The sequence below is a fragment of the Alligator mississippiensis genome, chromosome 5 (assembly GCF_030867095.1).
Source record: "Alligator mississippiensis isolate rAllMis1 chromosome 5, rAllMis1, whole genome shotgun sequence".
Classification (NCBI taxonomy): Eukaryota; Metazoa; Chordata; order Crocodylia; family Alligatoridae; genus Alligator; species Alligator mississippiensis.
This window is the reverse complement of record NC_081828.1, coordinates 16,960,811-17,099,744: the sequence shown is the minus strand read 5'-3', so window position 1 is coordinate 17,099,744 and position 138,934 is coordinate 16,960,811. Positions and strand designations below refer to the sequence as shown.

The 138,934-nt window shown below is 44.9% G+C and overlaps 2 protein-coding genes and 1 long non-coding RNA gene across 6 annotated transcripts; 1 reads left to right on the top strand and 2 right to left on the bottom strand.

Annotated features, from left to right (window-relative positions):
- Positions 1-32,008: 32,008 nt before the first annotated feature.
- On the bottom strand, positions 32,009-39,776 carry LEPROT (leptin receptor overlapping transcript). The gene is made up of 4 exons (XM_006262545.4): positions 39,658-39,776; positions 39,491-39,566; positions 37,332-37,518; positions 32,009-36,184 (listed from the first exon to the last, which is right to left on the bottom strand). The coding sequence occupies exons 1-4, from the start codon at positions 39,671-39,673 to the stop codon at positions 36,068-36,070; spliced, it is 396 nt and encodes a 131-aa protein (XP_006262607.1). The 5' UTR covers positions 39,674-39,776; the 3' UTR covers positions 32,009-36,067.
- A 5,693-nt stretch (positions 39,777-45,469) lies between these two features.
- DNAJC6 (DnaJ heat shock protein family (Hsp40) member C6) lies at positions 45,470-117,880 on the bottom strand. 4 transcript variants are annotated; one of them, XM_019489178.2, is made up of 19 exons: positions 117,793-117,880; positions 85,612-85,762; positions 84,686-84,735; positions 84,416-84,564; positions 82,277-82,399; positions 79,481-79,614; positions 78,256-78,450; positions 77,718-77,835; positions 76,151-76,230; positions 73,661-73,854; positions 73,480-73,560; positions 72,139-72,585; positions 66,993-67,145; positions 64,504-64,572; positions 63,391-63,525; positions 61,399-61,665; positions 60,740-60,885; positions 48,760-48,936; positions 45,470-47,779 (listed from the first exon to the last, which is right to left on the bottom strand). In XM_019489178.2, the coding sequence occupies exons 1-19, from the start codon at positions 117,803-117,805 to the stop codon at positions 47,678-47,680; spliced, it is 2,784 nt and encodes a 927-aa protein (XP_019344723.1). In that variant the 5' UTR covers positions 117,806-117,880; the 3' UTR covers positions 45,470-47,677. The 4 variants fall into 4 exon arrangements, with proteins under 4 accessions (XP_019344723.1, XP_006262608.1, XP_059583896.1 ...); XM_006262546.4 differs by lacking the exon at positions 117,793-117,880 and adding an exon at positions 98,164-98,412; XM_059727913.1 differs by lacking the exon at positions 73,480-73,560.
- LOC132250616 (uncharacterized) lies at positions 53,838-54,790 on the top strand. Its single transcript, XR_009462208.1, has 3 exons — positions 53,838-54,337; positions 54,429-54,542; positions 54,757-54,790. It is a non-coding gene; the product is annotated as an uncharacterized LOC132250616 (long non-coding RNA).
- Positions 117,881-138,934: the final 21,054 nt, after the last annotated feature.

Here is a 138,934-nt window from a genome sequence, read left to right as displayed (position 1 = left end):
CAACTAATGAAACAAACTTCAAGAGGTTTAGTTGTGGCAGGAGGTTCTGGTGTTTAAGTGGGAGCAAAATAGCCTAAAACCTGTTCCCAGGCTTCTTATTTAAGTAAAAATAAAGTAATAATAAATGGTCTATTACTTCAATTTTAAAGTTTGCAGAAAACCAGGGAAATGCTATCAAGTTAATGCAATTACTAAAAGTGCTACAGGAAAACATGTATTGACTGATTCTTGTAATGAGTTTACCTACAGACTTCCTCATTACCTAGACATTACAAAAGAGATTTAGTGCTGAGAATAAAATTAGCTTCAGTATTTTATAATACCTTGCACCATAACCTAGTGGAGATGTGCACTATAACATGTCTACTTAAGTGTCAGAAGAACAAATGGAAGAATGAACATTGTTTTTTGCCCCTTGATTTACTTAAACTATCTTACAAAGAATAAGAAAATCCAAGTTTTACATCTGATAACTGATTCCAAGAATCTACTTGTTGTTGGTTTCTCTCTATTAGTCTAATTGTTCTTGTCAGTGAAGAAAATGCAATGTGCATAGCCACGAGTGCTGTTATCATTAGCTGCTAGTTTCTTCCATCACTTGTCAGTAGCATCATAGTTATATAGCAGCAGCTAGAGTTGGAATTAAGCTAATTAGGACTTTTGTCACACCAAGTCAAAAATAAGGATGCTAAAGAAAAACCTAACATCTTGCGAAGTTTCAGAAGATCCCAGCATTTACACTCACCTCACATGAAAAAATGTTTTAAAATGAAAAATAGATATACATGTACTGCCAGATCTCTATTACTTTGAAGTATCATAAAATAAAAGCCCTTTAGTAGTTTATGATTAATCTGAATCCTTCCCATGCCAGACATTAATTAGAGCACAGATAAGGTTTTATATTCATTATGAATATTAAAATAGTGATAAGGAATAGAAAACCCCATGCAAGAGTTGGTAAAAATATAAATAAATAACAAAGGCCAGGTAAAAACATTATACTTATTGCATGGTAAATGCACAGAGAGCACTCTACAGCCATAACTGAACAGACAGTCAGGGTACATAGATCGCTGTAAAAATAGCAGATCCCACTCTAAGATAACCCCGGGTGGATGTGGTATCAGACTTCAGCATTGTAGGTTAGAACACGGTAACGAACACCTGCACCGTATCCCATCACGACTTGCATTAAGTCGCATTCCACCAGCAATGGGGCTTTGTGGCACCCCATCACAGGGCAGCACCCCTAGCCTCAGCCAGAGCCCCTCTCCTCGGCCCGAGCGCCGGGCCAGCCCATCCCTGGGCTGTCGCTGACAAGAGTCAGCGAAGCCTCTGTCCCCAGGCCCACCCACATCCTCCTTCCGGTTAGCATAGATCCGCACAAAGAAAACTGCTTATTACTGAATTCTGGCAATGGGCAAATTCCCTAATGGACATGAAGCTTTGACATAAAATCGTGTTTAACTCCTGGCTATTTAACATGGTTCAGAATGGTAACGAGATAAGTCTGGTGATGAAAATGCCCTCTAAACCCAGCCTCTACTAAGGTACACCGAAACAAATTGTATTGTGCTTTTCAAATGCCATTCCAGAGTCCCTGGTGTAGAAAGGAACCCCAACTCCTATTACATGAACATGCCCAGATGTACATCAGCACATCTATACATACCAATATGTAGCATCACTACTTTCCAACTTGTTTTGGAAAACCAAATGCATGTGTAAAATGTAGATTGTAAGAAATACTTATGCTGCCCATGCTCAATATATGATGCAGGACCAGAAATCCATGAGTCCAGCTTACAGACATGAAGTCCCAGAAACCTTTGATGCATTCAATAGACCATAAAGAAGCAGAGGGTGTTTCTCTGTTCTCATGTCTTAAAGCCAATTTCTAATAATTCTGTTCACTCAAACAAAGGACTGGAAAAGGGCTAATGTGGTCCCCGTTTTCAAAACGGGGAGGAAGGAGGACCCGGGCAACTATAGGCCAGTCAGTCTCACCTCCATCCTTGGTAAAGTCTTTGAAAAAATTATCAAGGCTCACATTTGTGAGAGCCCGGCAGGGCAAATTATGCTGAGGGGAAACCAGCATGGGTTTGTGGCGGGCAGATCGTGCCTGACTAACCTAGTCTCTTTCTATGACCAGGTTACGAAACGCCTGGACACAGGAGGAGGGGTGGATGTCGTATACTTAGACTTCAGGAAGGCCTTCGATACGGTATCCCACCCCATACTGGTGAACAAGTTAAGAGGCTGTGACGTGGATGACTGCACAGTCCGGTGGGTGGTGAATTGGCTAGAGGGTCGCACCCAAAGAGTCGTGGTAGATGGGTCGGTCTCGACCTGGAAGGGTGTGGGCAGTGAGGTTCCTCAGGGCTTGGTCCTTGGACCGATACTCTTTAATGTCTTCATCAGCGACTTGGACGAGGGAGTCAAATGTACTCTGTCCAAGTTTGCAGATGACACAAAGCTATGGGGAGAAGTGGACACGCCGGAGAGCAGGGAACAGCTGCAGGCAGACCTGGATAGGTTGGACAAGTGGGCAGAAAACAACAGGATGCAGTTCAACAAGGAGAAATGCAAAGTGCTGCACCTGAGGAGGAAAAATGTCCAGCACACCTACAGCCTAGGGAATGACCTGCTGGGTGGCACAGAGGTGGAAAGGGATCTTGGAGTCCTAGTGGACTCCAAGATGAACATGAGCCGGCAGTGTGACGAAGCCATCAGAAAAGCCAATGGCACTTTATCGTACATCAGCAGATGCATGACGAATAGGTCCAAGGAGGTGATACTTCCCCTCTATCGGGCGCTGGTCAGACCGCAGTTGGAGTACTGCATGCAATTCTGGGCGCCACACTTCAAAAAGGATGCGGATAACCTGGAGAGGGTCCAGAGAAGGGCAACTCGTATGGTCAAGGGCCTGCAGACCAAGCCCTACGAGGAGAGACTAGAGAAACCGGACCTTTTCAGCCTCTGCAAGAGAAGGTTGAGAGGCGACCTTGTGGCTGCCTATAAGTTCATCACAGGGGCACAGAAGGGAATTGGTGAGGATTTATTCACCAAGGCGCCCCCGGGGGTTACAAGAAACAATGGCCACAAGCTAGCAGAGAGCAGATTTAGACTGGACATTAGGAAGAACTTCTTCACAGTTCGAGTGGCCAAGGTCTGGAACGGGCTCCCAAAGGAGGTGGTGCTCTCCCCTACCCTGGAGGTCTTCAAGAGGAGGTTAGATAGGCATCTAGCTGGGGTCATCTAGACCCAGCATTCTTTCCTGCTTATGCAGGGGGTCAGACTCGATGATCTATTGAGGTCCCTTCCGACCCTAACATCTATGAATCTATGAAAGGTCTGTGCACTTGATAGAAAGCTGGTTTCAGACAGTCTGTTGCAGAATTTGAGGTATGCTGCTGGGAGTTCCCTGGATACATACGTAGGGCAGCTAGCTCCAGGAACTCTTTTGTTCATCAAGCTCTCACACTGATTGTTTTATTAGTTACCATTTTACAGTTGTCACTTTTCCTGGCTATATGAATAATGTCCAGTAGTCTTGCTAGTGTAGCCAAGGTAACTTGGGTATACACTCCCCTTCTCCAACTGAAGGGGATTGTTAGCTGGCAGGTGTGCTGTGGGGTGGGAACTGCAGACCGCTCAGCTTCTCTCCGTCCCTACAGAACCAAGCCAGGAGAGTCAGGGGACTTAAGTTAATGTAAATAAATGTGTATATAGTTATCACAAGGGAAAGGAACATGGATATAAAAATATGCACTATATATATATTAAACAATACCCTCTGGGAAAATGATATAAAACCTTATACCAGTGCTCCAGATACAGGCAAGTCACAGGTAAGTATCTGATCTGAAACAGATAAACCCCAAAAATAAATTTAATCCCCAGGGGAACCCCCAATGCCCTTGGGATTTTCCCAAGCCCTATAAAGAAGCTAGTAACTTTAGGGGGGCCCTCTCAGTAGGACCTCCCCTTTCAGGAGCCCTTAACTAACCGGGGGGGGGGGGGGGAAGAGAAGACTCCCCTCCCCTGTGGGAATCCTTTTTTCCCCAGCCTGGAGGGTGGTCCTCTCCTCTGCACCAAGCTGCTCTCTCACCTGCAGTGGGCTTTGGTGAGGGGGTCACTGCCCCTGGAACAGGGCTTTGCTATGCAGGGCTTCTGGGGCCTCTGACGTGGTCCTATTGGCTGGCTCAGTAGCCCAATCACCGTCTGGCTCTCTAGACTCAACCTTTTGCTATAGTTTGGAGGCCTGGGCTGCCTCGTGCAGCATGAGGCTCGGTCTGCTCCCGGACCCTCTGTGCAGCGCCTCCTGCACTGAGCTCCCAGCCTCGTTCTGGGGGTTGAGGAACTGAGCTGCCCAAGCGCTCCAAAGATCCTACTCCATGCAGTGGCCTGTGCACTGTGTCTCTGGCCGCATGCCAGAGATTGCAGACCTGAGCCACCTCACGCAGCTCCCAGGGTCTGGACACCGTGCTGCACACTGAAAGCCTGGCTGCTGGAGCCGTCTGCCATTCCCCGCTGATAGATGTCTTCAGGGGCACTTCTGGGCTACTGCTTTGTCCTGCTGAACAGCTCTCCTCGGCTCTTCTAAGCCGCGCTCTTCTCTTTCCCAGATGTGTGCCCCTCGTGCTGGGCACACAGCTCCTTTTATACTCTCCAGGGCTCCGTCCCTGAAGCCTTTTGGACCTGAGTGTTGCAGTCTACAATCAGGTCCATGGGTGGGGAGGGAACGACGACTCCTCTCCGCCTCCCCTCAGGCAAAGGGCGTGACTGAATTCCTCTTGCTGCCTCCTGATTGGGGGATGAGCTCCACCAATCAAAACAGCAAGATTTCAAGCCTGGGACACAACCCAAGCTCCAGAAGTCAAGCCTGCTACACTAGCCTTAGTGCAGTGTTCCTTTCTTAGAGCCACTTAGCAATCCCAAAAACCCTCATCTGGGACAGTGTCTATGGTGTTTCCCATAGGAAACACCTCACATTCTTCAATGGTAGGAAAGGAAACTCATTCCCTACCTTCCCAATTTTCTGCCTGCAAAAGCAGCAGAGATTTTATTTTCCCTTCTGAACCCAGTAGATTCCCTAAAATCTGTACAGAATTTAGGAAGCCAAGAGACAAGCAGGGGCATGCTCCTGAAGCCCTGCTAAGTCAGGTTGTCCCATTTATCAGCTCATGCCCCAGAAAGGAAGACTTAGGATCACCAGGTATTTGCTCCTATGTCAATAGTCCATCAGTTATTTTTTCAATTGTCCATCAGTTATTTTTTAATTAGTTGGCACCCTAACATTAGCAGCCAATAGCAGGCATTGCATATGTCAAGGACAAGCAGTAAAACCACTACCTGTCATGCCAATACAATACATTATTTACCAAGAAATTGTTCAAAGGTTTTCAAAGGCATTGTTTATTTGCACTCAGGGAAGTAACACCCCTATTGTGTGTTTTCTAAAGTGGTCTAATAGAGCAGAGAAGTTTGGTGGGGGAGGTTGTTTTTAAGTTTATCACAGTCCTTCAGTCACATGCAAGCTGTTGAAATAGAGTAATATTTAAATCTGAAATTGGGCTCATCATTTTTCAAGGATTCAGGGCCTAATCCTGCACTCACTAAAATACACCCCCCCTCCACCTGTTGGGCTTGGCCTGTGCAGGCAGGCTCCAAGCACCACCCCACCAAAAAGGCTAACTTTTGTTCTGTTTGCTTCCAATCTAACCTTGGGCACTTAAAGTAAAGCTCGAAAGTTAGAGCACTTCTGCCTTGGGCTTCTTGAAGGCCTGTACTTAGCCAAAGTGTCTATTTAAGTACAAGATGGTATTTAACACTGAATCCATATGAAATGATTTAATAAATTAGCCTGAAGGATAATCACCCAAAAAGGCCAAATGTATCCCAACCACTTCTGAAGATACAACTCTAAGCCTTCCTGGGTGGAGAGCCCACCTTGTGGTCTTATGTTGAATACCTGCTGAGTACTTATGTTGAGTATTGAGTCCAGTTTTGGACTCCACAATTCAAAAAGGATGTGGAGAAGCTTGAGAGAGTGCAGAGGAGAGCCACGCGCATGATCAGAGGTCAGGAAACAGACCTTATGACAGGCTGAGAGCTAGTGAATGTGTGTGCGCGTGTGCATGTGTGTGTGGAGCCCAACTTTGGACTGTTTGCTCCAGTTTCAGACTGGAAGCAATATTATTCTGGATGCCATCTGCGAGGCATGGGCTGTGGTATATGGGACTCTTCAGCCTGGAAAAGCACAGGCTCAGGGGTGATCTGGTGGCTGCCTACAAGTTTATAAGGGTGGTCACCAGGATCTGGGGGAACATCTGTTCACCAGAGCACCCCAAGGGAGACAAGGTCGAATGGTCACAAACTCCTCCATGACCGTTTCAGGCTGGACATAAGGAAGAACTTCTTTACTGTCCGAGCCCCCACGGCTTGGAATTGAACCACCTTTGGCGACAGTCTAGCACCTACTTTGAATGCCTTCAAGAGACATTGGATGTTTATCTTGCTGGGATCCTATGACCCCTACTGACTTCCCACCCCTGGGGCAGGGGGCTGGACTCCAAGATCTTCCAAGGTCCTTTCCAGCCCTAATGTCTACGAAATCTATGAAACCTGGCTGCCTTCTTTCTTGTAATACAGACGCATCATTCCATTTTATTCTGCCTCTTCATTGGTTACTAAGCAATAATTAAAGTTTTCTGGTTGCCCTAGAACCACCTGTTCAGGACATTCAAATGGAACAATTTCCACTGAAGCTGGACTGTGCTCATGAGGCACTGATGTCTTTATTAGTCATACCATCTCAACTAGTCAATGAGAAGATGAAGGAGTCATGACCTGATCAGTGGGAGTTGAATCAGGTTCTTAAATTAGGCCAGTTTATTTATTCATGTAAGAGTTCTACCAGCTGAGTAAGTATCAGGTCTTCATTAATCTGAATTCTGCCTTTGGAAATATGGTGATAATTTAGTGACTTCTGAGGCCAGAATTATACCTATGCTGTTGTAAAGGTCTGCCACCGGTGCATTGGTTTGGAGCTAAATATTGCTACAGGAAGAAAATAAATTATATATGTTTTCCCATGCTGTATTGTGTCGATATCCTACCAGAGCTGTTTCATCTGTGTAGATAACTCCTTCCTCATTCTGGTCATTATGCAGAATTCTCTAAGCTTAAGGAAAAAAAAAATCCAGGATTTAATATTAATGAAAAACATAAGAACAATCTTTTCTATGCCTCTGCAAATACATCTTTGAAGTTAGCTATCCTGAAGGACATATTACTTGAAGAGCATGACTCCAGGGCAATTATCACACAAATGTTTTGTGTCCTATTGGTAAAGTAAATACTATGTAGTTCCAAAGACAGAATTATGGCTAGAAGTACATATGCAAAGCCGTAGCAGCAGTTTTGTGTTAGGATCTTATCCAACATTCACTGAAGTCAATGACAGTCTTTCTACTGATTTCACAAGGGCTTCGGATCAGGCCTGGAACGAATGAGATAATAGCGAACTTTTATGTATAAAACTTTTTTCTGTATACAAGCTAATCACAGGACATTTTTACTGTGCCAATTGTTCTGAAAAATATGGTTAGCGACAGGCATCTATACATAAACAGGGATTCCAGGCTTGCATTTGTGCAGTATTCAAATTACACAATATCATTATTTACAGAGTATACAACGTTACATGCATACAAACAAAACAAAACAAAACCAATTGCCAATTTCCTGTTTCAATAAAAATAAGAGACTGATGATCCCTGTTTAGATTCTGGCTGGCCCCATTATATCTAGTGAAGTGAATCCGAATAATCTACAGTATCTTCTAAAGAACATTCCATGGTTTTAACCTTAAGCATGAGGTTAAGGTGGCATGGGCACTAAGGCACATGGCTGACAACCCAGAGGTTAAAAGTTTGAGGCCACAGCAGAAGTGCTTGCAGTGAGGCCCGTCAGACTCCAACAAATCTGTGAATTATGCTAGATACCTTGTCACAAGGACACAAAAAGGAAAGGAACCTTGTCTATAATATAAGCCCTAATTAACCAACACAGTCAGTCTCACCTCCATCCTTGGCAAAGTCTTTGAAAAAATTATCAAGGCTCACATTTGCGAGAGCCCTGCAGGAAAAATTATGCTGAGGGGAAACCAGCACGGGTTCACAGCAGGTAGATCATGCCTGACTAATCTAGTCTCTTTTTATGACAAGGTTACAAAACACCTGGACGCAGGAGGAGGGGTTGACGTCGTTTACTTACTTCAGGAAGGCCTTCGATACGGTATCCCACACCATACTGGTGAACAAGTTAAGAGGCTGTGACTTGGATGACTACACAGTCTGGTGGGTGGCGAATTGGCTAGAGGGTCGCACCCAGAGAGTCGTAGTGGATGGGTCAGTATCGACCTAGAAGGGTGTGGGCAGTGGGGTACCGCAGGGCTCAGTCCTTGGACCGATACTCTTCAATGTCTTCATCAGCGACTTGGACAGAGTACATTTCACTCCCTCGTCCAAGTTTGTGGATGACACAAAACTGTGGGGAGAAGTGGACACACCGGAGGGCAGGGAACAACTACAAGCAGACCTGGACAGGTTGGACATATGGGCAGAAAACAACAGAATGAAGTTCAATAAGGAGAAATGCAAAGTGCTGCACCTAGGGAGGAAAAATGTCTAGCATACCTACTGCCTAGGAAATGACCTGCTGGGTGGCACGGAAGCGGAAAAGGATCTTGGAGTCCTAGTGGTCTCCAAGATGAACACGAGTTGGCAGTGTGACGAAGTCATCAGAAAAGCTAATGGCACTTTATCGTACATCAGCAGATGCATGATGAACAGAACCAAGGAGGTGATAATTCCCCTCTATCGGGCGCTGGTCAGACCACAGTTGGAGTACTGCGTTCAATTTTGGGCTCCACACTTCAAGAAGGATGTGGATAACCTGGAGAGGGTCCAGAGAAGGGTCACTCATATGGTTAAAGGCTTGCAGGCCAAGCCCTATGAGGAGAGACTGGGGCACCTGGACCTCTTCAGCCTTCGCAAGAGAAGGTTGAGAGGTGACCTTGTGGCTGCCTATAAGTTCATCATGGGGGCACAGAAGGGGATTGGTGAGGCTTTACTCACCAAGGCGCCCCCGGGGGTTACAAGAAATAATGGCCACAAGCTAGCAGAGAGCAGATTTAGACTGGACATTAGGAAGAACTTCTTCACAGTTCGAGTGGCCAAAGTCTGGAACGGGCTCCCAAGGGAGGTGGTGCTCTCCCCTACCCTGGGGGTCTTCAAGAGGAGGTTAGATAACCATCTAGCTGGGGTCGTCTAGACCCAGCACTCTTTCCTGCCTAGGCAGGGGGTCGGACTCGAGGATCTATTGAGGTCCCTTCCGACCCTAACGTCTATGAATCCTAATGGAAAGCAAGTGATTGTTACAGTTAACTTTTAAAAACTTCTGTATGCCATTGCATACTCTCTCAGATTCAAGGTCAAGCTGCTACCCACACATATGTTCTGTGTTATGGTAGAATGAAAACGCAAGACAGCGAAGTGAGATTATACTTCAAAAAAGAGAAACAAAGGAATGCATTTTATATGAGAAGATAGCCATATCCGTTACCCAAGAGAGCATAGCCCATGACTATTTACCCTCTGTTATCTTTCTCAATGATAATTAAAAACAGGACAAGAACAATCCACAGAGCTGGGACAGATGAATTTTGGCGTGACCAGTACTCTTTGCTTAGAGGAACTCGCTTTGAATTGCTACCTAGATGTGGGTGATCTGGTAAACTGCTCAAAATCATTCTCTTACTGAGAAACCAAAAATACTCTTGTCCTTTTCTGTACTAGGCCCAAGTTATAAATAATTAGAACTATAAAGGAATGAGAACCATAAATTCATAAAAGGGACCAACAGTTATGAGAATATCTAGTTAATGAGTTCTCTCTCAAGCAGAATTGCTTTCTCTCAGCTTACTGAAGCTGGAAACTTGTTGGTTGGGGATCCTGGTTTTCTCTGATTAAAAATCCAAAATTCTCTGATTAAAACACTCAAAAATCAGCATTTTTCTGCAATTGAAATGAAATGTCACTATCTATATAGCTATCAGTTGAAGACAATATTTTATTGATATATGTACAATGAATGTTAAAGCAGTTTGGAAGACTACCAGTGCTTTACTCATTATAATAAAATAAATTCTAAATACCTATATATGTTGGCATTTGATTTTGTATTTTTTTTATCTTAGAAAATCAGAGCTTCCCTTGCCCCCTCCAGGCACCAGGACACGGGTCCGGCTGCGGCTGTCCCCCCTCCGCTGCTTTGTGGCACTGAGCAACCCAAATATGCCGGTGCCCTGGCCATGCCGTTGTCCCCCACTCTCAAACCACAGTCCCCTGTCCCCACCAGTGCCCCCATTACCGACCCACAGACCCTCCTCCCCTCATCCCTGCTGGTACCTCTCACTCCCAACCCACTGCCCTCCACCCCCAGGCTCCAGCATGTGTGGGGAAGGGTGGGTGTGGGCATAAGTAATGCATCTGAGGTGGAGGAAGCATGCTCTGCCCCCCAGATTTCTGCATCCACAATGGGGCACGGGGCTACAGCCTGGCAGACCCACGTCAGGCAGGAGTCGCCTCCACGGCCCAACGAGCAGGACCCACAAAGGTGAGGTGTGGCAGCAGCACAGAGTTGTGCCTCCTACTGCTGCTGGGCAGGCAAAGAGCACTTCACTTTGGTGGCCGTCGTGGTGCAGCACTCCCCGTCACGCCAGGTCCCACCTGCTGGGCCACAGAGATGGCTCCTACCTACTGCCAGTCCACCCAGGCTCCAGCCCCGTGCCACAGGTGCCAAAATTGGGGGGGAGGGGTGTCTCATGCCCCCCTGTCTCCCCTACACATTGCCTATGCCCCTTTGCCCCCCCAACACATTGCCTATACCCCCCTCGCCCTCATAGATTTACCCGGAGGGAGCTGCGAGAGCTGCTGTCCACCATACTGCTTGGCTGCCACATGTGTCCCCCTTTTCCCCAGCCCCAAGTGGCCCCTTGCAGGCTGAAACTCTGCCAGCCTGCAAGAGGAAACCCGCACTTTCCCATGCTTTTCTCCTTAAAGGAAAAAACCTGCTTTTACCATGTTTTCCCATGGCAAACAGAAAACTAGGATCCCTGTTGTTGATACACAGACAATGCCTTGATACATTTCGTTATATATTTTAAAGGAAAACTGAAAGCCATGGCCCCTGTCCAGCAGCCCTTCAAATATAATGGAAAGTAGGTGTTCTGCACCTCAATATGAGTCTGCCAGGTGATGAGCACTTAAAAATCTGAAATCTAAGACACATTATGACTAATACCCATAATAACCTTAAGAACCTTTAGCGTTAAGCTTTGAAGCATCTAAAGATACAGATCATCGACTAGAAGAATTTTCCAAGGCACCTAACCAGAGTATTTGCCTAACTGGCTTAGGTGCTTTCAAAGTTCCCAGAAAGCACCTATGTGAATTTTCCAGCCAGTGTACAGGCATATAAACAAATTGTACCATATTTTAATGTGGGAGTAGGGCTTATTGCGCACCAGCTGCTCCATGCTAAATTTTCCATCCCTTTCTATCCCTCAGTAATTGGAGGCAAAAATCAAATCACAGTGGTTTAGCCCCATTTTAGGTTCTATTTACCACAGGATAGGACTAGATCAGGGTGAGCAAAATACAGCCCACAGGCCAGATCTGGCCCGCCAGCTGATTGGATCAAGCCCACAGGCAGGCACCCACCAATTAACTGCATCCAGCCCCACCAGTGGCTGCCTTTGCTGTGCTCTGCATGGGGCCAAGTCCTGCCCGCGCTGTGCTCCCAGTCTCCTTGGCTGGAGGGCGCCAGCCCCGCCAGTAAGCACAGCTTCTGAGCAAAGCTGTTGCTGCTGCCCAGAAAACTGCTGGGCTCCCCCAGCGGCTCCTCATCCTCTCCCTGCAGCTGTGCTCTGGACAGCAGGTAGGGAGGGGAAGCTACAGCGTTGAGGTGAGTGGTGTGGGCTTTGCCTGCAGTTCACTCTGGTCCTGCTCATGCCAGGCAGGGGAGTGTGTGGATAGAGGTGGGGCATCAAGGAGTTCAGCTGCTCACACAGCCCTGTGGGCAGAGCCATCCTCGGAGGGGGTGAATTGGGGCGACTGCCCCGGGCCCCGCACTTCTCCATGGAGCTGGGTGGAGCAGCGGCAATGTGGAACTGGACATGAACTCCATGTCCAGCCACTGCCATCAGGCAGCTTCTTCAGGTCCAGGGCTGTGGGATTGGAGCGGGGGTGGGGCCCTGCATGGGCTGATTTGCCCTGGGCCCCTCACCCTGCTTGGGTCACCTCTGCCTGCAGGGCAGGCCCAGGACAGGCAGGAGCAGGGGAGAAGCAGCTGAAGCCTGTATGCACTTGGTGCAGCCCTGCCGGGCAGGCACATGAGAAGCAACAGCAGCAGGAGCCAGCACTGGCTCCACTGCAGCTCCACTGAGACAGAGATCAAGAGAGTGGTGGTGCCAGGCTTGGCTCCCTGACTCACCTCCCCTCTTGCAGGGGCTTCTGTTGCTGCCCACTAGCTACAGCTGCTTTGCTGCCCTTTGCAGCATGCTGCAAGCCAGGCAGGGAGCGCTGATCCCTCTGTCCCTCCCCCTGCCCACAGGGAGGGGCTGGGCTCAACCACATTGCAAGAGGAGGCAGGAGGAAGCTCCCCCATATATGTACACCCAACCCACCCACACCCCACACACACACCCATGCCCCCTCATCATACCCAAACATATCCAAGTCCCACACACATCCACATATACACCCCCTCTACACGTACACCCCACCCACATCATACCCACACCCACCCAGCAGTCCCACACACTCCATGCCTCAACCACACTGTGACAAGTGGCAACTCTCAGGGCCAGGTCTCATATCGGCCCGTCCACCTGTCTCTACAGGGCAATCCGCCCAATCCCACCTGCCATGACTTTGTTGTTCCCATATACAGATGGTACATGCAGGAGACTGCCCATTATTGCCCCAATGCCAGGGGGCACTGTCTGCAACTCCAACCTCCCCTATACCACAGCTCATGCCTTGCAGATGGCATCCAGATTAATATTACTCCCAGTCTGAGACCAGAGCAAACTGAGTCCAAAGTTGGGCTCCACACACACACACACACACACACACACACACACACACACACCTCCCCTCTCACAGGAGGCCTCTTCCACTCCACCCCTCTCTCACCAGGGCCTCTGGCGCACTGCCCATTACCTGGCCACACTCCACTGCCCTGCTCCTCCTCGAGCGGCCCGTCTTGGGCCATCAGGCTTCGCTACTCTCATACTGGCCTTGCCACGCAAGACCTTCGGTTCCCACGAGTTCCCCTACTCTACATGGGTTGGCCTTATGCCAAACCTTGGGCTAATTCTGCCCCAAGCCTCTCATTGGCTGGCCCTTGCACTGTCCTTCATGTTTACTGTCATTCGACCTTACTCAGTGCACCTGTTGGGCTGTCCTTCAGGCCTACTCCAACTTCAGCCCTACTCAGCCCCCTCACATGCACAGCCCTTCAGGCCTACTTGGACTTCAGCCCTACTTTGTGCAGGGCCTCCCAATACCCTCCATACTACCCTCTCTGGGGTCTCTGGGACCTCGTATCCCTGCTGGACTCAGGCACCTACACGTGAGCATACCTGGCCCTGCTACTCCCCCAGCTGCCTCCAAAGCCCACCCGAAGATGGGGCTGGCGTTAAGGTGCCCCTCCTCACCTTTCACCGGGGAGGCAACTGGCTTGGCATATCCTGGGGACTGCTGCGCCACTAGGAGCCCCACCAGGTCACCCGTTCCATGGCAGGGTGCAGTTTTAGGTCATGCCCAGGACCAGGAGCCTGTAAACCATATCCATAAGCTCCTGCCCTTACCTCCAAGGTTGGTCCTGCTGCAGCTCAGCTAGGCGATGTTTCCGCCTTCCCTGGCCGCAGCAAACTGCAGCCTTTATATGCCTTGTTCAAAATGGCTGCCCTCATCAGGCACCTGGTAGCTGCCTACCGGTGCCCTGCCACACACACCCCACACCCACGCACCCCTCCTACACGCCATACCCCAAACACCCCCCTCCCAAACACATACCCCCCCACCATACACATCCCTCCACATACAATATACAAGCAAACTCCACTGCAAAAGGCATACTTCCTGGCCAAGGGGAGAGACTTCCAGTGGCAAAGATCAGGGAGTAAAGGGCAGGACTTCTAGTCACAAGATGGCAACCAGGGGGCAGGGTACCTGTCAAGGGGTGGGGCTACCTTTGCAGGCCTTGACCCCTCACCAAAACCCATTAAGTGGCCCTCCGGCCAAAATAATTGCCCACCCTGGACTAGATACGCAACACACTTACAGCAGAGCAGCTGACACAAAGTAAGCCCTCCCCTCAACTCTAACTCAGTAGAATTTATTTGTCCATTTATGCCCTAAAGAACTTAAGTTTAAACAAAAAAAACCCATTCAGGTCCTTCATTAAGAGAATAAAAGCTACAGAACTGCTGTAACTCCATATATCATTCATTTTTTCAAACTAAAGAGAAAGTGCATTTTGAAGGATTGTTTTTTAATCAAGATTCTCTGAATTATAAACTCTCCGTAGGCTAAATTAATCTTATCTGTACTTTAATAACAGTGGCATCTCTGAATGATTAGTTAATGATTCCGCCTTCTCCCCCTTGTATGACAGCTAAGATGCCTGAGGGTACACATCTTATTACAATAATGTACCATAACTCTATGTTCTGGGCTGCCAACATTTACATTTCTACTTCTTTTATTATTTCTACAATTTGGTTTGATTCCAAAAAGAAGAGTATTTTTTTAAATTGCAAATTGAAAGGTTTTTTCTTAATACTTTAAAACCAAACAAGGCAAAATCCTCCTCTAAGAACCACCTTCTTTTTCATAAACTCCAAGGAGAAGATTTCAGACTTGTTTCATTATGTTTACCTACATGTTCTCTACCTTCTAGCCCTTGAAGGACAGGAAGTACACTTGAGCAGGATGGACAAGCTATTCAGGGGAAGGTACACATATGGCCCAATCTAAAGGTGCTCAGCAGGGTTTGAGGATTTAGGATTAGGTCCTCAGAGCCTTCAGTGGAGGCAGTGGCAAAATTCTAACTTTAATAGGATAGTGTTTTTCCATGAGCCAGTGCACTGCAACTACAACCACATTTATATTGTGCAAAAATCTTTTTTTTTTTTTATTTTTTTTTTATAAATTGAGGACTGGTAACAAAGGTTCCTACTGCATTGTGAAATATCAAACTCAGGCAGAAATGAAATGAGTAATGAAATCACACCACCAATTTGAAAAGTCAAAACAAAGGGTAAATGAAACATAAATGTCACAGTCATTCCTCCAATTCTAAGCACAATACATATCCCTTAACTTCTCCCCAAATTCTCCAGCAAACAACATAAGAAAAACAAATGAATTGTTTTGCCTGGATTTTAATGTTGACCAAGAAAATCCCCTATAGTAGGAGTGAAAACCAAACAAAACAATGCAAAACAAGATTCAGTCATAGATTTCAATGTTAAAAGGGACCGTTATGATAATCTCATTTGACCTGCTAAACCAGACTATGATAAACTAGTTTGACCTAATAGGGCCCATAGAATCTCACCCAGAGATTTCTGCATCAAGCCTACAGCTTCTGCTTGAACTAGAGCATGTATTTTAGGAAGATACCAGTCTCAGTATAAAGACTTCAAGTGAAAATGAATCTACTGCTTCAGTGTCAAAATACTTTAACTTCATATATATCCCTACTGGTTATCAAATTGTAAGCATTCCCAAGAAAGTTAAACTAAAACTATGGTAATTTATACTATTGACTGAGAGACCCATTGCCACCCAGCCAATTAGTAAATAAACAGCTAACAAAAATAAGGCACATTTACCAATCACAAAATCACTATGATTGCTGTAATATTAATTATTTGCTTTAAAATCATCATTCTAATAATGGTAATATTACATAGATCCTTTGTCAGCATTTCTTTTCATTTACTAGATTTACATGATGCCCTCCCCAAAAAGGCTCAGGGCAGTTTACAATAAAAGATAAAACGGATAGGCTATTCAAATAAAATAGTATATAAAGAAACAAGCTCCGCAAACAATGCCCTGAAACTTAGCCCTGCCTGATCAAAGCCTAGCCTTATATCACCTCTGGTAGAGGTCCAGGCTAGGCTCTCATGAGCTTCAAGGGGGAAGAAGAAAGTACCAAGAGCCTCCCGTGACTCCCATTTTAACTCTATAAATTTAGCGCACAAGTGGGACATGTAAGAAATTGCTCTGAGGCAACCATAGGGATCACAATGGGACACAAGGGAAGAGGCAGTCCCTGAAGTACATATTTTATTAATCATTAAAGAAGCTATCCACTGGGAGCTATGAATTCTGCAGCAAAGCAATACCTCTGCTTCATTCTCCTTATATTTCTCACTCTCTACTCAAAATTTTCTGTTGAAATCAAAAATCCCTGCCCTCACCCACCCCAGTCATCATACTTGTGGCAGATTCACAAACAGCCCGAGAAGTATTTGAATACTGAGGACCAGTAGACAGAAAAGACAAGAACCAATGACCTTTGTGGAAAGAGATGTCTGGAAAGTATATCTACAGCCAGCCATTAAGTGAGAGCAAGGCCCAGGGAGAATTCAAGAGATTTAATTGGTGCCCAGAGTATTTGGAAAAATGTAGAACTGATCTCCCAATAAAATACCAGTGATGCGAAATAAGAAGCCACTGATGACAGGCTGGGATAAAGGCACAACCGTGGGCGCTTGTCCACATGATGCTCGTCACTATGTACACATGACGCAAATATCATTCATGTAGCTTAACTACACCAGGATGTAGTTTAGTTTGCAACAATGCATTGCAGCTGTCAGCTCATCCCCAGCCATGGGAAAGGCAGGAAGTTTCCGCAGAAAAAGGGATCAGGTCCCTCACCGCTCCTGCTTTCAGCAGGTGCCTGCTGAAGGCAGAAGTGACAAGAGGCCAAATTCTTTTTTTGGCAGAGCCTGCCCACCTCTCCTGCGACCAGGAGGCAAGCTGCTGGCAGGCTGAGTGGCCCCTTAGCTGCAGGGGCCCCAATCCTTCCCTCCGTGGCAGTGGCACCCCCTGGGGCTGCCCAGGGGTGCTGCTAGCAGGCCAGATACTGCCCCAGCTCAGAGGCAGCACCCAGTCCAATCCAACTATTCCCTGAGCCCACCCACTGGAAGCCTACTGGGCACTGCTCCCCGGGCAGGCTCAGGGAACTGTTGGAAGTGGGCCAGGTGCTGCCAGCCCGCCTGGGTGGGCCTGGAGAGCACCGCTGCTGTGGAGGGAAGGACCAGGAGCCCCCCTGCAGCTCAGGGGTTGCTTGGCCCACCAACAACTTGTCCCCTGGCCACAGGCAGGCTCTTTCTCTGACAAAAAAACAAAAGAAAAAGGATCAGGCCTCTCACTGTAATGTGCCAGAAAAAATGAAATGGTAGGTTCAATTAAAAACCCACCGTTTCACTTTAGGAGGCATAGAATAAAACCCTGAGGACTAAACCCCCATCACGCGTACAAGCACAGTGTTAAAATTATCCATCTTCAAAAGGGCGCTGTGGCAGGTCTGGTTTCAAGCAAAAGTTGGCTGCTTAGGATGTGATAGAGGAAAGCTTGTTCTGAAAGTCTCATAACAGCTGTATTGATCTCCCCAAGGAAAGAAAGAGAGATTCTGTTGGTCAGTCCAGGAGAGCAATACTGGGAACCTTCAGCTATTCCAGGGAACCTACATGAAAGTGGCAAAATCTCAGAAAAGCAAAGAATCTATGAGCATTTTTACCTTAGCTCCAGGGTGAGGAGGAGGGAGGCATGTTGTAATTAGAGAGGCTCCTGAAAGCCGCTTTAATTAAAATGCCCTCAGCAACGCATGTATTCAGCTCATTCTGCAAGCCTTAGTTAAAGTGCCCCCCCATCACCATTTTGAAATGCGGGGACGCTGAATACCCGAGACACTGCAGAACGCTGGAGCGCTCCAATTAGAAACCTCCACCAGACTTGATTAATTGAGTCTGCTCCAATGCGTTCTGATCAGAGCGCGGCCGAGCACACATATAGGTAGGTGCCCTGTGGTACGGACTTAAGTGGAAAGGGCTTCAGACTGCATAATATGTAAAGGAGTTGGCTTGATTTTATGCTTAGGCTCCTCCTGCTGGTGGTTCATCAAGGAAGTGCACTCTTAACAACAGTTTGGTCTCTGCAGTAGATGCCAGGGGATAGCCGGCCTAGAGATCTTGAGGATCATAATTCTGCCGCCAGTGCATGCAATCTTTTGTTCTCGAGTGTGAATATTAGTGAATGATATTGAGCTCCCGTAGTAAAAGTACTTTTTTCTGTAGAGGAACGGCAGAAAAGTGGGGCGGGGGTCACACAACATCAGCAGAGCAAATGGTTGCCTATAGCTAGACCTCCATAGGATGGCACAGTCCACATACTCTCTGATTCCCAATTAGTGCACTCCCCAAAACCACATCCCCGGTTTGTAGAATGTATACCCCCAATAAAGGTGGATTTGGAAAAGCAACTTCTCTAGAAAAAACTCTGGAAAATCCTAGAATCAAAGATGGCTGAAGGGAAACAGGACAGGCAGAGATGAGAAGGAAAAATACAAAACAGCCCATTTGACCCTAAAAGACTTTGGGCGATATCAAAATCCTCCATGAAGGCACGATTTGACAAAAAGAAAAGTGGAGAGGAGAAATTGGGGGCAGGGGTCACATACCTGAAGATGAAGGTGGAGGGAAACCTGCAAGCAGCAGTAAATCTTTAAATTAAAACTAAAATGATTGAAGAAAAGAGAAGGGACTTGCAGAGAAAAACTGAGATTATAGAAATTCATGAGGAAATAAACAATATACAAATACGAGGACTCCCAGAAGATGTGGAGAAGGGAGATCAAGCAGAATATTTAAAGCAAGTCTTCCACTCTTTCTTACAGCCGAAAACAAAGGCAGTATTCTTGTTGGCAGAGTACAAAAAGCTCCTTATACTTCCCCCATTTGAAACAAAGCAAGAGACCCAATACTGCATCTGCTCTGTTTTGAGCAAAAGCAGCAGCTTCGGAAGAAGGTTAGAGAGACTTCTGATCCTGCTCAGAGTGGATCTAAAACACAAGTATTTTAAGACGTTACAGGCACCACTAAAAGGAAGAAAGGGACCGAGTAAAATTGGTCTAAGAAGCAATTATAAAATACAAATGGGGTTTTCCTTTTAAATTTTTCTATACACATCAAGAACAGCAGTACCTTATATATAAGAAAAAAGATCTTAAAATTAGAGATGCATCAATACAACGGTCCGATATCAGATCGGTACCGATATAAAGAAAATTTGCTGTATTGGATATCGGCCTGATGGGGGCATTACTTTGAGCGACAAATGCCCATGCTGTGCGCACCCCCAGGCAGCGAGGAGCGGAGCCAGCAGCATGGGGAGCCACCTCCAGCTGGTGAGTGTGTTGTAGGGGGGCAGATCAATGCCCCCCCGTGGTGAGGGATGGGGCCTGGGCAGCTACTGCCACTGCTTGCACCCCAGGAGGGTGGTGGCAGGGGGGGAGAGGGGTCCCCAGATCTGTGCGGGGCGGGCTGCACGGGGCTCTTCTCAGCGGGGCAGGGCTCGGAGGGGGCGCTGGCAGCACTGGGAGGATGCTGCATCCACCACACATTTCGCTGCAGCTCCGCTCTGCTGCCGTCCCTCACTGTGCTGGGCGTTGATCCCCCCCCCCCAAAGCACACTGACCACCTGGAGGCAGCTGTATCGGCCGATATGCCTCCTTAAATATCGGCTATCGGTCCCCAAAATCTCTATCAGTGCACCCCTACTTAAAATCCTTCCAAAATTAAATTTAATGAAAAGCACCCTGACATCTCAACCTGAGCCTGACACAGACAGCAAGAAGCAACACCATCATCTGGAATGGCAAACTATTAAGCCCAAGAGAAAGGTACCGAAGTACAAGGACAAGGAGACTGGGAAGTCACAAACCTAGGGGAATTCAAGAGGATTTGAGTGGGAATGAATGCTAGTACGAGGGAAAGAAAAGGAAAAAGATGGAAGAGGAACTATCACAAGGGGGGAAATAAAGAGAAAACAGCAACTTTAGGAGCCAAAATAATTGGGAAAATAGGGAAGTAAAGACATATTCTAAGACAAAGTAAGGGGGTGGGGGAGGAGAATACATATAACATGGGAAGAAACTGAGGGGAGGCCTGAAATCTGGTTTTGCACAACTCTCTCCAGAAAGCAATATCTGACAAACCATAATATAGCACCATGACTCCCCCAGGGTGGGCGTTAGACACCTCCCAAGAAGGAAGTCACCACTCAGGTGTGTGGAGGGATTACATGGATCTCTCCACCTGAGAGGTAGGGTGTATCTCCACATTTTAGGAAAGGAGTAAAGGGTACAGAAGTAAGGATAATTTGGGATCCAAAAGGGAGGGAAACTGGACTGGGGAAATAACATGGGTGGGTCGGAAGAAAGGGCATCAGTAAATAAAGTGAATTTTAGGATAAGAATGTATAAAAGAATACATAGGGACCACGAAAGTATTGCAGGTATGTCAAGTAGACCAAACAAACTAAGGGTGTTTTATTTCTTTCTTTCTTTTTTTAATATTATAAAGAGATGAAGGCAATACAGATACATTCACCAGACAGTGTCTCAAACCAGACTGTTTGAATGTTAACATCTCCTGTACCATCAGTATATGGCATTTTTACATGTGCTCCGGGGATGGGGTGCTTTAATTAAAGTGGCTCCAAACCGCTCTAATAAGTGCCCGCAGTGTCTCATGGATCAGCATCCCCACACTTCAAAATGGCAGGGGGTGCTTTAACAAAAGCTCGTCAAACGAACTTTAGTTAAAGCACCCCTGCCGCCATTTTGAAGTGCAGGGATGCTGATACACAAGACACGGAGGTTGCTGGAGCGTGTTTGTTAGCATGGTCTAGCAGACTCCATTAATCAAGTCTGCTCCAACATGCTATAATGACAGCGCATTGGAGCAGTCTTGCCATACATCTACAGGCACCCATTATGAGAATCGCTGTACATTACTTCCTTTGTAAATATGTAATAAAACCCATGCAATTCCTGCACAGTACTCCAGTGTTGGGATTGTTTCTACAATGGCCTGAATTAAAAAAAAAAGGTTAAAAAGGAAAGGCAAGGCAAAGCAGAACATTTAAAGCTGCAAGATTGTAGGTAGATACACCACCTTTCCAAAGCAGCAGATCCCCTGCCTCAAATGCCTCAGAGACTGCAACTAGCCTCAACCATGTTATCTAAGCCCAAAGGATGTCTTCTAGACAGCACACTGAATTAAAGGGTATTTTCCTATTGCTGCTCTGCCTTGGTGATTTCTATTCCAAGGCCTTTTGCTGTTCTTTCTCCTTCCATGCCACCTCAATCTATCCAATATTCCTTGTGGACTGAGTGTACTTGATTTCCAAGAAGTCTATGCCTGCCCTCAAAATCCATCTTCATTAGCTGCTTCTCATCTACCCCTTTTTACTGCTAAAGTGCACTTCAACAGAAATCAACAAGACAAAAAGCATAAAATAAAAATACTGCTAGAAAATGCTTCCCTTAACTGTGCTTAATTGACTAACGATGCCTTGTGTCAATGCAGCCACAATTCACTAGCCAACTTTTTTTTTCGTATTTTATCTTTTGTCCCTACAATCCTCTCCTGTGTGAACTTGTCATGTATTTGCAGGGGCCATTTAAACCAATCAATTAACTATTGGTACCTGGTCTGCATCCAGATTAAGGAAATAGTCTTTTCATCTACCATCTTAAATCAAAAACAATCCCTGCAGAGCAAACAATGCCGTATCCGAGTCCTGCTGGGTTAAGACCTGAGATTGTTACAGGGATCATTTAGAGTTTTACATAATTTTTAGTTTAAATGTGTGTGCTGCTGACTGTTGAGGGATTTGTTCACCATCATTTGCTTTTGTGTGAATTTCCTGCTTTTCAAATATAAGACGCTTGCAATGTTTGGAGGCAGGATCTATGCAAGCTTTCTGCAGTCATGTCTAGATGAGAAAATTGAATGGAGATTTACATTGGTTTAACTGTATCAATCTGAATAATATTCCATGTATATTACTGGAACGTTTTCAGTAACCACAAATCCCTGTGTGATTACTCAGATTTAAGACTGGAACAAGGTTGGTAAGGGAATACATATATAATAAATTGAAACTAAGCTCTCTTAAATCCAAGTATCTACTCAAGGGATCACACTGATTTAACCATATCAGTAGGGAAGAAATTAAATTGGTGCAACTTTCCATATAGACACCACTACTAGCTCACCTTGGCCCAGACCCAGAGGACTTGGGTGCTTTGGGAATCTCCCAGCATGTAATCCAGAACCAGAGTTAGGGAAGCAGTCTCTTAAAACACTATGGTGGGAAAAAGCAAAGCATGATTGGAAACAGCCAGCTTGGTAAGCAGGGAGCTATCTCGGGCTTGCCAACAGGAAATGCTGAGCGCAGGCTTGACTAATATCCTATGCTGCACAGGACTTAGGTGCCTGAGCCTGGGCTGTAGGCAGGTGCCTCTATCTCCTCAGGGTCCTGAAAGCAGAGGCTGACAACGATGCTTTGAAAGAACTGAGTAGGGCCCCGTTTTCTTTTTCAAAAAGAGAAGTGCCAGCCCCTTCCAGCCCTGCACTCCAGTTAAGCCCATAGTCTCAGGAATGAAAGAAGCTATACAGTCATCTAGGATATGCACTTACCTGAACCCTACGTAAGCATTCAAATATACAAACCTGCCAGTGGACAAGAAGCCTTAACAGAACTGGGTTTAGGGAAAATGGTGCCCTGGGCAAACTTGGTGCTCCCCAACTCCCCCTCCCCCCAAGTCAGTGGTGCTGCTGCAGAGGCAAAAGCAGAGGCAGGCGGACAGGAGCACAGGGCAGAGTCTGGCCGAGGAGATGGAACAGCATGGTGAGCCAGGCAGGTGGGTGAGTTATGTAGGAGCAAGGCAAGCAAACTGGAGCAGGCACCACCCCGCCCACATGTGCCCAGCTCCCTGTGAGCAGCTGCTGGAGGCAGAGGGCAGGCTGGGCTGGGCTGGGCACGGCACCACCCCTGCTGCATGTGGCAGGGATTGGCTGGGGGAGAACGCTGTTGTAAGCACAAGTTGCTCACATGTGTATGCATGCTTGACATCCCCATATACAAGAAACCCACAGACCAACATACATATCTACACAGAACCAGCAACCACCCTAAATGCACCAAAAAACCGTAATTTACAGCCAAGCTCTCCAATACCACTGAATTTGCACCAAGAATGCCCTCAATTGTCACCTCACATCTCAAAAGGGCTTTCACCCAACAAGGACACTCCTCCAGAGAGATGGATCGCACTTTCAAAAGACCCACACAAAGAACTGCTGCAGTACAAAAAGAAAATCCCCATGAATCGCACACATACCATCCTTCCCTGGAGCCTATACAGAAAACACTAAAACAATCGCAACCCATACTAGAAAACCCAATTCTTAAAGAGATATTTCCAGAACCACCCATCCTAGCCTTTAAAAAAGCACCAAGCCTTGCTAATCTCATCACAAGATGTAAATTCCCTGTGACCCAAACCACACCAAATGGATACAGACCATGCCAAGACAAGAAAAAACTGCCAACACATCTCCGCCAGTCCCACAATAATTACACCCCACAACAGAACCATCACCATTTCTGGATCTTACATTTATGAAGGTGCAGGTGTAATCTCTCTCATCCAGTGAACCAAATGCCCTGATGGAAAATCTGTAGGAAAAACCAAACAACTGAGTACCAGAACGAACACACACCAAAAATCCATCAAAGACAAAAATATCCAATTACCTGTGGGTACCTACTTCTCACAAAACATTCACTCTCTCCTCAACTTCTCAGTTCTAATCCTCAAAGGGAACTTACAAAGCACCTTTCACAGACAAGCCTATGAACTTCATTTCATAAATATACTGAATATAAAAAGTCATGGACTTAATGTATCATAAATCCAATGTCTATATTACAATCTGCCTGACATCTGATTTACGAGGTACCCACCTGAAGCTGACCATTTGCATTCCTTCACACAATTTTTACCCCTTTCCCCTCCTATCTCTGTCTATTATCTTCCAAACTTCCACCCATTTACATTTTCACAGGCTTCCCGTCACACATTTAGCTTCTTTCCTACCTTGGAGAACTCAGAACAACATCAAGGTCTCTCAATGCCTGAAGAAGGGCATTTGTTCCCAAAAGCTTGCAAAGAACTTTTTTCCAACTATTTAGTTGGTCTAATAAAAGATATCACATCTACCTAAAGAACCTTTCCTGCCAACAACCCTGAAAAGAAATGCAAGTTTCATAAAATTGAAAAGACATTCCTGCTTCCTGCCTGGTGATGAGGACTTTCACCTGATAGGGGTGAGTCCTGGGTTTCAATCCTGTTCACTGGACTGATTATATTTAACATGGAAGTAGCCATAAGTCCATCTTGTGAGAAGTACAACAGACTTGCCAGCTAGCCCTGCACTAGAGCACCCTCAAGCCCCAGCCAGCCCCTTCACAGCACACTGAGCTGGGTCACAGCAGCCCCAGGCTGGCAGGCTGACCCCGGGTCCTCTGCCAGCTGGGCCTACTCTGACCCAGCTCAGTGTGCTGTGGTCCAAGATGCACATATAAATGCAGTAAGAACTGGAGTTTATTGCATTGCATTAATATGCAAGTGTAGATGCACTCTGTGAAAATCAGCCAATACCTGGAAAAAGGTCTAGGTGATCTGTGCCTTTCAAAATGATCTGCAGTATGGAGTTGAACTTGTATTTTGGGTTTGCTTTAGGTAAATAATTAGGTACAGAATAAGATACAAATATAATACAATATAAGAGAAAACCAGTGACCCAGGAGTTTGTGTGTTGTTGTAATATTTCATTTTTACCTTATAAAAAGGGGCACTTGGTCTTCAAAGTCAGAACTAGTGAAATTATAAACTATTTCAATTCACTGTATTTCTGTCTGAAACAGAGCAGGCATATTTTATAATGGTACAATAAAAGGACTAAAACAGACCGCCAAAACCAAGCAACAGCCAGAGCTTAGTAAAGAGGAATAGAAAATCCCTTTCCTGTTCGCCAACCCAACCTCCTTAACCCCCTTCCATTCACTTCAAGACAAGGTCCCCTCTATGGTATGCGCATGCACAGCTGCACACAAGTAAAAGTCTTGCCGCAGACAAACTTTTTAAGGCTGTGCACCCGCCAGGAGAGGAGCTGGGCTGCGGCATGGGACACTTGCTGAAGGTAAGCTCCTCCCCGAGGTGAGGTGGAGGCAGAGGTGAGGATGGGGGCAGGGGCGGGGGCTGGGACTGGGTCCTGGTGCGGGCTCTGCTGGCTCTGGGGAACTGCTCCGCTCCCCCACTTTGCCTTGGGGAGCAAGGAGCCACGTGGCATCAGGGCTGGGGAGTGGAGCCCTTCCCTGGAGCCAGTGGAGCCCGCTCCAACCCCAGCCTCCATCCCTGGCTTGCCTCACCTCAGGGAGGAGCTGCTACCTGCCCCAAGGGAGGCTCTGTCAGCTCCGGGAAAGTGCTTCACTCCCCAGCCCTGATGCTATGTGCCTCCTCGCTCCCCAAGACGATGTGGGAGAGTGGAACAGTTCCCCGGAGCCAGCGGAGCCTGCGCCAGGGCCCGGCCCCAGGTGAGGATTGAGGAGCTTACCTTCAGTAAGTATCCCACGCCGTACCGAAAGGGGGAGGCAGGACCGAAGTGGCACACTCATGGACCGCTACTCCTTAGAGGGAACATTGCTTCAAGACCTTGCTGTTACCTTAGCCACCTGTCCTGACCCCAATGAACGCTGATGTTTTCTTCCAAAGAAATTTTACTTTTAAATGTTCACTCTGGCTGAAAGTGATCTGCATGAAAGAAGCCAACACAAGTTTTTGACCTTCATGCTTACCTAAGGTTGGGAATGTTCTTAAATAATGCAACCTGTAAAAAATTAAGTCTGAATCATAGAAAATTAGGGTTGGAAGGGACCTCAAGAGGTCAGCTAATCCAACCTCCTGCTCAAAGCAGGACCAGCTCCAATTGGATCATCAAAACCCGGCTAAACAAAGCCTTGGTCTTAAAAACCTCCAGTGATGGAGATTTCACAGTCTCTCTGGGTAACCTTTTCCAATGCTTTACTACCCTCCTCATGAGAAAGATTTTCCTAATATCTAACCTAATCTTCCCTTGCTGCAACTTGAGACCATTGCTCCTTGCTTTATCATCTGCCACCATTGAGAATAGACTAGCTCAAGGGTGGGCAAAATACAGCCTGCTGGCCAGATCTGGCCTGCAGAGGTGCTTTGTCTGGCCCACAATAGGTCCCTTGGTCCTGCCTGGCCTAGGCGCCACCCAGACATAGCACAGCCTGCTGGCCCCTGGGACTGGGGCAGCTCCATGACTGGACTGGCTTTCTAGGCAGCAGCAGCTTCTTCTGGGTGCCACTGACCGCCACTGGCCCCAGCCCCTCTGTACTGGCAGGAACCCAAGCACACAGCTCTGACCTGGCATGCCCCACACCTGCTCTGGACTTGCCTGTCCAGGCTCAGCAGCAGCAGCGGTGACTAGGCAGAAACTATTGCTCGGTGCAGGGGAAAAGTGGCCCTTCCCCTTTACCACTTCCAGGCAGTTCTTGGTGCAGCCACTCAGAGCCTGCACCTGGATTGTCCTGCACAGTCATTACTGTTGTGCTGGGCAGCCCAGCGGCAGCAGTGATGGTGGTGGAGCCCAGCGCAGCTGCGCTAAGAACTGCCTGACAGCAGTGAGGGGGAGGAGCTGCTTCTCCCTTGTGCAGACCAAGTTTCTCCCTGGCAGCTGCCACTGCTGAGCCTGGATGGGCCAGTCCAGAGCAGGCATGGGGTGTGCCAGGTTGGGGCTGCGTGCACAGGTCCCTGCCAGTACCACGGGGTTGGGACCAGTGGTGGTGGCACCCGGAAAGAAACGCTGCTGCCTGGGGTGCTTAGAAAGGCAGCCCAGCCATGGAGCAACCCCAGCCCCCCCTGCATGCCCAGGGAATGGCTGGACACACCATGGCTGGGTGGTGAGGAGCAGGTGCAGGGCATGCTGGGGCTGCAAGGTTGGCAGTGGTAGAAAGGCACTGCAGGGCACGTGGGCTCTGAGCTGCTGCAGGGCAGGTGCTGACTAGCTCAGGGAGGCGTACATGGGGGGGGGTCCCACACACATCCCACCATACCTTCAAACCCTCCCCCACAAAGCTGCACAACCCCATCCTGCCCCACACACAACCACACTCCGCTAACACTGCACCCACCCATACCCTCCCCTCCACACCTTTGGAGAGGAGCCTTGCTCACTGCTACACACACACACCCACCACAGACACGCACCCACATAAACACCCCCAGCCACCCCCCCCTCCACAAACACCATACCCACCCACACATCCCCACAAACCCCCCATACCCACACACATCCACACACCCGCACCCCCCACAATATACAAGAGTAAGACTTCATTTTGAGCTATCGTGCAATCACTTCTATATATGCAACATAAATCAGGACAATTTTTTTTTTTAAATAAAATTAAAATGTTATTGTGGATATTTGATTTTTAGTATATAATTTATTTTTTCCAGTTCCAAGACAGCAAATACACTTCCCAAAAGGACTACTTCCAGAAGCAAGGGGAGGGAATTCCGGTGGCAAAAGTCAGGGGTTAGCAGGCAGGACTTCCAGTCCCCAGATGGCAACCAGCTGTGGGGGTACTTGCCAAGGGGCAGGGCCACCCTTGCAGCAACAGCTCACCAAAACTCATTAAGCAGCCCTCCAGCTGAAATAATTGCCCGCCCCTTTGGATCCCCCCACTTCAGGTAGTAGAAGGCTGCTATTAAATCCCCCCCTCAGTCTTCTCTTCTGAAGACTAAACAAGCCCTGGTCCCTCAGCCTCTTGACATAAGTCACATGCTCCAGACCCCTAACCACTTTGATTAGCCTTTGCTAAGTCATGCACTTTCCTCTCCTCTTCACCATTGTGCTGGGCAAGTGTCCAGGGTGCACACACATGCATGCATGCATACATACACCTGGTGCTGTTTCAAAGTGGGCACATGCTTGCATTTGAGGAAAAATGAAGTCTGTGCAAGTCAGTGGGGTTCAGCCTTTCAGTGCCCTGGGCAGGATCATGCCTTGTGTCACCTCCACTCAGCCCCCAAGTGTCCATCTTGGCCCTGCGTGCCCCATCTAGCATGCAGGCCACAGGGCTCTCCATAGGTCCAAAAATCTGGCAGCAGGGCCACAGTTCTCCCATTGCCAAATCTCCAGGTCCATGGGAGGCCCAGTTGGCTGTTGACAGCTCCATAGGCTGGATTTGACCTGCAGGCCAGGGGCTAAGCACCCCAGGTGCAACTGCCCTCATGACAGAGTCCTGTCTTCCTGAAACCACTAAGACATTTACATCATGAATTCATTTAGCAGTCCCACCCTGCTACTTCCATCTCAAGAGGCCACCAGGTCTCTCCTCCCTCCAGAAGGTAGGTGTCCACAGGTACAGTGCAGTTCCTGCTATGCCAATTGGTCTCAAAACACTTCCAGGCTTCAGGCCACTTCTAAAATGATGTTCTACAGCTGGGCCCTGCTAGGACTCCATAGTCTGAAGGGGGAAGAGGGTTATACGAGACTATCATTCATACCTACAGAACACTGCAATTACAGCAACATCTCCAGGAGCCAGATGTGAGGAGTAAAGGCCTGGTCAGGGTTATTCTATTTTTCCTTCAGAGCCCTGCCACCAGCATCACTAGTTCCTGCTGGGGAGTCTACTCCGTGCTGCCCAAGGCTGTTCTGTACAGAGGAACGGGCACTTTCCTAACCACAGTTAGCAGCAGTTTAGGATAAACAGCTCTCTGAAGCAGAAGAGCATGGAGCTCTCAAGGCACAGCCAGCATGAGACAAAAGGCTGCATTTCAGTTAGAATGGGAAAGCACTGCCAACAGCTTACTCTGGGCATCAGCAGGTGGCTACCCCAGGAAGGCACACAGCAGGGGTGGTCACAGCACAAGGGAGTTATCTGAAAGGGAACAGACTCCTGAAGGTACAGAAAAAGAGTTAATGGGACAGTGGATAAGGCCCCTCCCCTCCCTTGACCCAAAGCTGGAGCTGTTCTAAAAGCAAGCCAGGGCCTTCCCCTGCTAACCACACTGCATTTCCAGCCTCACTCTGGCATCCTGCATGCCACACCCGGATTCTTTTCCACAGCAGCGCTGCAGCCTGGGGGAAGGTGCTGAGAAATGCAGGTCTGTACGAACCCATCAGAAGAGACAGAGCCACAGAAGAAGTCCAGCCCTTCTGCTCGGAGCAAGTTCATCTCGCACTAGAATGAGACTTGGGAGGCCGGGGGGGGGGGGGGGGGGTGAGCCAGTCAACTGGCCGTACAATCAGACCCAAGACACGTGCTTTATTGAATCATCTACCAATAAACTGCTTGGGTCTGGATGTAGTGAATAGGGAAAATGGTGTTGGCTAAGTCCAGGCAACAAATTCTACTTAATGAAGATATGGTCAATTAGGAGAGTCAAACAAGGTCAAAGGTGTATCCGAGCCTAGGTGATCCATTAGGCTAACGTGGTGAAAATAAAGAGGTTTCTCCAGCCAACAGCCCACAAGACAACAACGTGGTTTTAATTACGCAAGCAGACACTTATTAAAAGTTTAATCTGTAGCTGGGTTAAGTGGAGGTGTCCATCAGTGCAAGTCCAGAACTTATGCCAGTCTGCAGCAAGATGCTTAAAACCGGAACCTCTGCACCACCAGGCCACTGTAGTGTTAAGTAGTCAACTGGTGTTTGCCTAGCTGACAGACAGGTAAGAAACTAAAGTTTGAGCTTCAACAAATGATAGTCAGATTAAATACTTACCCTCAGTAGGATGAGGCAGGGTCAGGAGGTACCAAGACAAGTAATTTCAGATGCAACAGGAAGCATCAATGACAGCAATATCAAAATTGAAAAATCAAGTATGCAAAAACTAGGTGGTACATTTCAGATGAAAAAATTCAACCACCTCCATGTGTTTATGCAGTAAGGCATTGTCCCACTAAATCATTATGAACTATTAAGTCATGCATATATGCTATAATGCACAACATTAAAAACAAAGCAAGAGTGTAGTATATATGGTTTTCATGTATGATTTGGCTAAGGCTTATAGTTCTCACTGGAACTTAATCTGTTCAAAGAAAATGTTTCAAAATAAACATTAAAAACCTCCATTATCATTCAGCCACTATTGACCAAAAAGACCAAACAGCTGCCCTTTCACACCAACTATTGCCTACCAAAAACAGGATTACTTAAATAAATCGTTCTTTCATTATGTTTTAAAAGCAACCAAATGAGGGGTTTAAAGGTCCACAGCTATGACATGCTCCTAATTATCCACCCTTTGGAGTTCAGAGACAGACAACAAAGGCATTCCAGATGGAAAAGTGCCACATGAAAAAGGCAGTCCTGCTTAGCTATTGAGAGATGACAACAATTCAGATCTTTAAAGACTATCAAAATGAAGGAAGAAGCCAGAGTAAAACTAATAAAATCCTGGCTACATGACAGAGAATACTTTGACTACCTGCTGTCCACTGTGAATCCAAGGACAAGAGACTCAGCAAGCTCTTTCCTTGCACTGTGTATAGCCCATCAAAGACAGCAGTCAGAACCCTTCTTCCTTTAACAGGGTTTGCCTATATGGGGCTTCCATCACTTGGTAAGATCTGAAATCCCACTGAAGCTCTACTTCCCTGCAGCATGTTTTACAGGGTGTTTTCCATAGGTTGTCAGATGCCTAACAAGTGTTGAGCTGACACTAAACTTATTCACAAATCAGTACACATATATATAGCCTGTGTGGACTTATTGATGAACCATCAAGTTCTGAGTGAAATTTCTCTCACACAAGACATTTATAAGTTTGTAACATGGTCCAACATGCAGCTGAAGACTCTGGCACTTGATGTACAGAGACTCCTAGCCACATGGGTCCTCTGGCACCAACAGCAGATTGGTGCTGAATACAGGCTCCATCCCTTATCTATTTATAGATAAGGATTTTCAGTGTGGGTTCTCAGAAGGGAAGTGTGGCTTGAAGAGAAGTCAGGCTTGAATGCTGACTGAAGTCTTTTCCATATGGGGAAATATGTGCAAGGATATCTTCTGCATGAGTTCTTCAGCAGGTGTTGAGGTTACAGTCTTGAGTAAAGATTTTCCCTTGTGCCAAATATGTAGAGTTTTGTTCCAGCAGAGGTCTCCCAAGACTAGGAAGAGGCCTTGACAATAGCACCCCAGAATTTGCAATGAAGTTTAATTGCAGAAGTGATTATATTTCTTATCTTCCAGGGTCAGTACATGCACCTCCAAGGACCTCAAAGCTGGCTCTGACAAATGCAGAACACCTGGCAAACACAATGCAAAGGAGAAAACAGGAGTCCATCTTTGAAGACCTAATGGCCTCTGGGCCTGTCTGGTATTCAGTAATCATAAAATCTTAGGCACCCATAGATAGACAATCCCTATTTGTTCATCCTTAAAACTGGTTCACTGGTTAAGTGCTGCTAGGATGCATACAGAATCATTTCAAAACATATTCTAGTCTAGGTGGAAAGCATTACCATGCAACAGTAATTGCTCTTATCTGAATGAGATTATGGGCTCTAAACCTTGTTCCACCATACCTTGACCCCATAAACACTTACCACTACCGGTGCATTGGCTCCATCATAATGCAAACTATAGTGTTTCCCTTGCATTTAATAGAAAGGGAAACAGTTAAAACATTCAAATCCAAACTAACAAAAGAAAGAGAAAAATTTCAGTATAAGTTACATTTAAAGCAGTTTTTATTAGATAACTTGGAAAAAAAACAGCATGTTTTAAATTACAAATGTTTTAATACTTCATGATTTCAGTAACCAGGCAATTATGGAAAATACAAATAGAGTTTACAAAAGTTACAAAAGCTGTGCTGTATTTTAAAAATACAGAAAAGGTGATTAGTCAACAGTAAAGATTTATACAATGTGATTTTTTTTAACTGATTGCAAAATATATAGTGTTGTTTTTATGTTAATGCCTTCTCCAAACTACAATAATCTTGAGGCTAAGGCACTTTGGATACATGTTCACTGCCATGTAGAAAAGCTATAAGAAGGAAACTGTAGTAAATAAATGTTGACAGACAGTTAGTGTGCCTGTTAGTGCAGAATCTTGTGAACAGATACAGCTCCTTACAAATTAACTGAAGGCTACTTCTCCCCTCCTATGGAAACTTAGCTGAAGATTCACTCAGACAAGTTGACCTTGTGGAGGCCAAAAGAAAATAGCAAGATTTAAGCTATACATGTTAATCTGAAATAACAACAAAATTTCAACTTGAAATGGAAAAAACTGATGATAACTGCCTGAAAATTAATATTAAATTTAATGCACTTAAATTTTCAGGAGAAAAAAAATATTGCTTTCCTTAGTCAGTATGTATCTACCAATATGAGATGCACCCATCAGAATAGCATCCACAGAAAAAAAAGGAAAAGGTCAAAGCTTAGAGCCATCTCTTCAGGACCACAGTTTTTCTTTTCTTCCTTAAACATTTGTTACTGATGCTAATTAACTGAAATCTGCTTGCTAACCTGGAGTTACTACCTATTCCAAAAAATTTTTTTTTTTTAATTTATTGCTTTCTCATTCTTTTATTCAAACTTAAATACAATTTTCTACACTGCCTCAAACAGATTTTTTTGTAGCTCTAATTTGGTAAGCTATGCAATCGTTTAGTACATCCCTGTCTTGTGTAAAAAAACACCAAATTGTAAAACACCAAGTATGAAATTTAAACCTTTAAATAAGCACTTACTTATTAAACTTTGCTTCACTGAATTTACTTGATAGCAATGCTAAGTTTAGACAGTTGGCAGGCTTGTGCACTTAAACTCCATTTTCAACTACACTTATTTTTTACTCAATAAAATGGCACAGTGAAATGACAGCAGTTAATGATATACAAAATTTCTTCTTCAAAATCCAGGCAAAGCCCATCAACTGGGACTGACTTTGCAGCAAACATCTCAACCAGTTATTTGAACAGATAATTGTCCTAAATAATGCTTTACACTACTCAGATTCTACATTAAAATCATGCATCAGTATGGTTAAAAAAAATTTACCTACAGGACGGCAGCCATGATTTAAAAAGGCAGGAATAAGAACATCTGATGACATCTTTGCAAATATTTTTCTGCTAAATATTATGCAGTAAAGACAAGAAATAACCATTTTGAAGAAGGCAGGAAAAGTAAAATTTGCTCAAAGGCAAGTACTTCACAATAACCGTTTCAGACACACATCAGTCTGAAATTCAACAGCAACAGATGTTGCCTCCATTCCTCACTGCTACAGAAGCTTACATCAAATTGATCTCTCAACTTGCAAGATACAGTGACAGTTTGTTTAAACACAAAACACAACTGAAATATGGTAAACATTTTTTTCTATCAGTAAATTAATATTTTAATGCGCTGCATTAGTTGCATTTCAAAATTATTTCAATTTACTTTTTCCCCCACTGACAAAAAGATAAACTAAAAGATCCACCATTTCAGAAGACTAACATACTATGAGTTAGTTTTCAAACCCTGAATTAATGTGGAAATCCACAGGACTTCAGTTTGTAGGGCACCAGTTTTGGAAAAGCGTATTCTGGATGTCAACACACACGTAAAGCAGAACAGCATTATCTTAAATCGGGATGCTCAACCTCCAGCCCGCAGACCAAATGCAGCCTGCAGAGCCTTGGAATCCAGTCTGCAGGGCTGCCAAGGGTTGGGAAATCTGACAGCAGGGAAGCAGTGGCAATTAATACTGCTGCCCCTCCCCAACGCCAAAATCCCAAACCCTACTCAGTGGGTGGGAGCCAGGCCATGACCCTCCTCCTGCATGGCCAGATCGGGGCTTGGCCACACCCCCTTCCCTCCACATGGCCAGGTTGGCACCAAGCCATGCCCCTTTCCTCTCACAGGGCCACATCCCCTCTCCCTGCAGGACTGGTTTGGGGTTGAAGCATGCCTTCTTCCCTCCTGCCCAGCCAGGTCGAGGGCCAAGCCCAACCTCTCCCTACAGTGCGGCTGTCATGTCCCCTTCCCCCTGTGGGACTGGGCCAAATCCCCATCCATCACATGGCTAGATTGGGGCTGGGCTACCTCTCAGCCCTCTCCGTAACGCATCAGCCACATCTGGCCCACAGAAGAACCAGGGTCCATCAGCTGCATCTGGCCCACAGAAGAACCAGGCACCGCCAATCTGGCCCACTGGACAAAAAGGTTGAGCACCACTGTCTTAGATTTTTATACCAAACTCTTTAAAATCAACAACTGTTCTCCACACTTTCACAGTTAGTCCTTAATGGGCAGACAACATTTCCTTATGAACTAAGCTGTAAATATGCAGGCAGAGAAGTTACTCAGTCTCAATTTGCTACTAAAATATCTGCCCAATCTAACCATTCAGTTTCTTACTTCAAAGTGCAGAGGTCAATGTTTGCTAAGCCTATACTTGCATGACAGAATAAATTAGAGCAACTATTTCCTTGCACATTTTCAGAGGTACCAAACTATTTTATATTGGCTTTCTGAGGTTAGGTTTGTAGCAGAATAAACCTCCACATAATTAAACACCTCCTTTCCAATATGAAAGATTTGCTCTCTCAGTGTCGTAGTAAAATTTGCTAATATAATAAGGTACAAGTGGACAAATGCTTAATAAAATAACAGCATTTAAAAATATGCTATAACATTGGAATGTGATTACCTTTTCATACAAAAACAGTTTGAGTAAACATATTTTTAAAGTGACAAGAACAAAGATACCAAATCCTACAGTTCCCACTGTATTATTGATCTCCAACTGGACTAATTAATTTCTTTATAATTCAGGCATTTCACACACAAGACTAGAGTTGTTCAATGCATACTAATTATACATTTCTTGATGCCAGTTCTTATATCTAATTTTTCAACAAATAAGAAATGTCAGTTCTTAACATGGTAAAAGGTATAAAAATATACTATTAGATTCGACACACCCCTCCCCCCACATCCACCAACAATTATTGGGAGAACAGGAATGAAAACTTTTTTTTTTTTTTTTACCTTCATTTGTTGAACATTGAATAAAAATGGGGAAAAGGGGCAAGACCCAAGCTGATATTCCCTGACTTGCAGAAGTGGGCTGCTCAGTGTAACGTGTTACACAATGAACCTTAATGCCAAGGAGAGCCCCAAAGCTTAGAGAAATGTGAAGGCAGCCCCCCTAAACAGGCATTGTTTTTTCCCCCTCTCCTTACTGTGGATCAGGAAAGAGGGTTGACAATGGCCATTATGTAGATTTGACTTTGTCTGAATTCTTGAGAAAACAAACTACTGAAAATTACAGCTATTTGTTCCATTCCTAGTCAAAGCCGAAGTCAATCAAGTCAGAGAAGCCATGTAACTAATAAGTATTTTGAATATGCTGTAAAAAATACCAGACATGTTGGCTGATTTCCAGCACATATCAACAGCACTACTATATTTAAAAATATTGTTAATAATGCATATATTGTGAAAATGAATAAAATGGTTCACATTATTATGTAAACATATCTGGGGACAGATTTAGCCATTATAGTTATAGCTTACTCTGTACATATATTAAAAAAAAAAAAAAAAAAAAAAGCTGTCAGAGGGCTCTCCTCCCTGTGGTTGACATAGAAGTATAAAACGTGTATTATGTTCTGATAGTGCAAGGCTATGTGCATGCACACACATACATTCTGACATGCACAAAAACATATACACAATATATACATACACACAATGTGCTCTGTTTAGCAGCAGCACAGTTATGTCCTACCACTGTTCCCAGCTGAAGTCATCTCCCCTACCAAACACAAGGAAGAAGCCTAGAATGGTAAGGAAAATTACTGCATTGCCAGCTAGGACAAGACCACAGGCTCCCCACATGATCTGAAACACAAGATAAAAAGAAAATAAGAAAAACCTGCATTGGTTTATCTGTATATACAGGTCTGTATTATTTGTATGCATTAGATAAGCTAAATGAAATACTACATAGGAGTGCTAAAAGCATAATGTAAACCACAAGAAAAGAAACTGGTTACATTATTTGATTAGCAACCACTGAAGTGACTAGTGCAGTACTTATACATTTTTCCCTTATTAGTCAGCCTTTTTAATATACTAGCTATTAGAACAAAACAGACATCTTAAAGTAGAACCCTCTTGGTAAAGCAAACAAATAATATAATTAATTCTTAAAAGATTGCCATACTCAATGCTCTCAACTATAAAATATTTCAACAAACAAATGCAAGGAATAACCATGAACGGTAATTTGTGATGTTAAAATTTCAATAGCTTGCTGGATCCAATCTCATACAATCTTACAAATACATTACCTTTTGGTCTATTTCTAGGGATGAGAGTACCCTCTTGTGGACATTTGTGATTTTGCCTACTGTCAAATCTAAAATATTTAATACATCATTTTATACAGGACCTCACACATAACTGTAGAAAATACTTTAGAAGGCTTAGGCAAAAACATAGCATTGTAAAACAATATTAAAAGAAAACAGTGCATTAGGAGCCAAAAAGAAAAAAAAAATTGTATGTGAAGGAGGCTGAAATGCCATCAGGTATGGAACAGAGAAGAATGCAGCTAGTGGGTGGATAAAGCAGGAGACAGAAAACGCACAGAATATTTTGAAAACAAGGTGAGCAGTTATAGGCCCGTGGCCTATTTCATTAGGCAATAACACATTCTGATCACAGATGTTTGGGTCTCTCTAACTGTAGAAACAAGACATTTAAAAAGAATGAGGAAGTTGCAATAGACAAGGCAGGAAGCGATACAAGCTGTTTATTAATTTCAGCAGAGCCACTATCAAAAATTCTGGTCAGATTCCAGATATAGCATTAGACAGACAAACTTAAAGATAATAAGGAATGAACATAGAAGGTTACAAACAAAAATGACTCCAAGAACTGAGCTAAAGATACCATCATTTCAAGTAGGCTTGGATATAAAAGCCCATCAACAACTATGCAGTGGTTTTGTTTCTTAAAATGAGAACAAGTCAACAGAACTTACTACTTGAACACGTGCAAGGATGATAGGAAATCCAAAGGCAGAAACAACAATTCCAGTCGTGAAGAAATATGCCAGTTCTCTGCAGGCGCTGCTGGCTGCATCCGTGTCATCGCTTATTCTTTTTGCAATGAAGTGAGGTATAGGACATATGATGTAAAATATCAAGACAAATAATGGCCAGTAGACCCTGTGGGAGAAAGCGCCCCCAATAAGAAAACAAAGTTACATTTCACACAGTAATCAAATCAGACAGACTACTTTATGTCTTCGAAGAGAAAACAAGACTTCCATAATTACAGTGGCCCTAATCTAACAGAGCCTTACACATACAAGTAGTCTACTGATTTAACTAAGGCAGTGATTCTCAACCAGGGTGCCGCAGCACCATGGGGTTGCCATGAGATCCTTTAATGGTGCTGCGCAACATAAACACTATTAGCTTTGCACATGATCCACAAGATAAATCTAGTGATTTCAAACAGGAATCACTAGTGTCAAAAACTTTCTAACCTGCTGTGGTCTTTCTGTGTTTTTGGCAACACCACTGCTCTCCTGCTGTTCCATAGTCAAAAAATATGGCATTTTCTAAGGACTGCCTTGAGTCTAAAAAGATTTAAGAGGCATTGCACTAAGACTTTCAAATGCAAAGAATTAAACATGTGCATCTTTGTAAGATCAAGCCTGTTTCTGTATCAAACAACTGAAATTAAATTAATTTCTTCTGATCATCAAAGATCAGTGAATCTGTAAGCATGCTTGATGTTTCTCTGCAATCACTAACAGAAAAGTGTGTATTTATCACTCATCTTAAATCTTAATCAAGTTTTCAAGTATGTTTATATAATCTTGCAATGCTAAATTTCTCAAATGGTGTTTATAATTACTCACATTTGATCATTAGTACAGTTTGTGCAAGTCAGATGCAAATTTCCTTCTTTTTTTCAGTCATGTTAGAGTTATAATCAACAAAAGATCAATTAAAAATAGTGCTAGAGATTTTTCGTAAAATTAAAGAGACTTAACAAAATTATATTGCATCTGGAGACTACATGCATGCTCCAGTTTATCTTTGTTTCTTTTTTTTTTTTTTTTTAAAGAAAAAAGTTTTATTCCATTCAATTTGGGGATTTTAATAAAAAATATTTAAGTGCCATATCCATATACAGGCAACCCCCGCTTAACGCTGTTTTGCTCAGTGCTATTTCACTATAATGCTTGCTTTGTATTGATATGTGATCCCACTTAGTGTTCAGCGAATTTCGTTATAAACACTCACGGTCGCCATCTTGGTTTGACAAAACCTTTTGATTTTTCTTAATGTGATTTCCACTTAAAAGCTCAGTCTTCCAGGAACCAATTAAAAGCACTAAGCAGGGGTTGCCTGTAGCATCGTTACCCAGAGTCGGTGCTCTAGGACAGTAGGATTTCGACACTTGAGAGTACGGAGTTAATCACATCGCAGAGCCACCCAAAAATCCTATCTGTGCAAATACGGGGTTCCACACGTGGCGGATTTTCTTATAAAGGTGCCCTGGGCCCGTTTTGGATGGAGCGGCATAGGAAAAAAAAGAAACAAACAGACAATTAAATACCTTCTCGCTCAGTGGCATCAAGCACCGGGCCCAAGGAGCCGTTTCACGCGGCCTGCGGGGATGAGGCAGGACTTGGGGGACTTGTGAGGAAAGGCTGAAAGAACTAGGGTTATCTATCCTGGAGAAGAGAAGATTGAGGGGAGGCTTTGATGACAGCCTTCGAATACCCGGATTCCCTTGCGGATGGATGCAGACAGTCGGGGCCATAAGGAGCATAACTAGGTGCAACGGCCTCATGCTTCAGCAGGGGAAATTGAGGGGGGACATCAGGAGAAACCTCCTGACTCGGAGCGGGGCCAGGCACTGGAAGTTGGACTTTCCTCGCAAGCGCTCATTATTGTTGTCACTGACCTCCCTTACAAGTGCTCAAGTTTTAGGCTCTCCTTCCTCGCAAGCTCAGAGTTAGGGTTAGAGCAGGGGGCTGCGCGAGGTGAGGTGAGGTGAGGTGAGCTGGGGCCGCCCCTCCCAGCCCTGCGACGGGCCCCGACAGCCACGAGCGCTGCAGGGGGAGGGTGCGGGCAGCCCCGGGCCGGCGGGCGGGCGGGCGGGCGGCGGCGCCGCGGTTACCTGTAGAGCTCCAAGGCGCAGCCCAGCATGAGGAAGGTCAGGCCGATGGCGCCGCTGAAGGACAACGCGACCAGGGCTGCGGGGCGAGAGGAGGCGCTGTGAGCCCCAGTCCCGCTCCCCGCCGCTGCTCGAGGGAGCCGGGGAAAGGAGCGGGGCCAGGGCGGTACCTTTCACCCCCGCCATGTTTCCGGGGGAGACGGGCCTTTCCGCGGTACCGAGCGGCGCGGGCTGAAAAAACGGCACCGGCGGTACCAACGGCCACTTCCTGCTTCCGGCGCAAGCCCCGCCCCGCGTCACGTGGCCAGAGCCCCGCCCCACTGAGGGTGTGGTGGCGTTCCATCCTCTTCGAGTCACAGCCCGCGTGGGCGTCTCCGCCGAGACGCGTGTCAGCTCCGCCGGCTCCTCGACAGCCCCGCTGGGGCGTCCTGCTGGCTCCGAGCAAGGGCCTGGGCCGGAAAGTTTTCCAGTGCTCTTATTTTCCCGTGGGAAGTTTTCCATTTCTAAAAACGCGTGCATGGTTTCATAAAAACCGGGGATCCGGGTTGTAGCCGTATTGGTCTAGAGGAAAAGGCAATCAGGACTCGTGGTAAAGATGATCTCTTTTAGGACACCAACAGGATTTTTTTGCCAAAAAAAATCTTTAATTGCAAAACTTCTGGGCACCAGCACCCTTCGTCAGGCGTCGGCAAAAAGGTGGTAAAAGCTCTCCTGGGTGGAAATGCGAGTTCGTGTTTCATAGGACTTTACAGGGAGTCAATCGATGGAAAGAGGAGTCCTGTTTTATAAAACTCATCGGTAACAAGGAATGGGTACCAATATTCGGCAAGCTTGGCAGTTTCAAAGTTATAATGAATATTTTTCAGGTGGTTATCCCTAGGAAGTGGGAGAGAGAGTACGTGTATGTTTTATTGAGTTGTGAACAGGAGGGGAAATACGCTCCTATAATAATCCAAACCAAAAATCGAGTTCTGAATTCACCTCGTTGGCTGTGCAGGTCAAAGCACGGCCGATTGTGCGCAGTTCTTTGGGTGTGCTAAAATTAGTGTCAACAGTTTTCAGTGCCTTTGGGGTTTTTTTCCTTAAATTTAAACAAACAATGCTAGGGAAGTGCATGCTATTGTGCCGGGGTGGCAGCAGGGCACAGCAGGGGGTGCAGAAAGCTGCCTGCGCCCAGCTCCCCGCTGCCTTGCCACACTTCCCCTGCAAGCAGGGCAGCCGTGAGGGGCACAACCCTGCACTGCTCCTATGCGTGCAGGGTCAGTGTGGCAGGGCAGCTGGGAGCAGGCAGCTTTCTGCACCCCCTGCTGTGCCTGCTGCGTCGGGTGCCAATGCTCTGCAGAGGCAACGAGGGCAGCACAGAGGAGAGCGTTGCCAGTGTGTGCTGCTCCCCCAGAGTCTAGGGCCGGGGCTGGGGCTGGCAGGCAGCTGGGGCCAGGGCCAGGGTGGAGAGGCAGCAGATGTTTGCAGCTGGCCCAGGTTCTGGGACAGCCACAGAACCCGGGGCGGGGGCAAGGGGCAGTAGGGCTGGGAGGCAGGGGCTTTGGGTGGGGGGCAAGAGGCACAAGCAGGGCATCCTGCCCTGTACCCCCTGCCCTCATTTAGTTTTTCTGGCATGCCAGCACTCTGGCACCTTCCAAGGTAGGCATTGTGGGGATTTTCGGCACTCCTGCCAAAAAAAGTTGCCTACCCCTGGTGTATTGTCTTTACGTTTTTACAAGCATTCCAATAATAATATTTTTTTTGCGATATATAAAGCTTTGAATTTGTTTGACTATAACATTTAAACCACATTCAGTGTGCTGTGTTTAGTTTTTTTCCTAATCAAACATGGGGTACTTTTTTAGTTTTGTTTACTAAATGTAAGTCAGACAAACATGCCAAATCAGATCGTGCTCTGTTTGGAGCACTCGAAACTTTCTGAAAAACCCACATGTCTGGCCTGGGCCCAGCCACTTTCACCAGTGCCCAGTCAGGGCCAATTTGATGTGTTGTGGGGTCACGGGCCCATCCTTTAAGGGAGGCCACTGGGGACACATCAGTTGATTACTTGGGACTAAGGTTGCCAACTCTGACTGGAGCTATTCCGGGAAATTTTTTTTCCCAACGTAACAATGCAGCGTCAAAATATCCTATTAAAATCTCTCAGATGGCTTTCAGAAGTCCCTAGGAGATCAATGCCAATTCCAGTAGATTCCTGGCCAGTCCAGGAGGGCTGGCAACCCTACTTGGGACAACTAAAAAGAAAACAGGAAGGGAAGTGACTGAGGTCATAGGTTAGTAACAAGGAATCCAGAAGGGGACACAGATCAGATCACATTGGACAGCACCCACTTCCCCCTGCATGAATCGAGAGAGCCTGCGGATGCCAACCCATGAAACTGGGGCTAGCCAGGGAGGCTGCAGCCAGAGGAACAGCATCAGGAGCAACAGCAGCATGGGCAGAGCTAGGATTTTGAAGAGGGGGAGCAGGTGCCTTGTCTCCTATAAAATACCACCTGTTTTTCTGCAGTTAAAAATAAGTCAATAGCCCTAGCAATGGGAGTGGACCCTGGGCTGCATTATGCAGTTTAAGATTGAAACAAAAACCAATAGAGCTTCATTGGAATGAGTTAAACCCAGTGTAGTCTGCAGGGCTGTGAAAGAGGAGCTTCCTGACCAGGAGAGACCAGACAGCTGCAGGGCAGAACATGGGTGGGACATCCAGGCCACTAGAAAAAAGAAAGGGTGGTTAACACCTGTGGAAGGAAGAGTTAGGAAGGAAGCAGGTAGATCAGAATAATCCATGGAGTTGGTTGACACCCTTAAGCTGCTGCCTGACTGGAAATGCTGTCACTGCTCCCAGGCAGTTGGTGTTAATCTTTGGGTGGAGCAGGAATCAAACGGGGCAGGGGGTGCAAGTGCACTCCCCCATCCACCCCTGAGCAGTGGGATCTGTCCCACATCAGCCCTGCTCCCCAGTCCCTAGCTATCATAGGGATCCTCCTTGCCATACATTTGCAAACACCAATTCACTGTGTATCCCCACCGCATCTTAGGACAATACACTCCCCGTGCCAGAGGAAGTGAAGTACTTCCTTTTCTCTTAAATCTGCTGCCTGATGATTCCATCTAGGGTCCCCTAGTTCTTCTACTAGGAGTCATAGTTTCCTATTCATTTTTCTCCAGGCTGCCTGTGATTTCATAGATCTTTATCATATCCCCCGCCCAGTCTAATTTCTGAGCTGAAGAGATCTAGTGCCTCCTCATGCAGAAGTTGTTCTGATCATCGTTGTTGCCCTCCTCTGTCCCTTTTCTAGTTCCAGTATACATCTGTTCTCATGGTCGACTGGTGCCACCTTAGTCGCGCGGGGGGGGACAACATATCCTGCCAGCAACCAGTCAGCAATCTCGCTGACTGGGGGTCCCCCCGCAGCCGGTCGCAAAGCAGCCACGGCACTACTGCCTGTCCCCAGCTGGCGCTCACAGGGGGGCATCGGCACTCCTGCCTGTGCCCCCTGGCCATTGCCTAAGCAGCGAGTGCAGCTGGCTAGGGGGTGCACTCCCTACACATCACCACTCTCTGTTCTGAAATCACTAGAACTGCATGCAGCATCCATAGTGAGAGAGCACCAGGGACATAGGTAAGGGAATGATGATATTTTCCATTTCATTTTCAATTCCTTTTCTCATAATTCTTTCCATTTTATTTGCCTAAACAATCATGGGATTAGAGGGAATGTCCCTTCATGGATTGAAAATTAGCTAGATGACAGGAAATAGAAAGTGGAACAAATAGTTTTTCATTGGAAGGAACTCCAGGAGGTCACCTACTGCAACCCTTCTCTCAAGACAAGATCAGCCCTGGTTTAACTATCTCACTCAAGCAACTGTCTAACCTGTACTTAAAAACTTTCAAGCATAGAGATTCCTCAACCTCTCTGCATGGCCTCTTCCAATGCTAACAATTTATTTAGCAATAGGAAAACATTTGAGGTCTAAAAAAGCACTGTGGACAAGGGTAGTCCAGTGGTTTAGAATACAGCCTGACTAAAGAAGTCTCATTAGGTTCAATAAGGACAAAGTGTAAAGTCCTACACTTATGATTGAACAATCCCATGCACTGGTACAGGCTGGGGCCTGACTGGCTAAACAGCAGCTCTACAAAAAACGACCTGCAGGGTTACTGCGGACAAGCTGAATGTGAGCCAGCAATGTGCCCTTATTGCAAAGAAGGCAAACAGGGCTGCATTAGTAGGAGTGTTGCCAGCTGTTGGAGGGATGTGATTCTTCCCCTCTATTCAGCACGGGTGATGCCACATCTGGAGTACTGTGTCCAGTTTTGGGCCCTGCTACAGAAAGGATGTGAACAAATTGGAGAGAGTCCTGCAGAGGGCAACAAAAATGGTTACAGAGCTGGGGCATATGATTTCTGAGGAGAAACTGAGGAAACAGCTAATTTAATGTGGCAACGAGAAGACTGAGGGGGGACTTAATAGCAGCCTTCAACTACCTAAACAGTGGTTCCAAACAGGATGGAGCTGGACTGTTCTCAGTGGTGGCAGATGACAGGACAAGGAACAGTGATCTCAAGTTGCAGCAAGGGAAGTTTAAGTTAGATATTAGGAAAAAACGAGGGCAGTAAAACACTGGAACAGGCTACCTCGGGAAGTTGTAAAATTTCCATCTTTGACGGTTTTTATGGCATGGCTAGACAAAGTCTTGGTTGAAATGAGGACTATCCACAACTAGATTCATAGATGTTAGGGTCAGAAGATGACCTGCTGAGGTCCCTTCTGACCCTAACATCTATGAATCTAGTTGTGGATAGTCCTGCTTTGAATAGGGGAGGGGGTTGGATTAGATGACCGCCTGAGGTTCCTTCCAAACCTAATTTTCTATGATTTTATGCTTTATTTAAATTAGATCTTTATTAGTCACTAGGAATGGTGGATTAAAATTAACAACAGTTCTTTAATATGCTAAGCCTTTTTGAAGTAGCAAACAGTGGCAATAACTAAAGGCAAAGTAGGTAGCATCTGCAATAAGTACTACAACCATCACTGAATAAGTTAGACCTCTCCCAGGCCAGACAAAGCTAGTTGAAGACCTGCTTTTATAATCTGTTTGCTTTATGCAGTCCTTTTTACAAGTCAGACACCGAGTTTTAAATAAAAGTTTATTTGGGGGGGGGGGGGGGGGCAGGGCTCAATAGTTACCTGCTAAAAATCATAGCAAATTAAAAGAAAAAGAGAAATGCAGGTCCTGATTTGAGACACACACAGAATATTGTAAGACAGTGGTCTTAAAGGTACCCCTCAGAAAATACCAGCTCTTAGCTTTCACTTTTTCATGTTCAAGAAACATAGAGCACTTCTTCTATTGCGGTCTTTAATGACTACTTTGCAACAGAGCAGAATATTTTAGATACTATGAATTCTTTGGGTTTCTTTGAAATCATGTTTCCACACCTATCAGTGCTAATATTATGCAGCTCCCTTAAAAAGACCACTAGTATAAATAGAAGAATTTGCAATTTAAGGCCAGTTTTGGACAAAGTTGTTTTTCTTTTTTTTCCCTTTAAAGTTACTACATAGAAGAGCATTCTCTATGCAACACCCCCTTCCCCACCCCCACCCCCACTTTTGAAAACATGCACTTACATTAGAGGTATTTTTGCCTTCCTAAATGTAAATGCCCAAGTAGCTTAGCCTCCTACTTGCTTTTAATGAAATATAACTCGAAGCATAAGACTCTTAGAAGCACCACTGTTCATTTGTTTCTCCAGCTAGCACGAGGCACTTTCAGGAATGTATATTGCACTTTAGGGACAATAAAAAGCATACAGCTCAATCACTATGAAATCATGCAGAAAGCATTTCTATTTGATATCAGTAAATCCCCCACTACAGAAACGTTTGCCATTTTAAATCCTCCCCGCTCCCTCAAAACTCAGTTTTAAAACTATCAGCCTAGGTATATATTCCCTCTTTACAAGCACAGAAAGGATACCCAAATTTATTAATTTGAGCTTTTTAATACATATATATACAAATGGTTTAGACCAGTCACATTTCATTGAGTATATACTATATTTACAAAAAAATATTACAATAATTTAGTCAAACAGTAAATCTGAACATTGATAAGCTCCGTCACTACCAGATGACAAGAAACATTTTATAGTTAACTAATTCTGAGATACATATGTCCTAATACTTTCATGCATCCATAAAAACATTGGGAATTGTAAATAATCAAAATTTAGTTGGGTAGGATTCCTTCTGCTAGATTATATAAAGTTTAATGAAGGTTTGTATTGTGTGGACATTTGAGTTATCCAGAGCCATTTGCCATGACAGACTTGATACAAAGCTAGTGTCATTTTCATCATATATTAAAAAAAAAAAAAAAAAAAATGTACGTTACATGAATGAGATCTTTTATTATATAGGCATAGGTCACAAGATCTACAAACGCGAATGAGAAACAAAATAAATCAACAAGTCACAGGAACATGATTCACATTCCAATTATCTTTTAAATAAGACAAGCACATACTGGATCAAAACATTTCATAATATGTTAATAAATAACATCCAGTTTGTTACTGTTATCTTGAACATCTGAAGGTCTTTTATATAAAATTGAGACCTGTTTGGTGGTGTCACATTGTCAGTTAACAGTAATAAATAATGGACCAATACAACAAAAAGATGACTCTATACAGAAAGCAGTGTACTCTGACATGCTGTCTTTGCAGTAAAAGTTTTGCCACTAGAAAATTAAAATGTAGGTTTCATAAACAAAGAGTGGATTGTCTTTAAAAACACACATTTTACAGAGATTTTCACACCAGATATAGACCCTTCTTGTTACTGAATCAATATGGAAGGAAGCCTTGCTGCCCATCCTCTGCATAAACCGCACTGTCAAAGTTAAAGCAGATACGAAGCACTGGTTTAAAACAAACAAACAAACAATCAAACCGTTGTTTTAGTTACTCTACAAGGGGAGAAAATAAGAGATCCTAGGTGAAAGCATAAAACTGGTCTTGTAACAAGGTTACAAGACTTCTACTTTAAATCATAGATGCCTCTCGAAGTTATTGCTTTGGACCAATACAGCTTTAAAAATTAGCAGATGTCACTCTCAGTAGCTCAAGGACCAGACAAATTCCACACGGACCTGGACGACCTCGCACGCTAGGGTCTTACCAAACAAAGCTGTAACAGAAATGTAACCAGTCAAGAGCTTTTGCCCAAGTGCTCTGGAAAACTTTGAACAGTTGGCTGGATTGAATAAAACCAGAGGGATGTACATGGATTAAGAGTCTTAACATTCACAGAGGAAACCAACTAATCTAGGAATTTCCTAGAGCACCATGACTGACACTTTATTTAAATATTAAGTGCAACTTAGAAAGTGCAGTGCACATTCACTTTTACAGGTGTGGAATCCTCTTCTGCGCATACTCAGTTCACTATTTCCCAAACAAGACATTTTGAGCTTATTCAGACAAGGACAATGTCAAATACTTGCTTGTCTAATTTGAATTACTCAATGCTATAGCCATTTTGCTGCCTTGTTGTAGTACTAATATGAAGTTTAGCACAGTACTATGCTTTAAACAGCCATAAGTTGCCATAGTGTTATCCAGTGCTCAGCCCTGCTTTATTCAAGGATAATCATACAAGCAGTTAGAGATGCACTTTGAAGCAAATCATTGGATTGGAGCAATTAAGTTTGGAAAAACTCTATTCCAAAATCTGAGCTGACAGTTGGACCCTTATCCTTGTTAAGTGGGCCCAATTGCAGTGTTGTCTTTCAAATCATCTAAGATACAGCTGACTTTTTCATTTTACATGTCTGAAACAGGACAATTCCACCTTCCCTCCCGCCCCAAAAAACATTCCTCCCTTCACCCTAACCTTATTCTAAAAAGAAAAACCCTGGGTTTTAGAAGAAACTGTAGCTATGCGACTCCCATTAGGAATCGTGGCAAGAATTCCTCTGTGCTTTCAGGATTCTCATTACAATTATGAGGAAACCTCAGTTTTGTTCTTCCTGATAAGTATTAGGCTCACAGGTTATTCTCTCAGCTTCAGAATTTTCAGCCTGAATTTGGTTTATCTGTGAAAATCTCAAGAGTTGTGACAAGAGACTATACAAGCATTAGCACAGATCCGCAGCAGAGACTGAGACAGTATGTCAATACAGGGGTTTTTGACCCTGGTTTTCAAATTCTGACCAGGCATCATTAAGCTCCATGAATATCATCTTTGCATATTGTTCATACGGCTGCCCTGTAGCCTAGAAGACAAACAAAATAGTACGTAAGACACAAACTGTATGTACAATCTTCAGTTAAGCCAACTTGTTTAAGCAGTTAGCCATTTACTTAAATACCTGAAGAGCTGCTCTTTGAAGAGAACTGCCTGCCTTTATGAGATGGCTCTCCATCTACAACTGAACAAGTTTTGTGGCCTTTCAGCTTCTCTACAGACTTTCAGCATACTAAGGTTCCTCAGAGCAAAGAGCCCTGCACCCCCAAGGAAAGAATGTGGGTTTTAAGCTTCAAGTTTGAGCAAGGTTGCTAAACTGGCCTCTCTTATATGCAAGAAAAGAAGCAACAGCCTTGTCCTCGAAGCCTCACTTCGAAGATGGGCGTGTGAACTGCAATCTGCCCCATCTCAACCCTACTGCTGTAAGCCCAATGTTGGAGGAAACCTCCAAGCTTCTGTGCTCTCAAAACTGGAAGCATAACCTCTCTAGCTTTTACAGTCTGCCAGCACGAGTGCAACGTGGCAAATTTGAACCTCATGTCTACTGTCAGACTGACAGCTTGGGCTGAGATCCTTCCCATTTAGAGAAGAGAAAAGAAATCCCTTAAACAAGTTCCTCCAACATAATTTCCATCATAAATTAATGCTTCGAGGCAGTATGATAAATGCTAATCATATAGACAAAGTCAGGTACATTATCAGATCATTTGGCTTAAAGTAAGAATGAGCCAGAGCCTTACATATGAACACCCTCACATCTTGAAAAAGTTTGTACCCGGTATGAACTGGGGGGGGAGGAAGGGGAAGAGGGAGAGGGGGGCTACATGAGGAGGTTCATTTAAAAGGGGTTAGCCTTTCAAGAGTTAAGATTCAGTCAAATTGCATAAGTTTTGTTACTGAATGGTTTGCATTAGTTAAGCATTAACATCTTATGCTAATCTTTCATTTGCAATTGGTTATCATCATGTGAAAGTTTTAGACAGACACGGAAAAAACAAACATACTTACTTTGTCAGGATGAACAACAAGCACTGCCCTCCGATAGATCTTTTTCACTTGTTCTGGAGTTACAAGATCTGCCATGCTAACAGGTTTCCATTTAGTCTCCCCAGCCCATAAGACTGTGTGCATTGTAGACAGCAGGGCTCTTATGTTTCTCTCTTTCCCCTCAATCCATTCTAAAATCTGGCAGGGGGAAGGAGGAGGAATTAAACACACACGCAAAGAGGGATTTCTCAACAAGAACATAAAGCTGGTAAATCATAAGTTAGATATTGAAGCTGTAAATACTCCTTTCCACCCTCCACTCTTTCTGTAGAAATCAAGAGTTTCCTAGCATCTCTTCCATACTTGCCTCCAGGTTTTAGGAAATATTGGAGGCACAATCTTACTAAAAGTAGTCCCATCACAGCATAAAAGGCAGAGTTACATTTTTATAATAAAACAGAGGTGACTGGAAGCCTTAACATCTTTTAAAGTTTGAGGAAACCAGGGGATTAAGTCTTACTTATCCATTTTTTGATGGATGGTGTGATTTTCTGAACATGTTTATAACCCCCACCTATATCAAAAGCATCATTGTTTATAATTTACCTGACAAATAGGATTTTTGAACTCAAGCATGTCAGGATCTTCAGGGTCAGGGCAGCCCATTAGGGCAGCCTTACCATGTTAAGCCCAAAGGCTGCTTGCAGATGTTTTAAAAAAAACAAACAAACAAAAAAAAACAACCCCCCCCAAAAAAAAACCAACCAACCAACCACAACAACCCTGTGCTTTACCAGGAGCAGCAGCAGCACATTACTTCAACCCAGCTCTTCAGCATCTCAGCTGGGTTGAAGTACTGCAGGCACTCAAATAGATTTGTGACAATTCAGTGCACGATGATATAATTTTTTGCCATCAGGTTAAGAAAAGATATTGCTATATTTTAGCATGCTAGTTTACATGGGAAATGCAACAACATGACTTTCAGAAGTCAGATCATAAATCAATATAACGAGTGTTGGTTCCCACCCTTGCCCCATTCCATTCGTCTTCTGTTCTACTTTATTCCTCCTTTTCTAGATGGAAATTGAGATATGTATTTTTTACTCTTTCTTCCAACATACCTCTCTTACAATTGGTACCTCCAGGAACAGATTCTACTGGATAACAGCCCAAGAGGCAAATAGCCCAGGCCAGAAGAAGTTGACAGATGCTTACAACTCAAACTGTTGCTAGAATCAGTTCTTTGGTGTTAAAAACTCAGCTTTAGTGACAGTGAGACTAGATTTAGGCAGGACATGGAGGACCTGCCTAGTGCCTATTACTGCTTTGATCATGATAGGGGATACTGTAGCAAAGTGGGTGATGCCAACACTATCTACTGAAGCAGAAGTAATGCAACTTCCTAGTGCTACCCACCAATAAGCTTACAGGTTCATCACCATGCTAGCTTGTTTCTGGTGGACAGCATGGGCAGCATGCACTTCACAACTCCGTCATAAAACAGTGCAGAAAAAACAAAGGCTTCATTCCAAGAAACTTGCAATTCAAGGCTAAAACAAGAGGCAGATGAACACAGGGAGACCAGAAAACAAAGTGTGATAGGCATCCATGCCAACATCACCCATAAGGGTAGTATGAAGCCTAGGTTCAATGGTGGTTTTAGGTGGAGGTCTTCATTCAATAGTTTTCTAGTATATTAATCAGACTGGAAAGTTATTGGATGAAAAAAAAAATATATATTTTACCACTTCTGTCCTAGCCAGGATAAGAGTTGGATTAACTACATGGACAAGAATAAACACCATTAGTCCCTAGAGCATCCATGTAACTCTCGATTGGACACAGATCTTTTATAGCGCGCTGGCATTTTGCCTCCACTTTGAAAAAAAGAGACTGCACAGGTTCAAGTCCAGATGTGTGGCAATGAAGTCAGACAATGCACAAAGACAATCTTCTTCTTAATCCTAACATGCTGTCAGTTCCAGGATGGACTTTTCCGTTTTTTGTAGGCAAATAGGTAGGAATTACCATACCTTCAATATCTTCAACAATGACCTGGAAGATGGCATTGAGTGCACCCTCAACAAGCTTGCAGATGACACCAAGCTGGGGGAGTAGTAGATATGCTGGAGAGTAGGGCTAGGATTCAGAGAGACCTCAATAAATTGGAGGATTGGAACAAAAGAAATCTCATGAGATTCAAGAATGACAAGTCTTGCACTTAGGACAGAGCAATCCCACATGCACTAGTACAGGCTGGGGACTAACTGGCTAAGCAGCAGCTCCGTAGAAAAGGACCTGGGAGTTACAGTGGACAGTAAGCCGAATATGAGCAACCAGTGTGCTCTTGTTGCGAAGGTTAGTGACATACTGGGCTGCATTAGTAGGAGCAATGCCAGCAGATCAAGGGAAGTGATTCTTCTCCCCTATTCAGAGTATTGTGTCCAGATTTGGGCCCCCCACTACAAAAGGATATGGAAAAATTGGAGACAGTCCAGTGGAAGGCAACAAAAATGGTTAGGGGGCTGGAATGTGACTTATGCACTGAGGGAACTGGGCTTATTTAGTCTAGAGAAGAGAAGACGACAGAGGGGGGGATTTAATAGCAGCCTTCAGCTACCTGAAGAGTGGTTCCAAAAAGCTGGACCAGGGGTAGGCAACCCCCGGCTGCCAGAGCATGACATGTGAAGGCATTTTGCTTGGCGCACACGCCTTGGGGCAGACAGCAGGGAAAGGGTCTGGGGCTGCACTGCCACAATAAGGATCGGGCCCCTCACGGCTCCCATGCCGTCTGCCCCTGGCATGACAACAACATCTTACAAGTTGATGTTGCAGGTATTTTTGGCACTGTGCCCAAAAAATGTTGCCAACCCCTGAGCTAGACTGTTCTCAGTGGTGGCAAATGACAGACCAAGGAGCAATGATCTCAAGTTGTGGCAAGGGAAATTTACATTAGGTATTAGGAAAAAAAAAAAAAAAAAAAAACACACACTCAGCAGGAGGGTAGCAAAGCACTGGAACAGACTACCCAGAGAGGTGGTAGAATCTCCAACCTTGGAGATTTTTAAGACTCAGCTAGACAAACCTTGGCTGGGATAATCTAGTTGGGAATGGTCCTGCTTTGAGAAGGGGGTTGGACTAGATGACCTCCTGAGGTCCCTTCCAACCCAAACTTTCTATGATTCTATACCTATTAAAAAGCTACCCAACTCCAGTCTCAGCACAGATATACAAGTTTATGACTACTTTCCTAGATACTGTATTCTAGTAGTGGTTCAAAGGCAAGACCAGGGAAGTGGGGCCAGGGTGCTCCATAATTCAGAAGAGTAAGAAGAGCCACTTCTGGGAGCATGACCCTTCAGAGAATTTCATAGATTTCATAAGACATTAGGGCTGGAAGGGACCTCAGAAGATCATCGAGTCCAGCCCCCCACCCGAAGGGCAGGAAGTCAGCTGGGGTCATAGGATCCCAGCAAGATAAGCATCCAATTTACTCTTGAAGGTGTTCAATGTAGGTGCTTGAACCACCTCTGATGGCAGGCTATTCCAGACCTTGGGGGTTCAGACAGTAAAGAAATTCTTCCTTGTGTCCAGGCTGAAACAGTCTTGCAGTAGTTTATAACCATTTGACCTCGTCATCCCTTGGGGTGCTCTGGTGAACAAACGTTCCCCCAGATACTGGTGGTCACCCCTGATAAGCTTATAGGTGGCCACCAGATCGCCCCTGAGCCTGCGCTTTTCCAGGCTAAAGAGCCCCATGGCTTTCAGCTTGTCGTCGTAAGGTCTGTTTTCCTGACCTCTGATCATGCACGTGGCTCTTCTCTGTGTCACAACCAAATTAAGTAGTGCCCATGTCACAAACAAGTAAAACCATTCAAAACAGTTTTTCTCTGCACTAGGTTCACTAAGGGTTAACAATAATGATAGTAACCGCTTTTTTGCTGTGCATGTCAAAAAGAAATTTATTGCTGCGCCACGAACAGAGATAAAATCTTTTGCCTTCTTTGCTTTATATAAATCATTATAATTGGTCAAAGAAACAGGGAGTAACCCTATGATAACACTCTAGCGAAGACCGCTAGATAATTGGCGATTCTAATTAGATTTATGACGTGGTGAAAAACAATTGGCTGTCATACAAACAAAACCCGCTTACATTTTTCGCAAAGCGGAAGACAACTCTGCCCACACCTTGGAGTAAATCTGACAATTTGATCAGTTATCAGCGTCTTCCCGCCGCGACCTCCCTGGCGTAACCTTGCCCCGCATGCCCGATAAGCCGACCACCGGCCCGTATATATATATCTGCAGAACAACTAAACGACGATCTCTAAGCTGTAACTAACTAAGTATCTCTGACCTCCGTCTTACACCACCTTGACGTGAGTAAACAATCTTGCTTTACAACTGATAAGCGTCCGCCTAATTAATTCCACTCCATGCGTCACAAGTACCCGCGTGATGGCCTTCTACGGCCCCGAACCCATATCTGCCCGGGTGGGAGTCAGGGAGAGCTGCTGGCCGGCTGCCCTGGGTCCCGACATTCTGGACTCTCTCAAGCTTCTCCATATCCTTTTTGAATTGTGGAGCCCAAAACTGGATGCAGTACTCCAGCTGTGGCCTCACCAAGGCCAAGTACAAGGGGAGAATGATGTTCCAGGATTTGCCTGAGAAGCATCTAAGGATGCAAGCCAGCATTTTGGTCGCTTTACTAGCCGCAGCATCGCATTGCAGGCTCATGTTCATCTTGTGGTCAATGACTTGGGAGCCAGCAGCGGGAAGGAGAGGCGGCAGCACACGTGTGTCCCGCACGCACGTGTGCCCTTTTACCAACCGACTGACCGGAGGCAGCAGTGGCAGCAGCAGCAACAACAGAGGAATCGGCAGCGGGGGCAGCAGCAGCTGATCCCCCAAAGGTAAGTGGGGCGGAGGGACCCGGCACAGCTGAGCCGGATCCGGAGGGGAAGCCCCCCGGGTCCCATATAGCTGAGCCGGTAGGGAGCCACGCTCCCGAGCCGCGCGGTGCGAACAGAGCGCGCAACAGGCGCGCTCTGTAAGAGCACGCCGGCGTTTGCGCCAGAGGGCGGGCCAGGAGGGCCAGGAGTGGGACTCCTGTAGGGGTAGGGCGTAGACACCGCACAGGTCTACAAACAGTAGCTTGTAGAACGGTGTCTACGAGGAGTGCTGCTAGGGCCTCTGCCCAGGGGGGCAAGGCTACCCGGGGCAGGTCTGAGGCCTCCACCCAGACTGAGCCCATGGGGGAGCTGATGTCCCCCTACCTCCTGGCCTCTGGGGGATCCCCAGCAGGGCCAGGGGGGGCAGAGATTGGGGGCCCCCACACCTGTCCGGCAGGTGCCCATCTTAGGGCTCTGGAGGCGCAGGTGAGGGAGCTCCGGGAGGAGGTTAGCAGGCTGAGGGGGATCAGGGAGGCGGAGGATGAAATTGAAAGATATTTCCTTTCCCTGCAGGCCCAGGCACCCATGGAAGAAGCAGCCCGGGGAATGCCCTCCACAGCAGAGTGGCAGACGGTCACAGCCAGGACCGGAGCAGCTCGCAGCGAACCGGTACCAGCTTCTCCAGTCCGACTGGTGAACAGGTACGAGGCCCTGGCGACCCTGCAGGAGATGGAAGGGGAGGAGGAAACCCTTGGGCAAGAAGAAACACCACGTTCTTCACACTCCAAACAGAACAAGAGATCCACGAGGACCCAGAGGAGGCGGCGATGACTGCTCGTCATAGGCGACTCCATCCTGAGAGGTACAGAAGGACCCATCTGTCGCCAGGACCCCTCGGCACGAGAGGTATGCTGCCTCCCTGGAGCAAAGATTCGGGATGTGACGGAGGTAATCCAGGCCAGGATCAAGCCCACCGATTATTACCCCATGGTCCTAGTCCATGTGGGTACTAACGATGCGGCCAGGAGAACCCCCGATCACCTGATGGCGGACTACAGTGCTCTGGGTGGCATGCTAAAGGAGTTCGGTGCACAGGTGGTTTTCTCTTCCATCCTACCAGTGACCGGACGAGGAAGACGGCAGGAGAACTGCATCAGAGAGACCAACTGGCGGCTTCGGCAGTGGTGTCTCGAGGCAGGCTTCAGATTCCTGGACAATGACCTGCACATCACGACGAGGGACATGCTCAGCTGGGATGGGCTTCACCTGTCCCCCAAAGGTAAGCGTGTGTTTTCTACTAGGTTGGCGGATCTCCTCCGGCGGGCTTTAAACTAGGCTCGTCGGGGGGAGGGGAGTACGAGGGCAGGGGAAGCTGTGGACCACCAAACCATGTGGCACCCACAAGGACAGCCCAGCCTGAAGAAAGAGAGCATTGGGAACCTGAAAGCCATGGGGAGACCAGCACTACAGAACAGATAAGAAACAAGAAGGTAAGAAACAATGGGCCCCTTGGGACTCGGAGCGGGGGGGCAGCAAAGGCACCAGTCACAGGGCTCAAGTGCCTATATACTAATGCTAGGAGCATGGGGAACAAGCAGGACGAACTAGCGCTCCTGCTTGCACTAAACACCTATGACTTAGTGGGGCTAACAGAGACCTGGTAGGATTCATCCCATGACTGGGCGGTACATATTGAGGGCTATAGATTGTATAGAAAGGACAGGTCGGGGAAGAAAGCGGGGGGGTTTGCACTTTATGTCAGTGAGCAATATACATCAACCCTCATCAAGACAGAATCCGAGGTTGAGGAAGTAGAAGGATTGTGGGTTAGGCTACATGGGGGGCAAGGAGAAAGGGATTTGGTGGTAGGGGTCTGCTACAGACCCCCACACCAAGGGGAAGAAATAGATGCGGGGCTCCTGAGGCAACTCTCGGAGACCATAAAAGCTAAAGAGGCGGTAGTCATGGGGGACCTAAAACTACCCGGACATCTGCTCGGAGACGCAGACAGCAAGGTCCCATCGCTCACGCAGGTTTCTAACCTGTGTACAGGACCTCCACCTGACACAGGAGGTGCATGGTCCCACTAGGGGGAATGCCATACTGGATCTGGTATTGGCAACAGGAGATGACATGATAGGGGACCTCCAGATCGGTAGCCATTTGGGAGACAGCGATCACCTTATAATAGAATTCAACATAAGACGGCGAGTGGGTAAGGTAACTAGTAGGGTGAAAGTGCTAGACTTTAGGAAAGCTGATCTCAATGCACTCAGGCGATTAGTCAAGGAAGCACTGCAGAGTAGGAGTTTTGAAGGGATGGGAGCCCAAGAAGGGTGGCTGTGCCTAAAGGAAACGATCCTTCGGGCACAAAGCAAGACGATCCCCGAGCGAGGCAGAAAAGGGAAAGGGGCCAGAAGGCTTCCATGGCTGACCAGAGAAATCCAGGGCAGCCTAAGGGCCAAAAGGGGAGCACATAAAAAGTGGAAACAGGGTGAGATCACTAAAGATGAATATACCTCCTCTGCTCGTGCTTGTAGGGAGGCAGTTAGGCGGGCCAAAGCTACCATGGAGCTGAGGATGGCAACCCAAGTAAAAGACAACAAGAAATTGTTTTTTAGATATATTGGGAGTAAAAGGAAGGCCCAGGGAGGAATAGGACCCCTGCTAAATGGGCAGAAACAATTGGTGACAGATAGGGGGGACAAGGCTGAACTCCTCAACGAGTTCTTTGCCTCAGTGTTCCTAAGTGAGGGGCACGACAAGTCTCTCACTGGGGTTGTAGAGAGGCAGCAGCAAGGCGCCGGACTTCCATACGTAGACCCTGAGGTGGTGCAGAGTCATTTGGAAGAACTGGATGCCTTTAAGTCGGCAGGCCCGGATGGGCTCCATCCGAGGGTGCTGAAGGCACTGGCCGACATCATTGCAGAGCCACTGGCGGGAATATTTGAACGCTCGTGGCGCACGGGCCAAGTCCCAGAGGACTGGAAAAGGGCTAACGTGGTCCCCATTTTCAAAAAGGGGAGGAAGGAGGACCCGGGCAACTATAGGCCAGTCAGTCTCACCTCCATCCTTGGTAAAGTCTTTGAAAAAATTATCAAGGCTCACATTTGTGAGAGCCCGGCAGGGCAGATTATGCTGAGGGGAAACCAGCACGGGCTTGTGGCGGGCAGATCGTGCCTGACCAACCTAGTCTCTTTCTATGACCAGGTTACGAAACGCCTGGACACAGGAGGAGGGGTGGATGTCGTATACTTAGACTTCAGGAAGGCCTTCGATACGGTATCCCACCCCATACTGGTGAACAAGTTAAGAGGCTGTGACGTGGATGACTGCACAGTCCGGTGGGTGGTGAATTGGCTAGAGGGTCGCACCCAAAGAGTCGTGGTAGATGGGTCGGTCTCGACCTGGAAGGGTGTGGGCAGTGGGGTCCCGCAGGGCTCGGTCCTTGGACCAATACTCTTTAATGTCTTCATCAGCGACTTGGACGAGGGAGTCAAATGTACTCTGTCCAAGTTTGCAGATGACACAAAGCTATGGGGAGAAGTGGACACGCCGGAGGGCAGGGAACAGCTGCAGGCAGACCTGGATAGGTTGGACAAGTGGGCAGAAAACAACAGGATGCAGTTCAACAAGGAGAAATGCAAAGTGCTGCACCTAGGGAGAAAAAATGTCCAGCACACCTACAGCCTAGGGAATGACCTGCTGGGTGGCACAGAGGTGGAAAGGGATCTTGGAGTCCTAGTGGACTCCAAGATGAACATGAGTCGGCAGTGTGACGAAGCCATCAGAAAAGCCAATGGCACTTTATCGTGCATCAGCAGATGCATGACGAATAGGTCCAAGGAGGTGATACTTCCCCTCTATCGGGCGCTGGTCAGACCGCAGTTGGAGTACTGCGTGCAATTCTGGGCGCCACTTCAAAAAGGATGCGGATAACCTGGAGAGGGTCCAGAGAAGGGCAACTCGTATGGTCAAGGGCCTGCAGACCAAGCCCTACGAGGAGAGACTAGAGAAACTGGACCTTTTCAGCCTCCGCAAGAGAAGGTTGAGAGGCGACCTTGTGGCTGCCTATAAGTTCATCACGGGGGCACAGAAGGGAATTGGTGAGGATTTATTCACCAAGGCGCCCCCGGGGGTTACAAGAAACAATGGCCACAAGCTAGCAGAGAGCAGATTTAGACTAGACATTAGGAAGAACTTCTTCACAGTTCGAGTGGCCAAGGTCTGGAACGGGCTCCCAAGGGAGGTGGTGCTCTCCCCTACCCTGGGGGTCTTCAAGAGGAGGTTAGATGAGTATCTAGCTGGGGTCATCTAGACCCAGCACTCTTTCCTGCCTATGCAGGGGGTCAGACTCGATGATCTATTGAGGTCCCTTCCGACCCTAACATCTATGACCCCCAAGTCTTTTTCTTCTGTAGTGCTAGCCAGTGTAGGACTGACAAGCCTATAAGGATGCTGCAGGTTTTTCCTCCCAAGGTGGAGAACCTTGCACTTTTCAGTGTTAAATATCATCAGGTTCTCATCCGCCCATCTGCTGAGCCTGTCCAGATCAGCCTGGATCGTCCCCCTGTCTTCTGGTGTGGATGCTTTGCCCCAAAGTTTGGTGTCATCGGCAAACTTGACCAGTCTGCTTCTGACTCCAATGTCCACATCATTAATGAAGAAGATGTTGAACAGTATGGGTCCAAGGACAGAGCCTTGGGGGACCCCACTGGTCACAGGGCACCATGATGATTGACTTCCAACAATTACTACCCTCCGGGTCTGACAATGGAGCCAAATTTCCCAGCCAGCAGATCATGGTGGACCCAGAGCCACAACTGGCTAGTTTAGCCAAGAGGTGATCATGGGATACCAGATCGAAGGCTTTTTTGAAGTCAAGATATATGACATATAACATCAATCTCTTCTCCCTTGTCCAGCTGATAGGTCACCTGGTCGTAGAAGGAAATGAGATTGGTCAAGCAAGACCTACCCGCAACAAACCCGTGCTGGCTATCCCTCAGGATGTTGGCATCTGCCAGTCCATTAAGGACTTTAATAAACTTTTCTAAGATATTCCCCAAGATAGAAGTCAGGCTGATGGGCCTATAGTTTGCCGGATCCATTTTCCTCTGTTTCTTGAAGATAGGCACCACATTGGCCTTCTTCCAGTCTTTGGGCACTACACCAGAGCGCCAGGAGCTTTCAAAGATCCATGCCAGAGGCTGGGCTATGATGCTCACCAGCTCCTTGAGTACCCTGGGGTGTAGATTGTCAGGGCTGGCTGACTTGAAGGTATCCAGCCTCTCCAGCCTTAATTAGTTCTTCCCAATCCTTTCCAAAGAGCAGAAGTACAAAGGTTGGCCATAAACTTGTTTTAAACATTTGAAGACTTGGTCTTAAAAACTTCCCTTCTGCTGACTAACTAGAAATTTAATCCAGTAGCTAAAATAAATTACACATAGCCTAGGCAGTTTCTCATCTTTTGCCAGTTTCATGCCTAATCTATATTCCTATTAATGTGAAAGAAAAAAAGGAAGTAGTTTAAATCACTCTGACACAGATGACTCACTGAGGTTACATACAGAAGAAGAAGAAGAAAAAAAAAAAGAGAGAGCCAGGGACCATGGGGAGGAGGGCGGGGGTTAGAAATCAGTAGTAATTTCAATTGTTACACAAGTGGCTGGTGGGAAGACAAATACTGCATACTTTAAAGAGAAAAACCAAGCATATTACTCAAATGGTGTATCCTATGCATCAGTTGGGGGTTGGACTCGATGATCTATTGAGGTCCCTTCTGACCCTAACATCTATGAATCTATGGGTTTTTACACAATTAGCATGAAGAACATCCAACCAGTTGCAATCAGTGACTTAGTGTCTAACATTTGTGCTCCAGCCCCACACTTGTCCGAAAGGCTACCGTTACAGTTTTGACACTAATCATATTTTGTCAGGACTGCTTGGCTTCTGATTGAGCTGTTCTCACCCCCTCTCTTTGTAACTGCAGTTGGCTACAGATTTAGTTTCTGACCTGGTATTTCTAAGCCCAGATGAGATGTTGGCATTTAATCCATAGAGGGAGTGAGAGGAGAAAGAAAGATTCAGTAGAGAACTAATGCAACCCTGAACTGGCAGACTACAACACTAGTACTGATGAGCAACTGCTTTGTTTTTCATGGAGACAGATCAACACACACACACACACACACACACACACACACACCCCCCCACCCACCCCCATACTGCAAGATGGGAGTCCAGAGGTGCAGGAATATTCAAGGGAAGTTCTCTTCCTTGAAGACAACTGAAGAATTTCTGCTACTGAACACTATCAAGCTGCCTCCCTCCCTCATAAAATGTGTGAGAAGATGGAATAAAACTTGTTTCTAGTTACTGAACAAGTTTGACAGAAGAACAGATAGAGCACACTGCACTGGTTTGCTTTGGTTCAAAGATATTTGCACAGATATACTATGGAGCAGCTTTTTTAGGAAGAAAAATAGTCATTCTAGGGAAACTAAATACAAAACATTTTGGGAGATATCAACTATAAAATTTAAGATTGTGGTACTGGCAATACCAAGTTTGGTGGTAGGTCAGAGCTGATCAGCTCTTTCCAAGCAAGTGTTAGTAGTGCCTCTTTACACAGGAAGCTTACACCCCCAGCTAGAAAGATTTTGTTGTTTTCTTAAATCAAGCAGTAATAATTCAAGCCTTTACCTAAGGAGGTTGCTGGTTTGAACCTCAATGTTTGCTAAGATGGCAGCTATTGTTATGGAACGCAACTAGAAAACTAGGTGGCTCATGAGACTGTACTTGAATTCAAGTCCACTATAGAGAGTTTTAAGGTAGAAGCTCAGCTAGACAACAGTGTTTAATGCAGTATATTTATATAGCTTGGGGTCCAGGAATGCGACAGCTTAAACCAAAAGAAGATTAATGGTTTCTGGCATCAGGGGTTTGATAGGTTAGCCCCGTTTGTCCTTAACATTCGAGGAAAAAAAAACCTCTCTCTACAAGTTCAGTATTTAAATGCAATTCCCATTTGACAATGGATATTCCTCTTAGCAATGTCTGCACAATTCTCAAAAATGAAAAAGCCACACACAGCTTACTTTTAACTTTTCAGGGTCCATCTCCTTGGCCATTTCTTCTTTTCTCATCTCAGCTATTGTTCTGGGTCCCTTTTTGTCCTTGTGGGCATTAAAGCCTTGACCAGATAACAAGTCTTCAAAATCAGCAGACACTTTTGGTTTCGAGTCTTAAAAATAAAAAGATCAAAGCTCTTCACTTGCAAGAAATAAATGGATAAGTAGACATCACATTCTTCACGCTGCCCACCAAAGCAACTTTCTTATACAATGACTAGCTTTTTCATTCTGATAAGTAATATCTATTTGGGTTTCATCCTCTCCCCAGCCCTCACCAAAAGCTTAAAAAAAAAAACCAAACCAACTTAGACTTTCAGGAGGGTTGATAATCTCTAGGGTCAAGTTTCCAGTGTCCCAAGCACTCAAGTTTTACTTGGAGAAAACAAAATGCTATGGTTCTGGCCATTTTTGGAACTATGGCTACAGCTTCTCAATACTATAAAGTTTCATAATTGTTATTTCCCCAGAAGGCAAAAAAAAAAAAAAAAAAAATATGTAGCTACCCCATAACATCATGAAAGGATCAATTTGGAGAATGTGCTCCAACCCAAAGCAGTTCATATGTTTTTTATTGAGCTATGTTAGCACCATTAATTGTTGGAAGCCAAATATTAAAAGCTCACCAGAATTGGCCAGTCCTTTTCCACGGTCATTTTGACTGCCAGGCATTGCTGAAAAACTCACATTGTAGTTGGGTCTGTTCTGGGGAGAAGAATGTGGCATGCCTGACTGGGGCTTGGTCTGTGATTGCTGCCAGGAGTAGCCAGGACCTTGCTGCCAGCTGCCACCACCCATTGGCTGGGGAGATGGCTTCTGCGGAGAACCCATTGGAGGGAATCCTCCACTTAGTCCTGTTGGAGTGGTGGGTTTGCTAGCAAATGAAGCACCACCTACAATACAGGGACAGAAGGTTAGTAACTTGTTCCAGTCAACTGGGCACTGGCTTTTAAATCAGACAACTGGAATGTGTTTCCAACTCAGTCATTAATTTGTTGTGAAACCTTGAGCATCTACCTTGACCTTTGTGCCCATTTTCCTTTTTTTACCCTTTTTTGTTTCCAAGCTCAGGTGTTGTCCTTTGTTAAGTTTACGTAGGGTCCTATTTGGTTTGCTGTACTTAGTTGCCCTCCAACCAACAAAAGAACACAGAGCCCCCCGATGTGCTACCTATGCCTTACAATTGGAAACCACCGTTTCCCGTGGCTAATATATGTGGCACCAGTTTTACTAGATGCTTTTCTAGACTAGATTCAATAGATGTCACTTGTCTATGGACATAAGCCAAAAGCCTTATAAACTGCAATACTGCAAAGTCCTCTACACTACCAAAAATAGTTAGTTTTGGATGTGTACAAGACAAGTTTGAGTTCATGTGACCCAAGAATTTGAACTCTACTTAACATTAAAAAAAAAAAAGTACACATATTGTGGAATCTGAGAGTTTGTTTCTTTTTAATGCCTACCTCTCTGCTGCAAATTCAGCTAAAGAAAATACCACATTAGCATCTCTTACATGATGCCTGGTGTGTTCTATGTTTTTCTCCTGTAGAGCAACTAGCAATCCAGCAGAGGGAACTGGGAAACCTAATTCCAGAACCATGCTGATACTGATGCAGAAGAGGAAACAAACAGCAGATAAAGCCATGTCATCCCATGCTCTTCAAAGAGCAAAAGTTATAAGAAAAAAAATAATGCTGTGTTCTTCTTCCACTGAGATAAGAAGTTGGAGAATGAAAAATCTACTCAGCTTCTTACAACCTGAACTGGGGGAAGTTAGCTTCTTACAACCAAAACCTAAACTCAGCTCATTTTGGGGGATAACCCAGCTGGGAACACTCATCTGGAAGTAGACTATGCTGTCACTGGTAGCCAGGCACTGATTATAATGGAGGGGGGGGGGCAGTCTAAGCCCCACCCTTAGAGGAGACATGCATGGAACGGCAAGTCAGAGGCAGAGCAGTATATGACGTGGGGTGGTGTTAGTGCAAATCTTACAATTACTCAAGGCTCTAGGGTGTTCAAGTGTCCTCATTACATTATGGATTACGGCTTTGTGCAGTTGTCTGCTAAAAGAGGAGCCCAACATTGGGACCCTAGAAGTTTGACCTCCCTGATGGTCGCCTGGGAAGAGGTATCAAAGCCTAGAAAGAGGAAACGGCTTAAGAGGCAGAATTCCAAGGGCTCCAAAATGTTTCTGGAGGTGAAAAGAAAAAGAATTGGTTCACCCCAGCCCTACTCAAACCCCATAGCAACAAATCTTTAACCTCTTTCCCCACTCCCAAATACACACAAGACACCAGCTCTTCAAGTTAAAACCTAAAGCCAGGCTGTTGGCAAGTAACTTCTGCCTTGTGCTGTTATACCTTAGAAGCTCATATGGTCTGAGGTTAGTCCTGACCAACTCTTCAGAAAGCTCAGATAAACCTTAGCTTTAAATAGTTGTGAAGAATCTGGCCTCCTTCCCCTCTTAGAATTGGTTTACAAAAGCAGCCCCAAGGTGCAAACATGGTACACTGATGCAACAGCAGTCCATCTGCTTTAAATACCTAGTTACTCATCTTCTCTCCTCAAAGCTGACCAACTACATGGGCTTTATCATTAAAAAACAAGCAAACCTGCTAAACTTGCACCAAGAGTCCCCAAATCAGCAAATGGATCCAGAGTTTGTGGCTTAGGCTGATGAGTCGGAGTGCTATGAAGGGAACCTGTAGGACTGGTAGCAGCTGACTTGCTTCCCATACTTAGGCCAGCTGAAAAAAGGAAAGTGAAGAAATCCCAGTTTTAATATGAACAGCACCATTGTGTTAGTGTGAACATTGAGTGAGTTGTGCTTGTGCGCTGTATATACAGAGCATCCTAATCTTATACTTTCTGCTTTGAAAAATAAAAAGTTCCAAAACGCTGACCACACTCGCCTACATTCGAGATGCTTCCTTTACACTCCAGCCATGCAAAAGCATGGTTGGATAGGAAAGATACTGTGCTCAGACTGCTTCCACAACAATTATGAGACTGTAAGCAAGCAATGAAGCAAGATGCTTCAGAGGCTAAAAGCTTGGAGTTTTGTTTTGTGTAGTGGCTTTTGAAGACTACGATTTTGCTAGAACAGTCTTACTGTAGTGTGTTTCTCTAACCTAGATATCAAAACACACAGGTAGGTCTCCAGAGTGTTTGGAGTTGACACTTCATTTGGCTGCTTGAGATGCTTGCAATATTTCCTAGTTTCTGTTCAAAATCAAGGCCTCATTTAAGCCAAGACCATTAACACGTCAGTAACTGAAAACCAAGGTCTTGTTTGAGATATTAAATACTGCAGAAGCTGTGCCCACTTCTCATAATGCCTTTTTGTGTGTGTGTGTGTGTGTGTGTGTGTGTGTGTGTGTGTGTGTGTGTGTAAGTTAGAAGATAACACCACCTCTCCATGCTGTGAAAGTGTTTGCACAGCTCTACTTTGTTTACTCTAACTAGGAGTTTCAATTCTGTCCTCTTCAAAACTGACAGGTTTCAGGTGCTTAACATCCCTCGTGTGCAGGAAGCATGCTTCCCCCCCCCCCCACCAGATTTCTAATATGTCCTTTTCTGAATCAAGGAAGCTTAGCTGCTTTTGCTCCATCAGTGCAATAAGGCAAATATTGTATTGTATTGGGAAACACAAAAAGAACCAGTTTTCCCTATATCCTCTCCCCTACCTACCAACTCATCTTTGTAGGAGTTTGTAACATACCAACCTGGCTTACTGGGCCAGTCCCAACCCCCTGAAACATCTGGTTGTATGGAAACAGTTGGTGTACTAGACGCTAAAACAGAAAAAAAAGGAATGTATTAAGTAATGAATTAAAGCAGCACTGTAACCCAACTTTCAAAGAATAAGAGAAAAAGCCCAAAACCATGATTTTCAAGATGGTTTTCACTACCAAATGGCCAATGGGGGCACAAGTAATTTATTTATTTATTAAAAACAGCTATTAGAAGTCTAACCTTTTTCTTTGAGCCACCCCATGACATTTTGAGAGTGAGGCAAGCAGACTTAAGCATTTCATGTTATTCCATTGTATGAACGACTATTTTTCTAGAGTCCTCTCTGCTCTGGTTAAAGACTGTACCGGGTCATTGTGACCACCACCTATTAGGATCTTTAATTGAGCACCTGCAGCAATTGAGTGCAGGCTAATTCAGTCAGTTTGCCCTTGGTTTGTCAGAAATTAAGTGCACCTGTTTTAGTTGCCGATCACAGAGAATCTCCGAAACATTTCAAATGATGACCAAAAAACCCTGTAGAGCTATACTGCACTGGAATGGTGGGGAGAGAGGAAAGAGGTGCAAAATTATAGCATGCAGCATGATACACAGCAGGTACCTTTTCTACAGCTGGAAACTGCCAACAGTGAAATGCTGTTTAAAAAAAAAAGAGCATTTTTGGGATTTGTTGAATCCCAAATTTTAAATAGGGTGGCAGGATGTCAACTAAAGGGTCAAGTGGACAGGCATAGCATTTGAAACATAATGGGTTTCGAAAGAGTTTAAACAGTAGCATTTCAGCTGCAGACAGATACAGCCCCAACTCAATTCTCTCAGCTGGAGTTTCAAGAATTGCCAGGGCTGTGCACAGCAACATGCTCTCCAGCCAGGGCAACCTACAGCTCATCACCCTGAAGGGTAGAAGGGAACTGGTAGAAAAGAGCGATGCACTGGGGGACTTGACCCACCATACAGATGTAAGAAGTTAGATTTAAAAAAAAAAAAAAAACCAAAAAAACACAAAACTATGGGCTATCATATTTGGTTATGCAAAGTGATTTATCCCACACATCTGTCTGAATATTGGCCTTCTGAAGGGTTTCAAAGTCATTTGAAAAGTTTCAAATATTACACGTGTCCGCTCCTTAACTCGGACCCAAGAGATCAGGATCTTTCTCTGTTTTAAAAAAGGCTCATCCTCACCCTCGTCCCCCCAGCACCCTCCCCACTATCATCCCTTACATAATTCTAGAAAGCAGTCTGTATTACCCATCTTTTACTCAGAGTTCCTTCCCTATCATCCCATTTCCTCCCTGGGCTCTGGTAGTTTTTCCAACATTGAGAATGAAGATACAATGGAGATGCTGCATTTGATGTGTAAGGAATAAGTGGTGTGGGACTTGACAGATTTGCACAGGTCTGAGCCACTGTCATACTGTGTTTTAGTAAAAGAAACTGAGGGCACCCCACTCTTCTAAACCAAGCATTCAGATTTCAGTAAAACATTTGGCACTATCCTCAAGAGCACCAGAAAGTACTGAAACAAAAACAGAGCAAAGAAAAAGGTGTCATCACATTTCTGATATGAGAGCACAGAAGGCTTTATCTCAATAAGAAGTGCATATAAATATCACACCAACAAAAGATTTTTCTTGAATGCAGTATAAACAAATAGTTAGCTTCCTTGACCAAGGTTATCTACCCTCTTCTGCCTGAGTCTTCTGTTATTTCTAGGCCCTAATAATTCAGTTTAGTACACTATAGAGTCAAGAGGGAGATTAAACTTCTTTCATTAGTCCAGTATGCTCTAAGTGAGACCAAAATATCTTAGTCAAAATTAAACACCCAAATTTAGTCCAAGCCAAGATAGTGTCAGATATTTAAGAATCACTTCTTATAATTTTGCCTTTCTTCCTACCATGCCCTGCCTTACTTGAGTGAGTTTCTGAAGTTTGAGGGGTGTGTTTCAGTCAGGGAAGGTTGAAATTCCTCAGTATGAATTAGCTCAAGGTTAACTATTTGACAGCTCTTGCACCAAAAAAGTGAACAATATGGATGTGGGCTGAAGCTTAATCAAAAGACTGATGGTTTGACTAAATACCAAGGGACCTATGGTTTCTTTTGCAGCCTTAATGGGCTGTGCCTTGTTTAAACACAATTGGTGGTAATTCACTTCAAGTGAGACCTCAAGCACACAAGCACAACAGCAGACACCACCATTTAGTGGTCTTTTATTCATGTACACAAATAGCTTGTTAATTAAATATTAATTGCTAGTGCGACAGAACCTTCTTAACCATACTTCAGATTATGAATAAGCTGAAAGACTAGAGACTGAAAGCCCTTTCTACTCTCCAGCAGGCAGCCGCAGTTTAGTGTCATTGTTTAAGGGCTAAATACATGCTTGCTCCCAAAGGCTTGCTCTGGCATTTGAAAGGGGATGTAGTGCAAGTGCAATGCAAGACACTGAGTTCCTTACCCATCTGAAAAGGATCACTGTGTACTGTTGGTGAAGGACTTCTTGTTGCTTGAAGGAAAGGATCACCGGTGACATTTGGTGAACCAAGAAAAGAACCAAGCAGATCTGGACCAGGCTGCTTAGGGCTAGCTCCAAATGGGTCAAATGCTGTTGCTGTAAAAATGCATGCGTGTCATTTTCTCCTAATCATACCAAGCTTTCCCCAACACCCACCACAGGCCATGCAGAGTCAGGGAAAGAAACTCTTAACCAATATTTATTTCACTAGTACATACAAGTATTCCAGTCAAGTTCTGCAGAACGTAGAACTAGCTGTCGGCTATGACTGTGGCAACAGATGCAGATCCCACCTGTCATATCCAGGGAAGTTCCTAGATTTCAGCAGTAGTAGGAAGCATGTAAGAATTGGGACTTGAATGTTCTGTAAGTAACAGATGGGGACAGTCCCACAACTGGAAGTAGCATATAGCTCTCCCCTGCCTGCAACTGGAGGTCTCCAAGATTAGAAAGGTGGAGGCCAGGTCTACACAGCAAGCATACTGTGGCACACACCAAACATACCATGCTATTGCTTTTTCACAGGCCACCTTCTAAACAAAGCACTATAGCCACATCTGCACATCACTATTATGGGTGGGAGGATGATGCCAAGTATCCTGTTGCCATGTTAATCAGCCCACATTTACAAATGAAAAACTCACCCTATAGTAGTGTCTTCAAGAACCCTGCATTGCTCCACACAGTTTTCCCCCTGCAACAGTTCCTGCAGTTTCCCCACTGCTGAACTTCTTCCAATTTAAGAGGCAGCCCATGCAGAGCAGCATGGCATTGCTGGGGAGAGGGGAGTTGCTGTACAATGGGATAAGTTGACTATATAGATATGGCCTTAAATATATACTACCATCTTTCCTGCATGTACAAAGTTTCCTTTCCCTACCTGGTACCCACAACTGGAGGTCAGCTCTTGCATAAGCTTCATTTTTGGTATACATGTAATCCATGGCACTGGGTATTTAAAAACACTACTCTCCCTGAATCCACAGGTTGTTTACTGCTACCTTTTAGGAATACTGAGAGAGAGGAGAGAAGAGAGAGAACATAGCATCAGCAATGTTCAAACAAAACTACCATAATATTGTGAATGTAAAAGATTAAGGAAGACCACCTGCAGCTCTGTGCACTGCATGCTTAAGTCATTTGGCAGTACCAATACTTATGTTTCTCAGTTCTCTATTACTGGTTTCTGGTGCCACGCAGATCAAATGCAAGCTCTTGTTCTTGCTTTCAGGGCTCTGCCCTCTTGTATCTCTCTTCTCTTAGCATGCTTCACTCCCTGCTCACACCCATAAGTCCTCTTTGGAGCAGAATGACTGTCTTCACCACACACAAAGTCACTCCAACTAGCTCTCCCCTCTATTACCTCACCCATGGCCTCATCTTTAAGTCTCATGGACAAAACCACAACAAGTGACTTGCAATGAGAGCTCTGCTCACAAGTAATCCTGCTGGTGTCTATGTGCACTAGTAAATGAAGCTTCCCTCTAGACTTGGAGCACTAGTTTCCTTCAGTGTAATACAGGGGTCCTCTAACCCTAGCCTGCAGCCCAAATGTGATCCAAGGAGCCATGGCATCTGGCTTGTGGAGCTCCCCATGGGTTGGAAAATTTGGTAGTGGCGGAGCAGTGGCCAGAGGGGAATCTGACACCCTCTCTTGCTGCCAAATTCTCAAGCTCTGTGCAACAGAACAGAGCTAAACCATGCCTCACTTCTCCCCACAACCCTCATCAGGCCACCGTCTGGATCCAGCACACAAACAGACCAGCCACAGCCCATCCTGGGGAAAAAGGGTTAGCACCACTGATCTAGTAGGCTTTCAGGATCTTCTGGAAGAGTTTATAATACAACCAAACACAATAGATATTTTACTGCCGCTAACTGTAGTGCTATCAGAGACTTGGCTCATCTTTCACTCTGAAGATATAGCTTACATACCACATCAATAAAAAAAAAAAAAAAAAAAAAACAAACACTTGTAGCAAGCAATTTTATTAACCAATTATTTGCCAAGTTAACTTGGGAAGTTCACTACCAGAAAGTCATTGAGGATCAAAAAGGACTTCTTGAAATTATTCTAGTTCAGCACAGGGAAAGAATAAGAAAAAAACCCCTCAGACTTCAAGGTTCTTCTAGACATCCCCCACCTCCACACAGACACCCACACGCATAGACTTCATGCAGAGCCCAGGACCAGCTGCTCCTTCAAACTTGCAGTCAAGTCAGGCCAGTAATTTTAATTCTATAAGCTCACAACTGGCAAGTCTGACCAAATTGTTTCTTAGGTACTTTGCTATATTCCCGTCTAGTTTGGGTTGCTCAGTTTCTGTCCCTCAGCACTTCCTTCATAGCATCTCTTCACTTAACCCTCCAACCCCCAAACAAGTGCAGTCTCACTCCAATTAGGTCTTATGCTCAGCCCACAAGGAAGCTCCTGCGTTCTGTTTCCAGTCTAGATTGTCTGCCTTGCACATTTAAGCAGTCAGAAGAGAATATCTCACCCAATATTTGCCTGATGAAAGCACGAGAGATGCATGCATGTGTCCATAGGATAGAGGTGGATCAGAACAGAAACCCCAACTGACAGAAGGCTCAGATCCAGACTGCTACATACATCTCATCTCCTTCTATGAGCAGGTAACTTGCCACTTGGATAAGAGCGAGAAGGTCAAAACATTATATACCTAGACTTCCAAAAGGACTTTGATCTGGTGTCCCATGATGTTCAAGAGAGTGTTGGAGGATTGTGGGCTTAACCATGAGACAGTTAGGTGGGTAGGAAGCTGGCTGCAGGGTAGGGCCCACAGAGTTCAATGGACGGATCTGTCTCAGCCTGGTGAAAAGTGGCCAGTGGTGTCCCTCAGGGGTCCACGCTTGGTCCAGTGCTTTTCAACATCTTTATCAACGATTTGGATGTGGGGGTGAAGAGCTCACTGGCCAGGTTAGTGGACAACACCAAGTTATGGGGGAGTGTGGTCACACTTGAAGATAGGCTGCAGATACAGGCAGACCAGCAAGTTGGGCAGACTGGAACCAGATGAAGTTCAACATTGAGAAGTGTAAAGTGTTCCATCTGTGGACAAACAATCCCCAACACATTTACAAGCTTGGTGGCACCAATTTGACTCGTACTCCGACTGAAAGGGACCTAAGGGTGATAATAGACCATAGTATGAACATGAGCCGTAAGTGTGATGCTGTAGCCAGCAGGGCATACAATACTCTGGCATGTGTCAACTGATGCATCTCAAGTAAAACCAAGGAAGTGATTCTTTAGCTTTACTCAGCATTGGTGAGACCACAGCTGGAGTACTGCATCCAGTTCTGGGCACCGCACTTCTACAAGAATGTGGAAAAGCTTGAGAGAGTCCAGAGAAGAGCCACCCATATGATCAGAAACTTGCAAGGCAAGCCATATGAGGAAAGGCTGAGGGACTTGGGCCTCTTCAGCCTGAAAAAGAGAAGGCCAAGAGGGGACCTGGTAGCAGCTTACCACTACATCCAGGGAATACATCAAGGGCTCAGGGCAGGGCATCCTTGGGGAAAACCAGGAGTAATGGCCTCAAACTTCTGGAAGACCATTTTAGGCTTAACTCTAGGAAAAACTTCTTCAGTCAGAGTGTCCAGACTGTGAAGTAAGCTCCCTCCAGAGGTGGTGCAATCACCTACCCTGGAAAGCTTCAAGAGGAGACTGGACGGTCACCTTGCTGGGGTCACCTGACCCCAGTCATCTTTCCTGCCTAGTGCACGGGGGCTGGACCCGATGATCTTGTGAGGTCCCTTACAGTCTATGAATAGCATGTAAGTATGTGTGTGGATATGTGGGAGGGGGTGGGGGTTGGCTGAGGTGTGTGGGTGCATGTGTATGGTGGGGTGCACATGTGGGACTCATCCTATGAACACAAGCATACCCTCCCATTCCTGGCCCTGGGGTACCAGCAAGGGTCCTGTGCTCCCACAGTCCAGTGACGCAGCTGGGAGCCACGTGGTATTGGAGTGGCAGGTAAGCATACAGGAAAGCAGTGAAATCTGTAGTAGGCAGAGGTTTCCAACTGGGAGGGGAGGGTGTGGGGGGGCCAGGCTGGCCTTGCTACTGAGTCCTGCTGGCTTCCCCTGGGTCCTACTGCCCCTGGCTCCTGCCATCTTTGACAGGCAGCCAGAAGCAAATGAATATTAATTTTTCTAAATTTTTTAGGGACCCCATGGGCTGGTTAGAATGGCCTGGTAGGCTGGATCTGGCCCACGGGACATATTTTGCCCACCCCTGAATCAGAAGAACTGGGTTTTTCAGAAGCAGGGAGAAGACTGGGAGGGTAAGAAAGAAAGAGAGAAGTACCTGATCTGTCTTAAATATACAACAGGTTGTATAAAGAGGACAGAGATCAATTGTTCCATGTCCATTGTGTCAGCTTGCTTTGCAAGACAGGCAACAAAGGTTAGATGTTCACACACAAAATATTGCATACTCAAATCACCACTCTATTTGATAGCTGGCTCTGTTTGTGTCCTTTCACAACATCTAATAAAGTGAGCTCTGGCTCACAAAAGCTTATGCATCTCTGATTTAGTCAGTATATAAAAGAGGCATCTTTACCCTGCCTACCATCACTATAATTGAGTATTAGATGAGGCTACCTATATATCTTTTTGCTAGGTATTTCTACCACCCCTTCCCCTGCTTCTTATGAAGTAAGTTAGACTATCTGTCTGGGATAGTCTGTGTATACTTGGCCTTGCCAAAGGTCAGGGGAATAAGCTAGGACCTCTTGAGATCCCTCCCTAAGAATGTTGGGGTGGAAATTAGTTCATATTAACAGAATCCTAACACTCCAACAGTACACACGGAATAGCAGGTACCACTGAAAACTGCAGCAGCAAAGACTCCCAAGAGCAACACACTGATGCAAATTGCCTCAATTTCCATGCTGGGCCTCCGATATTCTCCAGGGAATTGAGACTATTCCCCCTCCTTCCTCCTCTCCCCTCCCCAGTCTCTACAGCAAATTCAATAGCTCAGAAAGGAGCATTCAATATTGTGAAGACAGGAGTATAGGGTACATTTGTGCCAACTGAACACTGGATTATGTATTACCTTCTCCTACTCTTGGGGAGGGAGATGGGGAGGCTGAAGCTGCAGAACGTCGAGGGGTCGAATGCGCAGACCCAGTCCCACCCACATGGAAGACATCTTCAGCAGCTGACTGTCCGCTTTGACCAGGTGCACTCGGCCCACCAACCCCAAACAAATCACTCAGCAAGTCTGAATTAGAAGGGAGAGCAGTGGACTGAGTGGGGACGTTCTTGCTCATGGGGCTACCATCTAGACCCAGCAGATCAACATCCACAGGTGGTGGTGGGAGTGGAGGTTCTTGCTGTTTCTTGCTGTGTTTTGGGGTTCCATGAGGTTTGTCGCTACTTGCATTACTGTGTTGACTGGAAAGGGACAAGAGTTCATCATCCGACTGTTCGCTTTCTTCATGCACAAGCACTGCCCGATCCTCCGAGGTGGGGTGGGAACTGCTTTTGTCAGATTTCTGATCTAAAGGATCAAAATAATTCGTGTTAGCTGTTGGTTCCTTAGATTTAAAGGGCAGCTTATTCACATGACTATACATGTGCACCGCCCCCTCCCCCAAATGACAACACAAAAAAAAACCAAAACGGTCCTTAATTGAAAACAGAAGTCATTTGCAGAGTTCAGCTTAGCTTGTAGTTGCCCATTTCACCAACTGGGAAGTTAACAGACTTTGCTCAACCTACGAAGCAAATGCAAGAGCCCAGATGAAAACTGAAGGACTTCCTAGGTCTATTTGAGCATTTGGGCTGACTTAAGCCTTACAATGATGCAGAGCAAAGTAATAATCTCTAGTTTCAGTGTCATGCAAAAAGTTGATTAAACTTCAAACCACCCTCAGATGAATTCTCAGATTAGGTTCTGTATGTGGCATAGCTGCTAAAAAGGATCCCTTCCCCTACACCTCCCCCCTCCCCATTTTAAACTATACTATAGGTGGGGTTCTGAAAGAAACATCCATGTTGAATACATCCCAACAGAGCACTCTCTTCCCCTCAATTGGGGAATCCAATCCTCTTATGGGAATGATAGGAAACAAGAAAGTAATGATAGGCCAACAGGAAAGTAAAGGGTTTTAAAACAAATATCTTTGTATATTTTTTTGCTGAATCAGCAAGGTAAGACTTCAGTCAAATATTGAGCCAGTGGACACCGAGTACACCACCTCAGAAGGACAGGGGGCATTCATTTCAATTCCAACTGCAGCATAAGTATAATATAATCCAGAAAACTGGAGGGAATAAAAAGGTAACACCACCAATGGGATTCTTTGTGAATATACACTATTTCCCTCAAAGTAATGGGGGAAAAAAGTGTCTTCCTAGTTCTAATAAGTGTTAGAAGGCCGAGTCTACATACCTTGCCAGTTCAGAGAGGAGAAGAACGCACCCTGTCCAACACTCTTTAGGTTATCCTGAGGTGCATCCACTGGGCCTCTACCTGCACCACAGAGCACCAAACACAGGCTAATATAAGCAAAGCAAATTCCAGCACCAGTTTTAGAAGCTGAGGAACATACGCAACCCAATGCCATTCTCACCTGCCAAAGCAAGGGTATCTTCATGTTCTTGGTGAGAGGAGAAGAGAATGCTGGGATTGATGTCTTTTGTTGTGAAGTTCTCCCATGGAGGAGTTAGCTCTGTCTGTCTATCAGCAGACTGTATCTCTATCTCCAGCATAACATGAAACAACTGAGGATACTTGTCTGGAGAGTCGCATGCATCCAGTTCAGGCCTAGATGTCAACAGAGAGTTTGGTAAGTAATGAAGCAGTTTTTCTGCAGGCATACAAGTCTTTAATATGCATTCCCATCCATATGGGGAGACAGCTCTCTTAGCACCTTCAACGAAGGCCTTTGGTCAATAAGGAGCAGTAGGATGAAGTAACCTGCCAAATATTTTCTTACTAATTGAATAGAGGCAATCAGGTAGGCAAGTGTTATTCTTTAGTAATTGCCCAAGATGAGGGAACAGGAAGACAAGTCTTCTGAAGATTTCACTTCACCTTAGTACTCCCTAGAAACAAGTGAAGCCAATGTAAAAGGATTTGGGCTCCCACTCCCATTCAACAGCACTGAGGCAGCTAGAGCCAAACACTCTCCCAAGAGCATAAGGCTGCTTGCAGTCATTTAAAATTTTTTTTTTAAATTAAGAAATGGTGCTTTAAACTTGGTGCATTCCCACACCAAACTCAGCACATGCCCAGAAGAGGCAGTGCATTAGCTGGACCCGGTTCACCCAGTGTCTGTATAGATCAGGCACTTTAGCAGGGCTTTCTTGGCACTTACCTAACAGTTGATTGAATCAGCTTTAGATAAAAGTGCCAAAAAACCCCACTAAAGCAACCTATCTATACAGATGCTGCAAAGCCAGGTTGAAGTAACATGCTGCTTCATCCAGTAAAGTGTGTTTTTCTAGGAGTTGGTTTGTTTGTTTTTAGGGGCAGGTGGGAGGAGGGGGTTGGTTGTTTTTTTGTTTGTTTTTTTTTTAAATCTGCAAACAGCCAAAAATGTAAGCGTGAACAACTCTCCAAATTAGGAAGCCCCAAACAGCAAAGTTGTCTCAATTTAACCGGAGGCAAATCTAGCCCCCACCCCAAAATAATTTATTCTACACCTAGGCCTTTTTGTTTTATGGAAGGCATCTTCTACTCATCCTGTGGTTTGTGTATCTGTATTCTGGCCAGTCTTCCTTTCCCCAGGGAATTTCCTTGCCTTAAAATCACTTGGTTGCAATCCTTGATGTACCAGCTCCATCCCAGACTGGGAAAGGAGATGTTCCTTTGGCTACCTGCCAACTCCAAGTTCATATTGATTCAAAAAGATAATGGAACAAATGGCTCAAGCCTCAAAATACTTCCTCCAACCTCAACTCTTTTAGTCTCTCCCTACTGACAACACCCACCAGTTGCAGTTCATATGCAGGGCAGACCATTACTCATCAATGCTTTGGCCTCAGGTGGGATATCAACAGTTCTCCACCTTGGGAAGAAAAACCCGCATCATGCTTATAGGCTCAGCAGAGCTACGCTGGCTAGCACTATGGACAAAAGGGACTTGGGGGTCACGATTGACCACTAGATGAACATGAGCCTTCAATGTGATGCTGCGGCTAGTAAAGTGAGCAAAACGTTGGCTTGTGTCCTTAGATGCTTCTCAAGCAAATCCTGGGACGTCATTCTCCTGTTGTACTTGGCCTTGGTGAGGCCGCAGCTGGAGTACTGCATCCAGTTCTGGGCTCCACAATTCAAAAGGGATGTGGAGAAGCTTGAGAGAGCGCAGAGGAGAGTCACGCGCATGATCAGAGGTCAGGAAAACAGACCTTACGGCAACAGGCTGAGAGCTACAGGACTCTTCAGCCTGGAAAAGCACAGGCTTAGGGGTGATCTGGTGGCCACCTATAAGTTTCTCAGGAGCGTTTACCAGGATCTGGGGGAGTGTTTGCTCACCAGAGTGCCCCATGGGCTGACAAGGTCAAACGGTCACAAACTCCTCCATGACCATTTCAGGCTGGACATAAGGAAGAACTTTTTTACTGTCCAAGCCCCCAAGGTTTGGAATAGACTGCCGCCGGAGGTGGTTCAAGCACCTACTTTGAACTCCTTCAAGAGACATTTGGATGTTTATCTTGCTGGGATCTTATGACCCCTGCTGACTTCCTGCCCTGGAGCAGGGGGCTGGACTCAAAGATCTTCCAAGGTCCTTTCCAGCCCTAATGTCTATGAAATCAACATATCACTTTAGATAATATCACTAGAGCTAGATATTACCACCTCTGATAAACACCATCCTGAGTGTTAGGAGCAGGAAATAAAGCTATTTGTCATTGTTCCTTAGAACAGGAGTTATATGTCAAAACCATTAAAAAAAAAAAAAACAAACCCCTAAAATCAGCAGCCATTTCTCATTATTGTGCCAACACATCTTGATCATTTATCACAACAAGCCAGCAGTGGTCAGATCATTCATCTATCTGCAAGTGACACACTTAAATGGAGCTAGGATCTGCATGCTGTCTTAAGTCATACTTACTTTGTGAATTTTAGTGTGGTTGTTCCTAGTGCTATGAATCCAGTATGAAATTGAATCTGGAATATTTGTGTATTTGTCATCTTAAAAAGAGAGGGAGAGATATTAAAACAGTTTTAGTATGTGACATGCAGCCAACCAAGCCAAGCCATTCTACCTCACTGTCACTATGAATGCATTTTAATGTACATAACTTGCAATGCCTGCCTCCTTTAATGTTTTCTTTCTTGTAGTTCAAGATAGCTTCAATGTTTAGGCCTCACACCCCTGTTTGAAAGTCTAAAAGAGCTTGAAATATCATTTTAGCTCCTTTACGTAATACAAGTGTTCTGACAGACAGCTGTTTTACCATTGTGATTATATATATATGGAGCATAAAACTGTGCCATGAAAAAAATATCAGAGCTAATTTTAGTTCTGGAGTCAACCTAGACAAAAATTAGCACAGCACCAGCCTTGCAGCTTTGGTGCTACTAGACTGTTTCCAGTACCTACACTAGTTGAGCTATTTCTGCATAGCAGTTCATCATAGCATACAGATATACTCCACATATGTTGAAAATATATTATGATTCCAGAGAGCATACAAAACCTTGGACTTCCAGCCTGCTCTCTCAAATAAGATGGAGATGGTACATTAAGAAGAGAAATATTCCTTATAGTCACTCTACAGACTAGAACTAAAAAGCCTCAGGCATGGACAAACTACCACTCAAAACTATTAGGACTTTATGCTGATTTAAAACCCAAGACTGAACTCTGGAGAGGAGACCAGCAGGCTTAAAACGTACATACCAATAACCAACTATGGTTGTGCTCCCCAAATTCTGTTTACAAGCCAATGTGCACCTGCCTGTACCATCAAAATAAGGCACCAGTTACAGCACACTGTGCTGTATAGTACAGTTGCTCCTTCCTTTGCATGCTTTGCTAAGCAAAGCAGTTGACATTTAGAGTTGTCATATTTAGCACACCCACAATGAGGTTAGAGACTGAGTTTTCAGTTTAGGTAATATTGAAGTGATATTGCAGCTATGATGGTCAAGGAATTATGCAAGGTAAGGATTTTTGTGCGCAATATTTTTTATTGAACCAACTGCATGGTCAAGATAGACTTGGTCAAGCTTTTGAATGCAAGCCATTCTTCCCCCTCCCTGACAACAGCTCTGAGGTTTGTTCAGTTTCTGAACTCTAGGCTTTTTGCCTGAATTTGCAGAAAGCCCTATTCCATTGGTTTTCATTTTCAAGTCTCTTTATAGTCACAAGGACTTGAGATGGACATAACTAAAGGCTAGTACAGATTCTGGAAAGCAAAATAGTCACCATATGACAGTGCTGGCTTGCTGAACTGCTACAAGCCATCCTAATTTGGCCTATTTGTGCAAGAAGATTTGGCCATTTCTTTCCATTTTGATTTCTCTACATGGTTGGAAGTCCACTAGTTGTCCACTGCTAAGCAGCTTCCTTGTACCTCAAGACTAGAGTGTCAGCCTTGACTCCACATTTGCACCTATTTGTAATCATGAGTGGTTGTGTCCATCATATGAATCACAAGGCAAGCAAGCCATACTTTTGCTTGAAGCCGTCCCCCGATGGTCGATCTCATATGGTAGAGAGAAACAACAACATCACCATGGACAGTTATTCCCAGCGGAATTAGGACCTTTCCTTCTTGAACACGGAATTCCCTTTGGAGAGAGAATTGAAATGCATTAGTACACTCACTTCAGAAGTGCCATCAAAAAAGTCCAATTAACTTCACATATACAATCAGTCTCTATTCAAGCCACAGGTAATGATTGGAAACAGCATTCAGTGCTCCTTAGCTGCTGATCCACACAAGACATAAACACTCCAATGAAATTGGCACATATTAAAATATACCAGGAATAAGCCCTCACAATAGGTGTTCAGACAGTTGAATTTTAATATTAGGCATCAGGCTTCCAATAGCTGTTTCACTGCTAGTGCCAATTCATCAAGCAAACAGGAAACCTGCTGCTTTACAGTTACTGCCAGAATTGACGGTAGAGCTTAGAAAGTTGGATTCATTTAGTGATAAAAATATGGTTTTGCTACAAGGAGGTAAGAAACCCATAGCAACTCACTTCATTCTTTCATATTCTTGAGAGGTTGTAAAAATTCTGGTTTCTCCAATGAGAATGTCACAAAAGGGTCGACAGCCATTTCTCTGCTTATTGAAACAGGGGACTGGACTGAGAGTGACTGACTTTATTGTAAGAGGCTTGCAGTGAGGATGGATGGGCTTGTCTGCTATTAGATCACAAATATATCCTAGGTATCTGTAAATAAAGACAACCATTACCAAGAGATTCCACCAGGCTGGATGACCACTGCTCAAAGTACTCTAAAAGCAGCTCCAACAGAAAGTTGCAGTGAAAGCCCTACAGTTTGTACAGTTCTAAAATTTGAAATTATTTTGTATTTACCATCATCAAGATACTAAGTTTGACATCAGAATTCTTACATTCCTATTGTACACTTCTGAAGAGAAAGACTATCAGAAGGAGAAAATTTTACATTCTTTCCACATTACTCCCTTTCAGCCTCATGCTTTTATACTGCACTTTAGAGAAAGTAAGAGAACAATATGGCTCAGTTCCAAGAAGGGCCAGTAAATAGCTGTGCTTCTTTCAAAGTCATCCATTATTTCACCTGTACTTCTAAAATGCTTATCTTATACTAGATTAAACAAATATTTCTACACATGTCATTGCAGTTTCTCCTGTTTCCTCTGAGAGAATCTGCCAACACACTGTTTCTATTATAAGAAAAATCTTACTGAATGAAAGGGGTTTTGAGATTTGTCTTGATCAAGAACTAGAGAATTGTCATCCTTAGAGCAGGAAGGTCTAAGGAACTAAAACTTGTGTTCAGGTTTTTGCAATTAAGAAAAAAACCCATTCTAAATATGTATAGCCTTCAGTTACTAGTCACTACTATTGCAAGGACACGTGGGTTAAATAAATTGTCTTAAATACAGAGCAAGCTAGAGTTACTGGATCCGAGTTTAGTACTTAGAAATTCCCAGCTCTCACCTCTTGCTTAATATTTTAGACCATACAAACTTCTCCATGATTGTTCAGACAACAAATACGGCCCTGTTCTTGGAAATACTGCATAAGCCACTTCATGCATGTTAGTAGTCTCATTTAGAACTTTAAATGAAATAAACTTGCGCATTTGTGGACTACAAGCCTAAACCTACTAATGAGATGGAAGCCACCCCCACCCACTATCACACATACATCAAAGTTAAGCATGCTTAATGTTTCAGGTTTGCCTGATTTGCATCTATATAACATACACTACCTTCTGTGAGATGGCCAGAGTACTATCCCAGGTCTCTTTGAGTTTAGCAACTGAACAGCAGGGACTGGATTAGAGAAGAGATGACAGAAACAGAACATTGCACTGACCAGAACTGCTGAGGCTGCACGACCATCCTGTTAGATAAAATACACACAGCAAAAATCAGAGGCACCCTTTAGGTGGCTGGTAAAACGCAAAGCCACAACACTGAAGAATGCCTTGCATTCAAAAACTTGCATCTCACTTTATCCCAACTATGTAGTTAGTTCAATAAAAGATACTACCCACAAAAATTCTTGCCTCTTACATGGTTTCTGAACTATCATGGCAACATCACTCCAGCACAACCAAAAATCACAATAAGCATTTCCAAAAGATCCTTTAATGTGCCAGCATTATAGCTAAGAGGAGCTCATACAAAGTCTTCCTTCAGTGCTTTAATGCTCCAAAAAAACTGATTCAAGATACCACAGCAGGTCTGATATGGTTCAGCTAAAGTAATTTGAGGCTCAGGTCTCCCTTGAGTGCCCATGAGCAAGTTTTATCTTTGAACTAACTACACATTCTGAAGTTGTGTTGCTTCCAATATTACAAGCACCCTATAAATATTTGTAATTATTTGTTTAACAACATCTGCTAAGCAAGCCAGCCATCATGTAGTATCTGCCATAGCAGAAGCATGCTGGACCTTCATACCCAGCTGAATCTGGACAACTGAACTCTTCCGACACTTCAGAAACACTTAAATCTGCACTTGAAGAGGGACTACAGGTTTGTGTCCCATATCACAGTAGAATGGTCCTCTTCAGGACTTATCTGGTTGAGAAAGCTTATTGTTGAACATTATTCTTGGAACCCGTCTTTGCCTACAAAACCACTGTGTCATTAGAGCCAGAAATAGATGGTCACCGAATGAAACAAATCCACTGTGCCACGTGTCATGATACAGCTCATTGGCTTCATTGGGTGAAATGTTGCCCCTCCTCAGTGCAGGACAAGGTGATGTGATCCCCCTGCTTCTTCCATTCAGCTAGACTTGTTCCTGTGATAGCCAGACCTGCCCCCTGCTGAGCCAGGGACACTTCCCTTTTCCACCCCCCCATTATGGACAGGCACTCCAAGATTTCCTAGGGTGCCTTTAAGTGGAGAAAGTAGGAAGGTGCTTGAGAGAGCTGATGGGCCCTCAGTCCCCCCAGACCACCTGCCTGGAGAGTACAAGCAGGTCAGGCTACCCACACTCTCTCACCACACAATTAATGGACATCACCACAATAAAGCAGCAGAACTAACTGCCATCTTTTGTGGTGTCACTGATGTTCTTTTGATGTGGTATGATAAAGGATAGCAATATCTATTTACTCACAATGTGTGCTGGCATAAACATTTTATGGCAGCACAAATTGAGATGTTAGACGAGGTCTTTTAACCCTAAGATCCTTTGAGATCCTTTAAGATCCTAAGACTCCAAGGCCTGTTATTTGTCAGACTGGAGGGAGGCAAATGTGTTTAGCTTTCCTTTCAGGGAAGGAAACCTGCATGGTCTGGAGAAGCTGACTGTTTCCATGCAAGTGTAGTTCTACTGTGAAAAGGAGAAACTTCCAGAGCTCAGGGTAGTTTGCACATGAAATCTGCCCAGATATTTCAAATTTATGCTGCAAAGAACTGCCAGCCCTGCAAATTCAATGGCAGAGAAACAAATAAATAAAGTTTTTCTTTCCCATCCCCCACTCTCAATATTAAAAGGTTCTACAGGCCAAACCACGGATCACAGATTCATGTCCCACTCCACTGTCTTCCTCAACTTCTTACCAGTGCTTAAACCTCAAATGGGTTTCCATACCTATGGGTTTGTAACAGACCCTATAAAATCAACAGATTTGTTTGTCAAGGTTCGTGAAACAGCAGCCCATCTCCTTCAGTCACAGAGCCAACAGAAGCAGCAGCCAAAATTCCCCCTCCTTCCCCCACCGCCTTTAGTGTTGCTTTTATCCAAGTCATTTATCAAACAGTCCGTTATTGCACTGAGTTTTCAGCACAGACCCACAATATAATGGCAGGATATTTTTTGTATCATTTGAAGTTCTCTCCCCATTCCTCCTAATCAGTCTCAAGCTAGAATCTATGACTGCTTGCAGACATTAAAAAAACCCATGCGCTTTACCGAAAGAAGCAGTGTATTATAGACACTGTGGAGCCAAGTCAAAGTATATCATGGGTTTCAGTGGGGTTTTTTGTTCTTGAGATAATTCTGTGCAATCTAATAGCTGATTGAATCAGTTTTAGATAAAAGTACCAAAAAAGCCCTGTTAAAGCATCCTATTTATACATGGGCGAGCTGGGTCCAATTAACATGCTGCCTCTTCTGGGCATATGCTGGGCTTGGCACAAAAGCACACCAAGTTTAAAGCACCATTTTTTGTTTGTTTAACATCTGCAAGCAGCCTACATTGAAAACATCATAACCAACCATGGTAACAGTCAAAGCCACTGCTGACACCATTTGCCATTATAGTGGGCATCATATGGTTCTCTAGTGATGAGCAAACATGTAAGGATACAGTACAAGGGGCATGGCGGTTTTGTACATTCACTAAACTTCCATTACATCTTTATTCTACAGTTTAGGATTTGCGTATTAAATTACCCCAGGACAGTGGGGCAGGCAAGACACCATTGCATGTTGGCTCATTATGTTTATTCACTGTTACAAACTTCTCATTATCCTTGCACATTAGTTTCCTGGGAATCAAAGTTTTGCCAGATTTTTCAGAGGCAGCAACTTACTGGCCAACTTACCATGCAATGGATGACACACACATTTTTGGGGTTCTGCTGTAGCCAGTTGTGCATATTCTTACATACAGCATAGAGATTGTGCAAACTGGGTGCCTGTCTCACTGGCCAGCTACATTCAGACACCTATGGGATCACAAAGGAACAAGCAAAAAACAAGCTTCAGAAAACAGCTTACTCAAAGCACACTTCCACAGACTTTTTCTGTCAGAGCACAGGCATTTCCCAAAAAAGCAGATTTGTGGTTTAGACTCCTTCTCCCCACCTCCTCTTTTCTCATACTTAATATTGCTCAATAAAAAGGAGTCATAAATTATCCAAGTGCACAAGCAGAAAAAAATCCTCTTGTCATAATAACGTGAAAGTGATGCATTCCCTCTGGCAATAGATTTTTTTAAAAATTAGGGTCCAAGTCAGATCATCTTGATTAGTCATTTATCATACACAAATCTCACCATTACAGTTTCTTTACAAGAAGTCCTGCACTAGGTCACATGGTTGAAGAGCTGGAAAATTAGCCCTCAAAGCTATGGCCTAGTTTTTAAAGACATGCTCATCACTTTTTGTTTCTGTTGATCTACTGAAGTGGAGTTTGTGAGCTTACAGTACTGGCTAGTTAAGAGAATTCAACCAGTCTTCATTCCTAACTGATGGGAAATCTGATTCATCACCAGTAAAATTTTTACTGCAAAAATTAATTTGATTATAAAAGAATTGAGATGAAACCCAAGCATTTCAATACAGAGTCATAAAAGAAAGGCAAAATCTGTGTCAGATTGATGGCTCAGCATGGGCTCAAAAATCCCATAATTGTCTGAAGAACAATCTTTGCAGTAGAATGCCGAACTGAAATCAGCCAGCATTCCCCTTCAGTTTAAAAGACAGGGAGTGGGGGATGCAGATGGGTGTAAAATATATATAAAGATTTATTTTTTGGCCAGAGTCAGGGCCACTTATATGAAGTATCAACTGTATATGCATCTATAGAAAAAAAAAAAAAAAAAAAAAAAAAAAATCACAAAACCATCCCTGTAAACATTTGTTTTCTATCCTAAGCAACCAGTTTTGTCTATGTTGCTACTTTTATGGTCTGCTACAAAGTCTTATTTAAGACTACATCTGGCGGAATAATTATTCAGATTTGTCAACGTAAGTGCTCATTGAGTGCTTGCGTCATGAAGTATGGCAAGTGTCTACTAGACTATTATTTATATTGTAATCATGCAAACTAAAATGGATCCCCCAGATGCTTTTGCATCACGCTTTAAAAAAAATAAAACCCACACTGCCAGCAAACTGCACGTGCAATTAGTCCCAATTGTGTTTTGCCATTCTATGAGAGGCAATTAATGTCAATATGACCAATGACCCTCAAACTAAACATCTTCTAAGCCTCAATGCAACAGATTGTAAATAGTAATGGCTTTTCAGTTCTTATAATATGCATTTCAAGCAGTCCATAATTATGCACTTACTTTGTCTGTAATTATATATCTGCCTGCTGGTCTGTAATTAGGTTATTAAGTACATGTTATGCAGCATTTTATTTGCTTAGAGTGCTACCTTACCAAGTGCAACCGTGTTCAAACTGTGCACGTTCAAATGATTTGAAGAGGCAGGGGCCAGCAGCCCACTTTTTTGTTGTTTGTTTGACTAATCCTCAGGCAGCACCAAAGAATGTGAAATGTTGGGGTCTATGATATTTGCTTTCACGATTAAATCTGTATTTGGATTTCATCTCTAAGCTGTTCCCAGCTTCTTTGGGAGACTGTCAGGAAAGAACTAAGACAATGGACCCTATGGTCATTGCTCTCTTCCTTCTCCCCCCTACCCACCTCCCAAAAAACAAACAAGCAAATCCAACACCAAAAATAATCAAGGCAAAACTTGTAGCCTTTAAAGTAGTTAGTTTCCAGATATGCTGGCTACTTTTCTTCCTTGCAAATACTGAAGAGGCGAACGAGCCAACAGAAAGAGTAGCACTACAGGGGATGGGATTAGATAGCAAAAATGTCATAAATTAAACCACACTATTTTTCTTTTTGAAATTCATTCTCTAAGGGAGGGGGGGAGCGAGGGAAAATCCACTTTAATACTGAATAAGTATCCCAACTTCCCCTCACTACATACACGTGCACTTACTCTATTATGAAACTTGGCACTACGATAAGACTTCGGTGACAAATTGAACACGGTGTAGTGGTCAGGATGTCTTGAATCCAAGAACGTCCGTACATCTTCAATATGATTTCTGAATCCTAGTTCAACGCCTTCAGCAGGAAAGGACATAACTGCCAATGAGAAAGAGAAAAGCAAGAATGAATACAGTCTGTGACCATGTTATTATCTAACTCCTGAACCCTGGTGTGAGAAACACCATGATTTTATTTCACACCAATAACCAACACTTACCAATGATTCTTGAGGTAACATAAGAAATATCTAGCTCTCCCTTGGTGTAACTAAAGGAAAGAAAGTAGGAGAGAGAGAGGTGTTAATGTATATACCTAGATACAGAAGATGAGCGATTACAGAAGGTAAGATGACAGTGAATCTTTGTGAGGAAAGATTTATTATTAGGAAAGAACAAATGTTAAAAGACAAACTAATTGCATGCTCTAAAAAGTCAAGTCTCTACACAAAACTCTCACTAAGAATGGCCTGGTAGAGCCTCTCCTTTCTGTATTTGTGTGTCCCAAGTCTATCACACACTTTCCAAAGGAGCCTCCTCTCTTCCAAGAAAACTGCCTTGAATGCAACATCTAATAGAAATTTAGGTCACTTGTAGAGTCAGTTCCTTCCACAGCTGCATTCTGTATAACATGGCCACATTGAAAGACTACAAAAACAGTTAGTGAGCACCACTGTGTAGTGTGAGGTTCAACTGATAAATGGCAACAGCTTGAAACAAATCCTCAGAATTATCTTTAAACCAATAGTCAAAGATAGGAACAGCAGCAGCTAAGTAAACAGAAGTGTTAGGAGAGGTGGTTGCTTTATGTGATAACAGATGGAAGAGAACAAAGGTCTAGGTGTAGCTCAGAAGTGGGACTGCAGAAGGGCAAAAGAGAGATGTCAAGATCTTGATAGAAAAGGTCTTATCCAAATTTGAGGTTGATGCGACTTCAAGGATGAATGCACAAGTTTTATTTTAATGACCTCAGGCTCCCCGAGACCAAATATTTAATAATAGGACTAACTCAGTCAGAAAAGGTGATCTTGTACCTGGTTATCTAGACATTTTGTCCAATACCAGCCACAAATAAGAGTTTCCAAGCAACACCCAATGCTATGGTGTTCATTTCAGCTGTGTAAAGTGATGGTTAGTTTTACTGTACCTGGCAACAGACTGCATGACTTTAGAAGAAGTATCTTTTAAGGTGTCCTTCAGGTTATCCTTCAAGTTGCTGAAGAGTCTCCCTGCTCCTCCTTTAACCATATCTAGTAAGCCTCCCCCATAGTTGGGCTCCATATCTGGCGATGAGGCACCTTAAAATAAATAAGTCACTAGATATCACTTACTCAGAACAAAGAATATATTTCCAACAAATACGTGGACAGTAACAATGCAGCCACATGCAGTACTTCACTTAAGATCAAGAGACTAGGTCTCACTGGTCTTAAGTCAAAATCAGAAGACAGGAAGAATTTCTGTTTGCAAGACCAAGGAAATCAACTGATTGCCAGCCTAATGCCTTGTACTTCGCCAACTGAACAGTCACAATATGGGCACCAGCCATTTCTGTCACTTTTTTTTTTTACCTCAACCCAGCTCAAGGGGATAGACAGCCTTCATGCTGAACTCCATTCTTCAAAAGCAACCAATTTGTCTACCATGAGCCAGATCAAGTCGATAACTCATTTCATACAGAGACAACAGACAGCAATCCAGCGTAGCTAAGTCAAAGGCTTCATCTTGTAGTTGTCAGAACCCAAGATTCTAGCACACTTGAAGGCTAAGGACAAAAGTTGCACATAAACCAATTTAAGTAACCAAAAACTGATTTAAATCTGGAACAGAACAGAAGTTCAGTGCACATAAACCAGTTTCAAGATGGCTGAAACTGGTTTAAGATACTGCATTCAACTGGGTTTATCAGACTTAACCAACCTGGGTAAAACCAGTTTATGAAAAACTTCTGTCCCAGGCCCCTTCCTGGTTTAAGTTAAATCAGATCCCCCCAGTATCCCAGTATGCTTTCCAGCCCTGAGCTGGGCTATGCTTTCTGCTCCAGCAGATAAGGGTTGGTAGAAGCCAGGGAGAGGGTGAGGGGAAAGAGGCAGGGACTGCCCCTCCCCCCCCAGGCAAACCCCAGCTGGGGTCTGGGACCAGGGAGGAGAGTTAAACTTCCTCCCCCCCGCCTTCCCCCCCCACCCCGAGTAGAGAGCTAGCCTGCACTGCCCTGCTAAAAAAAAAAAAAACCCCAAAAACTTACTGCTGACTGCAACAGTGGACTACAAATCCCAGAGGGAACTGGAAGCAGGAAGAGGAAGTGATGAGCAACCCTACAGAGTCCTGCTGTTGTGATTCTGGACTGAACATCCCAGAGACCTCAGGGGCAGCATGAAGAGGAAGTGAACCCACAACTCCTGTTGGCTATGTGCCAGGGAGTGTGCTCTAGAGCCCCCCTCCCCACCCCAGCTCCTGGCCCGAGCCACTCCAGGCAAGTGGCTGCATTTCCACAATCAGAAGTGAATGTCTGTGTAGTTGTTTCCCAGTTTAATCTCTGCATCTTAGACTAACCTGCAAAAACTGAATTGATTCAGCCTCAGGCTTTTTAACCATCTGTACTTAACCCAAGGGTACAAAACACAGCAATTTTCTCCATACAAAAGGAAACTGACATACACCCATCATTCCCATACAAACAGTTTGTGGGGTGGGGGGGAAGGAGGGCAGGAAGTGACCAAGTTATGTATTCAGAGCAATAATTAGTAGTGGTCATTTATTAAAATAGGGTCTTGGGAAGAGGTGGAGGATATGCACTCATTTTTTTTAAAAGACTTGTGCTGTTTGCGGCAGGAAGCACATCTTCCTATAGAACCCAGAATAACGAATCACGAACCAAGCTGGAGTTTTGGAATACTAGTGCATATCATTACATGCATGTCATTATAGCCCCATATTTAGCACTAAGAAAAAAAATCAAAATACAAGATTGATGTCCCCAAGGTAATTTTTAAGGTTATTAGATTGGGACACAATATGCACTCAATAGCCCTCCATTTTAAAATTAAATGATGTGGTTTTCTTTATTGTAATCATCAACTGAATTCTGAAAGCCTTTGTTATTACAGCAAAATCTTAGTTTTGTTAGTTGCCTTCCCAAATGGGCCTTTAATATATTCTCTCTGGAAAAGAGATTTTATTTTGAGACAGACTGAGACAATCATCTTCCCTAACAATATACAGTGGATACAAAGAGACTATGAAAAACTTTCTACAACATTGATCCTATATAAAAAGAAGAAATGGAACAAATTACTCCAAGAACAAGCTCCCCAGCCACAAAACAACCATCAGAGAACCACCACCAACACCTTACAACATTCCAACCTCAGACTTGATAAAAAACTTAAAGCAGCAACCAATCCACAAATTGTATCACTCTCTCTACACACACGCTTACCACAACTGAAAAATCTGTCCTTTCTAAAGGCCTAAATTTCTGCCCAGAAAAATACCCTAATAAAATACTTCAATGTGGAGAACTAGAAGAATTCTTCCAACGCCTCTGCCTCAAGGAATATTTCCATGACCAAACTGAACCCACTCCCAACAACAACTCATCCTCTGACAACATTCAGGAAAAGATCAATGCCAAAAAAACTCCCCCCAAAAAAATCAGATTGGACACCTCACAGTGGATGAAACCCTAACCTTGACCGCTACATTGACTGCTTCAGGGAGAGAATGAACAATGAAATAATCAGCAATACATACCACCATAACAACCTCTCTCTACCAGAGAAAAAGGCCATAGAATCTCTAACCACCAAATAGTAATAAAACCAGAAGGTAAAGGAGGAGCCATAGTCATCCAAACCGTGAAGACTACGTAAAGGAAGCCAACAGGCAGCTCTCTGACACCACCGACTACAAAGAACTACAAGAAGATCCTACTCCTCTTTTCACCAAGGAACTCAACAATACCATCAAATCATTTCCACCAAGACTACAACTACAGACCTTGATCCCCCCGCTACCTAACCCGGGGACTTTTTACATGCTCCCTAAAATCCACAAACAAGGGAACTCTGGCAGATCTATCATATCCAACCATGGGAACCTAAATGAGGAATTATCAGGTTTCGTTGAATCAATCCTAAAACCGCTCATCACCCAAAGAGCCAGTTTTGTACAAGACACTACACACTTTCTACAGAAACTTAAAAACATAGACCACCTTCCTAGCAACACCCTCCTAGCCACCATGGACGTTAACAGCCTATATACCAACATCCCACACCAGGATGGCATCCAAGCCTGCCTTGCATATCTACAGGAACAAGATTACAAACTCAGAATACAGACCCAAAGATATTACTGACCTTATACACTTCATCCTCACACACAACAATTTCACTTTTAATAGTCAACACTTCCTCCAGATGATGGGAACAGCTATTGGCACCAAAATGGCCCCACAGTATGCCAACCTTTTTATGAGCCATCTGGAAGAAGATTTCCTCAAGAACTGCACCATCAAATCCCTGTTATACTTAAGATATATTGATGACAGCTTCATAATTTGGACTGCAAACATACAATCTCTGATTGAGTTCCATCAGAAATTCAAAATCACCATCCCTCCATCCAACTTTCTCTAGAATACCCCAGCACCAACATCTCCTTTTTAGACACAATGATCAGTATCCAGAATGATAAAATACAGACCACGTTATACAAGAAACCCACAGACCAACATACATATCTGCACAGAACCAGCAATCAGCCTAAATACACCAAAAAAGCTGTGATATACAGCCAAGCCCTCAGATACCACCGAATTTGCACTGAAGAGAGCACCCGGGATTGCCACCTCACCAATTTTAAAAAGGCTTTCACCCAACTCCTCCAGAAAGATAGATGTCACATTTGAAAGAGCCAACTGGATACCACATGAAGAACTGCTGCAGTACAGAAGAAAACCCCCCACAAATCTTACGCTGCTGGTTATGACGTATCACCCCTCCCTCGAACCTGTACAGACAAACCTGTACCTCAAACAATTGCAACCCATACTAGAAAGAGACCCTATTCTTAAAAAGATCTTCCCACAGCCACCCATCCTAGCCTTCAAACAAGCACCGAACCTCGCCAACCTCCTCACCAGAAGCAAACTTCCTCAAGCCCAGAACACACCAAAAGGATCCAGACCGTGCCAGGACAAGAAATGCAAAACCTGCCAACACATCTCCACCACCCCCACTATTACTACACCCCACAACAGAGCCATCAGCATCCCAGGATCTTATAGCTGCACCTCCAGAAATGTAATATACCTCATCCAATGCACCAAATGCCCTGATGGAAAATATGTAGGAGAGACCAAACCACAACCGCGCACCAGAATGAACGCACACCAGAAATCTATCAAAGATAGAAATACCCAATTACCGGTGGGGGCACATTTCTCACAGGAGGGCCACTCTCTCTCCAATCTCTCAGTCCTGATCCTCAAGGGAAACTTACACAACACTTCCGAGAGACAAGCCTATGAGCTCCATTTCATCAGCCTCCTGGATACTAGAGATCATGGACTAAACATAGACATTGGATTTATGACACATTATAATCTGCCTGGCAACTGACTCCAGGTCTCTCTCCACTATTCATCCCCCTTCTCTCTCTCTTCCCCTGCCACCCCCCCCCCCCCCCACCAGCCTGTCTCTCACCCATTGACTCCTCAATCTACATTTTCACTGACTACCTGCCTTGTACGCACACCAGACCAGCCCCTGGCTTCTTTACTTTTCATTCCATCCAGAAAGAGCACACACCAACTGCTGAAACTTCCTTAGCTTGACAAAGTTTTTGAACCCAAAAGCTTGCTTAATAATTGCTTTCCAGCTATTTAAGTTGGTCTAATAAAAGATATCAGATTCACCCAAAGAACCTTTCCTGCCTATGAGACAAACATGACATTTAATTCTAGAATTAAGTGAATGAATCAAGGCATGACCCTAATAGAAGGATTTTTAAAACATCTACTGTCTATAAAAAGCTTGCTCATGGCTTACTCAAACTGCACTCTGCTTATTAGCCTTAAGGCTCTGCCAAGGCCAAAAATAGTTAGTCTTAGTGCTTTTGTTATCTCACTTCACTCAAATTACATCCAGCACAAATAGAACCAAGTATGAAAGAGTAAGATTTAGACAAGCTGTCAAGAGTTTGAATGTGCCAGCATTGGGATAGTTATTCCAACACGGACAGGGATTGAAAATTCCATAAATCAACCAGGGATATATTTGGTAGCCATGTTGGTCTGAGACAAAAAAAAAAAAAAAATGCAAAAAACTAGAACTCTTGGTTCAGAGATGATACCTTTTACTAGAGCAACTAAGAAAACTGCCAAAAAAAAAAAAGATCTATCAGGGCAGATTTAGCCTTCAATCAGCATGTAACATAGGGAGAATAGACTGGATGTGGGGGAGTTAATGGTGGTTAAATAGCAAAAGTGGTGGGGGAGAGGGTAGTCTAGACTAGATGTTGCTGGGTCCTTTTCCATGAGAAATCTCAGGCAATAGCTGCAAATCTAAATGAAATAACCTTCTTCCCTGAAAAAGCATTCCTTCTTCTTGACACAATAAAAGTCTGGGAGCACCTGTAAATACCTGATGGTAAAACCTTGCTGTATCTTTGCAGTAGCAAAATCCATGCTGATCACTAAACAAGGAATGATGTGCCAAGTAAAGTTGCAAGTGGTTGGGTGAGATCTTATGCCTTTATAAGAAAAATAATTTTAAAAAATGGAAGTGCAAAAATCTGTGGCCCCACTGGGGCTGAGCATGAAACAGTCATTAGTAACAGACTACCTTTATCACTAGAGATTTGAATCCAAAGAAATGAAAGCTGTTGAAAGGAAGAGGGAGCATGTTAGGAACTGACCATTGACACTTACCCTTATATTAACAGGAATTCTGCACAGTGCAACACAGCAAGGTCTTTCTAGACACTTCTTCATTCTACAGATGTAGTATGTTAATACCATTCAGGGTCATGGTTTAGTGAGCTATACATGAGCACTGCCTCACTATTACTGAGTTATTATTCAAGGGGCATTCGAATACTAAATATGCTGGACAACCTACCCCTATGGAGTTCACTTTGTAGATGCATTTTTTAGATTGCTATAAAAATCATCTATTATTCTTACACTGCACTTGCTGTTTACAATCCATTCAGTAATATTGTCAATTTAGTACCCCAATGGAACCTGTAGTTTGAGCCATACAGTTACTCCTCTTTAATTAAGGCACGTTTAATACATGGTACTTGTAAAACATGTAGGGTAGGTGAGTAGCTACAAAGCCTAGAGTTGTAGCTAGTCACTTCCTTCTTGAAACCTGCTCACCGAGAGTACTGTAACACTCCATGGCAGGTTTGCACTCTTCTCTCACACCATATAGACTTACAAATCTCCACAGTTTTAGCAAGTGGCAAAATAAAGTAAGATACTGGCTTTCAGATAGTGTCAGTCAGCTATAAGGAACCAATGTGAGTATAGAACAATAGTAAGAGGCCACCACCTAGGATTTCTACTTTCAATAAGAAAGATGAGAGACAGTCTTCCTACACTTAGGCTAGGGCAGACATTACACACAAACCAATTTAAAGTGATCAGAAACTGGTTTAAACCTGTAACAGAACAGATGTTCAGTGCACATAAACCAATTTGAAGATGGCTGAAACTAGTTTAAGATAAACCTGGTTGAATGTAGTATCAGACTTAACTGATTTGGGTTAAACCAGTTTATGTAATGTGTCCCAGGCCCCTCCCTAGTTTAAATTAAACCAGAGTCCCCCAGCATCCCAGCATGCTCTCTGGGCTGGGTGGGGCTATTTGCTGGAGCAGAGCAGGGGTGGCCTTGCCCTTCTCCTTCCTAGCCAGAGCACTAATCACAGCTCCAGCTGGCTGAGGGACTGCAGCAGCTGCCAGGGTTCCCTCCCCACCGACTGCTCAAATAGGGATTCCCTGCCTCCTACCCCTCTCCCACGCAGGGATCCCAGCTTAGGGGCCCAGCATCTGGCCATGCTAGCTAATGCTGAGAGATGTCTGTGTGGGTCTCCAATTTCACTGGAATAAAGGAAGACAGCTGGTGGCTTGCAAATGCAAATGCACCCTGCAGATAAGAAGAGCTTGAAACTAATGAAGGCTTGATGGGCTGATAAACTGGGTGCAATCTGTCAGTCTTCAAGAAGGGACAAAGAAAGGTGTCTGAAAACCAGGTCATTTTTAACAGTCTGAAGAAGCCGGGAGATGCATCTGTTGATACTGAGCTTTTCAATCTGCAGGGTCTGGCAATACTCCCACCTCTTGAGCAGCGAGCAGGGCAAAGCCAGGATGGAGCAGGTAGGGTCGGGGTTTACACCCATCCCTAATCAATCAGAGTGCCCTGCTGGGGCATGTCCATGCCCCCCTCCTCAGCTCAGCACTATGGAAAAGAAAGGAGGGCTGCTCTACTGCACCCTGGCATCTAGTATGAGCCACTGCAGGCACATGCCTGCATTTTCTCAGTCCAGAGGGTATGTCTGTACAGTTACAAACCCATTCAGCCTAGGCAGGTTACACTAACCTGCAACAATTGAATCAGGTTCAGCCTGAGCTTGAACTATGTCTGTCCCTAGCCTTAAAGACCTCTTTTGGGGGTTTGGTTGTAGCATTGTTTATCTTAGGACATTGGCAGACAAGGTTCGTTGCATGGGCGACTGGTGCCACCTTAGTCAGGGGGCACGTGGGGGATCCCCCCCCCCGTGGCTGATCCCGCTGATTGCCTAAGCAGCGAATGCAGCCGGTCATGGGGTGCACCAGCCCTCTCAGGGTGTGGATGTGCACTCCCGTGTATCCTCTACGCATCGCCACTGGTTCTTTGGGTAAATCTGATAACTTTTATTAGACCAACTCAAATATTTGGAAAAATTCTATTTTGTGAGCTTTCTGGTACAAATACCCTTCATCAAGCTGAGGAAACATCTGCAGCTGGTGTGTGCTTTTCCTGGAGTGTTCAGATTTACCCAAATAATCCTGTCTGCCTTAGGGGGGTTTTATAGTTCACTGCTGAAAGGAAGGGGAGACAGTTAACAAAAGTATGTAGTGGAAGATTGTGTTCAACCCTAAACAGGTTTTAGAGAACTACAGCAATGCACTGAAAAGGCTGCAAGACAAAGAAAAAGCCTGAAATCTCTTAGAAACTATTAGTTTTTTTAAAAGGGAAACAAAAATTAAGTATGTTCCAAAGCTTAATAAATAACTCTGTATGCACTATATATAAACAGCTCCCTCTCCAGCACTGTTTCATCCTAAGGAGAGATTCAAGCTGTTGCAGTCAAAACATTGAGATAGCTGGTGTCAAGCATTTGAGGGGGCAGAAGTAATATTAAAAGGTCAAGGACAGAAAGCTATCAGGTACCCATCCTATCCACATTGACAAAGTCTGCTACCTACCAGCAACTGCTGCAACACTGTAAAACCTAGTGTTTTCTATGTGGTGGATTAGAACTATGTCCTATGAAGTGACAGATAAAAGATGGAGTTTCCAGCTATCAGATATGGTACCGTTTCCTCAGGCAATTTAGAAAAAGTACAAGATGTTATTTTATATCCGAAATACCAAAAAAAAAAGCGCATTGAGATTACATTGCTACTGCACATTGGGTTACCATACGTCCGGGTTTTCCCAGATACATCCTTTTTTTTGGCCCCCTGTGCTATATCCCCATGGGTTTAATACAAGATCAAATGTCCAGGTTTTTTGCTGTTTCCTCTGCTCTCCCAGGCTGGCTGCTTGGGACTGACAGAAGCAGGCAATGTGATTGGCGGTCAGGGGTCATGTGCACCCCACGCAGGCCCTGGCAAGCCAGGTAAAAAGACACTGTGTGGGTGAGTGCAGGTACTGCTTGGGCAGCAGGGCAAGGAGCTTAGGAGGCAGGGCATGGGCATATCACTGCCCCCCGCCAATCATATGCTTCTCCCACACCTCTCAGGCATCTTCTTTTTTGCTGCTGGAAATATGGTAACCCTAAATTGGATGTACTTTCAGTAAGTGGAGAACAAACGCACCTCTGGTAAACACTCTCCAGAAGTAGCACAAGGCACAAAGACACCTAAAGGCACAATAAATCTTTCACTGAGCAGAAGTGGTACAGCCTGCACATGCTTAAAAAGCAATGGATATTGAATCATCTCCTTGGTTTCAAAGCAAGTGCTTTAAAGGAAAATGCAAGTCTTGTGACAAGTTCTACCCAACTCAAGGGAAATTCAAATTCCAGTCTTCTTGGCTTATAGCAGCAAAGGATTTTGCAATGTGAAAGGAAGTGTTGCTTCAGCAAGTTCAGAATTAGTTTATGAATAATAATAATCCATAATTCATATGACAGCCATCTCAGTATGATAGCCAGCCACCCATGCTAACCATTCCAACAGTGAAACTATAAAAAAAAAGAAAGGCATTATATAGCATCATGAACACTAGCTTCTTTCCCACCAGCACATCTTGCTGCAACTACCATTGAGAAGTTGGCCAAATTCAGCTCCTGAAGGTACATTTGTCATAGAAAACTAAAGACTGTACACAGAAAAAAATATATCTTTAAAGGTTTGTGTACAATCAGCCACAGCAACATCTGGGAGAGTGCCAAAATAAGAATTTTATTCTGACCACTGTTCTACTTGGTAGCTAAAGAACCCATGCTAGGGTCAGCAGCACTATACTTGTAGTCCTATGCAACTACCTACCTTTCTCTTGTGAGAACGCCAAACACCATCCTGACCCCGCCTGAAATGTTTCCCAGGTAGAAATCAAGGAAGTTCATGCCCAAAAACAAAGAGTCATACTGAAGTCACAGCCTTTGCTAGAACTCAAGTTAACAATGATAGTTTTCAAAGTTTGTTCATAGTGGCTAGGGAAAGAAGTTACACATAAACTGGTTTAAGTGATCAGAAACTGGTTTAAACCTGTAACAGAACAGAAGTTCAGTGCGCATAAACCACTTTCAAAATGGCCAAAACTAGTTTAAGATAAACCTGGATGGATATAGTATCAGATTTAAGTGATTTAGGTCAAACCAGTTTATGGAACTTCTGTCCCAGACCCCCTCCCAATTCAAGTGAACTCATGGTCCTCCAGCATCCTACGCTTCTGTGCGGCCCTGGGCTGTGCTCTCTGCTCCAGTGGAGCTGATCACCCAGTTATACCCCCTCTTCTGCCAGCAGGCCAACAAAAGGAGAGGGGTCTGGCTGCCTTTCTGATTTGAAAAGTGAAGTCAGTCAGTTCACTTGCAGATTTCTCTAAATTGCCTAGGCTGAACTGATAAGCAAAGACTGAATTGATTCAGCCTTGGGCTTTTTGAATGTCTGAACTTAGCTATAGAGGGTTGTCACTACTCGGAGTGTGTTTCTAGTGGTGCCCCTCTGCAATGAAGAATCATAAGCAAGTCTGAGTGAGTGGGTTGTAATCAACAGTGCCATCTGGATCCAAGATGTTAGTATCTGAATCCTTCTATACAAAAGAAAATAAACTTATAGTCAACTGGCAGTAAAATGCACTTTCAGCAGCCAGAAGAATCTATTAAAAGAAAAAAACCTCATATGATAAACTTAGAAGAATTACAAAAAATAAGGATTACTTGTAGGAGATGTTTGCATATCCAGCATTACAGCTAGCATGGGGAAATGCAGCTGCACAATAGAGGTTTTCTTCCAGGAAGGGGCCAATGACACAGTATGCAACCATTTGCTTGTCCTTTAAAAGCAAGCTACAATTATTAATCCAACATCCCAGGAGAATAAGAATACAATTTAAGGTAAAAAAAAAAAAAAAAAAGAGTCTGGTAATATTTTATTCAACAGCAAAGCTAGGAGTTTTTCAGCAAGTTGGTATGGGGAAAGAAAAGAGCACAGATAAGAGTATTCCCCCATGGCTTTGAATCCAATATTCTACATATTCATGCAAAGCAATCAAGTTAATTTTGACCTTGTGTTAAATTGCTGTCTATTGATCTTATCCTTATTTGTAAAAACTAATTCTTGTTGAACACAAGATGCTTCCTGTTATCTAGGCAATAAGAAGTCTTTACTAATTTAATTACAGAATATTCATTGAAAAGAATGGAAGCTCTCAAAGAAACACCACTGCTTGACAATTTTTGCCTATATTTTATTCCTTATTTTAGTACAGTTTTTGTGGAGTTATTCATGCCTTTTCCTAGTAAAAATGTTATTGCTATAGCATCTTTAATGAAGCATCTCTCAAAACATATTAGTGGAACAAGAGCCAGCACAAAGGCCTCATTGGAATGGGAAAATTTTCAGCATCTACACTTCCAAGTCACTGACTTGGGCTGGTGTAGGAGGGGGGAAAGAAGGTGAAAACTCATTTTTCCTAGTCTATTTAGTTGACAGATTCAGCCTGGACTTCTTTATTGCTTATTATTTAAGTTTAAAAAATATACTTCATAGATTTCCAATAGGTAGCCTCTCATTCCAAGAAGTCTATTCCCTCTAGGTATTCTGGGAAGGAGAGGGTCACTGCTTAAGTATAGGCATCTAATACACATACATATAATCACATCACTGTGACATCTTACTATATGCATTATCAGCCTACTTCTAAACATACCTGCAAGAAGGAACGTAATTGCTAATCTTTTCTGCTAAATGCATGAGGTGTTTCCTATTGCTTTCTCCAGGAAAGGAGCTCCTTTTAGCCAGAATAATCTTCCTGGGATCTCTAAATAAAATACCACCTTCAGGAGAGTTTCACACTGGGCTTGCCCAAGAGTAAAGAGTTACACTAGTACTCCCAGCAGTGTCCTTTATTGCTGTTTAGAAGACAAGGGAAGGCACTCAGAGTCCTGCATAACAGTTAAAAACCAGGGCGAGGAAGAGGAAAGAAACCAGTAAAATGAGACATACAGACAGACCTTCTAGAAAGGAGTGGAGGATGCTACATTAAGCAGAACAGAATGGGGAAAAAAAGAAATTGAAGAGTAGAGCATATTTAAGGGAAGGCACATGCTGCACCCTAGAAACTTCAGAAAAATAATACAGCAGCTCATGGAATAGTAGTAGGAGGAGTCTTAGTTCACTTCTATTTCTCCTTACCAAGCCCTGGACCATCACAGAGAAACAGGCTACATCCACTCACTCCCCCCTCCAAACACACCCAAGCCTGGTAACTGGGAAGAGAAAATGGTTTAGAGGGGGGTTGAGCACATGTTTCAGCACCACAGTCAGTCATTCTCTCTGTCCAGAACTCAAGACATCCGAATAGTACAACCAGTCTTTCCAGGCAGCTTCTAAAAATCAAACCAACAGTCACAAGTTCCCTAGGTTGACAGTATATTTTCCCTCCCCCTGTGAGAGATCCTGTGCCAGTGCTCAGAGCAAGGGATGCACAACTGATGATTTCACCCTTTCTTATGCTCTAGGAGACTGAGACAGCAAGCCAACATTTACAACATGCTTTACAAGTAGCAGAGGAAGTCTGAATAATTGCACTGAGTACAACCCATAACTTGAAAGAGATGAAAAGGTAGGTGCAAAAGCAGAGACCTAGAAAATGCAGTTCCAGGGTGTTCAACTACACAATACCCTCACTTACTTGCTTGCTTCACTGCTCAAATGCAAAAGTAAGCACGACTATACAAAAAAAAAAGGTAAGCTCACCTCAGGCTGTTCAACAACATCTTTCATGTCAGAGCTCCCAGCCCAACAACATCTTCCGCAATACTCTTTACTACTCTCTCTTTTGAGAAAGACTAACTGCAAGCACCCAGCTTCAGCACTGACCCCACCCTAGTCTGCAGGTTCCTGTAATAAGGACAGGCAGCTGTGGTCTTCCTGTGGAGGAGCATGTTAACCCCATTCTCAGTCCCCTAGGGTATCCCAAGCATCTTTCCTGTGACTTTGCTATAGATAATCAGATATTTGGTAGTGTGGTGCATTTCAGCAGCAGGAGGAAAAACAAAGTATTTTGTTTGTTTGGGAGGTTTTTTGGGGGAGTGTTAATTAGCTAAACTGCATGGGTAAGCAATTAATCTGTGGCAGGGATGATTTAGCATTAGGAATGTGCAAACAGGAATTTACTCCACCAGAAGAGCAGAAATCACCTTAACCCTCCCTTACAGCTCATTCATGGTGGCCTTGGGCTTTTTGACAAGGCACTCCCAGGAGTGTGCTCCAGTGCCTTGTTCGACTGAGGGGAAAAAAAGGCCTCGTTTCCCCTCACCGCAGACAGACTGCATTATAATGCACTAAAATGGCTGTGGTTCCCATAAATGGATGACAGAGTATATGTTAAATTTACTGCGGCAAAATAAAATATGACTTCAAGTCAGAGTGGGAACTACAGATCAATTAAAAGAATCAAACTATGGAAGATTTCCATTGTCTTTTAAACAAAAGGGATCTGTGTTGTGCTCATTCTGAAAGCCATAAATGTTTTTATGAATGCACTGTTTCCTGTGATATAGCACAAGTCTGACACTGTACAGAAAGGAGCTTGGTTAGCTGTGTAGCTGGCTTTGTATACATGCTCCTGTTCCTGATAGTTTTCAATTTTTTGTCAGGTTAATGGACATTTTCTCCTGAAAGATTTTACTTTATAGATCTCAGCATTGTTTTTCTTTTTTTTCCTTAAGTCATTACCAGTGATGGCACTCAAGCAGGAAGCTATGTAAGAAACAAATATTTCTATAGTTATAATCTAGCACATCTTTGTAAAACCACTATTAAGCCACATAACATCTCTGTGAAAGAGGAGTCTGAATTACCTGGGTCATAAACACTTTTAGTAAAACTAGTGAATCTGTGAGTGCTCCAATAATGCCCATTTCTATAGAGGAAAGCAGAAAGAAGTATTCAAAATGTTCTTTTGCCAAGGCCAAAGGGAGAGTCAATGAATTTTAGGATAGAAAACTTTCTCACTCGCTCTTTCTTTGGACTCTTATCTACACTTCACACTTTGTGCCTATCCTGAGGATCTCAAATCATTTTACAAGCCTTAACAGAACTACATTATCCCACCTACTTCAAATGTGTAGGTGGCAGGTCATTTGTAAGAAAACTATCTGCACTGGTGACTCCTCTTCAGTCAGTGATAAAGGATAGAGTTGAGAGCATAAGTGCTACATTTGTTAAATGTCTGCAAGTGAAGCTACCAAAATCCGAAGGAATAATTAACCCATGTTGGATGTGAAGAGCTATATGATGTGTACCTTGAGTTTTACCTAATTTTAGGAACTGAAAGCACCTACATCAGGGCTTTTCAATTGGCTGCCTACACAGCTAATCTGTGGCCCCCAAACTTTCTCTGGTGATCACTCTCCTCATCACTTTGGCTACGGTTGCTGCTGCAGCCAGGGTCTCGGGACTCCCCTCCCTTCTCTGCCTTGCACTTCTTGCTGCCATCCCCAGGGGCTGACCAGCCTGGGTGCGCTCCTGGGGGAGACCCTGTCCCATTTCATAGTGAAGTGGGAGAGTTTGAGACCAAGAAGGTGAGTGGTTGCTTGCCTGTCCATGCACACGGTGAGGCAGTGATGGTGGAAGCTGCTCTTCCACTTGGGAGCTTACAGCTGAGTAGGCTAGGGGAGGCCAGGGGCCCCACAGCATGCATTCCCTGTATTGGACAGTCACTGACTGCTAAGAAGTTGGACAGCCCTGACCTATATAATTCTACACAAAAATCACCCTGCTGTGTCACAAGTGGCAAGTTTTGTATCCACTTGACAAAGGAGATTTTCATTCCTATGGAAGAGAGGCTAGGAGGAAAATACCACAGAGAAGATGTGCACAGCAGAGTATGCAGGGATTTCATATCTAAAACCCATTTGCATTAATGAAAGTTACCTGTAGAAATCCCTCAGGCATCCATGAGAATTACACCCTGAACAGTGGTTCTACATTTTAAAGTGCAGAGGCTCTGCAATATAGCAGGAGCTGTTTGAGGGACAGTCGGTTAAACAGCCAGCAGCTTGTGGTTATTTTCTAGTGCCTAGTTATGTGAAGTATGCTGGAAAAGCAGTAAATACGTTGTAGTGTGATCTAATGCAATATTTCCCTCTACTTCCCCCTTGATGTTTTATCTTGTCTGCAGGCAACCTGAAACAATGGCTCTGAAGTATTAACTTCCTCATTCTTCATAGGTGCTAACTCGAATGCCGATGATACTTTACAATGCAAGAATCATTGACATGGATTCAGTACTGTTTAAGGAATGCAAAAAGGCCAGCCTATTCTTATTAAGATATATGCAACCTACTCTTGGGAATTTTTTACAGCAGAAGCATGTTTACTTATATTAGCCTAAAATGTTTTAAAAGATTAAGAAAAGCTGGTTTAGGGTGGGACACTGGACTATAAATCAGGAGACTTGGGTGCTATACCTAATGCTGACACTGACCTGCTGTGTAACCTTGACCAAGTCACTTCACCTGGGGCAACTCTCTCTCCCTCCTTGTCTTCTTAGCTTTTGTAAAATCTTTGGAACAGATATAATCTCTCACAAATGCCTATACTGTAGCTAGTGCACTGGGCTCCAATCTCAACAGGGGCATCTCCTGTAACACAAATAAGTAAGGGAGTGAAGACACCTATAAGTCTCTCCTCCCTTACAATGTCAAACTCAGAAATCAGCAAGGAAAGACTTAAATTATACAATCCATTTCCCTAAAATGAAGGATACAGTAGGGTTACCATGTTTCCAATTTCAAGAAAGAGGACACCTGTGGGGGGAGGGGTTCTACGATTGTGGTGGGGGCAGCGATATGCCCCCTGCCTGCCCAGCCCTGCCAGTGCCCCTCACTCCTGACCCACAGCCCCTTTTTCACTCCCCAGCCCTGCTGGCTGGTGCTCCTCACGCCCGACCTGCAACTCCCTGCTCCCCCCCGTTGCCCCTCACTCCTGACCCACAGCCCTCTGCCCCCCCCCCAGCCCTGCCGGTGCCCCTCACTCCCAACCTGCAGCCCCTTTCCCACCCCTCAGCCCTGCTGGTGCCCCTCACTCCCAACCCGCAGCTCCCTGCTCCCCCCGGTGCACCTCACTCCTGCCTCTCAGTCCCCTGCCCCCAAAGCCCTGCCAGTGCCCCACACTCCCGACCTGCAGGCCCCTGCTTCCTGCCAGCCCTGCTGGTGCCCCTCACTCCTGACCCCCAGTCCTGCCCATGCCCTGCACTTCTGCCAGGCAGCCCCTGCTCCCTCCCAGCCCTGCTGCCCAAGCAGCTTGCTCACACACACACACACACACCCCTTCCAGCTGCTGCCCGGCCCACGTGGAGAGCAAGTTATCTCCCGACAGCCAACCAGCTTCCCCACTGCCCCCAGCCCTGAGCAAAAGCAGAGGCAAAGCAAAAACCTGGACGTTTGCTTGCATTTTAAAAAACCTGCCCAGATGGAGGACAAAGGACCAAAAAGGAGGACATGTCTGGAAAAACCCAGACATATGGTAATCCTAGGATACAGTTAACCAGCTCTGTCACTGATCACTAAATTGATCCTAACTGTTACCTGAAGATATGAAGGTGAGCACTGGGAGTTACAGAGAAATTAAGAACGGTGAGCAGTAGTCAACTGTCGATCCTCTGGATCATGGTGTACATATAAGAGGCCTAGTCAGATGTCTGATGGATCTGTTTGTGGCTGACAAGCCCGATTCAAGAGCGACACAGCTTGTTACAAGTTTCACAGATCCATATGTTGTCTGAGTTGGAGTCCAAATTTACAGCATGTTGCTTTCTTCTTTCTCGATTTGCTTCCATCGTCTGGATCAAAGCCGCTTCATCAAAGAATGTATGAACTCAGTCTGGCCTTTGGACTCTGTCACAATGGTCTAAAAGGGGTGAGGGTAGGTCTAGGGCATCCTCCACACTTCCATACTCTTGCCTAGGCATACACACTGAAGGCCAGAGAGACACATATACCATAATCTAAAAATATAGACCTAATGTGAGTTTGTTTCCAAATCCTAAGAGAGAGAGATATAGAATTATTTATCTTTGCTTCCATTTTCCTGAGCAGGGACCAGACCAGCCTGTCTGCTGGGACCCCCTCAGGCCCTGGGGGAGGCGCACCCAGGTCTAGGGTCAGTGAGGACCTAGTCAGGGAACTTCAGGAGGAACTGGACTTATTTAAATCAGCTGGTCCTGACGACCTCCACCCCAGAGCACTGAGGGAATTAGCAGAGGTCATTGCGGGACCCCTGGCACGGCTTTACGAGCACTCATGGTGCTCTGGTGTGGTGCCAGAGGACTGGAAAAGGGCCAATGTGGCCCCCATTTTCAAAAAAGGGAGGAAGGAGGACCCAGGAAACTATAGGCCAGTTAGTCTTACCTCGGTCCTGGATAAGCTTTTTGAGAGAATTATCCTGGCGCATGTCCACGAGGGGCAGCAGGGGAGATTATGCTTAGGGGCAACCAACACGGGTTCATTAGAGGCAGGTCCTGTCAGACCAACCTGGTGGCCTTCTATGACCAGGTCACAAAATCCTTAGACGCAGGGGTAGCAGTGGACATAGTATTTCTAGACTTCAGGAAGGCCTTCGACACTGTCTCTCACCCCATTCTCATTAAAAAACTATGGGACTGTGGCGTCAGCACCTACACAGTCAGATGGGTCACTAACTGGCTGGAGGGCCGCACCCAGAGAGTGGTGGTGGATGGGTCATTTTCGACCTGGAGGGATGTGGGCAGTGGGGTCCCCCAGGGCTCGGTCCTCGGGCCTGCACTGTTCAAAATCTTCATCAGTGACTTGGACGAGGGGGTAAAAAGCACCCTGTTCAAATTTGCTGATGACACTAAGATGTGGGGGGATGTGGGCACGCTAGACAGGAGGAATAGGCTGCAATTGGACCTGGACAGGTTACAGGGGTGGGCGGATGAGAACAGGATGGGTTTCAACACTGACAAGTGCAAGGTGCTGCACCTGGGGGGGAAGAACCAGCAGCATACCTACAGGCTGGGGAACTCGCTTCTCGTCAGTGCAGAGGCAGAAAAGGATCTTGGAGTCATTATTGATGTCAAAATGAACATGGGCCGACAGTGTGGGGACACGGTCAGGAAGGCCAACCGCACCTTGTCATGCATCCACAGATGCATCTCGAGCAGGTCCAAGGAGGTGATCCTCCCCCTCTATGCGACACTGGTCAGGCCACAGTTGGAGTACTGCATCCAGTTCTGGGCGCCGCACTTCAGGAGGGATGTGGACAACATGGAGAGGGTCCAGAGGAGGGCCACCCGCACGATCAGGGGGCAGCAGGGCAGGCCCTATGAGGAGAGGCTGAGGGACCTGAACCTGTTCAGCCTCCACAAGAGAAGACTGAGAGGGGATCTAGTGACCTGTTACAAACTAGTCAGAGGGGACCAGCAGGCATTGGGGGAGTCCCTGTTCCCCCAAGCCCTACCAGGAGTGACTAGAAATACTGGTCACAAGCTGGCAGAGGATAGATTCAGACTAGACATCAGGAGGCGCTACTTCACAGTCAGGGTGGCTTGGATCTGGAACCAACTTCCAAGAGAAGTGGTGCTGGCTCCTACCCTGGGGGTCTTTAAGAGGAGGCTAGATGAACACCTTGCTGTGGTCGTTTGACCCCAGTACTTTTTCCTGCCATGGCAGGGGGTCGGACTTGATGATCTGCTCAGGCCCCTTCCAACCCTACCAACTATGAAACTATGAAACTATTAGCACACCCTGACCACTTTTATGTCATTTTGACTTTATTTAAACAAGAATAAGTATAACTTAGTTCTTAGAAAATTAAATTGCAGATCTAAGGCACTGGGTGATTCTGGACAAGTCTACACGTGCATTAATGCACCATAAGTATTGCACATTAAGTTTAGTACCTGTAATAATAATAGTAGTAATAATAATAATAATAATAATAATAATACTGACTGACGCACGCCTTTTTAGTGATACTAATGCACAGTAGACTAATTCTGCTTTGCATTAGTGCAATAGCACAACTTTTGTCATGACGCACTAATGTGCAGTAGAATTAGTCGACTGCACATTTAGCGTCTCATGTGGACATGCCCTCTGTTATGCAAGTACTCCTAACTGAACCTTCAGCTTCTGAAAAATAGAAAGTGAAGTAATGCTTTCTCTACTGGAACAAGGATTTAAATTGTTTTGTTTTGCTTTGTTTTTTGCTTTTAGTCTTTGCCAGTAATCACATAAATTGTTTCCATTCCCCTTTAGCTGTTCAGTGAAGTTGAAACATGAAGTTTAAAATCCCAAAACACATATAGTGATAGCAGTGGATAAATTTCATGTATTTACCAGAGGATGGGAGCAGAGCTGGCAGGAAAGAGTGATTGTTAGCTACTGAGACAGGGGCAAAGGACAAACCAGAAAGAGCAAAGAGACAGCACCCAAAAGCAAAGACTGCATTCAAATCAGATTCCTCATTGGCAGTTGCAGTACAAGAACTGGAGGGGGAAAAAAGCTAAAATTACATCTAAAATAAGAAGGGGATCCAGGGATGAATTGGACCAGATTCCCCTTTCTAACACTGAAATGAGAAAAGTTGCCATTGTCACTGATTTTACAGAAAGGAAAGATCACCTGAAAAGGTGGAGACTAGGGAAAGACAACACAAATTTGTAAGAAAGAAATCCAATCAGTAAACTTTTCAGAAGAATAAAACAGTGGAAATTTTACTGAGACATCACAAGTTTCTGATGTCCTGCTGCATATTAAACTAGCAGGGTTATATGACAGCAAGGGTCTGAAACTCCTGTACATACCAGGTTTTAAACAGCGGTCTTTTTCTTTATAACAGAGATTAGAGCTCACTGCATACAACTTGAGCAGTGAGACACAGACTGCAACACTGGCAGAATGTTGTTGTGTCCACTTTCCATATATGCAGATGAGAGAAGGGAAATAGCAGAGAAGGCATTTGCATCTACAAATATATACCAAATCTCTACGGTGGGAGGTTGAAGTTTGTGCATCTGCATGAGACATGGATGAATGAAAATTGAAGCCTTTGTAAAAAAGCAGTAATCAGGCACTAAATAAAGAAGGGTGGGGAAAGTAAGACTGCTATTTAGCAGGAACTTTAGGTTCAGTTTTAATATTAGCCAGCGTTTAAGAAAACTAAGTATATAATAGTATATATGAAAAGACATTGGATCACAAATCACGAGATTATAACAGGGCAGTCTTTTATCTGGAACACTTTTTTTAAATGTAATTTGGCTGCTTTGTAATAGGACAAGAAAGTCTCAAATAGAAGAACAAAGGGTCTTTAAGTATATGAGAAAGTTAGATCTGCTGGAAGAATGACAATAGAATAGGGTAGTGATTGAATTGCATAGAGTTCACCCTAGTACTGTCCAGAAAGGAAATGTGTCTTCACCAAGCTGTTCGAGAAGGCAAAAGGATCAGGAACATATAAAGAGATAAAGAATATTCCTTTACTGAGTGGGTAATTAGCATAAGAAATAGGGAGAGAGAGGCAATAACAGACACTGATTGCAGAAAGACTGTTAGTCTTTGGAAGAGAACAGACTGCAGGGGACAAACACTGACTGAGAAGTTTGAAGAGCCAGCTACTTGCAATCTGACACTGTGGAAACTGAAAAAAAAACACTGTGCCTTAAGAATGCATTTGCAACTTTTGTCATTGGTAGCCTAGCTAATGTACATTACCATGGTTGGTTGTTAGAAGAACTGCAAGGAGAGTCACTACTGCTAATGAGAAACTGGAACTCCAGTATCATCCTACCCTCTGTGGACATTAAAGTTGCCTTATATTATTCTATTTTTCTAGAGGACAACATGTTAAACTCTTCCTGCAGCCACACTGTGTCTCTGTCCATGTTTCACAGTCTCCTATCAGCTGCAGGAATCAGTTGGAAGTTACATGACTCATGAGTGGTTCTATTGCAGAGGACCATGCCTGTGATTCAACCTTTAACTATCGCACATTGAAGCAGGATATTTGCTGTGCTAGGCTAAATTTTAACAAAATACCTGACCAGTCGACTTCTTCATTCGTTAGCCAGCAATATGTTCTGTAAGTACCATAATCATTTAGACAGAAGAGTTGCTTCAAGTATAGTGAAATCACTTATATGCACTTACTACCTTATGTGATACTGTATAGACAAAACGCCTAATCAGTTAGCTATAGTACCCACCAAGCTACATCTTTGGGAAGGTAATTTAAGAATTGAAATGACTGTGGCTCCCAATTTTCCTCCTATTCCTGACCTGCCACATCCCTCTTTTATAGTTTCCTCTTGTTCCGTTCTCTCTCAAGAGAGATTTTCTTCCATTTTTCACCTTTTAGGAGTGAATCCTATATGATGTTTGTAGACATATTTCTCATCCAGATAAGGCAGATGGAGTCAATCCTATGACAATTCACCCCAAGCATTCATAACAATTTAAAATATTTGGTTCATATTTTACTTAACTTCCAGGCCCCATAAACTGAGCTGACACTCTTTTTTTGCTTCAATTTTTAACTAAAGTTGATAAAAATAAAATCTCGAGCTGCCTTTAGGCTTTATACATTTCATCAATAACTGCAAAAGTAACTTCTTACAAGCATTTCCTTCTAACAATACTACAGTTGCTTTGGAAAAGTTGTTGGGACTGTTCTCTCCTGCAGGGTACAAGTGACTGTCTCTGAAAAGAAGAATAGGATTGGGGGGATAAAAGCATTGAAAGTTTATGAGACGAGTACACAGGAGCGCACTGGGGCCTAGGAAAGCATCCATTGAATACTGTCCTGTTTTGAAGACGTGTTGACTGTGCAATATGTACAAACTGAACGATGTACATACCACATTCTTGCAGGTGCTTGCTGTAAAGTGCAATCTAATAGCAACACCTGCATGCACCCACAGTATTGGCAAGGATGAGCTCTGTGCCATTTGTTTTGTGGTTACTGTTCATATGTGAAAGGGGTTTATCCCCGTCCACGCATGGTTGTTTAGTGGCTAGAGTACCAGGAGACCTGGATTCTATTTCTGGCTTTGCATCCCCTATCAGGGGTTGTTTCTACATTGCAAAACAGGGATAATACTGAACCCCTTTGCAGAGTACCTTAATATCTCTTAATGGAAAGCACAGTCTAGTGTTATTACTAATTTCTATGTGCAGATTGTCTTCAGCTTCTCTCAACTGCAAGTCTCCCCCAGTTTACACAAACACAGAGCTTTATAAATGTAATGGAGGATCCTGTGAGAAGAAAGGATTTTTGTGGGTGATGATATCTTTTACATGGCCATCTATGTACATGGGAAAAACACAGACAAGCTTTTGGGTACCATTGTACCCTTCCTGTTATCTTTCTTCATAATTTCATAATACTAACACAGAATGATCACAAAAGTATTTTTTTTAGTGATGAAAGTCTAAGAATTTATCACTGGAGACTCTTCAAGAAAATGTTAAGACCTCTAGAAAATGTTTCTGTTGTTACTTCAGAGTCTGGTACATCTCTCTTGTTGTTTAAGTAGCATCCTTAAAAGCATATATATTTCAAGGAATAGCAGAATGTTTCAAGTAACTTGAAAAACAAAGCTATACTGCAAAAACATTTCCACTGGTCAGGCAGGTTTATTTATACCAAGTGAAATATTTTCCCATATTTGTGAGATTTACATGATGATGAGCAAAATATGTTAGCTGCTAATGTGATAAAGTGTTGACAAAAGCCACACAACTTTTTTTTCAAGTTTATACTAAAACAAGAAAAAAATTAGGAAAAACTGTGTAAAGCTGCTGCCAATATCACATGCTATTCCAATGTTCAAAAACAAAGAGGCTTAAGAAATTGAACTTTCTTTTAAAAAAACAGCTAAACAAAACAAAACAGATATTGTCTGAAAGGCTTTGTCTGTCTGTGCCAGTGGCATGGAGATGTCGCTCTCCTGACTCAGACAGGGGTAAGCACCAGTACAAAAGAATGTGTATGCAAGTTGAAAATGGTTAAAGAAATCCCAACTTCAACACTTCCAATGTAGTTAAACCAATTTCCTTTGCAGTTGTGCTAGACAGCTCCTCAGGCGTAGAAAGAGTTGTGCATGTTAGTCTATCACAAATGTTTAAAAGCTAATTTGCAGATTATGCATAATTTATGGGTGCTGTACAAGACCAAAGAGAAGAGCAATTTCATTAGTTTTCTTAAAATACATTTTTGCAGTTACTTTCATATTTTTTCATTCCCCAAAGCCTCATTTTCTTTCAATATTCCGTTAATTAGTGAAAATAATTATTGTGCCATGGCAAAAAGTAAAAAGCCCATTTTACTTCTTTACTGCTTTCTCCTTGTTTCATAAATGCACAATGCACATAGGGATTTTTTTTTTATGTTTTGTATCTTTCAATTTTTACCTAAAGCTTCCATTGTTTTTCCTTTTCTTCCTTCATTCTGTCCCTCTTTCCCTTCTGTCCACCCTACAACCCTCTGGTGGTTCGTCATGTAGACTGTTCTCGCACAAAACTGCATATAGAAGCCTTGTAATGGAAATCTTGTACTTGTAATTAGTTTGGAACTACTTTATTTTTTAAGTGAATGTATGAGATGGAGGATGGTCTAATAGCACAGGACTGATTTTTTTTATTCTAGTCCACAGGCTGGTATCTAGCTGCCATTCATCCCTGAGAAGTCATCCTTTACCCTTATCACCCTGCGTATTGACCACCCAGACTAATCTCTTGTGGCAAAAAAAAATTCTTACTACATATTTTCTATAACCTAGTACAATGAGGACCAAATCTTAGTTGGAGCTTCTTTGCAACCCTGTCAGACAAATGATAAGAAGCTACACAGGAAATAGCTAGTGATGTGTGCCAAGATTAAATTAGTCTCTATAACATATGCCATAGGGTATTATGACATATGTATTAAAAACTATAGTTGCAGAAGTTAGAAAATGCTGGAATTTGTGCTGCCTCTGCCGTTGTAATTCAGACACTTATATGTATGCATTACGATATGGTCTTCAGTTACATAGTCAAACGTGCAGCATGGTGAAGGACTGAGCATGCTCAGTGAGGAAGAACTCTTGGAGACAGCTGCAAAACTCAAAGTTTCTACTGAGCATGTGCAAACTATGATTTTTCAAACATTTATAACCTGGGCAAATTTAGGCAGATTTTGGCAGGGACAGGAAAAGGCACATTTTTTCCTGCCAAATTTCAAATCCCTATCCCGAGGCATGGGGCACAAGAGCTGGTCAACCTAAAGGTCTCAAGATTTTTTTTACCATGGGAAAGCATTGTACTTTGCCCCAGCCTCATGGCTGAAATATTTTGCATGACACTGGGTAAGTAAACCCACCCTGGGCAGGTGCCTACATATGTGGGGATGCCGGAGTAGATTTGCTGCTTCTGGCAACAGTCTGCTCCTGCCCCCTCCAGCCCTGAGGCAGCCAGGGGAGCTCTGGCAGGGAGCATGGGGCCAGGAGACAACTATCTCCTGGCAGGGCCTGTCCCTGGGAGCTGCCTGCTGCTGGGGCGGGCTCCACCACTGGAGCTCAGGTGGGGACAATGTCCCCGTGCCCCAGCAGCAGGGAGCTCCTGCCCTGGCTCCCCAACTTGGAGCAGGGTGCTTGGAAAGAACTGCAGGGTAGAGGCAGGTCCCAGCTCCCTGCCTTGATCCACCAGTGGGGCAGCTGTCAGCAAGCCCCTGGCTGGGCACCTTGATTGCCTAATCAGGGCACAGGGCTGGGACCTGCCCCTGACTGGAACAGTTCCTATCCCTTGCTCCACAATCATGGGGTGGGAGCTAGGGAGCTTGTTCTCAGCTTGTGATTGTGGGGCAGTGGCTGGGAACAGGCTAGGAACAATCTCCCCGTCCCTGACTCTGCGATTGTGGTTGGGGAGCAGGGGCTTGTAGCTCCCTGCTGCCAGGGTACAGGGACATTGTCGCTACCTGGACTCTGGTCGAAGAGCCTGCCCTGGCAGCAAGAAGTTCCCAGGGGCAGGGAGCAATGTCATGCCCCTGCTGCCTGGCTGACCAGGAGCAAGTTTGTTCCCCGTCAGCCATTTACACGTCCTGTATGGTGCAGTAAGTAAACACAAGTAAATTTGCTACTTGTATTTACAAGCAGCATATTTACTCATGATTAAACCAAATTACTGCGCAGTAAGCATCTGAACCTGTAAACAGTGATGCTTACTGTGCAGTAATTTGCTCTAATCTTGAGTAAAGCATCTGGTGTAGACGTGGCCGCTCTCTTTAAAAAAATATATCAATAGAAGGAAACATGAAGTATGGTGCTTTCAGCCCAAATACTGATTATTAGCAAAGTAATTAGCAACTGAATATGTGGCCATATAATGGGAACAGGTGATGCGATCAGCCTTGTCTGTCATATAGGAATGGTGAATAAAAACTATAAACCAAGTCCATGAATCCTACCAATCAGCATGCATCATTACTGTGCATCAAATTCTGCCTTCATTGATACCTGTGCCATTCTACTGACTCGTCTGTAAAATGTGAAGTCAGTAGGACTGCATGTATATATATGTACTTCAAGGTACAATTTGATCCAGTCTTTTAAACTTATAAAACTTCCACATCCTATTATATTCCAGAGAAAGAGACTATCAAGTCAAAATCATTTAAATAAAATTCTCTAACCTGTATTGTCAACTTCTTAAATTGTTCAGATATGGAAAAAAGGGTTTTTGAAGCATGATCTACTTTTTGCATTTCACTCAGCTTGGCCACAGGAAATAAGCCAGACATTTTCTCTCTTTTTCATGTGGTATCTCAGTGTTGCAGTGCCTGAGCAATATGTAGACATTACAGAATCAGTGCTAGGGGATGCTCAGATGCTAACATAACTTGTTTAAGATAAACTCCTATGCAACTCCTTTTACATTTTGGTATAACATTCATGTTACAGTTTGTTTAAGCCGTGTGTGTGTGTGTGTACGTGCGCGCATGTGTGTGTGTAAAAACCACAAAGTATTTTTCAGATGTACTTAAAGAGCCTAAATGTTTAATAATTGAATGCTTTAGATTTTGAAAGTTTATTCTTTCATTCTCTCTGCCTAAGTACCTGGGAAGTTTGAACATAGCCTTAAGCATTGTTTGGTTATTCTTATTGCAAGATGTTATTTCTGAGCTTGCAGGCCTATATTTAGTTACTTTTAAACCTTGAAGCACCATCAAAAATAAGTGTTTAGTTATTCTTTTCTCTTTTAAAGGTAGGGGGCCACATTATTAACTGAAGTCATAAGTGAATTGACTTCAGTGTAGCTACACGGATTTATATGAGCGTGGGCCCAGAATCTTCAAAGTTTAGCCCTCATCACAGTCCATCATCAATCTTATTTCTCCAGTTGCTCTGTACCTAACTACATCTACATATAGAATCTTCAAGGAGTAATGTAGCTTGCTTAATTGTGTCAAAATTCCAATTTAAAAAAAAATATTTTCTTCACAGCATAATTTAAAATATAGGGCTACCTGCCACAAAAGTAATGTATCTCATACATCTTCCCATATTTAACATCACCTAGTCTATAGGAGCTACTCCCCCTTCCAAAACTAATAATTCCCTTTGGCCATGTATGAATTGGGAAGAGAAGACATCCTAACTGGCAAACATAAAAACACTGTTTCAATATAAAACCAGAGATTAGTGAAATGCAAACTAGTCTGTGTTACAAGGTACATCTGCATTGGAAACATATAGTCAGTCCTGGAATTATACCTTAAGTTTCTGAAACTATCTTCTCCCTCAGTCTTTCTCATGTAACTGGAGCTGTATGAATATAGTACTAATGCCACTAGGAGCATCCTTAAATGTCACACTAAGAAACCCCATCAGCAACGTAGAGCATGGCTGTCCAAAGGCAGCCTGAGGGCCACATGCAGGTCCCAAAAGATTAGCATACAACCCACATTTTCCTGTCTCCTTCCCCACCCCCTACCATTTACTCCAGCCCCAAAGACTGGAATGCCCAAACTGTGCACACAGCAAGCAAGGGAACAAGACTGCCTATACTGCAGGTGGATGGTGGGCACAGCTGGGAAGGGAGGGATGCTGCATGCATAGCAGGGGGAGATCTGGACTGCCTGTGCTGTGGAGAAGCTGGAGAAGGTCTGAGGAGGGGCCAGGCCTATGCTATGAGCATGGCAAGAGAGGCAGGTACTGGGCAGCCCATGAAGTGGGGAAAGCTGGGGAGGGAGGGTGCCCATCCACCTGGATAGTATGTGGCCCCTAAGTTTGTGTCCCACTCAGCACACAGCCCCCACTGTATGTATCACCCTGCTGCCCAGAAGTTGTATGTATATCATCAAAAATATGCACCCCGTGCGATGGCCACAAGGATCCAGGCTCCACAATGTTAGTACAAGAATCCACCACAGGCAAAACAAATCTATAGAAAGTTAGTAGTCAATGGGCATGTCTACGTGAGACACTAGTGCACAGTCATTACTGCACATTTATTTAGTAGTTGTATTAGCAAGTACTAAATAAATGTACAGTAACTGGAGTTACTGCACAGTAGCACTGGCAAACGTCTTTTAGGTGACACTACTGCACAGTAGCCTAATAATACTGTGCAGTAGCATATTAGCAGTGTCCGTGCTGTGACACACTCCTGTGCAGTATTTTTCGGCTACTGCGCAGTCAGCATCTCATACAGACATGCCCACAATCTAGTAAAAAGCAACTAGTAATTTTATACATAGGAAATTATGGCACGTTTACTGTGTGCTACCCATTGGTAGCTAGCTTAACCATATGAGGATTTTTGTTTGTCTTGTAGCACTGCACCCAGCCATCCATCCAACTTTGTACAGCATTAAAGCCAAATTTTCTAACCATTTCTTGAACAATTCCATGTATCAATTAAAGGGAATCACATGAAAACTTTGAGGGATGGATTTAGCTCTCAAATACACCTTCCCTGTAAAGGAAAAGACATGTTTATTGTCAACCAATGCTGATAATACTCTCACATTTATCAACAATAAATGCTTACTGAACAGGACAGGTAGAATAGACTTGAACTTTTAAGTAGAATATCATAGTTCATGTGACATTCTTGGGCTTCCTCATAAGACCTAGCAATTCAGAAAGTAATTTTAACAGAAATAAATCAATACCAAGAAATACCTCAAAAGCCCAGTTCAATAGCCATATTAAAGCCTCATGGCATATATAGTGACTGCTGTTACTGTACTGCAGACTGCCTAGTTTTTTTAAATATCTGTGATGTTCAAAGATGGTTAGGAGGCTGGGGCACATGACTTTTGAGGAGAGGCTAAGGGAAATGGGCTTATTCAGTCTAGAGAAGAGAAGACTGAGAGGGGATTTAATAGCAGCCTTTTACTATCTGAAGAGTGAATCCAAAGAGGATGGAGCTAGACTGTTCTCGGTGGCAGCAGATGATAAAATAAGAAGCAATGGTCTCAAGTTACAGCAAGGAACGTTTAGGTTAGATATTAGGAAAAGCTCTCACTAGGAGAGTAGTAAAACACTAGAACAGGCTATCCAGAGAGGTTGTGGAATCTCTGTCCTTGGATGTTCTTAAGACCCAGCTAGACAAAGCCTTGGCTGGGATGATCTAGTTGGGGCTGGTCCTTCCTTGAACAGGCGGTTGGATGAGATGACTTCCTGAAGTCCCTTCCAACCCTCATTTTCTATGATTCTATGACTGCAAAACACTCCCAGTGAGACTAGCTGAGTGAACTGAAAGACATGAAAATGAAGCAACGGGTAATCAGATTTCTCAGCCATTCAAATTTGATATAATGGTGTGAAGTGCACCACCAACTGCTGAAACTTCCTTAGCCTGAAGAAGGGTTTTTGAACCCGAAAGCTTGCTTAACAACTATTCTCCAACTATTTGGGTTGGTCTAATAAAAGATATCAGATTCACCAAGGAACCTTGTCTGCCTATGTCCTTAGACCAACACAGCTACAACCTACACCTCTTTGGTGCCTGCCACTGCAAGGGCAGGATCAGGCAGCTGCCAGGTACCTAATGGGGGTGGCCATTTTCAAATATAGGCCAGAGAGGCAGCGTTCTGTGTTGAGCAGCCAAGGAGGCAACACCAGACTGAGTTGCTCCTGGAACACCTGGGAGGTAAGGGTGAGGCTGTGGGGGCAGAGGAGGCCTCAGTGGTCCTGGACATGACCTGAAACTGTACCCTGCTGAGATAGGGAGGCCCGGTGGGACTGCCAGTGGCATGACAGCCCCACTTAAATACCAGGACCATGAACGTCTCTGGTGTAAGGCAGGTTGGGATGCCTAAACCCCAGCCTCCATCTTCAGGTGGGTTACTAAGAGGGATGAGTGGGGGCAGGCACGGCTGCGGCCACCTGAGCCTGCAGGGGTGCAGTTGTGTGGCTCCAAAGAGGGGGCATTTGAGAGAGCCTGAGGGAGCAGGGGTGTCAGTGGGCCTGCCCAGAGTAGGGTGACCTGAAAGGCTGGGCGTAATTTGGGACTGGTTAGGGCTGAAGGGACAGTCTGAAGGGCAGCCCCAGGGTGTGTGTTGAGTAGGGCTTAAGAACAGCCAGAAGGGCAGCACACGGGCCAACCCCCCACAAGATCAGGGTATTGTATATAAGGAGCCTGGTGAGGGACTAGGATGAAGTTGGCCCTCCATTTGGTGAACTGGCTGGCACTACCCAGCTGAGGATCACGAGACAGGCCCAAGAGACTGCATATCGCAAGCCAAGGTGTGATTTAAATAAGCCTGATGGCCAGAAGGCTCGCTCCAGGAAAGAGCAGGGCAAAGTGGAGGAGGCACAGTATGATGCAGCAAGCAAGAGACTCTGTGAGAGGGGGTGGAGTGTAAGAAGCCCCTGTGAGAGGGAGGTGGTATGAGCGTGTGTGTGTGAGAGACCGGGTGGAGGATTAGGTTTGGTCCAGCTTGTGGCCGGGAGTATGATAACATTTTGGATGCCATCTGCAAGACATAGGCCACAGTGTAGGGAAGATATGGAGCCATGCATAGCACCCCCTGGCATCAGGGCATAGAATGGGCAGCCTCCCACATTAACCACCAGTTTATTGTAATAGCAAGTTATGGCAGGCAAGGCTGGGCGGACTGCCCTACATAGACAGGTGGGCAGGCTGACTTGAGACTTGGCCCCAAGCTTGTCCCCTGTCACAAATGGGTGTGAACACAGAAGTGTTTGCAAGTCCTAGAAATGGCATTTCATCAGTTCCATGTCTCTGGGAAAAGCACAATCTAGAAGTGTGCAGTAGGGAAGAATGAAGTTCACAACCCAGGGAATCATGACAGGTAACAGCAGAACTTTTAACATGGCTGAAAATTACATAAATACCTGTAAATATAAAGATACTGTGTAACAACCCTAGCAACACTTCCTTTTAGTAACAGAGGAAGGACATAGTGAGAAAATAATACAGAAGAACAATTGCAAATTCAAATAGTGCCCAAAGTGAACAATAGAGAATACCTACTATTTGGTTTACCTAAAGAGTACATGGCCACACCTGGCTAGATATAAATACCACCATCTGCAGCACTTAATTCTCATATTTCTATTATTCTAGTCAACTCAGAGACCAATTGCTTTAATAATAAATATTAAGTGGACCATAATTTCTCAGAGGGTGCCAATATAAGAATCTAAATAGCTAAAATATGCCAACCTGCTGTAAATAAGCATCAACTGAAATGCTGAGTGCATTAGTATTATAAGCAAGTTTAGAAGAGACGTCACAGTATTGAATTAAGATAGATTTCTAAATTCTCTTAGAGTGACTGGCAGATTAATCAGTCATAATACTAGAAAGTCAAACACTAAAAAGTGACAAGAAAAAACCTACATATAACTTATTTTTTCCCCATATGTTCACTTATGTAACTGTTTCTAAATGGGGTACTCTTCGTATCATCTATTCTTTTCCTCAAGGACAATGGTAATTGACTTTAAAAAGAATTCTTTTCAGTACTTCTAGTGTATAAGAAGTACACTAGAAGCAGTCTTAGTCTACTGTGTTTGGGACTGAACTCTTCCTTTGAAAGAGCAGTAAAATATGAACTTCCCCATATCATCACATAAGAATGCTTAGACTTCAGATTAGATCTTTAGAGCTACACAGGGCAACTTTCAATGAAAATTTGAAGTTTTCTTTAAAGTTCTCTACAAAGACTATGGGGTGACAATTCTAATATGAATACACGGCCTACTGGCAACTGGCCTGGGACCAGTTCATTTCATTAGGTCACTGAAAGCCCATTTTCATTCACTGGTAAGTGAGGCATATTTGAACCTGTGAGCAAGAGGTGAAAGGCTCTATATACCCTTAACAGTCAAATAGGCCACCTGGCTCCCCACTGTCCAAGATTCAACAAAAAACAAAAAACAACCCATGGCTCATGCCACATACATCAGACTTCATTAGATTTAATTCTGTAACTTTCTTTTAGGACAAAGTGATTCCCAAATAATATAAATAAAGCAGTAGGCTTCCCCCCTTTTATTTATTAAAAACAACACACAAATAGCCCTGGCCACCCACCTACTTTGGTTTCCCAACATCCATTGCTTCTCTTTAGTGCAATCACAAAAGAAATCAGTGGCAACGACCATCATTTGCCTTTCATTCTGTAAACTGTGGAAAGGGGGTCGCCTTCCACCTCTCTGGCACTTCATTCATTCTGGGGCTTCACCGCCACCCCAGCTGGAGAGGTTGCGACTGCCTTAGAAAGCTGCTAGCCTGGACAAAGGACTCCTATTGTCCCTTACCAGAAAGGCGCATCATCCCGGTGCCTTAGTAAAGACAACTCGACCATTGTTCAGCAAATGCACGACTACAACATAGCTTAGCCTCACCAGGGTCCGGGTGTTGCTCTGTTTAGGGCATTTCTCATGCAGAGGCTGAGCTCCTTCCTTCGCTCCCCAGGCCAGGTCCCAGACGGAGGGAATAGGGGCCTTGTCTCAAATGGAGGGGATAGGGGCCAGGTCCCAGATGGAGGGGATAGGGGCCTTGTCTCAAATGGAGGGGATAGGGGCCAGGTCGCAGACGGTGGGGATAGAGGCCAGGTCCCAAACGAAGGGGACGGGGGTCAGGTGCCAGATGGAGGGGACGGGGGCCAGATCCCACATGGAGGGGACACGGGCCGGGTCCCAGACAGAGGGAACACGTGCTGTCTTCCCGGGGCTTGCACCAGAGGCTTGGAGACACCCCGCACGGAACAATCCCGGGCAGGGCAGGGCAGGGCAGGGCAGGGCAGGGCAGCCGGGCTCTGCTCCTCGCCGGCCGGCGCGGAGAGCTCGGGCCGTGCCTGGTCCCGCGCCGCCCCCGCCCCGCGCCCGCCCGCTCGCGGTACCTGAGCTGTCCATGGTGCTGCTGCCGCAGTCGTGCTGGCGCTGCCGCTGCTGGTGCTGGTGCGGGTGCGGGTGCTGGTGCTGCTGGTGCTGCGGCGGCGGGTGCCGCGCCGGGCTCCGGGCCGCCGCGCCCCCGGCCGGGCTCGCCCCTGGCCGGCCGCCGCCTCGCTCCCTGCCGCCGCCCGCGCACGGGTCACCGTTGCTGTCCACCAGCTGCAAAGATTCGTAGCCGTCATTGTTGGGCTTTTTGCGGTAGCTCCCCAGGAGGCTCATGGGCGAGCCCGGCGGAGGCCAGGAGCCGGGGACGGAGGACAGACCCGTGCCTCGCCCGCGCTGCCGGGAGCCGCCTGCCAGGCCCGGCTGCTGGGCGTGTGCACCGGCCGCCCCGCCCCGGCCCGGCCCGGCCCGGCCCCGCGGCGGCAGTGCAGGCTCCGAGCCGCCGCCCGCAGCCGGGCCGGAAGCTCCCGCGGCGCCGGGGCCGGGAAGGGGCTCGTGGGGTCGGCCTGGAGGCAGGGAGCCCCGTGCCCCGGGGCCATCCTCCAGCCCCACGCCTGCTGCTGACACTAGGAGCAAAGCCCCTGGTGCCAAGTGCCCAGCGCTTTCCTCCCCTGCCTCTGCAGCATGAGCTGCCCATGACCTCCCTTTGGGGGGCAGAGGGGTGCGCAGGGCCCGGAGACCCAGCCCCTCGGGCCTGCTGTTGTCTGGCTGCATGCTGAAAGGCTGCACCAGGCACGCACCTCCGCGCTAAGGGGCGAGGGGTGTTGCTGTGCCCCGCTCAATGCCCTGTGGAGGCTGCTGAACCGCTCGCCGGTTTGTGGCCAGGGGAAGTGGGGCTGTGTAGGACAGATGCTTGCCCCCGGGGACTGAGATCACCACAATGGTTTCACAGAGACCCAGCAGCCATCCGATGAGGCCAGCTAGGGGTATGAAGAACACCCTAAAAGTGAGAACACTACACTGGGCCTCATAGAAAAATGGCTTTTGTGACACTGGGCAGGTCACTTTAATCCTTCTGTGCCTCAGTTCTTCATCTATAAAATGGGACAGTTCCCATTTCACAGAGTCCAACTGATTATGAGGAGCTCAACTACTTCAACATTGAGGGATGTAGAAGCACCTAGAGCAGCGGCTCCCAATCTATGGTGCAGGTACCACCCGCGGTACGCAGACAGTCTGTCAGTGGCACACGTGAACAGATTTATTATACTGACTTCTTATGACAAAAACTTGCTGGTGGTACTTAAAGTTGTATAGTTTTAAATTGGTGCTGCGCAATCTGTCAGAGTTTGGGAACCACGGACCTAGAGAGTCTGCTAAGTTGCACTGGCTGAGATCAGGGGCCCACAGCTGAAATGCTTGCTTTTTGGTGTTAGCCTGTTTATGATTTGCTCTGTTGTTTCATTTTAGTTATTTGTAAGTAAATGGATTTTTCACTGTATAACGCAGAAAAATGTCCTTGAGTGATAACCACATGCTGCTCTGCACCCAGATTTTGAGCAGACCAGGTAGTTTACATTGGAATCATCTCATTTTACACAAGTGGGGGGCATCTTGGAAAAACCGGATTCTATCCAATTGAAAATTTTAATTGTAAAACAGTCCAAGGGATTTTGCATTGCATCTTCTCTTAGCAGATAAAGAGTTCAATTCTAAACTAAATGCTGTAATCTAGAAGCTTCAAACCTCACCTCCAGAGTTAAAAAGAGTTTATAACCACCATGAAGTTGGTATAATCTACCAAATGAGTCAAGTAGTCTTATTGCTGTATGACCTCAGCATCCAATGTGTGGCCCTATTTATGATTTCATCACCATTTGCTCAAAACTTAGAAGAAAGCCCATTTTTTAAGCAAAGCATTTTTCCAAAGCACCAACGCCAAAAAAAAGCAATTCTGCAATACCCTCCAGAATTTGAGATATTGAAGACAGTTGGCTTGAAACTTCATGCTTAACACCCCAGGGTAGTGGGCATCTGGACCAATCGGACCATGTCATGTGTTATTGTTTATGTAACACCTAGAATTTCACATTCCAGAGTGGGTCATACATGCACCTTTGCAAGGAGAGCAAACAACAAACAATATAAAACAGATTTTCTCTAAAATGACATAATATACAATAAAAAAAAACAGGATTTTTCTTTTTTTTTTAGCGAAAGCAAGTTTTGTTAGGCAACAACTTTTATTGGATCAGCTTCATGGCTGGGAGAGAGGTTAGACAAGTTTATGGGCACAAAATGAGGAAGGGCATTTTGCATCTGAAAACTTGTCTAACCTCTGTCCCAGCTATAAAGTTCATAGATTCATAGATGTTAGGGTCGGAAGGGACCTCAATAGATCATCAAGTCCGACCCCTGCATAAGCAGGAAAGAGTGCTGGGTCTAGATGACCCCAGCTAGATACTCGTCTAACCTCCTCTTGAAGACCCCCAGGGTAGGGGAGAGCACCACCTCCCTTGGGAGCCCGTTCCAGACCTTGGCCACTCGAACTGTGAAAAAGTTCTTCCTAATGTCTAGTCTAAATCTGCTCTCTGCTAGCTTGTGGCCATTGTTTCTTGTAACCCCCGGGGGCGCCTTGGTGAATAAATCCTCACCTATTCCCTTCTGTGCTACCATGATGAACTTATAGGCAGCCACAAGGTCGCCTCTCAACCTTCTCTTGCGGAGGCTGAAAAGGTCCAGTTTCTCTAGTCTCTCCTCATAGGGCTTGGTCTGCAGGCCCTTGACCATACGAGTTGCCCTTCTCTGTACCCTCTCCAGGTTATCCACATCCTTCTTGAAGTGTGGCACCCAGAATTGCACGTAGTACTCCAACTGCGGTCTGACCAACGCCCTATAGAGGGGAAGTATCACCTCCCTGGACCTATTTGTCATGCATCTGCTGATGCACGATAAAGTGCCATTGGCTTTTCTGATGGCTTCGTCACGCTGCCGGCTCATGTTCATCTTGGAGTCCACTAGGACTCCAAGATCCCTTTCCACCTCTGTGCCACCCAGCAGGTCATTCCCTAGGCTGTAGGTGTGCTGGACATTTTTCCTCCCTAGGTGCAGCACTTTGCATTTCTCCTTGTTGAACTGCATCCTGTTGTTTTCTGCCCACTTGTCCAACCTGTCCAGGTCTGCTTGCAGCTGTTCCCTGCCCTCCGGCGTGTCCACTTCTCCCCATAGCTTTGTGTCATCTGCAAACTTGGACAGAGTACATTTCACTCCCTCGTCCAAGTCGCTGATGAAGACATTAAAGAGTATCGGTCCAAGGACCGAACCCTGCGGGACCCCATTGCCCACACCCTTCCAGGTCAAGACCGACCCATCCACCACGACTCTTTGGGTGCGACCCTCTAGCCAATTCTCCACCCACCGGACTGTGCAGTCATCCACATCACAGCCTCTTAACTTGTTCACCAGTATGGGGTGGGATACCGTATCGAAGGCCTTCCTGAAGTCTAAGTATACGACATCCACCCCTCCTCCTGTGTCCAGGCGTTTCGTAACTTGGTCATAGAAAGAGACTAGGTTGGTCAGGCATGATCTGCCCGCCACAAACCTGTGCTGGTTTCCCCTCAGCATAGTTTGCCCTGCCGGGCTCTCACAAATGTGAGCCTTGATAATTTTTTCAAATACTTTACCAAGGATGGAGATGAGACTGACCGGCCTATAGTTGCCCGGGTCCTCCTTTCTCCCCTTTTTGAAAATGGGGACCACGTTGGCCCTTTTCCAGTCCTCCGGGACTTGGCCCATGCGCCACGAGCATTCGAATATTCCGGCCAGTGGCTCTGCAATGATGTCGGCCAGTGCCTTCAGCACCTTCGGATGGAGCCCATCCGGGCCTGCCGACTGAAAGGCATCCAGTTCTTCCAAGTGACTCTGCACCACCTCAGGATCTACGCATGGAAGTCTGGCGCCTTGCTGCTGCCTCTCTACAACCCCAGTGAGAGACTTGTCGTGCCCCTCACTTAGGAACACTGAGGCAAAGAACTCGTTGAGGAGTTCAGCCTTGTCCCCCCTGTCTGTCACCAAAGTTGGTCCAGTAAAGAGAATTACCTAACATATCTTACTCTTTGCATATTCCCCAGACCATCATAGCTGCAACACCACTACAAGATTCTTTAATTCAGTAGCAAAACTGTATAAATCAGTGCTATCCAACTGGCAGCCCGTAGGGTGAAATTGTGGCCCCCAAATTCCCACCAGGCCATCACTCCCTAAGCTCCCTCTCCCTCCTCCAGCTTCCACCTCCTGTCCCCACCCAGGGGCAAGGCAGTGCAGCATGGTGTGGCTCAGGGAGCTGTGGGTGAGCCCTGGGCCATGTGGTGCAGCTGTGGGAGGGTCACCATGTGGACACACAATGCAGCAATCACATAGCAAGCATCTGCACAGCATGCAGCATAGGGGGGCCAGTACCTTACCAGGTGCAGTCTTAGAAAGTGGACAGCCCTGATATAAATTCTGCTCCTTTACTATGTTGTACTGTTGGATGCTTAGGTACATAAGACTGAATAGAATGATGTACAGATGGGAATACTTGCCAATATGAATATCTGTTTTGTGTAAGAAATATGAAGACAAGAAACCAATCTAAATATCCAGCAGAGCAAAACTCATGTATTTTTCTTCAGTTAATCTTGATGGGATCTGAATAATGCCAAGAAGTACGTCTCCCATTAAGCTGTCCATAAATCCTGAACAATTCCTACATTGTTCTAATGCAAACTATGAAATTCTGTAGAATCTATGAGGGTGGATGTATTTTCTTTATTCAGAAAACAAAACAAACGCACACACCAATCTGGCATATCTGCTCAGATGATCGAGTTTTGCAGTGTTTTCAGAAAGTTTTCATAGTCATGTTATTCCTGGTGGGAAGCTAAACCATGTTGTTACAGAACAGCCAAAGAGTCTGTTATCCCACTCTAGAAGGTGGCACACCTATTGTTTAAGCAGAGTAATCACAGAGTGTTGTGACCTGCTAACCTGTGTTGTGGTGCTCTCCATTCTTAATCCAAGAGCATCAGTCTAGGCCCCTACATCTTAATTTAACTCCTGGGCAAGTCTTTGAAAGTCTGTATTGGATACCCTAACTGCACAGCCTCCGTTCTAAAGGATAGTCAGAGTTTGACTTTGAAATAGTTCTTCATGAAATAGTTTCGGTAGAAATGGAACTGGAAATGTAGCTTGTACTTGTCAATGTAATGAAACTGTGCTTTTTCTAAAAATTTTCCACTTTGTTTCCACTTCGTGTATTTCCTACTAGGAATAAAATTTCGCAGAACACAAGTCCATGATCAGGACCCACTGAAATCTGTGCCACATGTTTTGGCCAAAAATGTACATTTCCATCCATGTTGCCCTTATATTTGATAGAGCTTAGTCAAATATTTAGGAAGCCAAAACTTAATTGTCTCTGTTTTAGCCACATTGCCCCCCATCCTGCAATTCCTTTCTCTTTACATTTGGTAATAGAGGATGTGGGAGTCATATTCCCCTGATTCCACACTCAGATATGTTGGTTCTCAGAAAGAACCATCTCCCATGCCTGCAACCTCCTCCTTGTCAATAGTATTACTATAGAGTCTAGGAACACCAGTAATGTACTAGATTCATATTGTGCTAGGGCCTATATAAACATACAAAAAAAGATGACAGCAGCCAGAAAGCGCTTTCACTAGCTTTTAGTATGGAAGGTGTCAGCTACCTACAAAATAGCATCTTTAGCCCAACATCTTTCCTACAAAGATACTGAGAATGTTTCACAGGGTCAGGATCCAACCAAGAAGGCAGTGCCCCATGTTAGCTGTACATGACCATGGGAATGTTTCAACTCTGGTCCTTGTTCAACTCTATGAACAACTGAATATAAAGGTAGCACAGGTTAGGACTACATTTTTTTTGTTTGTTTTCTTTTCTTTTTTTTCTTTTTCTTTATTCTATAGGGGGAAATCCCTAGAAAAAAAGTACAGAAGGAAAGCTGTAATCAGCCCTCCATAACACAGGGCCAAAGGAAAAGTGGATTTTTCCCTCTTTATGATATATAAAAGAGCACCACACAAGACTTAATCACCAACATCAGCACTTGGCCTACTTACCAGAAACAATAGCAAAATGAAAAAGCAGCAAGTTAGGAAAGCTCACTAATATCCCTCAGAATGTATTGAGCAATAGCTAAAGATACCAAAACTTTGAGATTGTATTCAGATTTGAATTCTAACACCCAGAAGTGCCATTATGATTTTGGGAAAATGGTAATAACATGTGAGGGAGGGTAATAGGCTGGCTGGGTATCAGAAGAAACAGCCTGTACTCTTTACTATGTTACCAGCCTGCTGTGTGACCTTGGAACAATGAATTCACCTTCCTGTGCCTTCAGTTCTCTCTCTGTCTCATCTATTTAGATTACAAGTTCTTCAGACCAGGAAATGTCTTTCACTATGTCCATCCAGTGCCTAATACAAGAGGGACCAATTTCAGTTGTAATCCCTAGGCTATACTGTAATATAAACACAACAAAATATTACACTCTCAGTTCTGCAGTGATACAGTCAAACCATACGATGTCACGGGAAGTATGATTCAATTTAACAGAGGTGCAAGTATAACTGGATAGTGAAACAGATATCTTAAACAATTTTCCTAAAAATTCAAGAAAGGGTATTTATTACCCATAACAAGTGATTCAGTCAGGTATGTTACTGTGAACAACGCCAACTTCAGAAAGGCTTCAATAGTCCAGAGGTTTCCAAAATGAAGTCTGGCATACATGTACTCTGGTAGAAAAATATCAATGTACTAGCCAATTGCCTGTCAAGAATGACGGGGGTGGGGAGAGGGGGCTGGGATGGAGTGACGCCACCTAATGCCCCATGCTGCCGCAGTGCCTCTTGCAGGGAGCAAGGTGGGAAAGCAAGGCCAGTGCTGCTGGCCCCAGCTCCCCCACCCTCTGTCCAGTCCTCAGCACGGCTTTGGAATCCTGGCCGTGCTCCCCCACACTTGGAGCACTCTGATTGGCTGTTTCTGTCAGCCAATCAGAGCACAAATAAAGCATTACGGACAGACAGACAGTCTGTCTGACTTAGGCTTTTATAATATTAGAATTCTATGCTGCCAGCATGGAAGTATCAAATGGACCTTTTACATGAGGCTGGGTTATGTTGTTTAAAATAGGTTCAATAAAAAGACTAAGTACAACCCAGCAGTCCTATTTAATTCTTATTTCATTCACTAAAAACTTACCCCAACCTTCTCTCTCATCTTCCTCAAATACCTAACACTAATATTCTGCTATTGACATTTTCTTCTACCTCCAACCACTGACTTGTCGTATGTTAAAAAAGCAGCATTTGGGATTTTCCTTCTATCTTGCCTCTGTACAGAAACTAGACATTACCCATACACTTAAGTGTTGCTACTAGTCATAACCAAGTGATACGTATATTGCTCATCACAATGGACTAAGGACAGTTTTAGGGGCAACACAATACTCTAATACCTGATAAGTAGGCCTATGCGAATAGGGAACTATTTAATTTGGATTTGGCCGATTCGGATGCCAACGATTCAGTTTGGAGATTCAAATTGCTTTTCCTATTCGATTCAGCCGAATCGGCTTCAGAAGATTCGGAGAGATTCGGCAATTCAGCCATAGAGTATAATGAGGAATCAATGCAATATCTATCACTCTGTTGTTTTTTGGCTATTTGGATAAAACTTGCAGGGGTGGAAGCCTGCCAAGTTTCAAGGTGATAGGTGCAGGTGTTTCTGGGAAACTGCACCTCAAACTGCTGACAAGCAAAACTCATGTCATGTGTGTGTGTTAAACCACAGTGGGGTGAAAACTACAGGGGTGGTAGCCCCTGCTGAGGCCACAAAGTCTGCCAAGTTTCAAGGAGATAGGTGCAGGGGTTTCTGGGAAACTGCACCTCAAACTGCTGACAAGCAAAACTCGTGACATAGGTGACACTGTGTGTGTGTGTGTGTGTGTGTGAAGGCACAGGGGGGTGAAAACTGCAGGCCTGCTAGAGCTTGCTGAAGCCATGAAGCCTGCCAGCTGTCAAGGAGATAAGTGCAGGGGTTCTGGGTTCTGGGGCCCTACACCTCTGGCTGCTAACAGGCAAAACTCATGACATGGGTGCTTGTGCAACTGTGTCCGTCTTGGGCCACATGGGGAGTGGGGAAACTGCTGCAGGCCTGGCCTGCCAGCTATGTCTGTCTTAGGGCACAGGGGTGTGTGAAAAAAAATAGTGCAGGCCTGCCAGGCCCTGCTGCGGCCGTTAACCCCAGCAGCTGTCAAGGAGATAGGTGCAGAGGGGTTCTGGGGCCCTACACCTCTGGCTACTAACAGGCAAAACTCATGACATGGGTGCTTGTGCAACTGTGTCTCTCATAGGGTGCAGGGGGGTAAAAAAAAACCTACTACAAGCCTGCTATCCCCTGCTGCAGCCACAAAGCCTGCCTGCCAGATGTCAAGGAGGTAGGTGCAAGGGGAGTCTGGGTACTGGGGCCCTGCACCTCTGGCCACAGGCAGGCAAAACTCATGGCATGGGTGGGTGACACTGTGTGTGTGTTCAGGTGCATCCTTCCTGGCACTGGGGCCTCTGCACAACACGGCAGTGTGCCCCAGTGAGGCCCCTTCCTCCCCTACAGCCTCGGCCGGTTCACCACTGTAAACAGCAGCAGGTAAAAATAACGCAGGTGACTCAGCAGTCAGCACCAGTAGCACCAGCAGCATCTATGGTAGCCAAACTGAACTGTCACAGAGCCTTCCTTTTTATAAAGGAATTGACAGCAAAAAGTAAAGATGTTGTGTTGGATATATGTTACCTGTAGTGTATGATGGCTTGTGTTTATATGTTTATTATGAAAAAAACCCGAATAGTTAGATAAATGCATCTTAGGAAACTTTCAGGTTGAAAAACCCTTTGTCAGGCTGAGGAAGTACCTGCAATTGGTCCTGGATGGAAGGAATAGTAAAAAAGCCAGAGGCTGGCCTGGCACACAATGCAGGCAAGAAAGCCAGTCAGTAAAAATGGAAATGGGGGAATCAGGGTGTGAGGGACAGGCTGGGGGCATGGGTGGGGGGGAAAGGGGGATGTAGCAGCACAGGTAAAAGTGCAGAGGTGCCTGGGGAGTCAGGTGTCCGGCAGGTTGCAGCGTGTCAGAACTCCACCAGGACCAGGAGACACACCAACTGCAGGTACTTCCCTCAGCCTGACAAAGGGTTTTTCAGTGCAAAAGCTGACATCCCGAGCAGCTAAGCTGAGCTCACCAGAAGCCTCACAACTGCACTGCAACCAGCAAGCCTCAGGCCTGTCAATGATGCACGCACCAGCCAGGACTGTGTGCGTGCATACATTAGCTGGAGGTTATGGCACCTCCTACCCACCTTTCACCAGGGGATCGTTGGCATTTATGGGGCTGCCATGCCACCAGCAGTCCCACCAGGCCTCCCTATCCTGGCAGGGTGCAGTTTTAGTGGTCATGCCCACTCCTCATATCCCCAGCCCATACCTCCAAGTTCATCCTGGCAGAGGAGTGAGCTCAGCAGGAACATGTTTTTCCCCTGCTGGCTGGTGACGCAGTGAGTGCCCCCTCCAGCTGAGAGTGGGGCATTAACTGTTTTGTTTTTTTTTAAAGGAAAAAAGGAAATTGGTGCAGCTGGAGTGAGGAGGGTGGCGCTCAGTCTGTCTGCAGGTGGAGCTTGGGGAACCCCAGCGGTGGGAGGTTCACCTTCAAAAACACCAACTGCTCCACCAAACCAGGATCCAAGCAGGTGCAGTGGGGTGTCAACATCCCCAGCAATGCTGAACACCCTCTCACTTGGAATACTGGTTGGTGGACAGGACAGGTATTGCCAGGCAACCGTGGCCAGATCCTGCCACATCTGGCTGTGGCTTGCCCAGTAGGCCAAGGGGTTGTAGTCCAGTGGCTCGACATCCTCGGTGAGAAAGGTAGCCACCAAAGCCTCAGCACTACCTGCCTGAAGCTGGGGTCTGGTGCATTTGGACCCCAGCATTGAAACTATGCCCATGGCCCACATTGGCAGTGGCTGGTGTGGAGGAGACTGGCTGGTGCTGGTGCCGGGAGTGCTGGCACGGGAAAGAGGATCCCCCTCTTCCACATCCCCTTGCCCCTGCCCTTCGGCCTCCCTGACTTTGTTGACCAGCACCTGCGTCCAGTGATCAAAGGTTTTGGTGCTGCCAGTGCACATACTTCCTTCCCTTCATCCTCAGGTCACACATGCCTGGCATCATGTGGACCGTACTGAACTGCAAGGGATCCAGCTGTCTCCTGATGCCCTCCTTCAGCCGCCTCACCAGTGCCTGCACGTCTGGTGACAGCGGCCTTCCCCAGCCAGGAACTTTGATCCCCTGGAAGCTCTCCATTTGGTTCTCAAGTTCCCTCACTATGGGAATCACCTGGCTGAGGAAGGCATCACCAGCTCTAAGGGTCTCGGTGGCATCGAGGAACGGCTTGAGGACTACCAAGATCTGGGAAATGGTACCCCACTCAGCTCTGTTTAGGGAGCTGCTGATCCCAATCTCCCCAAGCAAGTTCATCTCATATATGGCCTTCTGTTGCTCCACCAGCCTTTTGAGCATCAGGTATGTGGAGTTCCACTGAGTCTCCACATCCTGCATGATTTTATGCTGCGGGATGTTCAGCTCTGCCTGTTTCTCCCACAGCATCTTGCCCTGCTTGATGCTGCGGTGGAAGTAGCCCGCCACCTTCCCACACTTTGAAATCAGTTGGCTTGTAGTAGTAGTGGTGGCGGCGCCATCACCAGCAGCCCTGTCCCCCTCCAAAGCATCCCTGACTATGAGGTGCAGCCTGTGTGCCACACAACGGATGCCAAAGTTGGCACCATGGACAGCCGTAACCATATTGGCCACATTGTCAGTGACCATGAACCCGCAGGTGAGCTCAGCCTGCCCAATGAGCCACCCCTGCACCATGTGGTTCATGGCCACCATGATCTCCTTTGTCCTGTGGGACTCATCCAGCACCTCGGCTTCAAGGAGAGCCCACCGATGCCCTAACTGATCACACCAGTGTCCTGTGAGGCAAAGGTAGGCATGATCTCCACCCCGGCTACTCCAGATGTCCGAGGTGAAGTGTAAGGCCACCTATGGCCCTGCCTTGTGCAGCTCCTCCCTCAAGAACTCCCTGCATGCCCCATGCAGGGAGGGCACCACCATCCTGCTAAAAGTGGTGCATGTGGGAACTTGGTAGGATGGGGCCACAAGCACCATGAGTTGTCTGAACCCTGGACACTCAACAAAGGAGAAGGGCTGGCCATCCAGAGCAAGCACCTCCCCAATACGCTGGGTGACCTCACTCACCTTGGGAATGTGCTCCCCTTTGTCTTCGCCTTTCCCCCACTGGTCCAGAAATGAATTGGAAGTAGACAGATGCTAAACTAAGCAAAGCTAAGCTATATCCTCTCCAGTCTTTTCTGACAGCAAAAAGTAGCAGGCCACTGACTAGGAAGCCAGGCCAGTAGCCACAGTACCTTTGAGACACTGTTGCTCAGACAGAAACAGCTCAGGAGAGGGACAGAAAAGCCTGCACACAGAGGCTTTTATTCTGTTTCTATGTCACAGTCACTGGCCAGCTAGAGATGTTAGTCCTTCCCTCCTGCTCCTCCTCCCTCTTCTAAGTTTCTGTTTTCCCATAAAAACTGCTCTCTGAATCTCTGAATCTTTTCCAAATAGATTCGGAGGCTCCAAATCAATTTGGAAAGTTTTAAGCTTCTAGCGATTCGATTCGGAGATTAGGCCCCCGATTCGGGCCGAATCTTCTCTGAATTGAATCGCGAAACAAAGCTTCGCACAGCCCTACTGAAAGATAAGCTGGTTTCTCTCTGGTTTACAGAGGGCTGCATCTCTGAAAGGCAGCAGGTGAAGGCTGTGAATTAGTTAATTTAATATCTGAATATTTCACTTGTCTCTAAGTCCCTTTTGTTAGGTTATTCTGTGATGTACATGAAAATTGCCTTGAAACATAATCCATTTCTATCCTCATGTAGTTAATTTAAGTGACAATAGAAGCTGCTTAAGATTTGTTTTTGTTTCTTCCATCAGTGTAGCTCCAAAACAGTTCCAATAAAGAGCTGATAATCAGGACAAAACTGACTTCACTCTGTGTACAGGAATTTATAAAGAGCTTTATATTAAGAAAGAAAGACATGTGAAAAAGGTATGTGATCTACGGAAGATAGCTATGCATCATGAACTACATAATTCTTTGATTATTATACTCAGTTCATATGATAAATAGTCATTATTCTGTTTTATCATGTTACCTAAAATAAACACTTTTAGTCTGTTGAAATTTTCACAATATACGAGAGAAATATGGCAGTCAGTAAATATCGTTTTAGGGCTAGGTCCAAGAAAGGATTTAGGTTACTATAATTTGACACTGCAACACCAGGCAACTGGCTCCTAGAGTGGAATACAAAGCCCAGAGTTACTGGTAAGTCCCAAGCTCCCTTTACAGTGCACAAGGAGAGTTAGGCACCTTACACTGGCAATCCTCAAAATCCTTTGCTGAATGGGGAACTACACAAGGCTAACCAATTAGAAATGCTATGCCTTGGCATATGCCTGTGAAACTCTGCCTGTTTCTGAGGTCTGAGACACTCAAGACAAGGCTGTGGTTAGGTGTTTCCTTCCACTCAAGCTCCACATCCTGGAACCACTCCTGAGATCAAATGCCTACATCCATCCTCTCAAGAAACTGGACACAGTTGACTCCTTTAAAAAAAATGGTCAAAAAAGATGCCACACACTTTTTCTATAGTAACCCAGTGGTTATAGCCCATGTCCAGTCCTCCTCAGTATGGCAGGATTCACGATTCTCAGGAGAATACCCAAATCCCCAAGCTCGAAACTTGACTGGAGAACATTACCACTATTCCTGCAGAACCTGTGCCACAGTGTGTGAAAGAAAGCAAGATTCACAAGGCTATAAAGAGATAATAAGTAAAAAGAACCTTGTGTTTGCAGCCTAGTACTTAGGACACTCATCTGAGAGCAGCGTGCTGGTATTATTTCTGTTTTTTAACCAATGACTGTCTAATGTAAAATGCCTGAATACCGCTGGCAGTAGGGACCAGAACCCAGGATTCCCCACTCACTGGGAGCATCTACACATTCATTAATGCACCTTAGATACTGTGCATTTAGTTTAGTACTTCCTTAATAAAGTACTAACTAAATGCACAGTACCTAAATGTACTGCGTAGTAGTGCGGCGCACTGTTATTTAATGCTGCTTACTGTGCATTAACCTAATAACACCGCACAGTAGGCTATTAGCACGATTTTTGCTGTGACACACAGCACAGTGTTATAGGCTAATGTGCAATAAGCATCTCATGTAGCTATGCCCTCTGTTAACTGCCTAACTACTGGCCTACAGTCAGGCTCCTTCTTGCTTGATCTCCTTCTGGCCCCATGACTTTTTCATCCTTTGCTGCACAGTGGCACAACTTCAACAGGGAGGATGAATAATTCCCCTACCCATCCCTATGTCTTGCTGGTCGGGAGTCCTGGGGTCTTGTGGCTGAAAGACATGGTTTTGAATACACGTCTCCCACTTCCTGAGCCAGTACAGTAACAACTAAGCTATCATGCAAAAGGTAGGTACTAATATCACCACCTTATCCCCTGTAACAGCTGTGCATTAAAAGAATGCACCTAAAACTGCATTTTGTGAGGGGTCTGATAATTCTGATGTATTTGGGGTGTGCTATGAGCACACCTAGCAGACTGGGTCCCTTGAGGAATCCTCAATCCCTACCGAGCTTAAGCAGGGCCAGGCTGTTTACACTGCAGCAGTTCTGTACATACTGGGTGCATCTACACATGATGCTATGTCGCTGTAGCAACATGCTATGGCAACATAGCATCCACGGGCAAAACCCAGTACACGTACTGACTCGCTCCCCCATTACAGCACTTCACTGTGGTGACATAGTGCCTAAAAATAACCATGCACGGTACACATGGCACAGTACTGGCTGTTACTGCACCATCTTTTAGTACTTCCAAAAGGAAGTACTAAATGACAACGCAGTAACAATGGCCCCATAGCAGCACGTGTAGATGCACCCACCCAGAAGCACGACTGCAAGTAGGTAGGCAACTTCAGGTCAAACAGGAATATGCATGGTGAGTTTAGGTGCCACCAAGCTTAGATGGCTGCTAATAGGAATTTCTGGATTGTAATGTTGGGTTTAAGTGCCTAAAGTCTGCCTAAGTCCTGGTTTAGGCACTTGGATTCTTTTTTTTTTTTTTTAACAGGTATCTAATATTGAAAGCCTGATCTTGCTCCCATCAGAATCACTAATAAATGTCCCCTCAATAGGCATAAAAGCAGGCTCTAATAACTGGATCCAAAGCCAGACTTAAATGGGCAGTGAGTCAGGCCCCAAGTGAATCTGAACAAATGTCATATTGACTATATTGATATTTTTTTGAATATTAGAATCTATATAAAGATTGTAGCTTTTTCATGTTTTGTCCTCAGAGTTTCCTCTGACATGGCTTTCTATGCTTATTCCATCACATCTCACACATTTCTGTCTATATCCTATGAGCAGGGTAACCAGATCATGTGTTTTTACCAGGACAAGCCTGGGTGTCCCAATTGTTTTGATCAAATGAGCATTTTTGTCTTGTTTTCACCAGGACACCCTGAGGCTTAAAACAGGACTGTCCTGCGCTCTGCACGTCCTCCTCAACACCCTCTGACAAACCCACCTGAAATCAGAGCTGATTGTGCCAGATGGCGGGATGTCCCATTTTGAGACTAGGGAATTATGGTCACGCTAATGTAGGAAAGAAGCTCCCTGAAGTAAATTCAGATGCCCATTCATCACAAGCAACCCCAGCTAATAGTCCTAGCTTAGTAAATAAGGCCTAATGAGGCTTCTTCTATGGATTTATTATGTTGCAGTTTCATTAAGAAACGTATGAGCAAAACAAAATATGCAAATTTGTGGTCATTAAAGCAGTCTTTTTAAAGTAAACTATTTGCTGCATCCCCAGGGCTGCTCAAACCACTAAGTATCAGCAGAAGAGGCAAGGCCCAAAGGAACAAAGCAGGTAGAAATCAAATGCTGTTGTTAAAAGGTAGAATGCCTACTGCAATCCTACCCTGAGACAAAAACTTTGAGACTTCAGAGTTCTTGACAACTATACTTGGAATTCAGCCCTGGAAATGTTACTCCTTGAACACCTCCTACTCATAGGATTAGTACTGTTGAACTCAGTGGGGCTATTCAGACAAACAGGCCTCAGGATAGACCTGGGAATCCAGTCTTTGCATCATGCACTATCATGGAATAATGGGCTTTAAATACACAGTGGGCTTTAAATCTGATCTAAGCCATCTTCTAATGAAGGCTTCACTTGATGAGATGAGAACTCCCTTGTAAAAATAATTGGTTTAATAAATATCAAAGGAGAGTAGGGAGGATAAACTTCCCTGCTTTTAATGTTTATGACTTGGGCCTCACAGCACAGTTGCTAGAACATACTAGAGGTTTTATTGCTTGTTTTATTAATGTGCTATTCTTCTGTTCAGAATAATTAGGTTGCAAGGATTTAGTACAGTTAAGATGCACCATTTTTGGAAGGCTAGAAGAATTCTGGCTAGAATTGAAAACAGTCTAATTTTTTTTAATATACAAATACCATATATATCACTCTGGCATCTACATTTGTAGATTCCCTCTCTCTTGTCTACACTCCATTGCTTCTGTACTCTATTTCCCTTCCCTCTTCAGCCACCGTACCTTTTCTTTGTCAGAGTGCTACACACTCGCGAAGTAAGTTGGTCACCAGGCAAAGTCTTTTTAAAATTCTCAGCCATTTGGGATGCATGCAGAAGCAAATCAAAGTGATCTCACAATCTTTGGGATGACCACTGTGAACCTTCCTCTTACTGCTATCCCACATAGTGGACTCATTTTTTCATTTAGTATCAGTAACATTTTCAAAAGCGCCTAAGGGACCTGCACTGAAAAATCACTCATAAAATGAGACTTAGACTTCAGGGTGAATTTGAACAAATTACCTTATGTCTATATCTAGATATACAGATCACTGTGGGCAGGCTCCTGGGCCTATTCAGAGTCCCTTCACTTTTGTGGAGCTGCACAAGGATTGCTCACCCATATGCACAGACAAAATTGCTGTTCCCCCCCAGTTTAATTTATGGCACTTTATAGAAAGCACCATGAGTTAGAAGACTGATCCTCCTGATCCAACAGACATTAGCTATGGGGTCGGGAGGGTAAGGGATTGAGCTCAAATTTGGAGCTGATCCAATGAGAGAGGTTATGTGCCAGCAGCTTTTCCCCCTAGCCCTTCGCCCCCCCCTCTCTCCCAGCTCTCTTGCTGTCTCAGGATGGGATGGGGGAGAAAGAAGAGGACACAGCTAGGACTGGTGTTTGCCCAGCCAACATGAGCACCAACCCTCCTGCCCCCACTCCAGTGCAGGGTGGGTGAACACCAGTCCCTCCCTTCCCTTCTCTCCTCCTCCCATCCTGAGTCAGCACCAAGGGTGGGGCTGGCCTGCAGCAGCCCAGCAGCCAGAGCAGATACAAGTTAATGGCGCTTTGGAGGCCTTTGTTTGAAGCCTCATACAATGAAGGTTAATTGTTGTGCAATAGGAACACTCTACAGCCGTGCTTTTCTGTTATGGCATGGCTGTACAGCGCTTTCAAGGAGTCGATCGCACAACAAATATAATTTCTTTCTGCACCCTGTAAGTTCTGAAAACTTGGCCGTGGTCTTTGAAAGTGAATTCTTTAACCCAAGAAACTATACACCTCTGTGATGGTGTTTTAGAGATAACAAAAATAGTGATTCTATGATAGGAAAAGCTGAATAGCAAACTACATCAAAAATACAGAGAGAGACCAGAAACACAGACCCATCAATTATATTATGTTATACCGTGCATTGAATATGGAGATAACAACAGTAATACAGTCAGTAAAAGGGAGTTGGAATGGGCCAGGACTGTCTGTCTGAGTTTTGTTTGCAATAGTCCTCTCCACGCAGCTGAGAATTTTCCACTCTTTCCTGTTTTCAGGATTCTGGTTTATTATTTTATGCTTTCCTTCCCCTTTGTTCCTTTCCTGTCACTCTTATTTTGTTTCTCACATCATTCCTCAGGTGTGTGTCTATCCTGAAACTATGCTGAGTTCTTTAAAGAAGTAGCATTTCAGAAGTAATCTGTGAAGAATGACTGCAAGTCAGTTCCAGTCTACTCTTTACTGTTCTGCTCTAGTTACCCGAGAGACAGTATTCCTCTAGCGCTCATCTGTAAGTGAGGAGATGAATATCAGCAGTTACTGTGCAGTAGCTTCTGTCAAAACATAGCAGACTATAAAAAGGGCTTATCAAGTTTTTAGAAGACATTTCCTGTAGAAGTATGCAAGAGCAACCCCATTGTTTTCTATGAACTATTTCCACAAGTAACTGACTCAAGTAAAATGTTCCTTCTGCCAAATGACCTTTACCATGTTGTAAAAGTGAGCAGCTAAATTAGAGAGAGTATGCTGAAGTTTGTTCCAGGTCAGAGCTGCACCATCAACATCAAATTCATTCTGAATTACTGATATAGAGAATATCCTTGCCGTCTCCTTTCCTATCATCAATCCACTCCACTCTAACAAGTAAAGTCTATCTTTATATTCAACTACTAGCCAATTGCCCGTCATAAATGACAGAGTGTTTCGGGAAGTGTTTAAATCCCCCTCCCTTCCCCCCCGCCCCCCACTCACCCTTCGGGGCTGGCCATGTAAACAGTCCCGCCACCTCCTCCCCCTCCAGCCTCTGGCATGGCAGCTCCCTTCCTCTCCCTCACCCACCTCCACCTCCCTGCCTGAGGCAGCGGCAACTCCCTCCCCCCCTGGCAGCCTCCGCTGCCACCTCCCTGCCTGAAGCAGCAGTGGCAACGACAGCTCCCTCCCCCCTCTAGCCACCTCCACAGCCACCCCCACCTCTCTGCCTGGGGAGGCAGAACCCACGCAGCCAATCGCTGCCGGCCCTCTCGGCAGCGCATGCACAGTTGCCCAAAAGTGTTACAGACAGACAGACAGACTAAGCCCTTTATTATATTAGAATATTCCCATTGTACCATGAAATGGTGCAGCTCTGCCAGTGGATGTGCTAGCATTGTCAAGGCTTAGTAGTTTCCAGCATATTAATACTGGCTATATATCTCAGCTCAGAACAGATCTATGCTGGCTGAAGCTAGCTAGCCTCTTTGTCTATGTGAAAACTACCATTAGCAGAGTTGCACCAGTGGCAATGTAATGATGGGAAGTTAGGAAAATCACATATAGAGATATCCTGTGTATTCCAGTGCCTAGGCATAATGGCAACAGCTCATAAACCCCTGGATTTTTCTGATTGATCTTTTCTTCATAACATAAACACATCTATACAGCTCGCATCATTCAAATGAAATTCTTAAGACAAAAACTTCCCTCTTTCTTACACTTTGTCTCTCTTCCTTTCATTCACCCAGTTCATGTAACTTTTGAGGATTTTGTACTGAATGAACCAGAGAGAAACAATTTTATCTAGCACTAAGAGAAAGGTTAAAAAAAAACAAACCCAAAATGGCAGGTAGAGTATCTGGCATGGCAGCTTTCAGTATATAGAGAAGGAAATTGAAAGCAACAGTTGTAATCCACTAAGTCCCAGGACAATTCAATTTGAGGAAAGGGTGGCAGTTTATTTAATGAGAACTGCATCAGTCCAGAAACAACACTGACAAACCAAGCCCAGTTCATCAAGAGGTTACAAAAGTACAGTACCTCCTTTTCTTCTCTTCCAACCTTACCAAAAATTTAAATAGCAAAATATTTACAGGTCAACCTCATTCAATTCTCAAAGTAGTAGGGGCAAGCTTCTATATACTTATCTGTTATTCCAGACACTTACCTCACTGCATTCATTGTCCAAAGCTAATGTAGAAATAGAAGGACTTCTACACCTTGGCCTTTATAACTTTCCTTCAAAAGTAGATTCCAGATAGAATATGGCCTCTAGTTTAGATTGAACTGTCTCCATATACAAAGAGTTTCAGAAGAATTTCTCTCTACCAGGAGCCCTACCCAGAATTCTTTAGTCCAGTCCATACTTACCATGGGTTCAGGTTCTGCTTTCACTGAGGTAAGTAGGGCTTTTGGATAAGTTTCTCTATCTTGCCAAATGATTATAACACTAACTTATGCTCCACTGAACATACAGACAGCAAAATATGGATACCATCCTATTGCAATTCACATCTAATATACTCCAAAAGTGTAAGCTATCCATACATAAATATGAGAAAGCATGGTCTGATGGTTCAGGTCCAGAGCAAGGAATCAGGCCATCTGGATTCTCTTCCTAGTTCTGGTATATTGTATGTACGTGACACACTACCCCTCGTGTCTCACTTTCCTCATTTTGAAAATACGGCTATATACTCATGTGCTGAGAATTTCATCATTTCCGGGATGTCATAGATTGGCCACTAATATTAAATTTAAATGTTGAGAGTTTGTTTCTGGAAATTAGGCGAACTGAATCCTTGTTTACCTCCCCCTAAAATTAAAAAAACACTTGAATTAATTATACCAGTTTTACGCATCTCTGGTGGAAAGCAAATGCAAGCTTGAAAAAATGTTGCAATTTGACTTGGACCATTAGGGCATTTGGTTCAGCTATTAAACATTTATTTTCCCATATCAGATGAAGACTTGAACATCTAAGGTTCATCCCCACATGCACAGGCATGCACTTACCATGGCACAAATTTGTGCCACTGCTTTTTGCCACTGCACATGACCCTGCATGTGGGCTTGGTTTAGGACAAATTGTCCCAGGTAGGGTAGGGGAGGCTGAAGCCAGCATCTATGCTGTCCCCAGCAGCCTTATCTGGGGTCCTGCGGGCCTTTTGGGGCAGCAGCAGCAACAATCCAGCCACTTGGAGCCTGGCTGTCAGCTAAAGCATGGCTCTGGCTGCCCAGTATCTGTTACTGGTGGCACACGCTGCTGCCACACTGTTTTTTGTAGCAGTTTTTTTTTTTGGTTTGTTTTTTTTTTTTAAACACTGGGATCTCGCGGTGTCAAATTCTGGTGCCGTGCTGCAAATCTGCAGCACAGTAAACAGGTGCACATGCTCTACATGTGGTTTGTGACACTGCAAACCATATGTAGTGTGCTTGTCAGGACACGCCCCTATTGTCCCTAAAACAAGAATATCAAAAACCTGCTCTCATTTAGAGCTGCAAAAATATTCACAAAAAAACTTTGTTCAGTCAAAAGACATGGATTCTCTTGGATATGGGTATTTATGTCTTTATTAGCTTTTCACATTTGTATAAGCAAGATTTTAATAAGAATATTTAGTAGAGGTGCACCGATACATCAGTCCGATATTGGATCAGTACCGATATAAAGAAAACTGGCTGTACTGGATATCGGCCTGATGGGACCAATAATTTGGCTGATAAATGCTCGTACTGTGCACAGCCACAGCACACCCCTCAGGCAGCGAGGAGCAGAGCCAGCAGTGTGGAGAGATGCCTCCAGCTAGTAACCTGGGTGGTGGAAGGGGTGGGGGGAGGGAAGGGGCATGGGGGAGCAGATCAACACCCCCCACGGTGAGGGAGGGGGCAGGGGCAGGCACTGCCCAGGCGTGGCGGGGGGGCAGAGCTGCAACTTGTGGTGGGGGCAGCTCCTGCCACTGCTTGCACAACAGGAGGGCACAGGTGGGGGTGTGCCCCCAGATCTGCATGGGGCAGGGGGCGGGCTACAGCCAGGGCTGTGTAGGGCTCTTCTCAGCTGGGGATGAGCTTGGAGCAGGCGCCGGTGGTGCTGGGAGGATGCTGCATCCACCCCAAAGTTCACCACCGCTCCACTCCCAGTGCCACTGCCACCAGCCACCTTCCAGCTTTTCCTGGCGCATTGGTGGAGGCAGGGAGTTGAGCCGGGGCTGTGCTGAGCAGATGGTAGTGGCGGTGCTAGGAGCAGAGCAGCAGCAAAATTTAGGGTGGATGCAGCATTCTCCCAGTGCCACCAGTGCCCGCTCTGAGCCCAGCCCCTACCCAAAAATGCCCCATGCAGGCCCAGTTGCAGCC

Excerpts from the sequence above, each read along its gene's own strand:
- LEPROT (XM_006262545.4), bottom strand. Across the intron at positions 37,519-39,490 it reads TGCGCCTTGGAGCTCTACAG|GGTCTACTGGCCATTATTTG; the intron begins GTAACCGCGGCG and ends TTTCTCCCACAG. Across the intron at positions 36,185-37,331 it reads TCCTTGCACGTGTTCAAGTA|ATCATGTGGGGAGCCTGTGG; the intron begins GTAAGTTCTGTT and ends CTTGTGTTTCAG.
- DNAJC6 (XM_019489178.2), bottom strand. Across the intron at positions 63,526-64,503 it reads GGACTGGCCCAGTAAGCCAG|CTGGCCTAAGTATGGGAAGC; the intron begins GTTGGTATGTTA and ends TCCTTTTTTCAG. Across the intron at positions 47,780-48,759 it reads TTGTTGTTCATCCTGACAAA|GCTACAGGGCAGCCGTATGA; the intron begins GTAAGTATGTTT and ends TTTGTCTTCTAG.